Here is a 142063-nt window from a genome sequence, read left to right as displayed (position 1 = left end):
CTGTCTTGTAGGGTTGATCTGAGAATAAAAGAGGCTGAAGGAGAGTCGTGGATGCAGCCAGGAGCTCCTTTAGACAAAAAGAATGCTATAAATGTAACCGGCAAATGAATAAAACGGCAAGGAGGAATAAAGTTGTATGCCTCGATCATCATGGGACTTTTCTTGTTTCTTTTGTAAAATGAGTACAGTGGTGCCTCGCTAGACGATGATAATCCGTTCCACTGAAATCGCTGTTTAGCAAAATCATTGTCTAGCGAAAAGCAGTTCCCCATTGGAATGCATTGAAACCTGTTTAATCCGTTCCAATGGGGAAGAATCGTCGTTGTCTAGTGAAGATCGGCTAGAGGAAAGCCACTTTGCGAACTGCTGATCAGCTGTTTAAATAGTTGCCTTGCGAAGCTTAGGTCCCGAAAGCACTCGTTTTGCAAGCGCGGAGGGAGCTGTCAAAATTGTCGTCTAGCAAAAATCGGTTTGCGAAGCAGGGACCAAACACTGTCCAGTGAAATTCCCCTATAGGAATCACTGTTTTGCGAATCGCAATGTCTAGTGAAAAAACTGTCATGCGGGGCAACTGTCTAGCGAGGCACCACTGTATATTGATTTTCAAACAAGAGCAAAGAGAAAGAAGAGTGAGATTACGGATAGAACTCTCCAAGGTTTTTTTTTTTAAAAGGTTTTACTCTTGAAAGTAAGGGTTCAGTTTCTCCTAAAGGGTTCCCGTCTCCCTGGGCCCTCCCTTCCCTCGCCCCCAACTCCTTCTCTCCCTCTCTTACGATTTCTCTTGCTCTCTCAGGGTGTCATCACATGGTTGCAAAGAGATTCACCCGATGGCACCAGAAATGGTGGCTTTAATGTCGTGCGCCCCCCAACCTGGGGTGCCCAGATGTTCTTGGACTGCAACTCCCAGGTGCCTTCGCCACTCACTATGCTGGCCAGGATTTCTGGCAGTCATAGTCCAACCGGGGAACCAAGACTGGGAGACCACTGGAGTAGAGGAAAGAACGATCGTCCTTAAAGCAAACCATCGGTTTGTCCCAGAATTGCTCCAGCCTGCCCCCCAAAAAATAAGAAGCCCTACGGCTGGACCCTGATTCAGGGTCAGGCTGGAACTCCTTTCCCAGTGGATCGTGGGACTGCCAGGAAATGCATCGCACTGGACTGCTATTTCCCGGTGTGATCACACCCTAACTCTCACACCCACAAACACACAAACAGCTGTGCCTTTTCTTCCTCCTCTAAACCCGCAGTGGCCTCCTTGCCTCCCAGGTAGCTTCTGAGGTTCCTCAGAGAAAGACTTCTAACTCTGTCTTCCCTCCCAGCAACAACACGGTATATCCAACAATAAGACCCTCACCCCACTGGACCTTTTGCTCTTCCTTCCATTTCACGCTTCCCTTCCTCTCCGTGTCTATTTACAAGCCTGTCCACTGTGGCTGCACTGCACGCGTCCAAAGCTGTGGACCACAGTCCATGAAAGCTGATGCCCAGCAATGCTCTTCGTTGGTCTTATGGATGTCACAAGACCGATGAGCGCAGCTCTTCCCCCGAAAAACACTGGGATCCTTTAAGGGAAGGCAAAGGCTATGGCTCAAGTTGATTCCTGGTATTTTCCTACATGACACATCCTGGAAAAAACCCTTGGGAGGATTTATGTTGATCCACTGGCTTCCCTCTCTCTCCAAAGGCACCTTTCACAAAGCTACCCAACGTTAGTTTCTCTGCGTCACCAAGGGAGTAGCTTCACCCCTGGCAGGTGATGTGTCAGTCCCACCTTGTATTATCTCTGTTGAAGAAGGACCCCTCGGGGTCATCCCAAAGGTTTTCCCAAAGCACCACCACCTTCATCCCATCGCCACCTGTTTGGGACCCAATCCTTCATTTTTAGCTCCTGACACCCAAGAATGGACTTCTCGCCTTGAGCTTGCAAAAAGCTTGCTCTGCCATAAAGTTGGGGGAAGTTACTTTTCCGGACCACGACTTCCAGAACCGAGCAGCCAGTAGCTGTAAATTAAAAATGTGGTGGTAGAATAAAAATGTAACTTTTCCAAACTCTATTCAGCCACTAGGCTAGGGCACCATTGTGCCACATCTGTATTTTAGTGCCTTGTATGGTACTATTTCACAGATCAGGATGAGACCTTCCAAATCTTGTTACTGTATATTTTTACCCTGCGAGATGCTTTAAAACACCCTTGATGTTACCTATTATGGGATGAAAATAATCTGATATATTTATCAATTGCACCATGGTGCTTCTGACATGAATGAAGAAGGAAGAAGGAAGCATTTCTTTAGCATGTGTAGTTTTCAAGCCACAGGGCTAGAAATTCAAGAGATAGGAACAGAGATAGGAAGAGTCGCCCTTCCAGAAAAGCCACCCACCCCCATCTCACCTGGATGGCTGTTGTGTCACCTTTTCCCAGAACTGGTCAAGTCTCTTCTGCCTCTCTGAATGGACTTGTTTCTCTAGTCATATAGCCTCCCTTCACCTTTGCCCCTTCCGTACTCTTTCTGGCACAACCCATTTTCTTAAGTCTTCCTTACCTCTTTGCTCATTTCACTTTCTGTGCAAAACTGCGGACCAAAGGAGGCAGGTATCCGGAGTAAAGCGCCCGACTGAATCTCCCTGGAATTCTTTTGATCTGTGCTGAGCCGTGTCTCTTGGAAAAAAACAAGAAACCCAAATCCTTAAGCATGCCATTTTTGCAAATACACAATGCAGTGTGTTTCCGTGTTGAAAGAACTTGACTTAGGTGAGCGCGGATCCCCTTTGCAGTTTTGAGACATTATCTCCGTTGCCCAGAAATAAGGATGCTCCCAAAGTTTCCCAGTTTCATAAAAGCATACTGAATTTTGTTGTTCCTAATGACGAATTTCCATCCAGGGTTCAAAAAAGTTACCATTTAAGACCATGGCGACCAGGAGCATAACCAGTAGACCTCAGACATGGGGACTTGATTCACAGGATTTGCTGTCAAGACAGACTTAAGTTGCCCCTGGTGACTTGACATTGACTCAACTTGGGGTTGTTGTTGTTTTCACTGAGTCAGACTTGACTCGTCACTTGGAACCCACCCAATCCGTCCCCTTTTTTTCTGGGGAAAAAGGTGCTTGTTTTTAAATAAGGACTCAAGACTTGGAAGCAAAGACTTGAACCCGGACCCAAAGGCTTGCCAGCATCCCTGGTAGCCATGCTGGCTAGGAGATGCTGGGAGTTTCAGTCCAAACCACAACTGGCCCCAGCGATGATTTCCGTTCTGCAAACGGTGGTGGCGGCCACTAGCCGAGGGCTCTCCCCAGCTGACCATCTGCTCTCTTAAACGATGAGATTCTGCGCTAACGTTCTTGGTATTTTCCCCACGGTCCGTGCTTTCCGCACCTTTAATCCAGTTTCACATCATACGGGGCTTCCCCCCCCCCCCCGGGGTGATTCTCCACTCCTTTTTTTGTCCTTGAAAATGTTTGGGAAAAGAAACGTTTCCTAAATATTTCTGAAAGAGAAGCGTATTTTTTTAAAAAGAGAGAAATTTGGGCAGATATTTTGTTAAAGCTGATGCTCCTTTTGCAACTTGGGGACAGATTTCGGGTTAGAACAAAATGCTCCCGCTGGAAGATCTCTCAGGCCCTGATCACACGAGGGAAATGTTCCATAGTTATCCACCAGTTATGTCGGCATTCCCCCCCACCCCCGGCCACATGACACAGAGTCAAGACCGAGACATATTCCTGGCTAGCGGTGTAACTGCGGAACATTTACCCATTGCCAGGAGGGTCGTGTTATTTTGTACCTTGGCGGGACTGGTCCGTTCCTTTTTCCGGGATGGCCTGTGTGCACGACCTGAACCGCTTCTTTCCAGAATTGAAGCCAGAAAGGTGCCCACCACAACGGCAGCACGCACATTATTTTAAATGCCCGATACATCAATACATTGGTAAAAGTATGTCAGTGGAGGCTACCACCATGACATTACTGGTGAGTAATATTTTTTTTTCTTTCCCGTGGGAAGATACATTGAAATGTTGGTATACCCCTGTCATGGAGGTGTGTGTGTATGATGGCTGGTAATGCTGTGCGGATATCCCACGCCCGTCCTGTGCTGTGCATTTCTGCAGGAGCAGCCCACGCAACCAAGGGACACTTTCCTCAACAGAAACCCCTTCCCGATCAATGTTCCCTCTAATTTCTGCCACTCTCCATGTGCGAGAAAAGATGTGCAGTGTGTGTGTGTGTGTGTGTGTGTAGTCAATATCACTTGTTCAGTCATGTACCTTTGATGGAGACCTGTTTCTGATATATTGATGTATCGATATATTTTATTATAATATAAAATAATGTCGCAAGAATATATATATATTCTTGGGACAGTCATCCTGGGATATAAACCGCGTGACCGCAATTCAATATAACAGAGGTGTGGAAAGTAAGAGCTGTGACAAACCCAGACCTACTGGGATATGCCACAGTTTCACTAAGCTGCCACCAACCATTCCCTATAAGAAGTCATACAGACCAGGAATGGATTTTCAACAAATAAAAGAATAAGGTTTATTTAAACAACACACAGGGAAAATAAAATGATCAAGTGAATAAGATACAGTAACGTGGCTTAGTCTCAATCATACATACACCAGTTTGGTTCACACAGAACACCTTTAAAGAAAGCACAGACCCTGAACCTATCAGTTCTGGCTACCCATACAGACACCTGAACCTATCAGGTTGGTACTGACTGACACACAGTAGTACCCTGTCTGACACACAGACTCCCACTCCAGCTTCTTCTCTCAGCTCTCCTTCAGCTCTCCTACTTCACCACACAGGCTCCACATATATATACAGTACAGCCCCTCCTCCTGATGTCCCGCCTTCCACTCCCCATAGGATGGAACTTTCCCTCCAAACCCATGACAGACAGGTAACATCAGTGCTGTATGTAACACCTCCCCTCTTTATAAGTTGTTTTGTAGGGGGAAAGCTAAGGTGCTTTTCTCCAAAAAACAACCTGGATCCAAAACATACAAAAACAGTTATACAATAACATACAATACCATACTTACTCTAGAATAAACATATCAATTAGGCATTTAAACATTTACCATTTACAATACATCAAGTTACCTTTATTGATACAAACCAGGTATATTTAATAAACAACAGGTACATTTAACCTTTGGTCACCAAAATATATACATAGTCCATGTTTCTTTCGCCGTCTTCATTCTTCGGGTCTTCTTGACAAGGCGTCAGCAACACAGTTCACTGACCCTCTGACCACCTTCACTTCAAAGTCATAGTCTTGCAGGTTTAAAGCCCACCTCATAAGTTTGCTATTGTGGGTTTTCATTGTCTTTAACCATTGCAGTGGTGAATGGTCAGTGCACAGAACAAAATGTCTTCCCCGGATGTAAGGCTTGGCCTTCTGGATCGCGTAGACTATGGCCAGGCACTCCTTTTACACGGTTGCCAAATGTCTCTCACCTTTCTGGAGTTTCCTACTCAGGTAGGACACTGGATGCTGGTCACCATTTTCATCCTCCTGGCAAAGAACTGCTCCTACCCCGCTGTTAGACGCATCGGTGTAGATGATGAACTCCCGGTCGAAGTCTGGAGCACGCAGCACTGGATAGTTGATGAGGGCCTCCTTCAACCTCTGGAACGCCTCCTCACAGTCGATGGTCCACGGGATGCGGTCATCAGTCTTCTTCCGCGTCAGATCGGTCAGCGGAGCCGCAATCTCGCTAAACCTCGGGATGAACTTTCTGTAGTAGCCCACCAACCCAAGAAATGATTTGACTTTTCTCTTGGTGTTGGGTCTAGGCCAATCACGAACTGCTTCTATCTTGGCCTCTAGGGGTTTTATCACTCCTCCCCCTACTATGTGACCCAAGTATTTTATTTCTGGGCTACCCAGCTGCCGTTTGTTCTCTTTGCAGGGCCTAGGCCAAAGCACTCCCTCCCCTGGGTTAAAGTGCCTCTCCCTGCCTTCCTGGTCATCCCAAGCTTTCTTTCTGACCTTTTGAGCTTGCAGGGTCTCTGCTGCTAGCTCTAGGTTTCTCTTTAGGTCATTCCTTAAAGAGTCTATGTATGTCACAACGTCTTGTGGGTCATCCTGGGTGATCTGCTCCCAATTTTGTTTGATTAAATCAAGGGGCCCTTTCACCCTTCTCCCAAACAAGAGTTCAAACGGACTGAACCCGGTACTGGCTTGTGGCACTGATCGATAAGCAAACAAAAGGGATTGCAGCTTCTGGTCCCAATTGTTTGGATTCTCTGCCAAGTAAGCCCTAATCATGCGCATTAGAGTCCCATTGAACTTCTCCGTTAACCCATTACTTTCAGGGTGATAGGCAGTGGTTTCCTTGTGTTTAATTCCACAGATTTGCCATAACCGTTTCATGAGCTTCGATGTAAACGATGCGCCCAAATCTGTGATTATTTCTGAGGCGAATCCCATCCTGGACATATACCCCACCAAGGCATCTGCCACTGTGTTAGTTTCAATGTTAGTCAAGGGTATGGCTTCGGGGTACCTCGTGGCATGGTCCACAATGGTGAGAATGAACCTGTTCCCCCTCTTTGTGGCCTTGGGCAAAGGTCCCACAATATCCACCCCTATGCATTTGAACGGAGTGTCAATCACAGGCAAAGGGCACAACTTTGCTTTGGTCCTGTCACGGTTATTCCCCTGCCTCTGACACACATCACATTGTTTACAGAACTCCTTGATCTGCTTCCCTATTTCAGGCCAGTAAAAATTCTGTGTAATTCTCTGTTGTGTTTTGTTCACCCCTAAGTGCGCAGCAAACATGTCAGAGTGTCCCCTTTTTAAGATCATGGGGCGATACTTTTCAGGTACCACCAGCTGACTTCTGATCCCATCTCCCCCTTTTGAGATATTCCTCAGGGTCTCTCTATATAAACTTCCCTTTTCCTCTCGAAATCTCACTGGGGTTTCAGGTGTTAGCTGGGCGTCTGTCACCTGTTCAAAACACTTTTGGAGAGTGGCGTCTGCCTTTTGCTCTTGGCCAAATCGGCTGTCTGTGGTTAAGGTTTCCACCACAGCTTCGGAACTCCCCTCTGCTTCCGTCTCGGGCTCTCCAATACCCCCTTGAACTGTCCCCGTGGTAGCTTGTGAGCGTGTAATCACTAGCACCCGTTTCACCTGTTCAGCCAGGTCATTTCCCACGAGCACGGCTGCTGGCAGAGTCGATGAAATCGCTAGCCACCAAACTCCCCTCCAGCCTTGAAAGTTCACAGGTACCTCCGCTACTGGCAGCGAGATCACCTGTCCCTCAATCCCTGCCACCTTCATGCTCTCATTCGGGATTATATACTCCCTAGGAATAATATCTGGATGGCACAGGGTCACCTGGGAACAAGTATCCCTCAGCCCCCTATACTGATGGTCAAGTATTCCTACGTCCACCCCTGCGGTTTCAAACAACTGTGAATCTGTTCTCACTAGCAAGCAGCGCTTGACCTCCACAAGAGGACCATTTTCCCCAGCCTGATCAGCAGATGTAACTGTTCCAGATTGAGTAGCCATGGCAACAGGCTCCCTCAGTGACAAGGAGCTTTGCTCTTTCTGGACACAGAACACAGCTTTTGGCTTGGTTCCACTCAAATCATGAGGCAAATTTCCCTTTATCTGCTTCCATTTCTCACACCCTGAGATTAGATGGCCCTTTCCCTGACAGAAATAACATTTTCTGCTGTACTTGGAGTCTTTCTCCTCTGATTTTGGTTTTCCCTCCAAAATCTGGTTCCTGGACTGGCTCTGCCCAGAAGTTTTATCAACAAAATGGCCGCCCATTTTTGGCGGGCTCTGAACTAACCCTTTGGAGTACTTAGGGTCCCATGTTTCCCTCATGTTTTCTTCAGAATAATTCAGGTTTTGATGTTGTGCCTTAACCTGTGTGCCTTCTTTTGGTTTCTTTTCTAGCTGCAATTTCTTCTCTTTTATTCTCAAATCCAGCTCCTTTTTCTTAGCCTCAAACTCAGCCCTGATCTGTAAAATTTCTTCCTCAGCCCTAGCTTTTATCTCTTTTACTTTTTCTTCAGTCTTATCTCTGATTTCTTTTAATTTAATGTCTTTTTGCTGATTATATTTTTCAAGATCTTGCTCACTTTGTCTGGCCTGAGCCTCATACTTTTCTCTTTCCGCAATTTCTTCAACTGATAAGTTGTTATTTTTCTTATTTAGGAATGTTAATTTTAATTGTGCCATTCTAATTCTGTGTTTCAGTTCCATCTCTTCTATCCTCATGGCCATTCCCCTTTTCTTGGCATCTGCCTCTGCCTGACTGATTTCAGCTCTTTCTCTGGCCTCCCTTTCCAATTGTCTCATTCTAAATTCATGCTGTTGGGCTAGGAGCATTTTTCTGAGTTCTAAGGTCTGTTCTCCCGTGCTCTCATCCTGCACTGAGCCAAATTCATCCTCAGAACCTTGGTCTACCTGGGGTTCCCTCACTTCACCCATTTCTGCCATTTGGCTTCGAGTCAAGGGCGTAATCCCCCCCCCCAGAACAGGCTGCTTTCAAAAGTCAAGCATCAAAATAAAGCGACCACTTTTTTTTTTCTCTGTTGCCTCAGAACCAGCCTTCTATAGATTGCTGCTGTTCTTCAGCACTAACTTGCAACTGTTGCCAGCCAGAGTCTGCCCCCCTCTGCTAGGCCTCTCAGCAGACAAGCTAGATCACTGCTACTTCACTCAGCTTTGCCTCAGCCTTTTCCCGCCAAAACAGGTTGCCTCAGAGCTCCCTAATCTAGTCCCCAATCTGAGGTGGCACGTTCCTCCACTAGCGCACCTCCCCGTGAGGTAAGCCTAGAAGATTACCTACGCGCTCTCAGATTGTCCCTGACTAGACCCCCCTTGCTCTGGGCACACTTGCCAAGGCTTTGCTGGACCACTGGACAACTGGACCAGTCGTATCCCACACGCTGGACACCAATCAATGTGACAACCCCAGACCTACTGGGATATGCCACAGTTTCACTAAGCTGCCACCAACCATTCCCTGTAAGGAGTCACACAGACCAGGAATGGATTTTCAACAAACAAAGGAATAAGGTTTATTTAAATCACACACAGGGAAAATAAAATGATCAAGTGAATAAGATACAGTAACGTGGCTTAGTCTCAATCATACATACACCAGTTTGGTTCACACAGAACACCTTTAAAGAAAGCACAGACCCTGAACCTATCAGTTCTGGCTACCCATACAGACACCTGAACCTATCAGGTTGGTACTGACTGACACACAGTAGTACCCTGTCTGACACACAGACTCCCACACCAGCTTCTTCTTCCCAGCTCTCCTTCAGCTCTCCTACTTCACCACACAGGCTCCACATATATATACAGTACAGCCCCTCCTCCTGATGTCCCGCCTTCCACTCCCCATAGGATGGAACTTTCCCTCCAAACCCATGACAGACAGGTAACATCAGTGCTGTATGTAACAAGAGCTAGAAAACCTTTCCCTAGTGGGACCAGGGCCTTAGACAGCTTTAAATGATCCACATTCGCTGAAGACGATAGACAAATGAATAGATATCATCCACGCTACTTAAACTGAACTCATAACTTAGGATGTGGACGAGAGCATCCAGAATTTCCAAGCCATCAGGGGCAGTTATCCACTCTGCCCCGTCAGAATCTGGGAGACATAGTATAAAATTTTAACTTTGCCGGGGTTGATGGAACCTCCATGCACAGAGGCAATGTATCTGTGAATACTCCTCTGTGACAGGGGCTGAAAAGCAGGGAAGGACAATTCCCTGGGGCAGCCCACAAACTCACTCCGACCTGGAAAGCCAGAATTAGGAAACAAAACACAAAGTGCAATGAGGCCCCCACCCCATCCGCTTTCAATGTCTGCCCATCTTTCCAGCAGAAGATGATGGGTAAGGAAACGCTGGAATGCCTTGGTGGTGGCACATGAGCCAGCAACATCCTTCCTTTTTCCTCCATGGCAGGATGAGCAGGAAACTCCAAAGTTCCTCGCCATAAATTCTTGATCCGAGGCTTCTCTTACTGCCCTGCATCTTCCTCTTAGCCTCTGAACATCTTCCAAAATGCAAACGTTATCTGCTTATGGACCATTCCCAACTTGGATGGAGTCTCCAGGAAGCGGGGTGAGGGGAAAGCTCAGGATGAGCCAGCTAGAAGAAGCGAAAGCTTGATTCTTGGGTGTGAAGCAGCTCTAAAGCCTGGATAGGTCTCTCCGTCTGTTGCCCCCTAGCATCAGGGCTCCAGGGCTCAGTCCAGTGTTCGTTTCGTTTGGGTGGTACTTGCACATCAACAGAATGCTAAGCAAGCCAGGAACGCCAGGAGAGGGCTGGAGTTGCTGGCACTGAGCCTGTTGTGCGATCTCAAGAAGGCAGGCAAGCAGTGAAGGACCAGCACCATGACTCAGGAGCCTTCTTGTTTTACAACTCCTGGCAGAAGTAGCACAGAGCCTGGGGTGGGAGGTGGGGAAAGAAAGACCAACCGTAAGCTGCAGCAGCAGTTCAGGGCCCGGAATACCTCCACCCATGCTCCTGAGACCCAGATATCTGAAGGAGCCCCTCTCCCTATATAAACCGACTTGACCACTAGGACCATTGAGGTGAGGCTCTCCGCTCTGTGTCCCACCCCCGAGACCCGTTTAGGATGGGGAGACATAGCGGAGGGCTGTTTCTGCTGGAGCACCCCAGGTCTGGAATGCCCTCCCCTTGGAACCTTGATGGGTTGATGACTTTGACATCCTTTTGGCACCAAGTGAAGACTTTAGGGCCAAGGGTTTGAATCTCTGAATGCTGGGATTTTGGGTTTTAAACAATTTGATTTCAAAGGGTTTCCGATACCTTGTGTTTCTGAATTGTTTTACACGGCTCTTCAACCTGCCTTGAGACTTTTGATACAGGCCAGGCTTTACATGTTTAAGTGAATGAATGAATGAATGTGCGCTGGAGGCTGTTCAGCCCAGGAGTTGCAGCTTGGTGGAACGGCAGCAATCATGGCTATTGCTTTGTCCATTTGGCCACCGATTTTCCAGGCTCTGGATTGATTTCTTCCCTGGTTAGCAAGGTTTTACCTGGTTTCAGGCCCCTTTACCCAGACTCCTCTTGTGATGGTTTTGGGGCCAGTCGTCTAAGAAGCAGCTCCAGATATTTTCCGATCCTCTCTGACATCACAAGGACTCCCCATCATGTGACCAGAAGGATCTACTCCCTTCTTTTTCTGATTTAGGTCCTGAAATCTCAGGAAACGAGATGCTAGTGGCCAGGCAGCCCTGACAGTGGGCCTTTATTCATCCTGTGCCACACGATTGTTGAATTTGTTAAAGATTTTGTATACCTTGGCTTGATCACCCCTCCAAATGAAGATGGCCATCAAGAAATCCAAAGACTGAGATTCAAAAAGGAAGCAATGAAGGAAACAGAAAAGATCACCAGGGGTGAGGATGTGATACTGGAGACCAAGATCATCCACACTCTTGTATTTCCAATCATCACGTACGGGAGGGAAGCTGGATAGTGAAGAAAGCGGATAGGAGAAAAATTGATTCATTTGAAAGGTGTTGCTGGAGCAAGCGCTTGGTGGATCGATCCCCTGCAGTGCCAGAAAGACAAACCAGTGGATCCTGGATCAAATCAAACCTGAACTCTCTCTGAAGGCAAAAATGTTGAAACTGAGGCTGTTCTGCTTTGGGCACATCACGAGAAGGCAGGATTCTCCGGAAAACACCGTCATGCTGGGAAAGGTGGAAGGCAGTAGGGAAAGAGGAAAACCAAAATACGAGATGGACTGAATCCCTCAAGGAAGCCACAGGGTTGAGTTCACAAGGCCAGTGGAAGGCAGGACATGCAGGAGATCACTCATTCATAAGTTCACCATAAGTTTGAGGCAACTTGACAGCATGTTACAACAAGAGCAGCCGCAAAGGACAATTATCCCCAGATTATTCTTCCCAAGTGCATATGTGTGTACGTAGCCCATTGTGCTGCTGAGCCATTAGCCACAAGACATTTTCCAGGCTACCGGGAAATGTCTTCAGACCTTTCCCAAAGCCGACTCTGCTGTTATCGGAAGGCCAAGGTCTGTCCTCAGATTCCACCTTACGTCAGTCAACAGTTCATGGCAGGAATTGGGGATTTGAAGCTTCAGCAAACACGAGCTTTCGGAGGCGGTTTCGGGAAGGCCTGTTTCTTCCGACGGTGATGGGAAATGGCCAGACATCTCCAAAGCCAAAGTGAGAAAAACCCCAAGGAGGTAAACGCCGATTCCTCTCCTGGGGTGGCCGGGGTCTCCAAAGGCTTCTATGCTGGCTGGTTAACAACTAGGAAAATCATAGGCTCCCCTCTTGAGTACTGCATTTCGGAATGTCTGGCCAGTTTTGAGTCTGAGAATGAGAGATCTCATTTGCAACCATCAGAGCTTGGAAAAGTTACTTTTTTTAATAATCTCCCCCAGCAGGGCGGGATTCTAGGAATTTCAATTCGAAAAAGGAACTTGGTCCACGTTCTGCAACACTGTCTTGTTAAGCGGAGCCATGCTGGTGCAATGGCCAAAGGAAACTGAACGGGACAGTTAGGTTTCATTTCTGGCTTGACCACGATGGCTATTAGCATCTTCCCAAGACCACGACCTGGTTTTCAGCCACTCCTGGGCCTGTTGTAAGATAGAAATCGTTTTTCCCCCAACTCCCAGATAAAAAGACAGAAAACGGATATGACTGAGTAAACACAAGGGGTATTTAAACCAGCTGCTAAACCTGGGCTTCCACACAGCTTATTTCTACTACTTTGCTCCACCTTTGCTGTTCTTCCGGGCCGTCAAGTTGCTTCTGACTTAGGGCGACCCTATGAATGAGCCATCTCCAGAATGTCTCCTCCTCAACGGCCCTTTTCATCTCTTGGAAACTCAAGCCTGTGGCTTCCTTGAGGGAGTCAGTCCATCTTATATTTAGTCTACCTCTTTTCCTGCTGCCTTCCACCTTTCCCAGCCTTGGGGTCTTTTCCAGAATATCCTGTCTTCTCAGGATATGCCCAAATAGGAAGAGCATCTGTTTCAACCTTTTTGCGTCCAGAAATAGATCAGGCTTGATTTGATGTAGGATCCACTGGTTTGTCTTTCTGGCTGTCCAGGGTATCTGTAAAGCTCTCCTCCAGCACCACATTTTTTTTTCCTGTCCACTTTCTTTCCTGTCCAGCTTTTACACCCATACGTGATGATCGGGAATACACGATTCTGGCTAATCTTGGCCTTGGTCTCCAGTGACACCTTCTTGCACTTGATGATCTTTTCTAATTCCTTCCTCGCTTGCCCATCCAAATCCCTGTCGTTTTCTGATTTCTTGGCTGCAACCTCCCTTTGGATGGATGGTTAAACGGAGGTAGACAACATCTCTAGTTCACTGTCAAGGCTCAAGTGGCATAGTCATGGTTTGGGCCTTAGAGACGAGCGATCTAGCGGCTTGGTCTTCATCATCGGTTCCATAAGGGGCAAGCAAAGGGCCCACTTTCCTGTTGTGCACAGAACAGGGAGGCTCTTTCCACTGATGCAGCAAATAAGACCATCTTCTATGGAGGAAGGAGGTTCCACCTGAAACGGGGGTAAAGGTAAAGGTAAAGGTTCCCCTTGACAATTTTTGTCCAGTCGTGTCCGACCCTAGGGGGCGGCGCTTATCCCACTCTTTAAGCCATAGAGCCAGCGTTTGTCCGAAGACAATCTTCCATGGTCACATGGCCAGTGTGATTTAGACACGGAACGCTGTTTACCTTCCCACCGAGATGGTACCTATTTATCTACTCGCATTTGCATGCTTTCGAACCGCTAGGTTGGCGGGAGCTGGGACAGGCGATGGGTACTCATTCCGTTGCGTGGATTCGAACTTACGACTGCTGGTCTTCTGACCCTGCAGCACAGGCTTCTGCGGTTTAGCCCACAGCGCCACCACGTCCCTGTTGAAACGGGGGACACGACCCCAAAAAGGGATATTTGGAAAGAGCAAACTTGAAAAGGACCTTGCGCACTGCTTCTTTGCTCGTGTTGGGGCAGCGGTCCCGCCGATGAGGTTTCGGCGAGATGCTCTCTGGTTTGTCCAGGGCTAATCTGGATGGAAATTAATAAATAAGGGCTCGCTGCCGGCAATGGAAATCAGAACGGGCCCCCGTGCTGTTCTTTGTTCTCTGCTCCCCTTGTGTGATGTGCATCTGATTTCCATGCCAACAGAGCAGGTCAAGTTGAAAGCTGAAAGGCTTTTGTCTGCTGATCCCTACCAAGAAGGGGACTTTTTTTTCCCCCCTCCCCGCAAGGAAGCAGGAGCGAGGAGGAGACAAAAGGCACCCTTCCCAAGAGGGCTGGCCTGCCCCTGCCTACGGGGGAGCCCCTCTGAAGAGAAGGGTCATTCCGGCTCCTCCGACTGTCAGCAGGCTGAGCTGCCATCTGGGGGGGTGACAGGAGGTTTGGGGTGGAGGAGGGCGAGAGGGCGGGAAGCGTGCCTCCCTAATGAACGGATCCGGTGGCGCAGTTGTCGAGCCGGTCGGGGTGGGGGATGACAAAAGAGACCCATGCTCATGGGGGAACCCAGGAAACCCACTTTCCAACCCAATGGTAAATCTCCATCTGTCATCAAGGCGCCTTGCCCTGGTGAGTCAACGGCTGGGCACCCAGACCTTGACCTTTAGCCTGGCAAGAGCGCCTGGCTTCTGCAGGCTTCGTGAACCGGTGGCCCATCAGCCTATTGTGGGCGAATCTGCCAGGGGGGCACCTTTGCATCCCCCCTGGCTCCTATCCTTGGCGTTGTGCAGGTGTCTCTCTGCAAAGGGGGAAAAAGGGGGAGCCCTGTGTCGCACTTTTTGGAAGTACATCTGCCCATCAAAGATCTCCGTTTGGAAGGCAGTCCCGTTTCCGAGTCTAGTGTCAAAGATAAAAGGCCCAAAGGCTACCAGGGTTTGACTCTGGCCTTAAGCAAAAGGCAGCACTTTTGGAAGTCAATTGCATCAAGATGTCAGCATAGACGCATATTTATTGCCGTTGTGCCCTGAGTCACACAACTCGGCGCAAAACAGATGATCTCTAGGCTGATCACAGAACAATCGTAAGGCCATGGAGTCAAAACGGACCTGTAAAGCCATCAAGTCCAACCCCCTGCTCAAGGAAGGAATCCAAATCAAAGTATATAACACGGCTTATATACCACCCCAGGGTGGTTAAAACATTCTCTGTGTGGTTTACAATTTAATTAGGCGGGCTACACACTGCTCCCCCCTCCATGATCTGGGTACTCATTTTACTAACCTCAGAGGGATGGAAGGCTGAGTCGACCTTGAACCAGCTACCTGAGCCCGTTGGGATCACACTCAGATGGTGGTCTAAATTTCTCTTGAATGCCTGCAGTTTTGGAGCACTCAACGCTTCCCGAGATCATTGGTTCCATTGTCCTGCTCCTCTAACAGTTAGGAAGTTTTTCCTGATATTTTAAACTGGAAGCAATTTGTCTCCGGAGGTTAAGCTGCTTGAATTATGCTTTCAGGAATGACTAATGGGATCTTGTTCAAAGAAGCCCTACAAGGAGAGCAGAAATGGAGAAGCCACCCATCACCAGAAAGCACCTGAATAAAACATAGGTGGCTTGTGATTAGAATGGATAGGGTGATCTCCTCCTTTGGGGGACCATACGTTGCCAGTGGCTCAGTTTTTTGCTCGACTGTAAGAGATATTGGTTGTTGTAGGTTTTTCGGATTGTTTGGCCATTTTCTTGAGGTTTTCCTTCCGAACATTTCGCCAGTCTCTGTGGCCGGCATCTTCAGAGGGCAGGCGCTAGAATTCTGTCTGTGTTCTGGTGTAGTATGTGGGGTAGTTGAATATTTGTAGCTGTGGGATCAGCTTTTTGTTCTTTTCAGGAGAGTGGGTGATTATGGTGATCAGGGTGTTTTTTTGTTGTGGTTGTATTGTTGTGATAAGGGGGAGAGATGATCTGTCACTGTGAATGATGGGTGTTGTTAGCTAGTCTTTTGTGTGCAGTGATTACTGGTCCTTGTGGCTGGGTAGAGTTTGTTGACCTTTTGTACACTATATTTTTCAGTGCTGGGAACCAGGCTTTGTTGAGTTTTAGATTTTCTTATTTTTTGTTGAAGCTCTGCTGGTGTTTGTGGATTTCAATGGCTTCCCTGTGCAGTCTAACATAATGATTGCTGGTGTTGTCCAGTACTTCCGTATTTTGAAATAGAATTTCACGTCCAGCTTGTTTCAGGGCAGGTTCAGCTACTGCTGATTTTTCTGGTTGTTTTGGTTGAAGTGTCTCTCATGTTCTTTGATTCTGGTGTGGATGCTGCATTTGTGGTTCCAATATATACCTGGCCACAACTGCAAGGTATCCGGTATACTCCTGCAGTGGTGAGGGGGTTCCTTTTGTCCTTTGCTGACCGCAACATTTGTTGTTTGTCCTTTGCTGACCCCTTTGACGTATGGCAGAAATACTTTATTTGTGGGTGGCTGTTTTTCCTCTTCAGTCCGGTCTTGTTTTCTTGGTTTGATGGCTCTTGTGATTTCATTCTTGGAGTAGCCATTTGCCTGTAGGGCCCAATTCAGATGACTGAGTTCTGTGTCAGTTCTGTGTCTACCAGTGTTTTGATTATGCCTCTTTTTTTGTCATGGGTGTTGGTTGGAGTTTTTGTGTAGGTACTGGTCTGTGTGGTTGGGTTTTCTGCAGCTCTCTGTAAGATATATTTTTTGTACAACATAGGCACACTTTCTAAATTCTCTTGCGTCAGTTTTATGCACATCAGTGCTCCTTATCCTCTCGTTGGGGGCCACTCCCCCCCATTTTTCCTGAAAAATGGGCCACTTTATGAAAATATAGCCCTTCAAGAAAGATTCCAGAGTCAGTGTCCAACTGTGTTAGACTACACTTTTCTATTCAGGTGGGCTTTCCCTGGGTGGCTGGCTGCCTGAATGGGGTGTTCAAATGGATGCTTGTTCCTTAACTGCTTTGAATGTCTTTTTGAAGTTGCTTATGTTTTTTAAGTAAGGTACCTGTATTTGTTTGATCCTTTTCAGTGCTGGTATACTCACTGTTTTTAGCTTTAAATATTGTCCTTTTAATGATGTATGCCATCTTGGATCCTTTTCAAGGAGAAAGGTAGGGTAAAAATATTTTAAATGATGAAATAAAGTACATTTTGGGCAGAAAGAGAGAGAGAGATAGGATGATAAAACCTAGAGAATCCAGTGTTGGTAGGGAACAACAAACACTTTAACCTCTAAAACGAAGAGGGATGGACATTGTCAGATTCAGAGTTGAAAAAGGAACTGAGCGTTGAAGGAAAGAGGGAGGGAGTCAAAGAGAAATCAGCGTGAAAGTGGGGCAGTTTGGATTATTTTCCTCAACTTACATTTGCATCTTTCTTTTCTTCCAGCCAAGGAATCGTTGCACGACCCAAATTTTCTGACAGCTTGTGTGTGCTCTTTTTTTCTGAATTAAAATGGAACGTACATGTCTCTCTGTTCCACTTTTAGATTCCAGCCAAGCTGGCTGGGGGACTTGTAGTCTTTAAAAAAAGGGAGAGAGAGAGAGAACTTTTCCACGCTTTTAAAGAGACTCTTAAAAGGTCTAGGCAGTCTGCAAGTGTAGCTTGAAAGATTTGCAAGAAAAACTCTGAGACGGCTGAAATGTCACTCAGGAGACCTGGCACCGGAAAAGTTCAGCCCTGCGAGTGCCGCTCTGTGGATTTAGGTACAACTTGACCCAGTAATGACATATGGTTCACAAAGCTTTTTTTTTTTTTCATCAGCTGTAAGAGTCAGAGACTTTACTATGTTGTTCGAAAGGAGTCATATTTCTGCATGCTAGATAATATCTCCGGTGACGTCCTCTCAGGCTGCGTAAAACCTGTGCCGGCTGCTTTTAAGGTCTGGGCCCGAGACAAAGGAAAGGTCAAGCTGGCCCACGTTCGGTGGGGCGCACGGTTACTTAATGACTTTTGAGCTAGGTGGAAAATTGATTCCGATGCCGATAACTACGGTGGAACAAGGTGAAATCATGATGACGAAGACAGCTCTTTCTTCATGGAGATCATCTCCACTGGTCTGGGGCTTTTATTAAAGTCTTCCCCCGAAGCCCTCACGTCCTGTTTCACCAGGAGCAATCCACAGAAAATGCATTTGCCTAATTGAATTTCAGAGGGTTCTCTCTCTCTCCTTTTTTTTGGTCCATTATTTAGATGTGCTTTCGTTCATTCCGTTTACATCCTGCCTTTCCTTCTTGTAGGTATATTTTTGTGAAAAGTCCTGGACATCTTTGTGTATGCCTGTTCCACTTGCAGAGGCACTGCACTGTGTCATGGGTTTTGTAGTCCTAAAGCTATGAAAGCACCCAATGGTTCTGGTGCCTGTTTGAGAAGCTAATTAGTGAATACACGTTCACACCGTGCCATGTTTTAAAAGTGGTGGTCATTGTGGCAGCTCTTTTGCTGAAGAAATTACTGGATAGCTATTGCTGGGATCGATCGATCAATCGATCAATCGATCAATCAATCAATCAATCAACCAACCAAACAAATATTTTACCCCACCTTTCTCCCTACAACTTTAAAAGACAATATTTAAAAGCATTGTTGTTTAGTCGTCAAGTCGTGTCCGGATTCTTCGTGACCCCATGGACCAGAGCACGCCAGGCCCTCCTGTCTTCCACTGCCTCCCGGAGTTGTGTCAAATTCGTGTTGGTTGCTTCGATGACACCGTCCATCCATCTCGTCCTCTGTCGTCCCCCTTTTCCTCTTGCCCTCACAAGAAGTATACAAATATTTAAAAGGAATTAAACAAATGTTATATTAAAAACAGGAATACTAAAAACGCACACTTAAAAGCAACCTGCCTTTCTCCTTGAAAAGGACCCAATAGAGTTTGCTATATAAATAAAAGAAAGTATTTTAAGCCAGAAACAGTAAGTATACAAATACTAAAAAGGATCACACAAATGCCATTCTAAGAAATGGTAAACAGAAGTGGCGCCAAAAACCCATTCAAAGCAGAACGGAACAACCATCCAGGTAGCCAGTCACTCAGGGAAAGCAATGCCTGAAAACAAAGGTCTTGGCCTGCTTTCTGAAGGGCAGCAAAGATGGGGCCAGCCTGGCCTCCAGTGGGAGGGAGTTCCACAGTCTGGGAGCAGCCACAGGCCCTCGCATATTTCCCAACCAAGTGCCCCTGTGAGGGTGGCGGGACCGAGAGAAAGGCCTCTCCTCATGCTCTTAAGACTCAAGTAGGCTCATAAAAGGAGACACGGTCCTTGAAATAGCTTGGGTCAAAGGGCTTTATAGGTTAGAAGCAGCCCTTTGAATCAGTCCCAGAAATGGACCGGCAGCCGGTGGAGCTGCTTAACAGCTGTAAAGCAGGCCCGGCTGGCAATCTGGCTGCTGTGTTTTCAACCTGCCAAAGTTTCCGGACACGTTCCGGAGGCAGCCCCACACAGAGAGCGTGGCAGTCATCCAGCAAGGACGTAACTAACGTCTGGAACAGAAAATGCTGCAAATTTCTGGCGTAAAGCATTTCCTGCAGTGCATTTGAAGGGAGCAGCTGAGCTTTGGAGAAGTCTGCTTGCAGCTTCCAAACTATGCCTTGAAAAGGCAGGAAATTCCAAATTAAAAAAAAAAACAAAACACCTCTGTAGTGTTTATCATTTACAGCTTGACTTCTCAATGGTTTTTAATAATGCAGTGCTTTCGGTAGGGTGGGTGTGAACACAACAGAATTCCAGCCACTGGCTTTTTGCTTCGGGGGGGAAGCGTTAAATGGATGCTCTGGACACATTGCCTTAAGAGTGTTGATGGATCTGACTTCTAATTAGAGGATGAGTCTTTCATTTGCCTTTTGCTGTGAAATTGGCTGCTCCCATTTCTGGAAGGCCAGGCACGGGAAAATGCTTTGTCTTGTTTTCCTTGTTTTCTGTAGGAGTTGACAACATTTTTTCCCCTCTATAACAGAGGGCGGGACAGGCAGAATGTTGAAAGACGCTAATTTCTTCCGGAACAGAGATATTATGGTGTAACATTTTTTAGAATCTTGGAAACAAGCCTCTGTTGCATCATAAAACAACCAGGAACCCAATTCTGTGGCCCATTGTTATTGTTTTCTTCTCTTCTGTCCCTCAAGTGCCCTGGGTGGTGACACCAAGATTAAGGATGTAGAACTCACACCCATAACCAAGTAGTCAAGGAATACCTTACCATCTTGAACGAGTTCAAATCTCCAGGCCAAAGTTGTCCCTATCTTCAAAGAGGGCAAAAAAGAGGAACCGGAGAACTACCGGCCAGTCAGCTTGACATCAATCCCAGGCAAAATTCTGGAACAGATCGTAAAGTGGTCATTGTGCAAGCACCTAGAAAACAAGGCAGTAATAACTAGAAGCCAACACGGATTTGTCAAGAACAAATCCTGACAAACTAAATATGATCTTGTTTTTTGATCAGGTCACCTCCCTGGTAGACAGAGGGGATGCTGTAAATGTAGTATATCTTGACTTCAGCAAAGCTTTTGACAAAGTGCCCCATAATCTCCTGATGAGCAAGCTAACTAGGTGTGGGCTGGATAGATCAAGTGTCAGGTGGATACACAATAAGCAACAGAATCATACTCAGAGATGGCAGAGATCAGGGACTGGCTCTTGCTTTGGACTAAGGTGCAAAAATGGACCCAACCGGGGCGTTTGTGCAACTCCAGGGCAAACATGGGGCAGAGCAAAGAGGCCGTGGTTGTCCACGAGGGCAACCACCCTGCAGATCTGCTGTGTTCTGTCTGGAATCCACGAGGTTAAAACATTTCGAGGGAAAAATCACCAGCCATTTAAACCGAGGAAATGGAAATTGCAAAGACAGAGCTGCTGGCAAACAACGAGAATGTAAAAAGACAGCTGAATTCCCCCACCCTCCCACCTCCAGTAAAATACAGGTCAAGATCTCCCTGGATATTCCAACTACCGAGGCACGATGCAAAGCTCAGACTGAGATCACCACACGGTATGCATGCCCTTGCAGCTGCTCCGCCTGCCGTTTTGTGGAGCTATAGGGCCAAGCTGGGTCACTTTGGCTAGGAAAGATTTGTATTTTAGAGTGGTCTTTATTCATGGTGGCGCTGGGGGTTAAATTGCAGACGCCTCTGGGCTGCAAGGTCAGAAGACCAGCAGTCATAAGATTGAATCCACGCAATGGAGGGAGCTCCCGTCGCTTGTCCCAGCTCCTGCCCACTTTGCAGTTCAAAAGCATGTAAAAATGCGAGTAGATAAATAGGGACCACCTCGGTGGGAAGGTCACGGTGTTCTGTGTCTAGTTGTGCTGGCCACGTGACCACGGAAATGGTCTTCGGACAAATGCTGGCTCTACGGATTGGAGACGGGGATGAGCACCGCACCCTAGAATTGGACACGACTGGACTAAATGCTCAGTGGTTTAGAGATCTGGCTGCAGAGCCAGAGTTTGAGAGCTTGCTTCCACCTTGTGGGAGAAGAGCCAGCCTGGGTGGCCTTGGGCAAGCTGCACCGTCCCAGAGCACCCACCGGGAAAGGGAATGGGAAGCTGCTTCTGAGTAGAGAGGGGCACGAAGCACTGATTCGGGGGGTTCGTGCTGGTTCGTCTACTGGCCGAACGGCTTTTTGGCAGTTCCCGGTCACTCCTCCTCTGGCCAGTGTCCACTCAGAGGCGGCCTCTAGAGGAGGTGGGGCAGGGAAGCAGGGACGCAGCCTCTGATTGGGTGCCTGCACGAGGAGGTGGAGTTGGGGGATCGTCAAACCTCCATTCGGCCAGGAAACAAACCTGCACAAACCGCCGAAGCAGCAGTCCGTGCCCGTCTCTACTCCTGAGTATTCTCTACTTGGAAAACCTTGAAAAGGGTCACCGTAAACCAGAACAGACTCAACACCACCTCCTGATGATGATTCGTCTTACTGATCCAGTCATTTACTAAACTTTACCCTATCCAGGTCAAATAGATGTATGACTTTGGAAGACTACCGGTGTTCCTTGGGCCTTGATTCTCTACGTCAGTTGTTACCTAAACACGCCATCCTTCAGACAACTGTCCACGAGGCTTAGCCTTTCTCTCTCTCTCTCTGAACAATTCTATTGAAAGCTATTTTACCACTACACATGGTTACTTTTGGGAAGCCAGTGGAAGAGTTCTGTTAAACTCCAAGGCTTACACACTTTTTTTTTTTACAACTTTCAACTCATCTTAATTAAGGATTTATTTTTCCTACTGGAAACGCCTCCGAATCCCCCAGCCTCTATGGCCAACCCAAAGCTTGGAAGTGTTCCTTTTATGAACGCCAAACCACATAATCTCTCAGGGCCGTGCTGGCAAGGGGGTGATGGGTTTTGTAATCCAAAAGGAACTTTTTCAAGTTTGTATCGCCTCTGGCATCTTGATTTTTTATTCACTGTGGCTGTTTTTTTTAAGGTCTTGGTGGGCAAGCTAACTTACTGAAATTGCATGAAAGGGTTAAATTGTGGGTAATACCCACAGAAACTGGCCCTATCTCTTGTTGAGTGTCAGGTATTAACACCCGATAAGGTGAATGGAGAGGCGAAAGGGGTGCTCTGAAGTTTGCTCCTGAGGGGAGTGGCTCCGGCAAGCTTTGATCGGAGTCATAAATTCCCCATCTCCCTACCCACCCCAACTTCCCTTCATGCAAGGGTTAGAAAAAATAATAATCAACCATTGGAAGTTTCTATGGTCCCTGGTAATAGGACCGAGTGACCTTTCTTTATGGCCTGCCTTCTGAGAAGAAAGAGGAGCAGAGTCTTAAAAAGGGTGTTTAATGGGAGGAGAAGGGAGACCTTCAAAGAACTGAGCGGGATTAAAGTGAGCAAACACAACTTCCCAGGTATGTCCGAGGAAGGAGGACAGGGAGGTGGGTCCGCGAGCAGAGTTGCGTCTGCCTATTCGGGGACTGCAGGCTTGCCTAGGCAGCAAAAATGACGGGTTTTTTTGTGTGCAGATGTGACTCACGGCTCCTTGAGAAAATCCCACCCCACCCCAGTCGCCGCATAGTTTCCATAAGCACTTATGGGCTCCAGGATTATTCACCCACCACCTGGAAGGCATAGCTTTCCCCACACCTGTATTAAAGGATTTGTGCAGAGAAACACGCCATCTCTCTACGTAGAACCCAACCTGCCAAGGAAGGTGGAAAAAGGGGGCTGCCTGAAGCTGAGTCAGCCTCTTTCCTCTGATTGGCTGTCACTCTCTCTCCCCCCAGGTTCCTGGTCCAATCACCTTCTTTTCCTAATCCAAAGCTTCTAGTCCTCACTGCTGTTGCTGTTTTTTTAAAATCTTCCTATTTCTGTCTCAGCAATATCTTCTCCCCATAATCTTCCTTTGTTTTAATTGAGTCATTATGACTCAGTAGGCCTAAACACCAGGATTTTAACGTTCCGCCCTTTTGTAAGCAGCAGGGAAATTCGCCCCTGGAAATTATTCCATCAACACAGGAGATTTCCCTGTTCCCTGGTTCCCCCCCCCCCCACACACACACGCACACACACACACACACACACACACACACACACACACACACACACACACACACACACACACACACACACACACACACACACACACACACACGGACACTCTTCCTTGCCTACCTGGCTGGCTTTGGGGCCTCGAGGAGACCCTTGATGGGATCATTGCAGTTTGAACTGCGGACAGGACGTGAATCCTCAGCTATTTTGGCCTCATGTTTGAAGATGAAGAAACAACACTCCTTTCTCTTCATTAGAGAATATTTCTTGGGTTTTTTGGCAGAGTTTACCGTGGTGAAAACAAAGCTTTGTGTAAATTCACCCCCCCCTTTTTTTGTGCAGAATTGCCACTTTTAACACACAATGACAAAAATGTCCTGCAAAACCGTTCGGTCTGCACCCTCCCTTGACTTACATGAAGTGCCCCAATTCAGAAGGACCGGGGCTCTGTTTAACCATTTGAAGCACTAGATGAAGTTTTTGCATCTTTCCTAACGATTCCGCAGTCGCTCTGTACTTATACTGTATAGACGTGTTGTGTTTTTCAAAAGAAAAGGAACTAGAGAGGTTGGCTGGAATCCTATTGGTACGACACAGCATAAACAAGAAATCGTGGGGGCCATGGAAGGAGCCACCCCAAAGCATGTGAGGATGATGAACCCATTCAAGTCCTCTAGGCCATGATGGTACCCAGTTGGCTGATCTTTCCACTCTGGAAGCACCAATGGATTGCTTCCGAGTCATGAAGGGAGAAGAAGGAGGAAGAATTGTGCAAATGAAATGTGGGAACTAGCCAGCTACTCATTGTGCTATTGGATGTGCGTGGCTTGTGCAAGTAATAGCACACCCAGTTGTACGCTTAGGTACAGGACTGATGGCCAATCACAGGCAGAAACCGCTTCCACGATTGTTCCTAGAAGTACAACATGTTGCAATAGGATTTAGGCCACTGCGTGCAAATTGCAGAAACATTGAGGTCTTGGGCTCACTTCTGACGGCAGGAATGGGCTTTAGAAATTGTCCTTGAGGAGTCCTATTGTGTCAAGAGATAGCCATCTCCCCATGGCTGGTCACAACACACGTATCCCTCTCAGCTTCAGCTGCTTGGGTCTTGAAATCCTTGGGGAGATAACGGAAGATCACCCTCTTCAACCAATTCCCAGCTGCCTGGATAGCTCAGTGGCTCAAAGGCACGGAATGGGCTCCCAGTGGCAGTCTGCCAGGCCTCCTCCATCTCATCCTTCTAGAGGGGGGCTAAAGACATTTTTGTTTCACAAAGCATTTAAGGCAGTGGTCTCCAACCTTGCATCGCTAGATGTTCTTGGACTGAAACTCCCAGAAGCCTTCATCGCTAGCTGTGCTGGCCAAGATTCTCTCGAGAGACTAGAGTCACACGCTCTGTATGGAGGACTTGGAACAGCGTCTAGTGTGGCTGAGAAGGCCAATTCGAGAGTGACCGTCCCTTCTACACTGAAGACAAACACCATCCGTCCTCTGTCCAGCTCCCTGATTTTGCTGGTTTCGGGACTGCCTCTTTGCCTCGGCCTGCTGGGCAAGGGTCTCTTCAAATTGGGAGAGGCCGTGATGCACCGCCTGCCTCCAGGCTGAATGCTAAGAGGTCAAGGTTTCCCATCTGTTGAGGTCCATTCCTCAGGCCTTCAGATCACGCTTGCAGATCTCCTTGTATCGTAGCTGTGGTCTCCCTCTGGGGCGCTTTCCCTGCACTAATTCTCCATACAGGAGATCCTTTGGGATCCGACCATCAGCCATTCTCATGCCATGCCCAAGCCAATGTAGACGTCGCTGTTTCAGTAATGTATATATGCTAAAAATTCCAGCTCGTTCTAGGACTACTCTACACTGGTGCCTCACTTAATGGGCGCCCCGTTTAACGATGAAATTGCATAGCGGTTAACTTTTTGCGATCGCTTTGCAATGTTCCCTATTTCGCTTACCGATCATCACAAAGCAATGATTTTTAACAGCTGATCAGCGGTTCCAAAATGGCCGCTGGGTAAAAAAAAATGGCCACCTGCTGTTTTCTGGGATGGATTCCTCGCTTACCGGGCAGCGAAAATGGCCGCTGTATGCAGGATTTTCGCTTAAAGGTGAGTCTGAAGCCCATTGGAACGCATTGAAGGAGTTTCAATGCATTCCTATGGGTTTTTTAATATAGCATAGTGACGAAATCGCTTTGCAGCGATTTTTGCTGCACGGATTATCGTCGCTATGCGAGGCACCACTGTATTTGGAACTTTGTCCTGCCAGGTGATACGAAAAATGCATCGGAGGCAACGCATATGGAACATGTTCAGCTTCCTCTCCTGCCATGCACAAAGGGTCCAGGACTCACTGCAGTACAGGAATGTGCTCAGGACACAGGCTCTATAGACCTGGATCTTGGTATATGTCGTCAGCTTCATATTGAGCAATACTCTCTTTGTGAGTCTTGAGAACATGGTAGCTGCTTTGCCAATGCGTTTATCCAGCTCGACATCTAGGGACATAGAGGGAGGTGAGTCCACACCCTGGCCAATGACTTGTGATATCTTCAGGCTGATTGTTAGTCCATAGTCTTGGCAGGCCTTGCTGAAATGATTCATGAGTTGTTGGAGGTTTTCAGCAGATTGGGCAACAATGGCTGCCCACTTGCAATTTCATGAAGAACTCAGCCATGCCCAGAAAATGGTAGTGCCATGTACAAACTAACAGAATATTTCTACTGCCCAGATCTGAAGGCTTAAGTTGGAGCCTCAGGCAAACTTGGCACAATCTGGTTAATCTACAGAGGTCTCCTTGGCGAATTTTAAGGCATCCTTGGAATAGATCAACAACTTGTTATGAAATGGGAGAACGACAACTCTAAGGTCACCCTCTGAAGGATCAACCATGACCTTCCAAATAAGGGGGTGTGAGACAGAAGGGGAAAAAATTGTATATGGCGATTTAGGGGAGCTTTGTGGCACAGTGGTTACATTGGAGTACCTGAGGTCAGACTCTGCTCTTTACCTGGGTTCAATCCCAGATAGCTGGCTCGAGGTTCACTCAACCTTCTGTCCTTCCAAGATTGGTAAACTGAATACCCAGCTTATGGTCTGTGTGTGTCTCTGTGTGTGCGTGTGCGTGTGCATGCGTGTGTACGTGCGTGCAATATGCAATCTGCATAATTAACTTGTAAAACTGCCCAGAGACTCTTTAAGCGCTATGTGGCGGTATATAAAAAGAACACTTTGATTTTTTTAGCTGGTGCTTTCTAGGGGTGTGTGAGGGAATGGAAACTCCCTTAGGGTTCTTCTGTTCCTCTTAGCTATTAAAAGCATCAGTTGCTAAATTCCTCTGCTTAGTTTTTCATTCATCGTAATTACATTTGCTTGCTTACCTCTATCAGTGTAAATGTACAGGGTGAACTCCTAGTGGTGTTTGTGGAAGTTTACACTGCTTGCATAATTGTGGCTAATTGACAACCTTCTGGGTCACATCAGGGTTGTGCAGTTGGGTGCATGGCCAGACATGTGGTGGAGACACCCTGTGACATCACCAATTAGCCGCAATTAGCCGCAGCAAAATATACAGACCAACGGAATTGTGGCCAACAATATATACAGATGCTCCTTCATTCTTTTTGATAGTTCCCGTTCTTTTCAAGATCTTGTTTAAGATGCTGACCCATCAGCCTTCTTGTTTTAGTTAGTCATTTGATCCATAAACGTTAGTCCATACTTTCTGGTATCTCTTCAATCTTTGATTGCTTTTTATTAGTTTATTTCCTTCACTCCTTGGCTCAAGCCTTGATCAACCTGGATATCTCTGGGTAACTTGACTATGATTCCCATAATTGTTGCAAGCCGCCCAGAGACCTTTGGGTAGAGTGGGCGGCATATAAGTTAAATAAATAAATAAATAAATAAATAAATAAATAAATAAATAAATAAATAAATTGATGATGATGATGATGATGATGATGATGATGATGATGATGATGATGATGATGATAATAATAATAATAATAATAATAATAATAATAATAATGATGATGATGATGATGATGATGATGATGATGATGATGATGATGATGATGATGATGATGAAGAATAGTGACTGTGCTAATTCAGGATGATGGGGACTTTAGTCACAAGAGATCCCAAATGAGGAAACCCTGTCTTGTGGCTTTAAAAATCCAAGGCCAAGCTAGATGTTCATTCCAAGGGGTCTTCACAAGAGGGTCAACCTTATAAAATGCAGATTGCATCAGCAAAGAGGCCAATCTGGTTACTATCAAGATACGGGGGTGGATCTGCTATGAAACTCCGAAAGTTTAAACTTAAATGGTCCTGATTTCAGAGAGGTGACTTTAGTTCACCTTTTTAAAAAAAATGTTTGCTGATCTCTTGCGGAACAACTGAAGTCATGGAGAAGCGAAAGGCTAAGTCATAAGGAAGGCGGAAAACAATGTCCATTTACATTTATGTGTAAATATGTGATGTCAGGGCGGCATATGTTTTGTGTTGTTGTTGGATATATTGTGATGACCTATGGTTTTAAGCAATAAATCTTGTTTGTTCATTCATTCCCACTAGAGATGGGCACAAATCAGAAAAATTGTGATTCGTGTTGATTCCTGATTCATCAAAGCTGATGAATCATGAATTATGAATTTACGAATTTCTTCTGATGAATCAACAAATGGGTTCATCAATTTATTTTTTACTTCAAAATTCTAAGCACCTATAGACACCGAATTCACAGGGAAGCTTCCCCGGACTCTCCTCTACAATCCAACCCAGTTTGGGGAAGATTGGGTTTAAGATATCCAAGTTACACACCCACAAAGTGAGTCCCCCCCCCAGGAAAGTGCCCTTTGGCAGCTGGCTTGGGGAAACCCAATCTTCACCAAACTTGGAGGGATTGTAGAGGAGAGTCAGGGGAAGCGTCTCTGCAATTTTGGTGTCTCTAGGTGCCTGGGGGGGGGCATTTTATAGCCAAATTAATTGATGAATCAAAATCGCTAAACATTTGCTGATTCATGATTGATCAGGGCATTGATTTGTATGAATACAAATGAACGAATTTGTGATTTTTGAACAAATTTGGTGATTCATTTTTTTAACTTGTGCCCATCCCTCGTTTCCTCTCTAGACTAAAAATATACGGCTGATGTTATCTGCATTTTTTTTTTAAATCTACCCTTCAAAGGCAAAGACACAAAGAACTTTTTGGACACCAGGGAGAAAGGAGTTTTTAAACAATGTTTAAGTCAACAAATCTCCTTTCTTATACCTACACATCAGGGTTGGGGAATGGGATCCCAGGCTCCTACATCAGATCTCCCAAGGTGGGCAGCATCCCGTGCTCTGAGATTTCAGGGCCAGTCCCAGAAGAGTCAGGCTCTTCTGACATCCCATGGGCGGGGCCTTATGACATCAGAGAGGGAGGGCAGGCAAGGGACTGGAGGGCAGCCAGAACTGCTCGGAGTAAAACTCAGCTCAAACGCAACCCAACTGAGATATGTCTCCAACTGGATGATGAAAAGAGCATAACTGCTCCCAGCACCCCAAGAACTGGCAACCATTCCTATCAGATCAATCCAGAATGCTGGGAGTTTTAATCCAACGACATCTGGAGAGCTACACCTTCTGAACACCCGCTCCACCCCTTTGAGATTTCGTATCTCCACCTCTCTTGCCTTTGTATCTCCCCTTTTGCCAGAGGGAGGGGCAGTCCCTGTGACCCCAAGATCTGTCTGACAGAGGGAGATCAAGTTTCTTTTCCCAAAACAGAGAGGGAGGGCAGCTGAACCTGCTGGATTTCGGCCTGTCGTGGCAAGAGCACAAGTGTCCAGCCACTGTGGTGGCAAACTTCCCTTGTTGTTATGTCCTATCAAGTCACCTCTGACATATGGCCAGCCCTTGAATGAGTGGTCTCCAAAATGTCCAGTTTTTAACAGCCCGGCTCAGCTCTTGTCAATTCAAACCTGTGGCTTCCCTGAAGGAGTCGGTCCATCTCATATTTAGTCTTCCTCTTTTCCTGCTGCCTTTCCACCTTTCCCAACATGATGGTCTTTCCCAGAGATTCCTGCCTTCTCATGAGATGCTCAAAGTAGGACAGCCTCAGTTTTTGCCTCTAGAGATAGTTCAGGCTTGATTTGATCCCGGACCCACTTGTTCATCTTTCCGGCAAGTCCAGGATCTCTACAAAACTCTGCTGTCCTGCCACGTTTCAAACAAATAATTCCCCCCCCCCTTGATCCGCTTTCTTCACTGCCCGGCTTTCACATTCATGCATGGTGACTGGAAATGCAAGAGGGTTCAGAAACGGATGCCGAAGCAAACCCAGAGGGAGGGAGACCCCCACAGCTATGTCGTTCCCCTTGAGAAGTCTGGTGGTCAAGCTGAAAACAGAGGCGAGAGTTCTTTGCCGCCGGATCTCTGTGAGCAGGATATGACAAAAGCCAATTTTAGCTGGGCAATAAGCATGCCTAGATCTGTCTTTCACAGGAACATTTCCACCTGTCTGGGTGAGCTTGGGCCGGAAGCTGGCCAGTCAGCAGAAGGAGAGGACACAGCTGTTCTTCCTCGCAGCGGGATGTCCTTGCTGGGGCTCCAGGACGTCTAACCACTTGATTCCGGGAGGATCTGCCCCAACATGTTCTGGGATGAACCTGCTGGTTCTGAGCTGTCCCTTTTTTGAGCGAGAAGGCATGTCCCAGCAGCTGGACGAGGAAGCTCGAAAGGCACTGGGAATGTAGCAAACACCCTGTCTTCCTATACATATAAAATGGTATTAGGTAAAGGTTCTCCTTGACATTTAGTCCAGTCGTGTCCGACTCTAGGGCATGGTGCTCATCCCCGTTTCCAAGCGGTAGAGCCAGCGTTTGTCTGAAGACCGTTTCCGTGGTCATGTGGCCGGCGCGACTAGACACGGAACGGCGTGACCTTCCCACCGAGGTGGTCCCTGTTTATCGACTCGCATTTTTGAATGCTTTCGAACTGCTAGGTTGGCAGGAAAAGGTTAAAGTAAAATACTGAAGCTTTGTGTAACTTTAAGAATGGGCTTAAGAACTATTCCTAAAACAACTTGTAATCAATAAACGTGTTTCCATTTAAAAGTTAAGTACTGAACGGACCTCAGTCTTTTGTAGGAAACATAGGTTCATAAAGAGATCAACTGGTGGTAGCGTGTTAAAGGGTGTGTTGGGGATATTTGTGTGAGCTCTGTGTTTGGTGAAACAAGCAGGGGCCATGGGGTAAACGCCGCAGGGAATAACCCCGGGGGGGTGAGTTAGAGCTGAACAAAGAGATTGTTAGATTTACAGGGGAAAAAAAAACCCTACCAAAATACAGACAAACATAAACAATAAAAATAAATGAACAGACAGACTATGAGGGAAGGTGTTGTTTGGGGTATCAAAGCTAGAACTGCTTTGATACGCCAAACAACATCCAGACCTTGGAGGAATTAATTCTTTAATGGGGGGAAAAGAAAAAGAAGAGGAAAAAAAGCCACTTAGTCCTTATGCACCGTTAGAAGGCAGCGGTGAGCGATACTTTTATTAGAGTGCTGAAAAACCAAGGAACATAAACTCGCTCTCAGCTCCCACACAGGTCTTCACCAGACTCAGCAGCACAGAACTGGGGAAGAAACATCAAAAATCGTTTTCATGTATGTAAGCCACCCCGAGTAGACCTGGTCTAGAGGGGCAGGGCATAAATCTAATTAAAGTAAAGTAAAGTGGCCAGATGTTCTGAAAGTAGTGATATTCGCCCGTCGCCCCAGCCTGATGAAGACCCGGGCCACTTGTTGAAGGAGGGCTCCCCCAGCCAACATGCTGGGAGCTGTAGTCCACACACTCAACTTCCCCAAGGCTCTGAGACCTGACGGAGAACAACTTAGAGAACAACTTCTACCAGGTTGGGGCCCAAGAAGGAGAAAGTAATTTTCCCGTCTCCAGCTTAGGGCCAAACAAGACATTGTGTTAAATAAGCCTCCAGAGTTTCGAAGGAATCAATGGCAAATAACTAGCTACTTGTAATCCACTTTTCCCCCTTTTTTTTCTCCTTTTGCAGTAACTGACACAAAACGATGCCTTTTTGAGAACCAGCTTCATTTATTATGCAAAGTGACTGCAAGCTACCCTGACTTTTTAGTTACTTTAGAGTTCCAGGCAAAGTTCTTCGATTTATTGATAGCCCATCCTCTGGATGTGAGGCAGCTATCACAAACTTGTGTTTACCTGGAAGGGAAAACCCCAATTGCACCATCAATTGCACCATCACCCTGGGGGGGGGGGAAGGGAAGTGCCTTGTCTGCTGGCCACTGCAGGAGAGGAAAGCATTTATTTATCACACTCTCCACTTGATGCAATGTTTGAAGCAGGAGCATGTTAGTCTGTGCAAGCATTTCGTTTGTCTGTTTGTTTGTTCGTTCATTCGTTTGCTCAATTGTTCATTTGCTCGTTTGAGCTTCCATACTGAAAATATGCATACTTTCTGAATGGTTTGTTGTTGTTGTTTAGTTCAAAAGCATCAATTCTTTGGCGGTCAGCCTTCTTTATGGTCCAGTTCTCACTTCCATACATCGCCACTGGAAAAACCATAGCTTAGACTATGTGGACCTTTGTCACCAAGGTACAACCTTGTCATACTCCTTTCCCAATTTTGAACAATCAGTTGTTCCATATCCAGTTCTAACTGTTGCTTCCTGTCCCACATATAGGTTTCTAAGGAGATGGATAAGGTGGTCAGGCACACCCATTTCTTTAGGGACTTGCCATAGTTTGCTGTGGTCCACACAGTTAAAGGCTTTTGCATTGTCAATGAAGCAACAGTAGATGTTTTTCTGGAACTCTCTGGCTTTCTCCATAATCCAGCGCATGTTAGCAATTTGGTCTCGAGTTCCTCTGCCCCTTCGAAATCCAGCTTGTACTTCTGGGAGTTCTCGGTCCACATACCACTGAAGCCTGCCTTGGAGGATTTTGAGTATCATCTGAATGGTTTACAACACATTAAAAACACATATAAATACAAGACTTGAGAAAGATCACTTGGATCCATTAAGGCTCACATTAAAATGTAGCAGTTGGTCTTTAAGGTGCCACAGTATTTTTGACTGTTGGGTGTCTGCATCTCTCTCTCTCTCTCTCTCTGTTGATTTTCTGTCTAATATATCAACACAATTTGTGGTCTTTACAAAACCTGCATTGATAGCCCCACCCTCTGTGATCACGAATTAGGCAGAATCATGCCCCTGGCATGCACACACATCACACAATGCAATGTGCGAGGTCGTTAAGCTGTTTGCTGCCATGATTTTCAAGGGCCGTAATCTTTCCTTTTGATATCTTGAACCAAAACAAACAAGCACCTTCCTTTCGTGTGAGGTCGTGCAGGTCCATACGTGAGCACACTGCCGGGCCCAACAACAGAAACTAGCGGGTATGAAGGCCTTTGGAAAATTTAGGAATCCAGTTCCCAGAATCTCTACGCTGTTGCCCCAAGCTGGCTGGTGCTGCTAGGACTTGGAGTTCAAAATACCTAGAAGGCTAAAGGTTGGAATCGAAGGTTTGGTTAGACAGCTACAGTAAATTGGAATAGGTGGGTCAGGCTACGTAGGGCTGCTCAAGGTTGAACAGAGGTGCAGTATGAGATTGGATGCGATCCTTGCATTCCTATGGCATAGGCACTATGGACATTTCAATTGCCAGGTCTCTTGTGTTTTTTTAGTTCTTCTTCTTCTTCAAAAATACCAGCAAAGACAAGCAAAACTATAAAAAGTATTGACTGGTATTCTATAACAGGTACAAGTTTTAACCAAAAACCTAAGTATCTGTTAAATATCGGCACGAGATGTATGCTGTTCCTAATACTGCTGTTTTTTGTAGCTCTGATGGTGTGATTTCTGAGATCTGCAAATTTGTATAGTATTGTGTGAAATTTCTTGATATTGTTCCCAAAGCCCCGATGACGACGTGGACCACGGAAGTGTGTTTCTTCCAGAGACGAGATGTTTCGATGGCCAGGTCTCTGTACTCTGTTAGTTTTTCCAATTCTTTATTTTCAACTCTGGCATCTCCTGGAATTGCAACGTCAATGATCTGGACATTTCTTCATTCTATTACTGCTATGTCTGGGGTGTTATGTTCAAGGTCTCTGTCCGTTTGGACATGGAATTCCCACAAGATCTTGACTTTGTCATTTTCTGCCACCTTCTCTACCTGATGTTCCCATGGGGTTTTGGAGGCTGGCAAGTGATTACAGTTATGATCATGGTTATTTTGCAATGACAGGCAGAAATACAGTAGGCGCACCTCACCTCCATCTTCGTATTGGAAAAATGAAACACCAGTGGCTGATGGGTAAGGATTCCGGGCACTCAGTTCTCAAAGAATTCAGAAGCTCAAAGGCTCAGACTGATTGCTGTGACACCCATTAGGTTCTGGAGGACCCATGCTAGACTTTCACTTCCTATTCTGCGCTACCTCACATTTCTGGAAAAGAACGTGCATATTTGTTATGGTTAAAGATATTTTAAGAATTGCCTTTCTCTACCTCCTTCTCACTATTTTTTGACAGATGTAGGCATCAAAGCTTGGAAACATCTATGCTTTTTTTAGTACAACTCTCAAAGCATGTGTGAGTTGGAGAGAGGAAGTTACAAGGATGAGACTCCCCATAAATCAGGACTGGCTCATGCACTGAGCTGGGGAGTTCCTTCATCTCAATTTGGAGGGCTGCGGAAGTGTCCGTGCGTGTCCCGTCAAGGCTGTTCCAGTCCCCGACCACGTACACAACCCCCCTCCCTCTTTGGAGAACTTCTGTTTCCTTGACTTGCTGTTGCATCATCGTGGTCGTTTACCTCCGAGCTATTTTTCAGCTGAGAAATTTCAGCACTCCCCAAAGTTGGTTGGATTTGTAAAGATCTCAAGTCCGTTTGAAGAACCCTCTGGGAAGGTCCCCAGACTGGGTGGTAGGTTTTGGACCGAAAGGCGAAGGCTGGCCGGCATCAAGTTTGTACTGCAGGGACTTGGGCGTTCATGTGCCACCAAGTTGCTTCCGACCCATAGTGACCCGGTGAACGAGGAACCTCCAAAATGTCCTGTCATTAACAGCTCTGCTCAGGTCTTGCAAAATCAAGGTCATGGGCTCTCTGATGGAGTCAATCCATCTCGTATTGTGTCTTCCTCTTCCCCTGCTGCACCTGCTTAGGGACATAACATTGATTTCACCATTTATGTTGCATTTTTTACGGCTCCCCATGCCTTTTTCGATTACCCGGGTTTGAATTGGGACAGCTTGGGGTTCATAAGGGTGGGACATCCTCTCCAGAAGCCAGCTTGGCCCTGGTTTCCTTCTGATGTTTCAGACTATACTTTTCATCATCCCCTGGCTGCAGTGTCTAAGGATGATGGGGCTTAGGCCATTGAACACTTACAAAAAGGAGGGCTGAAGCTAGGCTTATCCTCCGAAAAAGCCCGTACTGTTGGGCTGGGCAGCCTGCGGTCCTCCAGATCTTGCACTGCAACCCTCATGATCCTTCCCTGTTGATGATGATGGCTAGAGCTGAGGGCTTGATTAACTATTAAGGGGGGGGGGAGCACATGCTTAGGGCATCAAGGGAAGGTCAGCACCAAACAATGTTTCCATTGCTGTATTTACTGTGGACTGTACGATGCAAAACTGCAAATGGAGCAGCTGAATCAGGATTCACAAAAGGGTCCCCCTTGCAATAAATGAAAAAAATTGCAAGCATGCATACCTACCTACCTACGTACGTACCTACCTACCTACCTACCAACCAACCATAATAATTGAGGTTCGCGATATACATTCATCTTGGGCATTCCACAAAATTAGAATCTGGTAACTGCCATGCGGTCCACAGAGACTCAGGTGATGGTTCCTGTTTTGGTCAGGTCGGTTGTCCTATTCAGGCACCCACGGAGAGCAAGCGCAGGGGCGCTTAGCGGCTCACTCAGTGTCCGGCGTGTCAACCACACACGTGCTAACATTGTAACTGTGTAAGTAAGCGAATTTCCGTTTTTGTCATTTTGTGGTCTGGTCGTGCTTACAAAACGTCATGAAACTCGTGAAGATAGTCCAACAGTATATAGTGTTGCTTTTGACTATTTTATTGTATTTTCCTATTTTAATTTATCACTGGTAGTGATAACTAAGTTTGTAGTTCATCAACCCTGAGTGCTCACTGGAAGGACAGATCCTGAAGCTGAGGCTCCAATCCTTTGGCCATCTCATGAGAAGAGAAGAAAGACTCCCTGGAAAAGACCCTGATGTTGGGAAAGTGGGAAGGCAAGAGGAGAAGGGGACGACAGAGGATGAGATGGATGGACAGGGTCATCGAAGCGACCAACATGAATTTGACCAAATTCTGGGAGGCAGTGGAAGACGGGAGGGCCGGACGTGCTCTGGTCCATGGGGTCACAAAGAGTCAGACACGACTAAAAGACTAAGCAACAACAAATGCCAATTTACGTGGTGCCGGTGAGGTTTCCATGTTTATTATTTGTACCTGGTGCCGTGGCGGTGGTGGTGACGACAGCGTGAGTGTCCCTTGTCCCCCTCTGTCACATGGTGGTGATAGTGACTATATTATGGCTTGTTATTGGTTATATTTTGAATTACATATATAGGGGCACCAAAATCTTTACGTGCTTAGGGCCTCTAAAGGTTTTAACCTGGCCCAATGATGGGAGTTGTAGTCCGGCAACCTCTTGGGGGGGGGAGCCTTCAAGTTGCCAACTTTTGGGAACGCCAGGCTGTTCCCGAGACTTCAGCCGAGCCGTGGGATGTCTTTTATGACCTGATTTCTTATATCGTCTTGCTGAGAGAGAGAGAGAGAGAGAGAGAGAGAGAGAGAGAGAGAGAGAGAGAGAGAGAGAGAGAGAGAGAGCTCTGTGGCAAGGGATGCAGGCGCGGTGGTGGTGGGGAGTGCCGTTCTCTGCTTAAAAATGCTCCCCCGTTCCTCCAACCGCATCCCAAGCCCCCCCCCCCCACTCATGCCTCTGGCCTGATAACAGCCGGGTGTTGTGTTCGCAGCCTGTTTACAAAGGAGCTGTTTTGTGCAGCTCATCATCCTCGGCTGGAGGAACGTTGGAAGGAAGGACAGGCGCTCAGCCGTTGGTGCCAATCCAAGGCTGGATGTATGCCAGGAGCAGGAATGCGGCCCCAGGGGGCAGGGGCCTCCGCACAGATGGGTTGCCGAGGCAGAACAAGGAAAGGATAGGCCCCTTTTTCAGAATGAAGCCTTCTTCCCAACACGGACACACATGTTTCTAGCAGGGCCAGGTGGGATCCCCGGCTTGAAAAGCACCATTCATCGCAAGCCAGAAAGCCAGCACTGTCCGGGGAAATAGTTTATTCTGTGATTTCCCCCTCAAACATCTGACCCCCTTGGCAACAGCTGGTCCAGGGAGCTGTACAGGATCCCACCCTTACGCAGATCCACATCCTCCAGCCTTATAGGCATGGAGTCAGGTTGAAGAGCAGAAGCGATGAGGCCAGATAAGACGTGCACACAGCCAGAAACCTGTGGTGTTATGTTCGGGGCCGCAGAAGTGTTGGGGCTCCCATGTCCACCGTCCTTTATCGCTGGCAATATAGCCTGGGGATTCTGGGAGTTGTAGTCAAAAAAATTATGGAGCGCCAAAGATCCCCACCCACCCTCGGCCTAGGTCCTTCATCACCTGTGGTTCAGTGATGACAGCATTATCGATCTACCTTTTGGGGTTGTTGTAAGACTCACTCTTGAATCACCGAGAACAGCTTGGCCACGTTCCGGAGCTTTGGAAAAAACTTACTTTGGGGAAATGACCACTCGCGCTGCCAGTCGGTGGGGATTCCTGGAGGGCATCATCCAAAAAAATAAAGTATTTATTCAAAGCCCTCGAATGCACCAACCACTCATATTGGATCATCTAGGTCTAACTTGGAAGTTTTTACTAGCCATGACTGGAACCCTTCTCCTGCTCATGGGTTTTCCTGACGCATCTGTCTGTTCCCCCAACCCACTCCCTTTGGAAACAAGATGCTGGATCTCACAGCACCATTGGGGCCGGATCCACCAGGGCTGTCCACAAGAAAGTCGAAATCAACAGCAGCTCAAGGGGAGGCTCCTGCCCCCCACCCCCCACCGATTTATGGTGCCCAAGATGCCCAATGGGGGACACCCCGGAGCTGGCTGCTCTCTTGCCGCCCGGGGTGAGTGCCAAGCCAGGTCTGGCCTTCTCCAGTTCCACACTGGGATGCCACTGGCCTCAGCAATGGAAGTGGAGGCCAGTACAGAACCAAAATGTTTCTGGGGGACTCGTGCAAGGAACTCAGTCCCCCGGGGTGTGGGAGGGTGGCGATGGGGAACCACCAGGGAAAGCACCCGGCCGAATAAATAAAGACTTTCCGAACTGCCCTCTGTCCTCTGAAGATGCCGGCCACGTTCGTTTTGTTCATTTAGTCGTTTAGTCATGTCCGACTCTTCGTGACCCCATGGACCAGAGCACGCCAGGCCCTCCTGTCTGATGCCGGACACAGAGACTGGCAAAACGTTAGGAAGAACAACCTTCAGAACACGGCCAAAGAGCCCGGAAAACCCACAACAACCACTTTCCCAACAACCTGGCGCCAATAAAATTATTGGTGAGAAGCTCCAAGGTCTCCCTTGCTTGCTCATGCCACGAGCAGTGGGTCTCCCAGGGGCTGACCCTGATGCTCATGAAATGTGGCAGTCTAGTCAGAACAATGCGCCTTCTGCACTGTCCGGTGATCAACTAGCTGATAATAATCTCTGTCACCTCCTGGAAATATTCTGGGAAGATGACATGTTCTGGCCCAACCCTGCATTTACAAGAAATACGCCCCAGCCACACGGGGTGGGGGAATATTTTTTTTTTTAAAAGCATGCAAAGTGTCCGCTTTAGCTGTTCGGTTGGGATCTCCCCCCTTGCTGCTGCAATTCTTTGCCAGACAACCCCCCCCCCCCCGCAATTCACAGGTTTGTGGGCAAGCTACCCTGACGTTGGGCCGCTGAGTGGCCGCTGAACTTGGGGGCCACATCCTAACATCCGTGGAACGTGGCAGCTTGGCGGCTGCCACGCCACAGCCTGGCCTTATTCCACAATCGGCCCTCTGGAGAAGACCATCACGCTGGGAAAGGCAGAAGGCAGCAGGAAAAGAGGAAAACCCAATACGCAAAGGGGCTGACTCCTTCAAGGAAACCACCGGCTTGTGTCTGCAGGATCCGGGCAGGGCCCTTGAGGAGAAGACACGTTCAGGATCGTTCATTCATACGGTCGGTCGCCCTACGTCGGAAACGGCTTGATGGCACGTAACCACCACCAACCGCCTTGGTTGTCTAGGGCTGGAGTGTGTATGTGTGGGAAGGGGAAGAATTTGAAGCCTTCCTTTTTTTGGACTACAAACCCCAGAATCCACACCACGACCTTGCTTGTTTCATGATTAACCTCCACTGCCCACCACCTCTGCCGTCTAGGGGCTTGCAAGGGAAGAGTATGGGAGGCTGACTTTGGAAGCCTCTTCTCCCCTCCCTCGGATTTTGTACTACAAACCCCAGAATCCCCCAGCCAGTAGAGCTGGGATTTGTAGTCCAAAACCCGAGGAAGTCGGCGATCCGGTTCTGAACGGAGAGTATGCCTTCCAGCCGGTTTTTTTTGGGGGGGGTGGAAGCTTGGTCTCCTTCCCCCCCCCCTCCTGCCCTGCCCGACCCACCGCCTTCTTCCCCCTCTTCCTCTCCGCCTGCCTCGTTTTTTCTTTCTAGGTCAGACGCCTCCCGTCCGCCCCGGGGGCCACCGTCTGCCTTGCCCCCTTCGCCGTTTGTCTCGAAGCATCGGCCCGAGAGGGAAAGCGATGTGTGCGTGTGTGGGGGGGGGGAAGCCTGCCCTCCTGGCTGGCGGGATCAGCTGGCCATTCGCCACACGGGGCTAATGGCCAGCCCCAGGGCAAGCGCGGGGGGGGGGGCGAGAACAAAAGCTTTTCCAGGGTGGAAGCTGGGAGCAGGGAGCGAGCGAGCGAGCGAGAGGGAAGCCCCCCGTCGTCTTTTACTGCAAACCTCCCCGTCGAGGAGTCCTGTGACGCTCTAAAGCCGACAGCGTTGCTTTTCGCAGACGCCACCTTTCTTTCAGTCGCAAGCTTCGAGATTTTTTTTTCTTTCCCGCAAGAGGCTGCGGCTTGGCTACTACCTCTGGGGCCGCCCCATCCCCCTGCATCCTAACCGAGAGACGCGCCTTGATCGTCTCTTTCTCTCCCCCCCCCCACAGATCTTCTCCTGCCAGGCTCCCCCTCCCCCCCAGAAAAGGTGGTGGGGAGGAAGGACGGGGCGGGAAGGAAATTCCCCAGGTGAGTGTAAACAGGAAGTGGTGCAAGGAGGTTACCTGAGCCCGCAGGTCAGCTGGTGAGCTTTCACTCGCGCCTGCTTAGAAGGCAGCTGGCGGATGCTGGGAAGAGCCAGGCTCTCCGCGATCCGAGGTCCAGGTAAAAAAAGAAAAAAATCAAGAGAGGGGGAAAAAAAGAGAAAGTTTTATTGATCCTGTTTTATGGATCAGCCAGTGGAGATGGGTTTGTGCTCAGATCGGATCGCCCCGAAAGGAGAGCACCATTTCCAGCTGGGGGGAACTCGGAACAACCGGGTCCTTCCCTCCTCCTCCTCCTCGGGAGCGCGGGTTGCTCCTCTCTGCAGCCCCGCCGCTCCCCCCCCCCGGTAGAGTGCGAAGAGCCGCGGGGCAGGCAGAAGTTCAACAAGTGTAGCGCGCCTCCTGTGGGCTGGCAGACCGAGCCAAGGAATGCAAGCGGGGACTTTCTTTACTGGGAGAGTTTGGCTTGGGAGCTGGGGGGGGGGAAGCAGCGAGGGTGCAGCGGGGGAAGATAACTCTGGAGAGTGGTTCCTGGTGAGGGAAGGCAGCTGGGCTAATGGTTAGAGCTTAAAAAACTCTTTCCTTGGATGGCAACTGGGGGTTTGGAAGGTGGGTTTATAGTCCAAAAAAGGAATAATGAAATAAATAATCATGGGACCGCCAGTCAATTCTGCTTTAGGGCAAAGGTTTCCAGGGTTCTCTAGATGGAGAATCCTCAGAAGGTGGCTTTTCCCATGCCCTTCTTTCTGGGGAATGTCCTGGGACTTTGTGCAGCTGGCCCAAGGCTACCCAGGCTGGCTCTTCTCCCAGGAGTCACCATGGGGGAATCGAACCTCTGACTCCACCGCCAGAGACCGAAACCCCTGAGCCTATCCAGCCAGTTTTTAAAAAAGAAAAGAAACTTTCTCTAAACTCTGGGGTTTCATTGGTATAAGGCACCCTTTCAACTCTGTGGAAGGTCTCTTTCTCAGCTTGCGTTTTGCACAGTGTAGCCTCTGAGGCTGATCCAACGAGGAGCGATGGTTCAAGAGGGTCCAGCCAACTCGGCCTTCATTTCCAACAAGTTGTGCCGGGTTTTGGGAGAAAGAACTTGGCTTTTCCCCCAGCTGATCTTTTCTACAAGCCGCACAGTGTGCAAGAGCGCTCAGGCTCCCCTTTTGGGGGTAGGCGAAAAGAAATCGCACTTCAAGGGCCTCTGCGGAGCTTCTTTGACTGGCGAAGACTATCTGTGCGGTTGCTCGAGTCCTGGATCTTTAAAAAAAATTACTTTGTTGGCTTTTGGGGATTGCCGGTGACAGTTTTGCCAAAGAACTCAGCAAAATTAAAGGAGGTGGGGACGGAGGATGAAATGCTGTGGAGCCTTCAAGGGGTAACGGATGTGTTTCGGCATGCGTTTTTTCTGGGTCAAAATCCAGTTGCTTGGTTTTTTTTTCTTTCTTTCTTGCCTTTCCTTTTGCCAGCCTGCTGGAACAGGCTGACACAGCTGCCTCTCGGGGAAACGGGTGACACGCTTGTAATGCAAAGGAGTGGGGGTGTTCATGTTTATGGATGGTGTTTCTAAATGAGGAGCACTGCTCTGCGCGGTTCCTCGGTGGCATTCTGCACACTTCGTAAGAGTTGCTTATCAGGGCCGGAGACTTGCTTAGTGGCTCGGTGATTCTCCCCTTTCTGGCGAGTGCTCCAGCAGGGCAAAGCGCCAATCTGGATGAGCTCCATCGGCCTCATTTTCTTACCTAGACCTGGTCCCCTTCTAAAAAGATGTGGGCGAAGGTACTTCAGGGAAGGCCCAAAAGACTTTAAGCATAAGGTTGGGGGAAAGAAGAGGAGGGAGGTGCCTGTGATTTTCCTGATCAGACATTGTCAATTGATCACCCATTACTTGATAGTGGTCAAATGTTGTCCCTGAAGCCACCCCTGACGTGAGTGATGACCTTGCTTTCTAATTGCGTCATGCCTTTGATCCGAAAGAGAATCCTCTTTCTTCACCGCCCAGCAAATTTTGGGTTTTACCTCCCTGCCACCAATGCACACATTCAGATGCTTCTAAGATGCTCACAAATTGGGGGGGGGGACGGCCCTCTCCTTTGGTTTGCCTCCAGCATTTGTTACTTCCAGGTAGACTGCCTCTGGACAAAGAGGTTCCATTGAGCCATCAAAGCTGGCCACTGTTGCTGGACTGATCCTTCACAAACTTGATTTTGCTGACTCTGTGGTTTCCTCTGTAAAATCATCTTGAGATGCTGGGTTGCATTTGTTGTTTCACCGGCTCCTGTCCGCACCGTCCAGCATCCTGCGGCTTTCCCCACCTTCCAGCAGAAATGTGGAAAAGGTGTTACTTTGATTGCTGCTGCTCATATTGGATTGCACCTCTTGTAATTTTTTTTAAAATCCTGGTGAGCTTCTGAGGAGCTGAAACCCTCCAAGGTGACGTTTTGCATTTCAGAAATTTGCAGGAGAGCAGTGGTGTTCGTCTGTCGGAGCAAAACCGAAGAGTTTTGGAACGTGGCTGGTTGGGACAAGAAAGAGTATGGTGATACCAACCAACGAACAACTTTTATTTGGTGTATCCTTTTGTGGACGGCCTTCCAGGTCTTCAGATGCAGGAAGAAATGGATGACAGTTTGCGAAAGTTTATGCCCAAATAAAAGTTGCTCCTGTTTAAGACAGTCATGAAACTCCTTCTCATATAATGCCTGCATTTGCACACAGGCACGCAGTCACGAATTTGGGGGCCAGAAGAGGGTATGCTTTGAAACAAGAGGAGTGCCTTTTGAGCCTCTTTGGTTACTGATTAACAGCCGTGGTTGGGAGGCAGGAGTTTAAACTTTCCGGGCACAGAATTGAATGTGTTTCTCTCTCTCGTTACACAAAAGCAGCCAGCGTCTATGTGCAAACAACCCCACAGTACTCAGATTTTATGTAGGGCCAGCGCTCGGCAGACTAAAGAACCCACCTCTGTTGGTTTTGCACTGTGGTCATTGTGCCTTTTGTGTTTGGCTCAACCAGACCTTTTAGAAAGTTAGTTGTGTTGTTTTTCACAGTAACCTCAGGAAAGAAGGCCAGGCTGAGAGAGGGTCACAGATGAATTTCACCGCTTGGCAGGAATCTGGATGTCACCCCAGTCGATGCATGTATTTCTTTATCTGTTGCAAGCACTTTTGTACCTTATCTCCGTCCCACCCCACCCCTTAATCTTCTTCAGATGATTGGGAAAAAAGAATTGTGTCAGGTTGACTGTTCTGTTAACCACCCAAACCTCCACCTAGAACAGGAGGTTTCTGGAGAGGTTTCCTTTGTAGCTGCTCCAAATGGGTCATCAGGATTTTAATCTGGGCACAATCAGATGATGAGCCATTTTTAAGAAGCATTTCATGGCTAGGGCAAAGAAGCTGTTGTTGTTGTTGTTTAGTCATTAAGTCGTGTCTGACTCTTTGTGACCCCCTGGACCAGAGCATGCCAGGCCCTTCTGTCTTCCACTGCCTCCCGGAGTTGGGTCAGATTCATGTTGGTCGCTTCGGTGACCCTGTCCAACTATCTCGTCCTCTGTCGTCCCCTTCTTTCCTCTTGCCTTCACATTTTCCCAACACCAGCGTCTTTTCCAGGAAGTCTTCTCTTCTCATGAGATGGCCAAAGTATTGGAGCCTCAGCTTCAGGATCTGTAGATGCCAGTTATTTGGAATCTAGATGTATTTCATACATTTTTACCACCTCCCCCTCCATGCGATTCAAAACTCATCAATACCATCTGTGGCTCAAGATGGCATGGGGGTATTTCTGTATACTGTGCTCCTCTTTGACTGCCCCCCTTATGGGGATTGACCCCTGTGTTTTTAAAGCTAGCAGGAATATCATTGTGTGTCTTTATTGTCGTTGGTTGTGAGGAGCTATCTACTGCGACGTCCTCTTCCACTGCTGTTTGATGTAGGATAGCCACCAAACACCTCACCAAAGAAGCATTTTTCAAAGACTTGAAAGGCTGTCCTACAGAGGAGGGGCAGGATCTGTTTTTTATTATCCCAGTGTACAGGACATGCAACAACAGGCTCAAGTTACAAGAAGCCAGATTTCTGTTGAATGTGGGGGAAAAACTTTTTAACTGTTAGAGCAGTACGACAGTGGAACCTATAATCTTGGGAACTGGTGAGTGCTCCAATACTGGGGGCATTCAAGAGAAATGTAGACAACCACCTGGCAGATCTGCTTTGATTTGGATTCCTGCCTTGAGCAGGGGGTTGGACTTGATGGCCTTGTAGGCCCCTTCCAACTCCATGAGTCTATGATTCTATGGAGGATGACAGAAGACACAGAGCATGCTCATTTATATGCTGCTGTTCTATCTATAACACAGTGGTTCCCAAATTTGGGTCTCCAGATGTTCTTAGACTATGACTCCTAGAAATCTTGGCCAGCACAGCTAGTGGTGAAGGCTTCTGGAAGTTTTAGTCCAAGAACGCCTGGGGACTCAATGTTGGGAACCACTGTTTATACGGCCAAGTTGCTTCCAACTTAATGGGAACCCTATTATTTACTATTTATTGGTTTTCTTCCTATGCCACCTGTCTCCCAGTAAAGGGACCTACGGCAGTTCACAAACGATTAAAACAAAATTGACTTGTCCAAATCCTTTTTGATTGAAAACACAAGAAATTACAAAGTTAACAAAGCATAGAACAGGAGTTTAAAATGGTCACCTTGAACATTTAAACACTTTAGAAAAACATTGATGGGGAACAGTCGTATAGCATTCAGGAGAGACCCCATTGTGCCGAATTTAGTAGTTACTAAAAGCCTTCCTAAAAGTACAGATCCTTCACGCTCACTGAAATTACCTGAAGGAGGGCCCAGCCTACCCTAGTAGGGTTTTTAGCAATGCACGAAACATTTAAAGGGCGGTTTCCCATTCTCGACCCACCAGTGAGTGTCCGTCGCTGAGCGGGGATTCGAACCCAGGCCTCCAGAGTACTGCTCCGTCACTCTACGCCTCTACCACACTGGGTACCTCCAATTTAAATATGTGTTTAGTCGTTTAGTCGTGTCCGACTCTTCGTGACCCCATGGACCAGAGCACGCCAGGCCTTCCTGTCTTCTACTGCCTCCCGGAGTTGTGTCAGGTTCATGTTGGTTGCTTCGCAGACACTGTCCAGCCATCTCATCCTCGGTCGTCCCCTTCTCCTCTTGCCGTCACACCTTCCTAACATCAGGGTTTTTTCCAAGGACTCTTTTCTTCTCATGAGATGGCCAAAGTACTGGAGCCTCAGCTTCAGGATCTGTCCTTCCAGTGAGCCCTCAGGGTTGATTTCCTTTAGAACTGATAGGTTTGTTCTCCTTGCAGTCCAGGGGATTCTCAAGAGCCTCCTCCAGCACCACAATTCAAAGGCATCAATTCTTCGGCGGTCTGCTTTCTTTATGGTCCAGCTCTCACTTCCATACATCACGACAGGAAAAACCATAGCTTTGACTATTCGGACTTTTGTTGGCAATGTGATGTCTCTGCTTTTCAAGATGCTGTCAAGATTTGTCATCGCTTTCCTCCCAAGAAGAAGGCGTCTTTTAATTTCAGGGCTGCTGTCTCCATCTGCAGTGATCATGGAGCCCAGGAAGATAAAATTTGACACTGCCTCCATATCTTCCCCTTCTATTTGCCAGGAGGTGATGGGACCAGTGGCCATGATCTTAGTTTTTTTGATGTTGAGTTTCAGACCGTTTTTTGCACTCTCCTCTTTCACTCTCATTACAAGGTTCTTTAATTCCTCCTCACTTTCTGCCATCAGAGTGGTATCATCTGCATATCGGAGGTTGTTGATATTTCTTCCGGCAATCTTAATTCCGGCTTGGGTTTCTTCCAGTCCAGCCTTCCGCATGATGTATTCTGCATATAAGTTAAATAAGCTGGGGGACAGTATACAGCCTTGCCGTACTCCTTTCCCAATTTTGAACCACTCAGTTGTTCCATGACCAGTTCTGACTGTTGCTTCCTGTCCCACATATAGGTTTCTTAGGAGATGGATAAGGTGGTGAGGCACTCCCATTTCTTTAAGGACTTGCCATAGTTTGCTGTGGTCCACACAGTCAAAGGCTTTGGCATAGTCAATGAAGCAGAAGTAGATATTTTTCTGGAACTCTCTGGCTTTCTCCATAATCCAGCGCAAGTTAGCAATTTGGTCTCGAATTTAAATATACTTGTGCAAAATTAGAAATTATTTTGAGAACCGAAACCAGATTGCAGATTATTTTACTAGAACAGGGAAAATCATAGGAGCAGTGGAGATCATAGGAAGGCCGTCCTCCGGCAGACTTTGAGAGAGAGGACTGCGTTCCCTAAAGGGAGGACACATGGCTGGGCTAATAATGAGCTGTAGGTCTTTGTGACCTTTTGTCCCTAGGACAAGAGATGGATACACATCCTCACTGAAATGATCGGCTGATGCTCTCTTAAGTGCACAGACAGCTCCGGTTTTCTACTTGCCCGTAGGGTGAGGCACATGGTGGCTGGACCACAACTGCCAAGGTTTCGGGTTCGTGCCTTCTGCCGTCACTCCGTATTGGCTTTGCGGGCAGAAGCTGCATTTCTGACACTATCTGGAGGATTACACATCCCCTCGACTCTTTTAGCCAGAGCTGATTCATTTCATTTGATGGCTCATCTTTATGCGGCCAGCAACACCATCCGGGCATGTGTTGGAGACGAAGAGCCAAACAGAATAATAATATTGCTATTGTAATCTTAGAAATGCAGAGCAGGAAGAGACCATGTCAGGGAGACCCAGTGGGGAATCGAACCTCCAACCTCCGGCTCATGCAACCAGATCCCTAAACCCCTGAGCTATTCATTTGGAAGCGCCCTGCAATGGATGCAGGAGCTTTTCATAAACAGATGTCTTGCTGCTCACCTGGCGCCTTGAGGATAAGGTGGGATCGGAATGTAAATAGGTCAGTAGGAACCAGCCCTTGTGATCATGATGAGACATCATCCGCCAAGAGCTGTCCTCCAGCAAGGCCAGAAAATGGGCACCCTCTCCCAACAGAGAGGGCGCCCATTTTCTGGTCTTCTCTCCCCGCCTTGCCCGCGGGAAGTGTCTCCTCCCAAGCTGTGTTTACAGGGGTAGAGAGAGAGAGAGACCGGAGGGGCAGGAAGGAGCTCATCGGGAAAAGCAGGAGAGAGAGGGAGGAGGCTGGTTTGGACGATCCACCGCAAGCAAGCCTCTAAACTTTCCGGCAGGCCAAGGTATAGCTATGGCCATCTCTCCTCTCACCTTTTTTAAAATTTCTGCCAGCACCGTATATTTAAATGGGATGAGCCGGGTTGCCAACTCAATGTTTATGAAATGAGAAGATTAGTAAAGCAACACCCAGTTTAAATATAGATGTGGGGTTTAGAGAATGCATAGCTATGCAAAGGCTGCCCCAGTGCAGGATCTGTGGGGCAGATGCTGGTCTTCGCAGCTGTAGATGGAAGTCTCTCTCTCTCTCTCAAATATTTAATCACAGAAATGCATCCTTATTCATTCCTACAGAATTACATGCTAGTATCATGTAATTCCATTAGAGACCATTAAGCCCCATGTAGTCATAAATGTCTGCTCACAACTTGAATTCAGTCCCAAGAGTTTCAGGTACAACTCCCTCCGCGCTCGCAAAATGGGTGTTTTCGGGACCTAAGCTTCGCAAGACAGCGATTTAAACAGCTGATTGGCAGGTCACAAAGTGGCTTTCCTATGGCTGATCTTCGCTAGACAACGAGGATTCTTCCCCATTGGAACGCATTAAACAGGTTTCAATACATTCCAATGGGGAAATGCTTTTCGCTAGACAATGATTTCGCTAAACAGGGATTTCAGTGGAATGGATTATCATCGTCTAGCGAGGCACCACTGTTGGTTCAGCCTTCCACTCTTCCAAGATTGGTAAACTGAGTATCCAGCTTCCTGGGTGATGGAAGCCACGTGCAGTCTGCATAATTAAATTGTATATCACCCAGAGAGTGCTTTAAGCGCTGTGGGGCGGTACATAAGCAACACACTTTGCTTTTTGCTTTGATTTTGAAAGACTGACAGCTGAGGCACCAAGAAAGCATGCAGTCAAAGGAGCGCACAGCTAAAATGGAAGGCGTTCAACGATCCAGATTTGCCCAGTACTGTCTGATGTGCAGGGATTCTAAAAAAGGGCCTTGTGCCCCCATTTTTAAAATGAAACAGTTGGGATTGGCCATGAGTGACACCTCGTGCGCCGAAGATGTTCTTCGCGTCTCCGGCTTCCTTTCTTCAGTCCCACACAGAACATCTCATTCCCCCACCCCTCAAACATAAGTTCAAAAGGATCTAGCATCTGCAAGATAAACATGGCTTTTGAAGGATGACTTTCCGCAGATTGGAAGCTACCACTTCAGATGAGGAGTACATAGGAAGGAGAGGGCTGCGATCCGAGAAATCTCATTCTAAACCAAACCAGGATGCCCGTTACAACTCAGAAATCCTGGTCAGCACAGCTAATGGTGAAAGTTTCTTAGAATTTTACCCCAGGAACATCTGGTGGCCCAGCGTGGCCAACCTCTTAGCCATGAGATACTTCTTTTCTGTTATGCTGAAGCAGGGTCAACACAGCGGTGTCCCCCAAAAGTCACCACAGCTCCTCAAAGTAGCTTTTTACAATGCAGAAGAAGATTAAATCAGCAAAACAGATCATTTTTATTATGCCATACTTTTAAAGCGCAGGATTTGAGACTCGCTTCTGACCTTACATTCTGTTGCTCTTTCCACCGTTCACGATCTTGACATATTGAATTGCACACACAGGAGATGAAAGGCTCGTTCGTTAAAAAGCTACTGAACTCATGGGGTGGGGAATGGGGACAGTTACTGCTGCGATGGGTTGTCACATCGCTCCTGACATATAACGAACTTTAGGAAGTGCTGACTTCTAGATCGTCCTGACATCAGTGACCTTGCTCAGGTCTTGCAAACTCAAGGCGGTGGCTCTTTGAGTGAATCCATCGCATGTTCCTCTTTTTCTGCTCCCTTCAACTTTTCTCCGCATTGCTACTCTCTACTGTGCTCAAAGTAGGATAGCCTCAGTTTAGTCATTGGGGCATCGAGAGAGTTAGGCTTGATTGAGGTTAAGATCCACTTCTCTTTCTTTCCGGCAGTCCACAGTTTCCTTAATCCGCTCTTCCAACGCCACCTTTGAAACAGTTCTTCCCTGTCAGCTTTCTTCGCCGCCCAGCTTTCACATCAGAACACAGCGATCAGGAATACCATAATATTATAGACGGTTTTCACCTTGATCTTCAGAGAGACATCCATGCCCTTAAGGATCTTCTCGAGTTCCTTTATAGCTGCCCTTATGAATCTCAGTTGTTGTCTAGTTTCGAGACACACACTCACCAAATTGAGCATCTTCAGATTTTTGGGATTGCAAGGTCAAGCCACATGCTGCTCCTTGAGATTTCAGGCCCCAAAACCTAATTCCTGAGTGTGTGACTTGTGGAGACCCCCGTGAGGAATTTAAAGGCCCGGAATCTTTTCCCTCATACTTTGCTGGGAGAAATGAGCCGCCAGACGGTGACAAAACATGTTGGGGAGTCAGTGCTCCCCTAAAGAGGTCAAGGAACGCTGTTTTATCAACCACAGGTGGGGCAAGCGGAAAGCTGGGTCTACCGACCGTTCTCTGGGAGACCTGCAAAACGTCAGGGTGAACCCCCAAACGAACATCAGTGCCGCCCGATCAGCAGCATCCTACTCTCTCAAATTTCAAGGTCAAACTCTGAGAACTAGAGAATGACCCTCTCTCCCGCAGGAAGTCCGGCTGGCCCCCATCGTTGCCATATTTCTTTAAGCAGCCAGAGACTTTTTAGAGAGGATTTCTCTGTGAATGACTGCCTGAATGGGGTCTTTTTAAAAAAGGTGGTTGTTGGTTTTAAATGTGTTTTTAATATTTATTTTATTTATCGTTTCCTAGGGAGGTATTTGTCTGATCCTTTTAAAGATTTTTTTTTTTTTTTGCTTTAAATATGGTCTCTTAACGCTGTAAGTCACTTCGAGTCCTTTTTAAGGAGAAAGGCAGGGTAAAAATATTTTAAAGACACCGACAAACAAACCTTGATTTTTCAAGGGCCTGAAACCTGAAGGGCAGCCTCCTGCCCTGATGATGAATTGCCTGTAAAGTTGGTCACAGAATATGTTTGCAGAAGGAAATGGCCTAAGACGATCATTTTGCCTGTTACTTCTGGACGCAGATCCTATAAAATACTTTCCCTCGAGACATTCTAGGGAAACATCTGGCTCCCTTCTGTCCCATCCAGAGCCTGTGCTCACTAATGACCCCTTTCTGGAGAGCATTCTTCCTTCTTCCCATCCATGGCTCAAACTTTTCCCCGGCTCCCTTCACAAACCAGTTTAACTGGTTGGGAAACCTAGAGGTGGAGACTATTTTAGGCAGCGGGCACCCAGTAAAAGCCTGTTCCTACAGACCTTCCTTGGTGTTCTGCCCCGTTCCGGGTTGTGTGAGTGACAAAGAGAGGACTGATCGTTTAAAACAGGCACGCGCACACACAATAATTAACTTTCTTTTTGGAACATATTGTCATTGCCGCCCCATAGGTATCCCCCATTTCAGAGCTAAGCCAGCAGGATTTTTTTAGAGGAATAGCCACTGCCCTGATGGGCTTAGAAGCAGAGTGAGAAAAGTTCCATTCTTATCCTAAAATTTGCCCAAAATTCCCATGCTAACATGGCCATCCTGGTAAAGAATGTTTTTTTTCCTTTGTTTTTAAGTGTTTTGTAATTTGAAACATGCTACATTGGTGCACTGGCTAAAATCGGGCTGGGATTCTATGTGCCGGCAAAAAGAATTATGCCACGGTCACAGTTCCACTTCTGATCCCATGATTGGCACACACCCAGTAGATACCAGGCATCTCCTATGTCAACTTGTATGATTTTTTCCCCTTTGTCTTTACCCTGCCACTTTATTATGAAATTTTGCACTGGCTCAGCTTTAGAACGTGACATGTTTTTACTTTTACTGTTGACTATTTCTTTGCTATTGCTTGGCTGATTTTATTTTTGTGAACTGCCCAGAATAGAGCACGCACTAATGGGGGTGGCATATAAATTGACATGAATTGATTCATGTTGGTTGCTTTGATGACCCTGCCCAGCCATCCCGTCCTCTGTCATCCCCTTCTCCTCTTGCCTTCACACTTTCTCAACATCAGGGTCTTTTCCAGGGAGTTATTCTCATGAGATGGCCAAAGTCTTGGAGCCTCAGCTTCAGGATCTGTCCTTCCAGTGAGCACTCCAGGTTGATTTCCTTCAGAACGGATAGGTTTGTTCTCCTTGCAGTCCAGGGGACTCTCAAGAGTCTCCTCCAGCACCACCATTCAAAAGCATCACACTTTCCCAACATCAGGGTCTGGAATGGGGTGGGAGGAACTATTTAATTAGTTTAAACCAATTTTTTTTTTGTGATCTGAGCTGATGACATCCATCTTCGGCTTCCACTGTGCAATGTTACCCAAACAGGATTTGCGCCCACCATAAGCACTGGCACAACGTTGGTGGGCACACTCGTGCTTGCCCTGAGGAACCAAAATGGCTGGTGGCAACTTTGGGTGAAGGAACCACAGGATGATTCAAGCCTTAGAGCCAGGATGCCAAGAGGGACCAGCAAAGGGGAAGGGCCAGAGTTTGGGAACACTGCTTCTTGGGAGTAGCACATTTCCTGGGAGCACCTCTGCCAGTACGGCCAAGGCGCAAGCCTGTTGGGAATTTCTGGCTGTGTCCATCCACCAAAGTCACTTGTCCGTGCTCTGAGTCCGCAGAGTGTTCCATCCACCCCCGCACATCCTATCAGGAAATCACTTGCCTGTTTTCTTTGAAGCTTCAGATCAGAAGGGCGTGCTTTCTCTCTGTTTCTCCTGAAGCTCACCCCCGTTGCGCAACCTTTCCAGTCTGTGCTTGAATGGGGACTTTTGTGTTTCTCCTTTTTTTTCTTTTTTCTTTTTCATGTTTCATATTTGGGTTGCCAGACAGTGAGTAGGTGAAGACTTCCGGAGATGGGCCGAGTCATCTTAGGGAATGCCTGTACTACAGAGGCAGTGTTCTCTACTTGAAAAAAAAAAAAAACTCTTAACAGCTGTCTTTCTTTTCTTTTCTTTTTTGCTATTCCCCTCCCAAAACTGTCTCTGGGGTTCCTTGCATTATCGTAACAAGAGAGGTCTAAGCTAGGAGATGGTGGACTGGTGATAGCCGGTACCCTCATATTTGAATCTGGAGATCCATGCACAGACTCTAGCCACACAAGGAGAGATGAAACATGTGGTCGGCAATCTCATGTCAAGAATTATACCATCTTGGACTATAGAGAGGGCCACTGGCAGGGATGTTGGCAAAGTCCTTGGGACTGAGTTCGAGACCTTGATACCAAGTCCCAAGTCTGAGTCCCTGTTAAAAACAAGCTTCCCCCCCCCCCAGAAAAAAGAGGGTAGGTTCTGAGTCACAAGTTGAGTCCAAAGTCATTGAACATCCACTGAGTTAAGTTGCTGATGCTACTTAAGTCCAACTTTTGTCCTGCAACTCGAATCCCATCCCTGGCCAGCAGTGTGAATTAGGACTGATTTGACTGGTACACCATAGGGAATATTCTGGCTCATCCTCTTCCTGGATCTGGGAAATGATCCCCTTAAAAAAAATCCCACCAGGGCTTGGATGGGGTGGGGAAGGCAAAGAGCTACAACCTGGTGGCAGGAGGGGTGAGTTACACCACACTCTGATTGAGTGACCCATCCACTCAAAGCCCAGATAGCAACCATCCTTCTCTGGTTGCATGCACACTCAATCCTAATTGTGTTATTTCAGTAACGTTTAGTAAGAAAGGTAATGAAACAGGAACCGCATCTTGAAACTATGGGGTTTGTACACATGGTTAGGACCCTGATTTTCCAGGGTTCCAATTACCACTGAGAACCCCAGGGATACAAGAGGTTTTTTTTTCTTCATTTCGGCTTGTTTTGAATTTTTGGTTAAACTCTTCTAACTGTACAGCAGAAGTGTAGGGACTCATAGAGCAAGATAACTTCAAGTCCCCCAGATTACTCCACGCCTGTCCTCAATGTTGTTGTTGTTTAGTCGTTTAGTCATGTCTGACTCTTCGTGACCCCATGGACCAGAGCACGCCAGGCCCTCCTGTCTTCCACTGCCTCCCGGAGTTGGGTCAAATTCATGTTGGTCGCTTCCATGACCCTGTCCAGTCATCTCATCCTCTGTCGTCCCCTTCTCATCTTGCCTTCACGCTTTCCCAACATCAGGGTCTTTTCCAAGGAGTCTTCTCTTCTCACAAGATGGCCAAAGTATTGGAGCCTCAGCTTCAGGATCTGTCCTTCCAGGGAGCACTCCAGGTTGATTTCCTTCAAAATGGATAGGTTTGTTCTCCTTGCAGTCCTCAATAACAGTTACTTAAAGTCTCAGTAACTCACTCTGAGACAATAGTAGTAGAAACAATTTTAAAAATCAATTTACTTACAGTTGAACAGATTAAACAGCAAACTGACATCTATGGCTGCTTTCCGCATCAGATTTCAACAGATACTAGAGAGGGGAAAAAACTGAGAGGCGGGTCTCTTTTTGAATTCAGAGGCAGGGAAGGAACTATTGGTTAGTGCTGGATAGAATGACAGTCCCCTCTGCCCAGAAAGGACCTACCCAGTCGCACTTTCTCCAGGCAGCATGCGAGCTTGTAAAAAAATTCCCAACAGTTGCCATCCTTGTATGCAAGGGCAACAAATGGAGTGATGGACAAGTGGAAGACTACCAGGTCTTTCCTTCCTTGTGTGTTTGCTGTCTATGATTTCTAACGCCTATAAGGCTGATCTCCTTCATAGGGTTGTTGTGAGAAAGTATGGAGGAAATGAGCTGCGTACAAATTCCTTGAGGAGGAATGGCAGGATTGAAATGCAACTAAACGATTTTTTTTTTTTTAAAAGGCATTGGACTAGGAAGAGCAGCTATTATGTGAAAGATGGGAGAACAACTCTATAAAGACCAGGGAGTCGTCTGCTTTAATACATGACAGGCTGGGTTTCCCTACTTTGCCGCGGAGCATTTAAAGCAGGTGAGGAAGGGCCCTGCAGGAAAGGCTGTCCCTCCAGATGCCTACAACTCCCATCATCCTTTCTCAGCACAACAACAGTACAGGAGCATGGGAGTCCGGATCCAAAGCTTCAACTAAAGGCTACCCCTCCGGTGGCTTAAACAGCATGATTCAATCTGGATTAGCTCTGCTTTGCGTAGGAACCAACCATTTCTGAAGGTGTTGGGACATGTGAGAGCCATCTGTGGAAAACCGCATCTTAAGAATGAATCATCATGGTACATTCTGACTACGAAAATACAGACACGGAGAGATAAAATGCTAATCTAAATTCTCTCTCTCACCCACTCCATTTCCATACAAATGCATCATGGGCTTGGCATTTTAGCCGTCTGGATAATCCACCTCTTTGCTCAATTTTTGTTAAAGTTTCTAGTCCTCGTGTGGGACGTGGAGACGCAGAAGCCTCTGTGCTGCAAGGTCAGAAGACCAGCCGTCGTAAGATCGAATCCACACGATGGAGTGAGCTCCCGTCGCTCATCCCAGCTCGTGCCAACCTAGCAGTTTGAAAGCATGTAAAAATGCGAGTCAATAAATAGGGACCACCTCGGTGGGAAGGTCATGGTATTCCGTGTCTAGTCGTGTTGGCCACGTGACCACGGAAACGGTCTTCGGACAAACGGAGTCTCTACGGCTTGGAGACGGGGATGAGCACCGTGCCCTAGAGTCGGACACAACTGGACAAATTGTTAAGGGGAACTTTTACCTTGTTCTTGAAGCTTGAAGGACCAGAAATAACACCAAGGACTTGAAATCTATCTTTTAAATAATCCATGTTTGTATTATTTGGGATCTCCCAAAACACTCATTTTTCAGAATTGGAAGGGGACCCCTGGCTGTTCTTTTCTTGGGTTTTATTTTTTGGGCAGCGGGGGGGCACTTCCAGTGGGCAGAGGCTGAAGGACATACCCCCTGATGGGAGAAGGGTTGTCCAGGTGTCAGGAAAGGGGTGGGGTGGGATGCAAAGTCTTGTCCTACGAGTAAGTAGAGGTACCCAGATTGGCATCTTTGGATTCCCAGAAACCAGCCCCTATCTGTGAGGTGTTCTCCCGTTTCCGGAACGAGGGTGAAATCTGTAAGGTTCAGGCGTGACTCCTGCAGTCAAGCCGTCTGGGCCGGGAGATCCTGGTTGGGCTACGTGTGTTTCTCACACGGCCCCAGGGGTAGGCGAGTTTCACCTTCCTGCACTGCAAACGCCCCCATGATGAAACTTCATGCCCTGGTGTGATCTTTGATTCCTTTTAGACGGAAAGGAGAAGTGGATTTAACCTCTTATCAAGCAGCAGCTCGTGCGATTTATGAGGCGTGATGGATCGGGTGAAGTTAGAGGTCAGGAAAATTACTTTTAAAGTCTTGTGGTGCTCCGAATCTCTCAGCCAGCACCACCGTCTAAAAAAAAATGGCAATCTTCTTTCTTTTTTTAAAGTAACTTTTCCAAGCTGTGTGGAAAAAAAAACTTTTGAATTTCCATAGGGGAGGAACCATACTGGGGATGTGATGTGTCAGCCACCTTCGTGTTTCTTTATTATCAAAATAAACCAAGCCTTCCACGAGGACCTGCTCATACTGCTAAGCCAATACTGCACAACATCTTTCACGATCTTCATGTTGTAATCCAATTTGACCTTTAATCTGAGTCACGGGGACATGTAGGCGGCTTCTGTTATCCATTTGCACATCAACCCTGCAAGGTAGGCTAAGTCAGAAAAGCGCTGTTGTGGGTTTTTCGGGCTCAGAAAAGGGTATTTAGTCCAAGATTGCCTTGCAAAGCTATAACATTTACACTTAAAAAACCAGAACCATAACTACCACAATTCCTTTCTGCTGCTGGTGGGTTACTGGGAATTCTGCTTTTCTCATCCACAGGTTATCAGATCAGTAGCCAAATTGGAAGTTTGCAAAACAGCCGTGTTTCCAGGCTCTGTGGAGTTAAAGGGTTAAGAGGGGATCTGAAGGCAGATGGTCAGCATTTAGACCCCTGCGCCTCACTTTCACTGGATATATTTTGAAATTTGCCCAAATTCAGGATGTTATCATGCCAGGCTGTCCGGATCCAGCTTCCGTGCAGTGCCCCGCCTCTCCCCACATATCCTTTTGCATTAGATTTTAATTGCCATTCAGTTTTTTAAAAAGGCACATGTTAGTTTTGGTGCAAGCTGCTTCTTGACCCAGTTTTCCTCCGAGAGAGAGAAAGCAGGATGGAAATACCCTAAACAAACCGGAGAGAGGGGCGCCACTTACGCTCTCCCTCCTCGCTCATCTTATGTTACCGTCTCTCAACCCTTTCCAGATGAAATTCCCTCTGTCTCCCTGGAGGAGCAGCTGCCCTCGCTTCCCTCTGCTCCGTTTGGCACAGCTGGTCTCAGTGGTCGCGTTCCCAAGTTATCCCACGACCCGCCAAACGGTCTCAGTTTCCAGGTTGCCTCCGTTCTGCTTTTTCCGCCTCTTCCTTCCTCTCCAGCGTTCTTCCCCTGCAGCTCTTCTCCAAATGAAATTGCACCAAAATTGGGGCTCTCGGCTGCTGTTATTTATAGCAGAATGCATGGTTCGGAAACGTTGGACCCTCCAGATGTTTCAGAATACAATTCCCGTAATCCCTCACCATTGTCCATGCTAATGGCACTTGTCGGCCAGAAATATCAAGAGGGCCAAAGGTTCTAAACTCGTGGCTGAATTGAACTTCTGGATGCAGGCACAGTCTACCTTAGGCTCTTAATGGCCGAAACTTTGTTGCTTAGCTTAGTAAATTGCGCTACAGTAGGCCCATCAAGTTCATGGTGAATTTGTGAGCCAACTCCGCCAGATGTTCCATTGATTCAACTGTAAATGTGGCTTATTTCTCACCAAATCCCTTTTTATTCAGTGGGTTGACTCTAGTGCAACTTACTATACTAACCAGCAGGATTTAGGCCATTGTTTTTACCAGTTTCTCAAGAGATCCTCAACTGATTTTTGCTTTAAAAAATCCCCCAAGGTCTGTCTTTCTCATGCTGTGCCTCTCAAGAGGTCAAAGCCCTTTTCCTACCTTGTTTCACTGAGCCCTCAACACAACCCTGCAAGGTAGGCTAATATTACACTACACTGAAAGTGCTGGCAGGGCAAGCTGCTCAAAGAGAGCGGCCAGGATTCTGTTTACTGTGGTGGAGTGTAACCACTCCACAGGCAGAACGATCCATCTTTCTTAAGTGCTCTCTGGCTCACAGGTGTGGGAGCCAGAAACTGGCTTCGGCTTGCACAAGGATGAATGAATATGGCTTTGCATATCTGGCACATTTTGGCAGCAGTGCGTACAACGGGACTGTCACCGACCTGAGAAAAAAGCCATAGGATCCCAGCTGGTGTGATAGATAAAAGTAGGTAGGGACTCTGAGTTCCCTTCCCTGCTTTGCTTGAAAGGAGCTGGTTGGATCAATGGTTTAGGGATCTGGCTGTGGAATCTAAGGCTGGGAGTTCAAATTCCCCGCCGTCCCTTCTGTCAGAGCCAGCCTGGGTGGCCTTGGGCAAGCTGCACAGTCCCAGGGCACCCCCTAGAGGAAAAGAATGGTCATGCGCTTCTGAGTATTCTCTACCTGGAAAACCTTGGAAAGGGTCGCTCTAACTCAGAATTGGCTTGATGACAATATTTTCTCTGAAGATATGGAACATCATTACTTTCCGTGGCTTTTTCGGCTTGCAGCTTCCAAAATCCACCAGCCTGCCCGCTCACTGGTACTGGCTAGGCTAGAGGACAAAGAGAGTTGTCATCCAGAAAAAAAAAGCCAACAACTGTGTTGCAGAACTTACCTGCTCAAGATGTGTCGTCTTTCTTAGATTAAGGTGGCAGTAATGGCGCAAAGGTGAAGGTCCTTTATAAGGCCCCTGCCGCTGGGCCAGGCCTGTTGGGGGATCTTAGCGACTATTTTTATTTATTTATTTATTTGATTTATACCCCGCCTCCTCTTTTGCTGAGGACGGTCCTGTATTTGAAGAGAAGAGCCCTCATTTTGGAAGGTTTCTTCCACTTGAAGAGGTGTCCCATCAAAGTCCAGTTTGAAAATGAAGAAGTTTGAGAAGGGAGTGAACATGGGCCATGCAGTGGTCTACCATCCCCTTGAGGAACACCTGGGCATTGGGCGCAAGAGGGCAGGCAGGTGACTTGGGCAGACTCTTCTCCACTTTGGTCCAACGCCCTGCAACGGTGTTTCAGTGTAAACATCATTTCTAAGTTTCTTAGGCTCTACAATTTGATGTAAGTCTGTGTAATTTTTAAAATCTTTTTCGGGGGAGGAAATGTGTGTCCGGGGCACGCGCGTCATGTATAAGTGGGCACCTTAAGAGAACACTGTATTTGGGACATGTGGCTTGGCAAGTTGGAGTAGACGTGGGGAGGCCAAGGTTCAAACTTTGCTGCAAAGCTCACTGTGGGCCTGCCCAGACTGGCCGTTTTGGGTGTGGGTTGGATTGGGCTACAAAAAGTCTGTTGAGTTTCAAGGGGAGAAGTGATGTGCAATTTGGCATGCTCCTCCTCCGAACAGCAAACAGCCTCTTGTAGCCCAATCAGCTGTCAATTCAGTGCTTCCCCTGATCCTCTGTGGAGGGTCAGGGGAAGTGAATTTTTTTTCATCGCTCCTCTCTCCCTCTGTTGGTGCCTTTCTGTTTTCTCCCTTCCCTCTCTCTGCTTCCTTTCCCTCATTCTCCTCCATCTACCACTGCAGCCACCATGGCAGTTGGAAGCGGAGGCTCCTGGAGGTTGCCTGGCTAAGTAACAAGTGTGCAAAAAAAAAAAAATGCATGCCCTACCACTGGGACAGAAAGGTGCGCAACAGCTCTTAAAGGGGAAGGACGGCTCATTCTAAGTAGAAACAGTGGTGGATGCAGACTTTTTCCTCCAATCCAAGCTGTGCCATCAATGACCTATATACCATATTTTTTTCAAGATCACACAGTGGAACTTCTGTGTGATCTTGACAAAACGACAATCTGATTCCCTGACCTACCTCACAGGCTTGTGGTAGGGATTTTAAAAGGGGTGGAAGAGGGAAGCATCTACGGCACCCTCTTTGGAAGTATGGTAGTTAAGAGATACGAGTAGATAGTTAGATTGATGCACGGTCATGAGACCTCAGTTTAAAAAAACCCTACTGGGCTATGAAACAGACTGGGTGACTTTGGTTGCCCTCTTTCATCCTGACCAACTTCTCAGGACTGTCTTGACGATATACATTCCCTTTGGCCTCACTGAAGGAAAGGTGGGATAGCGCTGAGCCTCTGGAACTCCCTCCCACTGGAGGCCAGCCTGGCCCTGTCTTTGCTGTCCTTCCGCAAGCAGGCCAAGACGTTACTCTTCAGGCAAGCTTCCCCTGAGTGACTGGCTGGCATGAGTGAGATTTTTTAAAATGGATGGTTGTACCACCTTACTGCTTTGAATGGGTTTTTGATATTGCTTTTCTTTAGTGTGGTATTTGTTTGAACATTTGTAGTTTATGTATACTTAGTGTTTCTAGTTTTAAATATTGTCTCTCAATAATGTAAGCCGCCTTGGGTCCCTTTTAAGGAGAAAATTAAGGTAAAAATATTTTAAATATATAATAAGATAAATAAGCAATAGCTAAACAGATTTCCCCCCTCTAGAATCTGTAGGGCATATTCTGTGAAGCAAAGGCTCTGAACCTGGCACCCTTTGGACTCACTGTCCGGGGATGATGGGAATTTTAGTCCACTGTATCTGGAGGTTACGAGTTCTAAAAAGGGTCTTGTATGGTTAATTCTTCATTAACAACATGCTAACCAGCCTGATTCCTCTAGAATTGCAAAGGATCAGTAAATGAGTAAATTCTACCCCCTTCCCTATCTAATGTTATAGAGTTTTGAATTTCTGGTCCTTTTGCCACTTAAAGTCTCAGTACCTCACTCTGAGACATTCGGAAGAGAAAGGATAAAAATCATGACTTAAAATGGCCTGAAAGGACAGACTTGTGCATTTTGCTTTCTTTACTGTACACATACACCGGTGACCCACGGAACAGATCAGCAGCAACCATACAACTGCTCCCAGCAGCCTAAAGAGAGGGAAAGAGGCTGGTTAGTCCTGGATAGACAAATACGCCAGCCCAGAGAAATCCCTCCCAGTTCGCAGCCGCCCAGTATGCAAGGTTGCAAATGAAACTCCAACATCTCATAATCAATGCGTGAAGTGCGAAAAAATAACCCTTCGAAGTCATTGTGGATGGGCCTGTTGGGGAGGCGGAAACTCTGAAGCTACCAGCACTTAGCCTTGGGCAAGACAGTTTCCCTACGTTTTCATGGGAAGTGTTAGATCTGCGGCCCGGGGATGATGCCGTGTCTTTGATCAAAGCTCCTTGTTAAAGGTCCTGCATTGTGGGTCTTTCGAGGCTTGGCAGCAGCCCCAACTCCCTGTGGACCCCACTCATTCATTCGCCCGGGGAGGATCTGGTTGCCTCTTTACAAGATTGTTCCTTGCTAATGAGCTGTGGGCACGGGTTCAATCCCTTCAGCGCACTCCCCTCCTTACTTGGGAGAAGGGAGGCAGAGGGGGTGGGCGGGTGGGGGGGGGAAGCCTGCTGGCCAGGATCCAGCTGGGGGAGGTCCCTCCACATCACTGTCAAGGATGGGAGAAGCCATGGGGCTCTGGGACGCCCTTCAGCCTGGCAGGCTGCCTTTTCTTCTCTCTGATCCCCCATTCCAGCCCCCCCCCCACAACCCGCCTCGCCTTCTCGCCTTTTTCTCTTAATCCCAGCTTTTTGAAATGCAAGCATGCAAGCATCAAAACAGCCCTTTTCTGCACGGTGCCCCATTTATTTATTTTATTATTCAGTTTACACTTATATCCCATTTTATTGGTTGGCTATCTATCTGTCTATCTGTCTATCTGTCTGTCTATCTATCTATCTATCTATCTATCTATCTATCTATCTATCTATCTATCTATCTATCTATCTATCTATCTATCTATCTATCTATCTATCAACTGATCCCTTTATCTATCTATCTGTCTGTCTGTCTGTCTGTCTGTCTATCTATCTATCTGTCTATCAACTGATCCCTTTATCTATCTATCTATCTATCTATCTATCTATCTATCTATCTATCTATCTATCTATCTATCTGTCTGTCTGTCTGTCTGTCTGTCTGTCTGTCTGTCTGTCTGTCTGTCTGTCTGTCTGTCTGTCTGTCTGTGTGGTTTTCTGCAAAAATAAATAAATAAATAAATTTAAAAATTTAAAACACAGCCACAAAGACCAATCGGCTGAGAAAATCAGATGCCAGGAGAGGCATGATTCCAAATCTAGGGCAATGCACGAGACATAAAAAACCAGGCAGAGGCTTTCTCGATAAAGCAGCATCTTCAGAAAAGCTTTCTGAAGGGTAGGAGGGAAGGCGCCAAGCCCAGCTGTACCGGGAGCGGATGCCAGCATGCCACCGCGAAGGAGGCCCTGCTCCTTGCAGCTGATTTCGCGGCCTCCTTTAGGGTGGCTACCTGGAGGAAGGTTGCCTGGGAGGATCAGGGGAAGGGAGTAAATGACCTTGGGGGGGGGGGGAAAGCGCTCCATCAGGCAATATATTTTATTTCTATCCCGCCTTTCTTCCAATAAAGAAACACAAGGCGGTGCATACCGCTTATTTATTTCCTCCCTTCCTTACCTACTTACTGACTTAAAATATTGTCACCCACTGCCCTACTGAAAAAAGACAGTACTGTATCTAAAAGTAAAAAACAGTAAGTATACAAATAGTAAAAAGGATCAAAAGCCACACTAAAAGATGGTAAACAAAAGCAACGAAAATACATTCAAAGCGGTAAAGGGACACCAATTCATTAAAAAAAACCCACTCAGACAGTCATTCGGAGAAAGCCTGCCTAAAGAGAAAAGTCTTTGCCTGCTTGCAGAAGGAGAGCCAAGACGGGGCCAGGCTGGCCTCCAGTGGGAGGGAGTTCCACAGTCTGGGAGCAGCCACAGAGAAGGCCCCTCTCCTGTGTCCCCACCAAACCCACCTGTGAATTAAAAACATGCATGTCTGAAATCACAAGACCTCTTTCGTACAATGAGCTCAAATGAACATACACATCTCTCCTCCTCTCCCCATCACGACAGCCCTGTGAGGTAGGTCAGACCGAGCGAATGTGACGGGCTCAAAGTCACCCGGGGGGGTCCCTAGCGGATTGGGGGATTTCAACATAGGCCTCCAGCACTTTTAATTACCGCTTGGTGCTTCTGAATGACAACGCACACTGCCCATAAAAATAGGGCACACTGCTTAGGACTGCTGGATAGCTCGGTGGTTTAGTAGATCCAGAGGTTGGTAGTTCAATTCCCCTGTGGTGCCTGTTTGACAGGGGCTGGACCCGATGATCCGTAGGGTCCTTTCCAGCTCTGCCGTTCTAAGATGATGATGATGATGATGATGATGATGATGATGATGATGATGATGATAGGAGTTGTACTCCTCCATCTGTGGAAGGATGCCAGGTGGGGGAAAAGTGGCTGGAGAGGATTGGTGTGTGGTGTTGTGAGGACAAAGACTGTCCCCATGTTGTCATTTATTATTTTTTTATGTCATGCGTCCCCCCCTGTGTTTGCTCACCCTAAGATATTTCTGATAAATCTCTTTGTAAGTCACGTGCTCAGTTTGTTGTTGTTTATGTACCGTCACGTTGGCCTCTGACTCACGGCAACCCTAGGAATGAGTGATCCCCCAAATATCTTGTCCTCAGCAGCCCTGCTCCGCCCTTGCAAAGCTGTGGCTTCTTTGAGGGAGTCCATCCATCCCGTGTTGGCTCTTCCTCTTTTCCTGCTGCCTTCAACTTTTCCTAGCGTTAAGTGTCTTTCCCAGCAAATCTTGCCTTCTCATGATTTGCCTGGAGCGGGACAGCCTTAATTCATTGGAAATGGCAGGGATTTAAACGGTGAGCCTCTCACACACAAACCATGGCTAAACACCCCGTCTCTTTTTGAAATTGGCCTGTGCCCTTTTTCCTTTGCTTTGTATTTGAGTGGGGGTGATGGGGAAAGATATATATATTATTGAATGAGCAGTATTATAATATATATATATATATATATTGAGAGGGCAAGAGATTCAGTGGAAGAGATTCAGTGTGGAAGACAGGGGGGGCTGTGCATGCTCTGGTCCATGGGGTCACAAAGAGTCGGAGACGACTTAATGACTGAACCACAACAAGAGATTCAGGCAAAGCCGACCCAAGGCATTTGGCTGCCCGAGGCACGGTGTCAGACAGTGCCATGGCTGTGCCCCCCCTCCAAGCCAGGGCACAGGACACTCCAAGCTGACCGCCTTATTTTGACACATAAGCCCGCCAGTCCCATAAAGCTCCTCTCTTCCCCCCTCCTTGGCCCTAAAAATGCCATGATTAAAAAAAAAAGAATTAACAGTCTTGGGGGGGGCGGTGGTTGCCTCCCTCCCTCTCCTCCATCCCTGGGCCGGCCCTGGAATTCAGCTCTCAAACAGGAGGAGAAAAGTCTCCTCGTCGTCTTAAACGGACCCACTGGCCGGATCCTTGCAAAAGGGGTACCCCGTCCCTCTGTTCGAATCCTATCAGGGGCAAAAGACTGGGATGCCTCCTTTCCCTCCCTTGCTTTTGAGGACCCCCCTTTTTTTCTGGTTGGCGTTTCGCTGCCCCCCAGGGCCGAAAAGGAGCCGATCCCCTGTGTTTTTTTTGGGGGGGGAGGGGAGTGTGGGATGGATCGGGGGCGACGGCCTTGCTTTATTCGGGTTTCAGGCGGCAGGTGAGGGGGAGCCGCGTGTAGGCGCCGCAGCCCTCGGCGTGGGAACGGCACAGGCGAACGCGCGTCGTGACCAGCCGGGCCCTTCCCCCCCCCCGCCTTCCATCCCCCGACACGTAAGATGCAACGTGGGAATCCCCCGGGGTGGGAGGGGGGTGGAAGAAAAAGGATGCCTGGAGGAAATGCAAAGGGGGGGGTGAGAGGGGGTGGTAGGAAGGAGGAGGATGAGGATGATGGGCATGTGCGTAGGGGAGGGGGAAGCGTCTGCCCGAGAACAGGGGAGGGGGGAGGGGGGGACCCGCTTCCCTTTCTTCTGGGCTCTTTTTCATTCAATGAGTTCGCCCTCCCTGCTCCTGCCCCCCTCCCCCTCCCCGCCTGCTTCCTCGTGATAGGTCGAGGCTCCTATTTGAAGTGCTCCTCTGGCTCCCGATTGGCCCAGGCTGGGTGAGGTGGGCGTGGCCTGAGCCTAGTAATAGGCAGCCCGGGCCACTGGCCTGCCTGTGCGCAGCGAGAGGGGCTCCCCGGTGCATTTTGGCTGCTGTGGGTGACAGAGGCAGGCAGGCAGATGCATGCATGCATGCATGCACGCACACACACACACACAGAGACATAGGCACGCATGCATGCACACATGCACAATTGAGGCCAGCACATTGCCTGCAAAAATGCCCTCTCTAGGGAGAAGGCTGCAAAGAGGCCCCGGCGTCAGACACTGACCTGTTGGCTTCTCTCTCCCTTGCAGCAGAGTGCGAAGCTGAGGACTGCAAGCTCTTCCCGTGGACCCATCCAGATCCAGAAGCCATCCAGGACACAACGCGTGTCTCCCCTGCACAGCTGGCGGTGGGGGGGGCATGTGGATCTTGCTCAGGGCCCAGTGGTGCTGCTAGAAGCCCCGTGTGTCGGAGGGGAAAACAGGTGAGCGGCCCGGCTGGAAGATCGGTGGAGCATCATGCCGGTGGAGACGCTCCAGGCCAGCCACAGAATGAAAAGCGTCTCGGCCACGACCGCGCCGTTCACTTCGGCCATGCCCTTCCGGATCCTGAACAAGGGGCCGGAGTACTTCCGACGGCAAGCGGCCAGCGCGGCTGCCAAGAAGCCGAGCGCGGTGGAGAGGCTGGAGGCGGATAAAGCCAAATATGTCAAGAGCCAGCAAGTGGCCACCACCAAGCAAGAGCCGGTGAGGCCTCTGTTCCTTAAGCAGCCCCTCTTCACCCCGGGAGTCAGGAGGGTGATGCTCACCCCGAGCCGCAAAACCCCGCAAGGGGGGCGCCGAGCCGAGGTCTGCGGGGCCAAGACGTCTCTGAATTTGGAGATCCTTAATAACCTGATCAACTTTTGCGACAGCCCTCTTTCTTTCCCGAAAGGCGAGAAGAGCCCAACGGAGCACCCGTGGGTGTCCGACGCTCACGGCCGAAGCCCGGGGGGGCTGGCGTCCACCCCGCGGAAGAAGAAAGGGGACCCGTCCGAAGGCATGAGTAAGCTGTCCCAAAGCTCTGCCTCTTCCAAGCCGCCCAGCACCGTCGCCGTGCGCCGAGTGGACGTCCGGCCGTGCGGGGTGCTGAAGGCGAGAGTCACCCCCAGCATCCAGCTGACCCCGGTGCCCACCTCCCCTGGCCACACCCGGATCCTCTCCGCCAGCCCCTTGAACTCCCCGAGCCCCTGCGGCGAGCTGAGGACAGAGAGCGCCAAGCGCCAGACCTTCCTGCACCGCTCCAAATCCGACCTGAGCGACCGGTATTCTCGGGCCACGGCCGATCTGGAGCGTTTCTTCAACTACTGCGGCCTGGACCCCGAAGACGTAGGGGACATGGAGGTGGAGCGGTTCACCCGAGCCAGCTCGGACATCGTCTCCATCAAGTTCCATAGCGTCAGCACGGCCAGCTCGGAGGGGACCCGGTCTCGGCGCAGCGCCGTCACCCTGGAGGAGAGGCAAGCCGAGCGCATGCCTTATGGCATCTCCATCGTGGAGCGCAATGCCCGGGTCATCAAGTGGCTGTATGGGCTACGGCAAGCCAGAGAGTCTCAGAGGGTGTCCAACGTATAGCAACGCCGCTGTGCTGGGCAGTGGCAGAGAGGGAAGCAAAAAAGGAAGAAAGAGGAGAACATTTCTGGTGGTTTCTATGTACGTTTTGCTATTTCCAGTTGGAGGAGAACGTTGGAAGCTGTTGCATGGTGTGTGTTTTTGTATGTGCCCCTTTGAGAACCATCCTGTGTTTTTTTCTTCCTGGTGGGAGACTAATTCTGATGAGCCGTCTTCATCCTTAAATCCATGGGGTTCCTCCCGTAATTTAGGTCAAAGATCCGCTTGCAGAAAAGAAGAGTACGTAGCCGCCTTCTTGTCTAAGACAACTGCAGGGTGCAAACGGGTCCACAGGTAATTCCCTCCTCCACTTTCCTGGAAGGGTTGGTCTAAAACAGCATTCCCCATTTTGGTACTCTAGGTATGGCGGGCGACGACTCCTCCGATGGAGAGGGTCGGAGTTTTAAACCCAGCCTATCTGGCAGGTGCCAGCTTGGGAGATTCTCCTCTAGAGTAAGCGGGATCCGACCCCAATCGATAGGCCCCCATAGTAGGGCACTGTTTATCTGGTTCAAGGGATGATGGTGCAAACCTGTGAGAGTATTGCCAAGCCGACATGAGGGTGGAAAAACTCGAGGCAGACCCAAGCTTTATTGCCGGCAACCGTCAGATTTCCAAAGCAATTCAGCTGTTGGCCGGAAGCTTCTGCCCTTGGCAGCTGAATCACTCTCTGCCTGCACGCTACCTCCTGTGAACCACAGTGCAGGGGGAAGCGTTGGCAGAAGCCAGCCCTGAGGTTGGTAACAAAGGGAGTCGGATGGCAGAGAGCCATACAAATCCTGGGTCTATTGTGAGGCGGGCAAAGAATGCGTCCAGCTTTTGTGCAGCTGGGAAACACCTCTGTGGTTTGATTCCCAGAGAATCGTGAAGCACCGAGGTGCCGTTTTGGTCTCCCAGACAGGTTTTTATTATTATTACAGTATTTTCCCGTAGCAGAAGCAAACCTGGGGAGGGCAGAAGGATCTGGCCCCAAGCTGTCAAATGCTGAGTGCCGAGTATGGCAAAAGGAAAAAGGCTGGGGTTTGGGAATTTTTCCTTTTTGTTTTTTGTTTTGCAAGCAGGTTTTCTCTCGTGTTGTGCTTATTGGCCATCTTTTGTGGGGGAATTTTTCCCAGCCTTCCAGGGTAGATGAGGTCCCCTCCCCACCCCAGACTGGAAACCACCTTGTCTGCCGGCGCTTACGGGTTCCCGGCATATTGCACAAGGTCGGTCTCCCCGTTTGGGCTCCTTTGTTTTCAGCGCTTACCACGTGAGCCCTGAATCGGCGGGGCGTGTCGTGGAGAGAACAAGCGTTTGTGGGCAAACAAGGTTTGCAAAAGTATTTGCAACTCCTTCGCTACCCCACGCCTTTGTTGGCCCCTGTCTTGCTAAAACTTTGGTGGTGGTTATTCAGGGCTTTGGGGGTGGGGTGGGGGGGGGAAGCCCTGTTTTTTTGGATCTCAAGTCCCAGAATTCTATAGTCAGTAAATCCAAAAAACAACTTGCTCAAGATCTGGTTTCATATATTTAAAAAACAAACAAAACCCAATGACAACAACGGGGAGGCAGATGTGAAGGCAGTGGTTGATTCAAATGAAAACAGCCACACCCCTGTATTATTTAGCGAAATCAAAGTTGCTCGGAGGCTGGCCTTAGTCCCTAACAGTTCTCATGGAAGTAAGGTCTTGCCCTCCAGGCTGCAAAGGAGAGATGGGGTGTCATGATGCCACCCCCCCGCCTCATTTTGAAGTCACACCCCTGATTAAAAAGACACACCTGCCTTACCTGCTCTTTGGATTCTTCTCCAAGGTTCAGCGTCTTCCTCCGTCTCCCTTTCTTCCCTTGACTTCTTTGTGCCACCTTGGATGATCTTAATCACCCTTTGAGGTCAGCAGGCAGTTTTTCCCCTTCCGGAGAGTTGCAAGGGTTTGGCGGAGGGGGAGAAACTGCACCTGGAAGCTGGTAGAGTCTCGAGTTTTGCTCTCAGTATCTCCTTCGGCAATGGGCTGTCCTGTCAAAAGGGAAGGAAGCACAGCAGGCCTGTTTCCAGAAATCATCCCCTCTTGGTTGGAAGGAGAAGGGAAGGCTGGAGGGAAACTGGGGAGACGTGGCAGGCAAAACAGGTGCCATTTGTTGACCAAGGTTCAATTTAGAAGGTCCCCAGTGGTGGTAAATTTGTATAGGTTTGTGATAGCCAGGCATAACAGAATTTTACTTAGGTGTTTAGCCATGCAGGCATCCTTTTAATTCTCTGGGGCAACTCAAAGACACTTTCTATGTGGTGTGTGTGTGCGTGTGTGAGGTGCACCTTTGTGGTCCAAAGCTCTCTTTGAAATGTCTGTTGCATTGAAAAAGGTCTAATTCTATTTATAATGTTTCTTCATATTTGTTCTTTCCAAATTTGTATGTTGTTATATGCTGGCCGTTGTCTAGCCGAGCAGCTGGAGGGAGTGGGGCTAGCTGACCCGTTGACATATTTGTATTAAAGTTTTGTTCTTTCAAGAATCCTCTCTGCTGCTCGCTCGGTCTTCTTTTGGAGCGGATAAAAACTCACGTGCACGCTTGCAACCTCAGCAGGGAAGCGATGCTGGAAGGAACTGGTGGTGGAAGGAAGGAAGGATGCTTTCACATTTAAAAATAAACTCCCTTTGCAGAAGGCGGATGGTGGGGATGCTGCAAGCAGCCTGCCTAGCTGGGATTGAAAAGCGGTAAATAACGGGCATGAATCAGTAAGGTGGGGAAAAATGGAATTTGCATCCCTATCTCTGTTCTGGTTGAACTGAAAAATCCAGACTTGGTGTTGCTGGCAGGTTCTGGTCCATCCTGTGGAGGGCTTAGAGGGTCAAAACCCCAAGACCTTTGCAACAGCAGAGACTCTGATATCACTGACCCCTCCCCCCAAGGTTTCCTTGTTCCTTCTGAGCACAAGGGCTATCCTATTACTACTAGGAGAGAAATGGATTTGTTCAGCCACAGTCTCCGGTAATATAAAAGGTTTGGTCTTGGAATGTGCAAATAAGAGCCACTGCATTGACAAAAGACCCGCCCCTTATTTGCAGAGAGGGACAAGTCCAGCCGGCTGCATTTTGGATCCTCCTGGGGGCAGAGTAGGAGACACAGCCGGCTGTTGGCTCCCCTAAAAAGTTACCTAACCAAGGCAAGGTGCCGAAAGGAAATAAGGAGCCTTTTTGAGCCCCTGGCAGCAACATGAGAAAAATACGGCTAGCACAAGCCACTCGCACGTGTAGGAACACAATTGTAAGGATGTGACCTGGCAGGAAGCGTCGAGGTTGCCCCCTAGCCACTCTGCGTCTGCTTTTGGCCTCACATCCTCCTGACCCGTTCACTTGGGGTCTATCCTGCTAAGCTGCGTCTTGCTGCTCCTGCCTTCTCTTTATGGCAATGTTGGCCTTATCGTTTTTCCCCGGTTCGTGGATTTCCTGAGATAAAAGGTAGAAACAATGAAACTAGGGCCAGGCAGCACCTTCAAAGCATCATGGGGCAGAGCAGATCTTGGGAGGGTTTTTGTTTGGACCACAATTCCCAGAATCCACCAGCCAGCTATGGGAGCTATCATCCACATAAGGAAGTGTCATCAGACTTAGTTATCTTTTGATGCAGGAGGAAGTGATAGAAATAAATCCCCAAAATGGGGTGGGTGTAGATGAAGAGCAACAGAGCCAGGAGAGATTTCTGTTCCGGAAGCCAGACTTTTTTTTTGGAAATCGGAATCTTCCTCGGATCTTCCCCTGTCGGGGAATCTCTTAAGTGCACATTAAACCGCAAAGCCCTCGGTCTAATCCGTGCTGTGCCAGCCTGATGATGTGTTTGTGATTCTGCATTTCCAATTTAGCCGTGATCTTTTGTCAGACACTTGCTTTTCAGAAACAGTGGAAAGAAATTCTCTGGGATGCTGAGCGGTGCGTGGCCCAGCAGAAGATCTTTCTGGGCTTGGAAGGAAATGGGAAAAGCTGGAAGAATCAGACCTGAACTGTAAATGTCGGACAAGCTCCTGTCCTAGGCAGGGGTGAGAGGAAGAACAAAGAACACGTTGAGCTTGTGTGTGCAGAGAACCGATAAAAGATCTAACCGTAGAGCCGTGTTAGCTGGTTATACACCAACGAATAAAGTACTTTGTGACACTAAAGGCTGGGCGGGTTTTCCCGGGCATCCCCTTCAAGGTGCCACGAGATCCGACAAGATAACTTTACAACAGCTTCAAGCTTGAACGGGGGATAGTGGGATGATTCAAACCCATGTTTTGACCATCCTTCCAATGCTGGAATCGGAGGATGAGTGTCAAGACGGAGTGCTCTTGAAAAACAAGAGCCTTTTGGTGAGCATCAGGTAAACACTGATGCTCACCAAAAGGGCTCTCCCGGCTACGCCTGTATATTTCACCCCTGTCGCCCGGCGCTCTCCCAAACCATAAAATGTTGTGCACACTTGGGGAGCAGGGAGTGTTGAGTGTCGACTGAGAAGAGGAAACAGGTAGAGTCTGGAACGGAGCATCCTTAAAGCGGGCATAGATTGGCTGGCCGGTAAGGAAGCGGTCCACTGACCTTTACCAGTTTCCTTAACAGGTCTAGTAGCAGAAATTCTACGAACCAGGTGAGCGTGGGAGACCTCACCGGAAATATTTCTGCTGAACCCCAACCCATGAGAGTTCATGAGCCCTGTTCAGGATCTGTTATGCCTATTAAAAACTGGGATAAAGTTATTTTGCATGGAGGGGGCCCCGTAACCATCCTTTTCTCCCTGCAGGACGTAATGTGCAAACAGGCAGATCCTCTGCTGGCGGCGACAAACGTTTGGCCTGCCAGATGTTTAGGCCTCTAGCTCCCAGAATCCTCAGCCTGCATGACCAATGAAAAAGAAGCATGGTAGTTGGAGTCTGGAACATTCAAAGTGCCGAAGGTTTTCCTCCCTCCTTGCCTTATGCTAAGAGGAGGGAAGCATTCTGTAAACCAGCTGTTCCTTTGGGATCAATGGAATCTCCCTCTCTCTCTGTATTACTTCCCATCCAGCTGTTGCACTCCTAGGGCTGGTCCTGCACCTCGTGACCAGGATGAGGGTGAGTCAGGATGCAGGAAGTACTAATGTGTTGTTAGCTCCGAATAAGCACGGAGTGCATTAATACAGGATTTCCCTCGGTGGGTTTTGAGAACAACGGCCAAGTCATACTCTGGCAAATGCACAGAGACCCAAGCCAACAGTTTCGCGAAAGAGCTCCCCGTGAGATGCAGATGGCTAACCCAGGCAGACACAGCCAGGGCGGAGGGATGAGAATCCCCCACCAGTATCCAGGGATGGATTAAAAAGACACGCTCTTCACATATTCAGCCATCAGAGACCTTGATCGGCTCAAACCCAGGGCTTGAGGGTTTGACCCTTGCCTAAACCGCTCCCTGGCACATCACAAGAGCCCGCATCTTCGTCTCCCGAGTTTTCACCCAGCGTTGTAGAAAACAACAGAATGTCATTGACAAGAGAGAAGTGCAAAGATTACCCCTAGGGAAAAGCAAACCAACACACAGTTACGAGGTCGGGGGGGGGGGAGTTTGGATCCCTTATACTATGAATAAGAAAGATCTTGAAATTATGTGGATCACAAGCTAATATGAGCCAACAGTGTGGGGCAGCTGCGAAAAAGGCAAATGCTATTTCAGGCTGCATTAACAGAAATACAAGAGGGACTGACTCCCCTAAGGGAAGCTGTGAACATAAATTTACAAAAGTAATCTTGCTCATGAATAGGGTTGCCTACCCTTGCCGACATCACTCCTGGTACATCACCTCTTGGAGCCCGCCTCTTGGGTTCAGGTGTGGTTTTTTTCATCCTGAATCTTAGGTAACGGGATTCTCCTGCCCCAGTAACTCCCCACCCCGCCCACCTCCCTCCAGATGTGTTGGACTACAATTCCATCATCCCCCAGCCATCAGGTCTATTGCTGGCTCAGAAGGAAGGGAGTAATCCTGCAACCTTTCTTGGGGGGGTGTTGGGGAGGGGAAGGCCTGCCTTTGGTAGAAAGTCCTGGGTTGATCCGGAAGGTGGATTTGCCAGACTTTTGACCACGACGACTAAGTGGCCTTTTTAAAAGGTCCACCCCAGTTCATTTGACCGGAGCCATAGTGGAAGGAGATTCTACCGTGCAAAATTGGAAACGGGGTGTGTGTGTGTGTGTGCGCAGCTTGTTAACAACATCATGGCTCCTGGCACAGCTGGAGATAGACTGCATAAAAAGGTGCCCCCCCTTGCATTCAGCTTACTCACAGGCCTGCCAGACAATTGGTTTTCCTTTATGAAACAAGCGCTGGTAAAAATCCTGACTCTGGTTGGGTTTATGGGGTGCCTCCTAATCTCTCAACAAAAGAGTCAAAAGCAGTGGTTTGCTTATCTTCATTTAAAGACCAGAGAGGATGCCAAAAATGGAGTGTTCGGAAACGAAGTTCTTTTGGCACGTAGGCTGCTGGCCCTCAAAATTAGCATAGGCAAATGTTATGCAAATATGCGGCCTCTTTTCCCCCCTCTGTCACAGAAATGTTCTGTTTTTTTGTGAAATCCCTAGGACTCGCCATGGTTCCTCTGAGCATGCCTTTTAGTCCTCCCACATGCATGAAGGACTGGCATGAATTCCATCAGGGTTTGACTGCAGGTGTCGGGGCGCCAGCTTGGTGGGAACGGATTTCTTGAGAGGTCAAAATGTGAGTGATTCACAGAGCATAATAGTTTCAAGTTCCCCCAGATTAACCCACCCCCGTTTTTTTTAATCAACCAGCATTTATAGTCTCTCTCTCTCTCTCTCTGAGACATTAGTAGGAGAAAGAATAAAAAAGGTTTCATTACTTACAATTGAACAGATCAAACAGCACACTGGCAAACATGACCACTTTCAACAACCTCAACAAGGCTCTAGAGAGGGGGGGAAAGCTCTCAGCAGAAAGGCCGGGCTGTCTTTGAATTCCAAGACAGGAAAGAAATGATTGGTTGGTACTGGATAGTTTGACATCACCCCTGCCCAGAAAGGTCTACTTACTAAAGCAAAATCCTGACCTATGGACTGCCCAACTTCATGTTGGCCCAAATAGTTATTGAAATCATAGTTGTGTGACAGAAACTGAAATACAGATGGGCTGGAGCAGCTTAATTCTAATGAAGAAAGCAGTATGCCTCATAAACGTACAAGTGATGTAAGGATTGCAAAGGTTTCGGAGTTCTGGCTTCTTCTACATAAGGTGGAAGGGACCTCGGAGGTCTTCTAGTCCAACCCGCTGCCCAAGGGGCATTCTCTATATGGCATGGGAGCCTAGATTTCTGAAGGGCACCTTCCGAATTATTACTACTCATTCCATGCTGAAAAGTAATGATCGTTTCTTTCATTCCTAGCTGCCCTCTTTCAGATCCCATTGAGCTGCAGAGAATTCACCATACATCACTGAAACACTTCCAAGAGTTCTTTACCACAATGAGGTCTAGTCCCTTGATGCAACCATGACCCTTCTCTTGCGTTTATACCGCCAAGGCCTTCTGCTTTGTGATTACAGAGGGGAAAACCATCAATGGAATTCAGGAATGGCAAAATATAGGGGGGGTGGGGGTGGAGGAATGCTGCCACCGAAGTGGGATAGGAGGCAGGAATCCTGACAGTGCTCATGCATCATGGCCATGCATGCCCTCCTTCCAGGGTAATGCCGGCTAGTGACTTCAAAGCGCCGACTGCACGAGACTGCATCGTAAACTCAAATGGTGTAATTAATTAACCTGGCAGGAAGTTCCAAGACATCCGGAAAGCATGTCAGTCGGTGGAGTTCAAAACATCCTGTCTTACCAAGAGATACTGTACATTCTTTTGCCTCCGGCTGTGGGGAGAAAGACCTGCTCACAGTCGTCCTCGTCCTCTGACTCTCCTCCTTCTCAGTTCATGTCAGAGAAGCAACCCTGGAGGGGTAGAATCAGCCGAGGGGGTCCTGGCTTTGCCACGGTGATGCCCAAAGGTGCCCACAGTCTTCACATTGTCTGGGGAGGCTCCTTCCCTCCCTCCTTCCCTCCCTCCCTCCCTCCTGCCTATGAAAACTGCCCGTTCTTCCCGTTTTCCTTTGATATTTCATGTTTACCTAAACTTGGAACTTAGCACATGTACACTTTCTGTGATCTCTTGAGAACTCCAGGGGAGCTGCAGGTAGTGAAAGGTTCTGCTTTAGATCCTGGCATGGGTTCTTCTGATACGAAGGTCCTGCCAGAGATAAAACAACCACACAGCAGGTGTCATGTCTTTACTTCATATACCTCCCTGGGTTGGAGCAAGGGGGTCAGGGGATCAAATCCCACCCCCGGTGACTCTCAGGAAAGCAAACAGCTGAAATCACCGGGAACTGATGGGGTTCTGTGCCGTGTCACCTCTACGGCCTTGGGCAGTGGTCCTCAGACTGTATGCCATGATGCCATGGGGTGCCACCAAACCAAGCAGTGCGAAATCCTTCAAAGCACTTCCGCGAAAATACTACTCAGGATGGGCTTCTCTCTACTCCCCATGTCCAAAGCATCGTATTGAGGGAGCCGTGGCCAGCGGCCACTAAGTCAAGGGAGCTGTGAGTCAAAACAATTTGGGAACCACTGGCCTTGGCCAAGCTGCCCAGTGGTGCCAGGGCACCCCCTGATAGGAGGGGCTGGGAAACCAGATCTGAATATTTTATACCTGGAAAGCTTCGGGGCGGGGGGGGGAGGTGGCCTTAAGTCAAAAACAATGTGGTGGCCAATAATTAATGAATTAAGCCTGGTGCAGAATTCAGACTATGTAATTTCTGTGGTTCCAATCCTTTGGCCATCTCCTGAGAAGAGAAGACTCCCTGGAAAAGACCCTGATGTTGGGAAAGTGTGAGGGCAAGAGGAGAAGGGGACGACAGAGGATGAGATGGCTGAACAGGGTCATCGAAGCTACCAACATGAATTTGACCCAACTCCGGGAGGCGGTGGAAGATAGGAGGGCCTGGCGTGCTCTGGTCCATGGGGTCATGAAGAGTCGGACACGACTTAAGGACTAAACAACAAATTTCTGTGGAGTTCAAGGCCACTTAGTGAGTGGCTGTGTATAATTCAAATTATTTGTGTGTTTGTTCTATTTAGAGTCCTCTCTCCCCATTCCTTCTACTTGAGTTGAAGCAGGTTATTCAACTCAAATGTTCCCTAACAATGACCCTTTTCAAGAGGTCACGCTGGGGAAGTGAGACTCGCCAAGTGAGGATCGCTCTGCAAGTTTTCATGGCTGTGTCTCCTCCTGACACAAAGAACAAAAGACAGACCAAGACGGGTCTTTCAAGGGATTTGAACCCAGGCCTTCCTAGGGTTCACCTGTTACTCTAACTGCAACACAAGGGAGGAGTTCAACACAGGGAGGTAAAGAGTTCTCAGAACGTCTTGTGCATCTTCCAGAAAAGACTTCTCGATGCAGGCTGCCAGGAATTTTCTGTTCCTCTGAGCCTTCTCATCTTCACAGCGAGCATGGGAGATCAAAGGGTTTGATTGTGGTTTTGGTTGCGGTGGTTTTTTCTCCACAGTAGTGCTAAAAATGTGCCTCCCTCTGAAAATTACAAACACATAAAGCAAAGATAAATGGACTGCTGGAAAAGAAGCCGACGTTCGTGCAGGGTTTACTATATTTGCTGTAAGGAGGGAGTCCTTGCTGAATATTTTGATAGGTCATTTTTTCCAGAAAAATCACAAATACTTTTACCCCTCTTTCCTCTGGATCAAATCTAGATTCAAGATGGTGAGAGGGGGAATAGAAAAGGCAAGGTTTATTTTTAGTATCCTCTTGCGGTGCAGGGTGGAGTTTAGCACTGTTGTTGTTGTTGTTTAGTCGTGAAGTCGTGTCCAACTCTTCGTGACCCCATGGACCAGAGCACGCCAGGCCCTCCTGTCTTCCTCTGCCTCCCGGAGTTGGGTCAGATTCATGTTGGTCGCTTCAGTGACCCTGTCCAGCCATCTCGTCCTCTGTCGTCCCCTTCTCCTCTTGCCCTCACTCTTTCCCAACATCAAGGTCTTTTCCAGAGAAAAGCTGTAGCGCTGTAGCACTTCCCATTTGAAACTGGCATCCACCGCTAGAGTTTGCCGGTCAAACCTTTCAGTTGTTTCTTAGACAAAACTTGCACAGAGGAGCGCCAATAGAATCGGATCCTTCGGAAGAGAGGTTAAAATTTCTCAAACAGAAGTGGCTTTCTTAAAGAGAAAAGAAATGACTGGTCAAGGAAAGGTCTGGGATGGATGCAAATCCCACTGTAGTATCTGTGTTCCTTCAGCACCAAACTACGGAAAAGGGTGCCGAAGCAGAACAAAATGTGCATCGGGACATTTTGCCCTTAGACTGTTGCAGCCAAAACAGCACAGAGTCTTCTGGCAACCGGATTACTAAGTCAACATGGAACTGGAAACTGGAACTAGAGCATGAACTGGAAAAAAAATGACACATCAAGCTGGTTCGTGGTTTGTGGCTACTCACGAACCACCACAAAACTGGTCTGCAGTTCGTTTTTCTAGTTCAAGCTGGGAGCGGGGCAGAAGAACCTACCACTTCTGCTCCCTCTACCGCCCACCTGCCCCCTTCCTCCCGCCCCTGTCGCCTCCCTTATCTTGTCCTGCCACCTTCGCCATCTTCAGAGAGATCAGTCGGGCTTCCCTTCTGGGACCCAGGCCTCTTGACTCTGAAGGTGACGGTGGTGGAGGAGAAGGAGGAAGTGGAGGCAGGAGCAGATGGGGAAGCCACAGAAGCCGCAAACGGGCATCCGTTTTGAAACAAAATAAAGTGGAAAGCATGAAAAAGTTCGGCGCTTCGTTTTGGCAAAACGGTTTGCACGAAACGAACCACAAACCAGCCCGGTTCATAGTAGACTATCTATCTAGATGGGTGGGGTATAAATCTAATAAAATAAATAATAAATAGTTTAGTTCGTGCCCATCTCTACTAGTAAGTTTTGTTTGGCATAAGCTTTCATGGACCTCCAACCCTTAATGCCATGAAGAGTCTTGTGCCATAAGGGTCTTAGAGGTCTCCTGGACAGACTGTTGCACCTATTCATTCATTCATTCATTCATTCATTCATTCATTCATTCATTCATTCATTCATTCATTCATTCATTCATTCAACGTCTATCCCATTGGTTCTTAACCTTGGGTTACTCAGGAGTTTTGGACTGCAACTCCCAGAAGCCTTCACCACCAACTGTGCTGGCTGGGGTTTCTGGGAGTTGCAGTTCAAAAACATCCGAGTAACAAAGGTTAAGAACCACTGGTCTATCCCACCCATCTGGCTATAAGGCCATTCTGGGCGTTTTACAACACAGTAAAACCGTAGCACTTTTAAAAATAGTGAACATAATGGTTACACAGAAATCAAAATAAAACCGCAACATAGGATCACAAATACCAAATAGCATTTCTGTTAACTTCCAAGCCCAATTTAATCCCCTCTCTACAAAGCTATCGAAACATGCAGGGATTTATCAGGAGGTCTCCCAGCCCTGAAATCTAAAAGTGTGCTGGAGAAAAGGAACAACTCCCCAGCTTTTGAACGGACATTTGGGCTCCTCCAGAAGACAATCAGAACAGGTTTCTCTCTGGCTCTTTTCTTCCTGTTTTTTAATTCTCCCTGGCAGTTGCCTGTTGGCAGGTCGCTTGAATTCTCCAACGCAAGAGATGTCAACTTGCCTGGACCTGCACCTCAAAGTGCAATGGGAGCTAGAGGAGGACGGTGGGGGAGTGGAGAGAAACCCTGGCCAAGCTCCTCCTGAGTAGTCACCTTTGTTGTTGGAGATTTTTTCTGCCGGATGAGTTGTTGTATTTCCTGCCACAGCCCGGAGGCGAAGAACCCAGGGACATGGATGGTGCAGGTCCTTTTCATGTCACCCTGGCACAGCCGAAAGTGTACAGAGGAATTTTGCTCCCATTGTTGACTTTGCAGTAGAAGAAACAAGGCATGTTGGGTTCTTGTTGGCTCCCCCTCCTGCACACACAAAGGCTTAATGTGATCCGAAGATCTTTGGAGATTACCTCTTGAACTTGCCAAGACTCGCTGCTGGCATAGAAGAAGCAGTTCTGTGGAAGAACAGTACAGAGGGACTGGCCTTGAAGGCGGCTAACTCATTCGGCTTTGCCATCCCACCCCTGGGCTCAGGAGGAAAAATCTTCTAGGCACACCATAGCTGAAGCCAGCCTGGGGTCAGGATGGTCTATAGGATCCCCTCTTCTACGCACTACCATTCACTACCACTTGTTGAAAAACAGCCCTGACAATGGCTTCATGTGTGGGAGAGAAGTGGTTGGCTGCTGAAAAATAGAGCCAATTACTGGGATTTTCCCTTGCTTGGTGTCACTTTGTGAATGGTAACTAGCACAAGAGGGGATCCTGTAGAGTGTAGACCATCTTGACTGTTGCCATGGGTGCTGTCAGCGTGCAGGCTCCACTTGGCTATGGAAAGCTTGGCATCTTTTTTTCCCCTGCTGCCAGTGTGGTCACAATATTTTGCAGCAATACGGAGCCCTTTCCTGGTGCTTTGAATCATAGAGTTTTGTTGTTTAGTCATTAAATCATGTCCGACTCTTTGTGAACTCATGGACCAGGCCCTCCTGTTTTCCACTGCCTCCTGGAGTTGGGCCAAATTCATGTAGGTCACTTTGATGACCCTCTCCAACCATCTTGTTCTCTGTCATCCCCCTTCTCCTCTTGCCTTCACACTTTCTCAACGTCAGGGTCTTTTCTGGCGAGTCTTCTCTTCTCCTGAGATGGCCAAAGTATTGGAGCCTCAGCTTCAGGATCCGTCCTTTCAGTGAACACTCAGGGTTGATTTCCTCCAGAACAGATAGGTTTGATATCTTTGCAATCCAGGGGACTCTCTAGAATCTCCTCCAGCACCACAATTCAAAAGCATCAATTCTTCGGCAGTCAGCCTTCTTTATGGTCCAGCTCTCACTTCCATACATCTCTACTGGAAAAACCATTGCTTTGACTATTCCGACTTTTGTCGGCAAGGTGATGTCTCTTCTTTTTAAGATGCTGTCTAGGTTTGTCATCGCTTTCCTCCCAAGAAGCAGGCGTCTTTTAATTTCGTGGCTGCTGTCACCATCTGCAGTGATCATGGAGCCCAAGAAAGTAAAATCTGTCACTGCCCCCATATCTTCCCCTTCTATTTCCCAGGAGGTGATTTGACCAGTGGCCATGATCTTAGTTTTTTTGATATTGAGCTTCAGATCATTTTTTGTGCTCTCCTCTTTCACCCTTATTAAGAGGTTCTTCGATTCCTCCTCACTTTCTGCCATCAGAGTGGTATCATCTGCATATCGGAGGTTGTTGATATTTCTTCATAGATACAGCAGGACAATATTCCACATTCATAAACTGGATTTGTTTATGTTTTATTTAAAAGAACAGAAACCACTTCTAATTTCATTTTTCTAAGGTTAGGTCTGTTTTTTGGAGCTTGCGTTGCATTTACCGCAAGACCACCCTTCCTTGTGTTTGTAGGTGTGAAAAAAGGACATTTTCTTACAAGTTTGATTTTTTTGATAAAGCACATCCTAGTCGGGAGTCTGCAGGCGGATAACTACAGCACACTGTATTTAAAGTAACCATAACGGTGGTGAGAGAATGATAGCTGGGTGTGATTGGGCATCTTGGCCCCTTTCAATTTTCAGTAAATAACTACTTGTAGATTGTTGTCTATTAATGAGTGAGTGAGTGAACCAGCTAGCCCACCAGCCCGCCCGCCCAACCAACCAACCAGCCAACCAACCAGCCGACCAACCAACTGACCGACCGACCAACCAACCAACCAACCAACCAGTCTTTATTATGATCACAGATCAGCTATTCCCTTTGGTCACTTTCTCTTTAAATCACAGTTTCTTTAAGGCAGTGGTGTCAAACTGTGGCCCTCCAGATGTTCTTAGCCTACAGCTCCCAGAAGCCTTCAGCACCACCTCTGCTGGCCAGGATTTCTGGGAGTTGAAGTTCAAGAACATCTGGAGGGCCACAGTTTGACACCACTGCTTTAAGGAAACAGTTTTGTTCTTTGTTGTCCTCTGTGCATGAAAATAACTCCTGTTTGTAATCAGTTAGTTTTGACAAAAAGTTACATTTTGCAGTAATGAGCTGGAATGAAGTTACTTTTCGGACCATAACTCACTGGTTAAAAAACAAACAAACCCTTTTGTAGCTTCACAAATGAAATAATTCCTGGAGGCCTATCGTCCCAACTTAAGGAAACCACCAGGGTCATTTTCCGTTGCATTTTTGTGTCTATGGTGATTTTTTAACTTGGGGCAATTTGCCTCCAAAAGTTAACACTCTTCATGCAAGTCCAGCATAACCTGGGTAAGAGGGTTTGGGTCACTCTTTTCTTATGGGAATGAGGTCTCTGCCTGTTCTTGGTGATGGTGGGGAGAGTGTCTGGATGCAAGGGGGCTTCAGATTCACTACACCCTCTCCCCAGTTTCCAATACAGCATGAAAAGGTTACTTGTTGCAACTAAAACTCCCAGAATCCCCCAATCTTGATGGCTGAAGGATTTTGGTCCTTACCGTCCAAATGAGTAACTTTCTGAAGCCCCACTGCAAGGGGAATTCCAAAATTGGGGGCACCTGGCGGCTGTAAAGGAAGCACAAGGCATGTATGTCAAGGGATGAGGAATTCTCTCAAGACATCCTTGGTGATCAGCTTACCTCCAGGTTGGAACCAAAGGATCAGCCATTCTTAATTTAGTAAGGGCTGCAGCTGGTATGGTCTCCACTGGAAACACGATCTAAGGTCTTTATTTAAACACAGACATACACCCCATAATTCCTGCACACAGATGGATTCCAAGCGTCTCCAGTCGACAGGATGTGCAAGAGAACAATCCCACTGTTTTGAGCTCCTGGTCTAAATTTACTGATTTAATTTCACCAGGAAGAGCTGCCTGCCTTCGTGGGAGAAAATAAATAAGGCGAGTCAAGATGGACAGAGAGGGCATGAAAATGATTAAAGTTCTAAAACCAGAATTGCTGGCGTATCGTAGCACAAAAATTGGGAAGTTTTCCTTTGCCGTGAACCGCCTCAAGGAAACCTCTGTGTCTTGGTGCCCCTTTGGCCATGCGGTAATAAACACCAACCAACCTTAAAGGGTTGTTGTACAAGACTATGATGAATGAGAACTTCTTGGAACATACTTGACCCCAGGGCTGAGCCATGTTGCTTCCTGAAGACATGAAATAAATGACTTCCATGGTTCTCTGTCACGTTGCTTAAGATCCCGAGCCAAGCGTGTTCTTTTGGGACAGAAAGCATGTCATGCTCCTCTTCCCCTCCCTACCCGTCCAGATATAAGAATGAAAAGTATATCATTCACTCTTTGCTGCCTTATCATGATATTCAATATGTCCTGCCCAATATGCTGATGTGATTTATAGCCAGTCGGCCATGGTTATTAGCACAAGGTTTGTGTAAGTGGCCGTAGCTAATTGCAGCTAATTGATGAGGAGTCTTGTGGATAAATTGCGGTGCTGCAGCCAAGACTGTGCTCACAATCTGAGTTCAACCCCAGGTAGCTGGCTCAAGGTTCACTCAGCCTTCCATCCTTCCAAGATCGGTAAATTGGGTACCCAGCTTGCTGGAGTGTCAATGTATAGTCTGCATATTTAAATTGTATGCTGCCCAGATAATGCTTTTAGTGCTATTGGGTGGTATATGAGCAGCACACTTTTTCCCCCCACTAGGGCACATCGTAGATGTAAAATCAGACATGTGACCTGGTGCAGAACCAAGACAGTCTTGGCTGCTTGGCAAATTAGCCCTGGCATGTTACTTAAACCTTCCACAAACACCAGTAAGATCATGGCCTTTGTACTTCATTTCTGTCTCCTCCTTCCTCCCAACGCAAGGACCCATAATTTTTTTAAGATCATAAAACGACGGTTTAAAATGAACCAGCCATGCCTGAGACCGATGTTCATCGCGAAGGGTATGATGATTAACGGACAGTGTGGGTCTAATAGTCTTCTCAGATGGTTCAGAGGAGAAAGTGGAAGACTGAGGAGCTGGATCGTGTATGGCTATCCCAAGCTCTTGGAGAAAAATGAGATGAGATAAGGGAGGAGGAGGAGGAGAAAGAGGAAGTGCTATTTAATAAAAGCTGCTCTTCGCCTGCTGATTCTCAAGTTTCAGTTGTTGCCTTTGGCTTCTCCATGCCATGTTCTCCTCTGGGAATATCACAGATCATTATGCCAGACTTAAAAGATATGCATATATATAAAGATATATCATGTTTGATATCTGGATGAGTACCTTATTAATTCTGTTTCAGAATTTGTAGCCAACATGCAACAATTCTTAATTCACATTGCACAGCCTTTGCTAGATGAATATGCCAGAGCATATTCGGTGGCATGCTGTTGTCAGTGCATCGAGCAGGGCTGTCTTGTGGATATTTACTCAGAGAGAAATCTGTGCCATTCAGTGGAACTGTTGGCCAAGGTACGTAAAGTGTGCAACAGGAGCTTTTAAGCACTTGGCATATTTGAGTCTTTTGTTTCTGTCCATGGAGTTTTCTTGGCAAAGATATTGGAGTGGCTTGCCAGTTCCTGCTCCAGGTGGATCGCGTTGAGTCAGAACTCTCCACTATGACCTGCCTGTCTTGGGTGTCCCTGCACGGGATAAGCCCATAGCCCTTCTCTGAATTACTCAAGCCCCTTTGCCACAACAAGGCAGCAACCCTGAGTGCTCACTGGACGGACAGATCCTGAAGCTGAGGCTCCAGTCCTTTGGCCATCTCATGAGAAGAGAAGACTCCCTGGAAAAGACCCTGATGTTGGGAAAGGGTGAGGGCAAGAGGAGAAGGAGATGACAGAGGACGAGATGGCTGGACAAGGTCACCGAAGCTACCAACATGAATTTGACCCAACTTCGGGAGGCCGTGGAAGACAGGAGGGCCTGGCGTGCTCTGGTCCATGGGGTCATGGAGAGTCGGACACGACTTAATAACTAAACAACAACAATTTTTGAGTCTTCATTTTAAAAATCCATCCATTTCATATGCAAGCTGGACTTTACAATCTGACATTCTGTTTTCAGACCCTGAATAGCAACCAGGATTTCAAATATCTGGAAGTTGAGTCATGACAACTGGACTTCCTTTCTAGAAGTCCAGCTGCCATGACTCAACTTCCAAATAACCACATCTGGATGAGGGAGAATCTACACAGGTATACAGCATTTCAAATAGTGGTGTGCTTCTCTTTATAGATGACAGCAAAGCCTTTGACTGTGTAGAGCATGGGAAACTATGGGTTGTTTTGAAAGAGATGGATGTGCCTCAGCACTTGACTGTCCTGATGGGGTACACTGTGTTGTGGACAAGAAGCTACTGTTAGGACAGAATATGGAGAGAGAGAGAGAGAGAGAGAGAGAGAGAGAGAGAGAGAGAGAGAGAGAGAGAGAGAGAATGGTTTCCTATAGGCAGAAGTGTCAGATAAGGGTGGATTTTATCCCCTTGTCTGTTCAATCTGTATGCAGAACATATTGTATGGAAACCCGAACTAGATTCAGATGAAGGAGCAATGAACACCAACCATTTAGTATTTGTATGAGCCCTTCTGGAGTCATGATTTCTGTCTTCTTAATGTTCAGCGGCCATCCTGCTTTAGCATTTCCTTCTTCCACAGTCCCTAACCATGGTTTCAAGCCACGGCTGCTTTCTGCCAGTAAGAGGGTGTCTTCTGCATCTCTTAAATTATTGACGCTTCTTAGGTCATTAAGAAATGTTTATCATCCCATTTGAATCTCAAGAGGGAAACGAAAAACTGGATCAAATTGCCCTTCGGTTGAAAAAGTTGACAGCAGCAAGAAGCGAAATTAAAATGTAGGTCAGGGTAAAAGAAGAAGCTCATCGTTACTGCCTGAAAACTCAGGCTTGCAGTCGTGGCTCCAGAACATTTGCTCACAGTTTTGGGTGTTCTTCATTTGAGGGCATGTCTCACGCCAGATTGTATACCCCGATCTCTTATTTCTTTTCTTTGTAATTTAGGGCTGAGGATGGTTCTAAGACCGAGCGGTGACTGCTGTGTGCAGCTTTCCAGGTACCAGATGTGAGCCCCAGAGAGAGGGTCGCATTTGCTGACAAGGAAGGAGAACAAAACAAGCCAGAGAAAAAGTTGGCCAAGAATAGGGGGAAACCTGGCTGGGGTGGTAAATGAGGAACCAGCTAAAGGCAAAACTCGAAGGTGGGCCCTATAGGAGGAAGGAGACGGCCTAACCAGGAGGACAAAGAAGGCAGGTGAAACCAAGTAATGATGGGTTACAAGGTCTGCTTCGCTGGATCAGAGCCAAGGCTGTGCCTAGTTGAGGCTGGATTAAGGTGAACCAGTTCCAAAAACGGGGCCTCTTTTGTGCGCCTATGTAAGCAAGGCTAAAGGTTGGAGCAGCTGCTTTGAAAGGAAATCAGTCAAAGGACAGATAACATAAATCTACAAAGTACAGCTTCCGCAGGCATTGCTTTCGTTCTGTTATAAAGCACAGTAAGCCTGCGTTGCCCCCTGCCCTCTTACAGAGAGGACGGTCCTCCATTTAAAGGTGTCCTCTTTGGAAGAGAATCAAGTCCCAATGAAAGCTGGGAAGCTAAGGTTTTCCTGGACGCAAGGGGAGCATGGGGTCCCTGGTTGCCCCTCATGTATGTCCTTGGGGCGGTTGTTGCTGACACTTCTTGGTTTGTATTTGTCTACCGAGGTCCTGGACGGTCCTTGCAGAGGTCACCAAAAGGCCACCTGTTCATGTTTGAGTCCGTTGGTTTGAGTCCAGAGCAGTGGTTGCCGAATGTCAACTGGAGATGGGCACAAACTGCCGGTTCGGAGATTTGTCCCGGTTCGTTTACTGTTGCCTCCTCCAGCAGCCACCCACTTAGAGGCAGGGCCTGGAGGAGGCGGGGCAGGGAGGCTGGGAGACTGTCTCCAAGTGGGGAGGTTGCCGTGGGGGGGGGGGGCGGAGCACCAAATCACTGAACACCTGTTGTGGCGGTAAAGAAACCAGGCCCAACCAGCGGTCTGTGCCCATTTCTAATTTTAACACCACATGGCTTGATTTTTCCAGAAAACCTCATGCTTCCTCACTTCCCCTTCGCCATCCCCCAAACCCCTTTCGTCAGAAAGGTTCGATTCACAATTTAAAATTAAAAAAACAAACGCAAAAGCGGAGTAAAACTACATTTAATGGGGTTTCTCCTGCTCCTTCTTGAATGCACACCTTCATGTGATGAAGGGGGTTCATGTGTGCCTGGGAAGCTGAGAGCAACACTGTCAGGAGGCTGGACTCCAGGATGAACCTGGACGACTCGCAGGATCGCCCCAAAGGTCACCAACGACTGAGGCACCAGTGTAAGAATGCGTCCATCCTCTTCTGAATGAATGGCTATATCGGCCAAAGAGAATGGGTAGTTCTAATGATGATGGGCAGAGACTGGGCAGCAATGGTAGCTGAAGGTGATGGTGGTGGATGATCTTTCACAGCCAACGGTAGTGTCTTCTCCCCAAAGCTGATGAAAATGTAGTTCCTATTAAGGAGCAGCACAAACAAAAACAAGTGTAACGTGAAAGATTATGTGGATGCTCACTGTCTTTTTTTAAAATTATCATTATTATTTTGCATTTTGTGCGGGGAGGTGCACCCCCTCCCTCCAGCTTGTGAAGCCATGCCTTAGAAGCCTTGAGGGCCAAATGGGTGTCTTCCGCTCCCGTTGCAGGCCACCCTGGGCTGAAAACCGGGGACAGGGTGACCTCAGATAGAAGCCTCTTTTTCTGAGCCTTGATCAATCTCTTAGGGCTGTTCCTAGAAGAAAAGCTGAGCTTGGAAACCATGGTTGGAGATTCTGGGAGCTGCGAGGTTCAGGGAGAAAAAGTTTGCTTCCGTTCCTATTTGAATAATTCATTAACCTGGGCAAATCTTTTACGTGGGAGGGAAAGAAGCTGAGTTTTTGTTGTCTGGAGGCAGGAGGAAGGAAAGCTGGCACCTTTTTCATCGCCTACTATATGTGAGACAGCATAATGTCATGGATAGCAGGGAGCAGAACTCGGAAGACCTGAATTCCTATCCCCGCTGAGCTATGGAACCTCGCTGGGGTTTGTTTGTGGGACTCTCAAAACCGCTCCTTAAAGATCTCGCATAACTTGGGAACCCCGTTAGGATCACCCAAAGTTGGAAGCGACTCAACAGAACATGCTATTTATAGCTCGCTCTCTCTCAGATTCTGGATAACCACTCACTTCATCCGATGACGTGGCCTGTAGTCCACAGACACCACGTGACAATACCATGGTTACTCTTCAAATCTCCCCCACGCATCTGCTGTTTTTAAATGTCACAGAAAGCCTTGTGAGCGCACAAGTGACGCACCACGACCCTCGCAGCCTGACGCAGTAGTCAGCAACGTTCCAGGTTTATGCAAGACGTGGCTGCTAAAAAAGGACCAGCGGGCGGAGGGTTTCGAGAGGGTCCCAACCGCTTTAAGAAAGAGATGTGATTTTTTTAAATAGCAATTGGAAGGAGGCGTGCGGCTGCTTATGCGTGGGTGTGTGAACAGCTTATGGTGGATCCATATTCTCAGGTTTTGGCCTCCGTCAGAGGTGAAGAGAGCGGGAACGCCAAAACTTCATTGCCGAAAGAAGTGGCACCACCACACAGAAATGGGACACGAGGAGGAGGCTGGCTGCAAAACTGCTGAGTCGGGCGTCAGGCATCTCGCCAGCCTCCCTCTGGGCTGCTGAGTCATAAACCATCCTGCTGATTTGGGGAGGGGGGGAAGAGAGGAAAGTGCCACCCGCCCGCCAGAAGACCCTGACTCAGAATCCCACCTCCTCCCAGAAGCACACGGCAACCACGTAGAATTCATTGGCTCCCCATCTCTCGAGGAGCTTGGCCTTATTTTAAGGGGCATGGCTGGAAATGGGTGGTGTCCGATTCTCCATTGGGCACCCATGGGTTTCTCAAGAATGCCAGCATTTGTTTTAAATCGTGACCCATGGGCTTTTTAGTCCATGTGCTTTTAGAAGAGTTTGCGAATAAATAAATGGATGTTGCAAATGCAATGAAATTTGTAAAGGAACTTTAAATCGGGCAACAAAAGCAAGACTAAAAAGTTACATCCCAGCTGGATTATTATACAGTGGTGCCCCGCATAGCGAGGTTAATCCGTTCTGGATTAACCATCGCTATGGGGAAACATCGCTATATGGGACAAAAAAGCCCATTGGAATGCATTAAACGAAGTTCCAAATGGACCCAAAACTCACCGTTATGCGATGTTCCTCCATAGCGCAGGCATTTTCGCGCCCTCGGTAAGCGAGGGCAGGGCGCGAAAACGCTGCGCGGCCATTTTGGGTGTTCCGGCAGCCATTTTGGAACCACCGAACAGCTGATTTTAAAAAACCGCTATGCGAAGATCGGTAAGCGAAACGCTTACCGATCATCGCAAAGCGAGTTTTTGCCTATCTAGGCATCGGTATGCGATCGCATTAGCGATCCCAAAAAACGGATCGCTATGTGAATTCGTCGTTAAACGTTGCACTCGTTATGCGAGGCACCACTGTAATACACTCTATGTGTATGGAAAGTGTCAGGAAACTTCAGCGGGTCCAAAATGCAGCAGCCAGATTGCTGAGTGAGGCTGGACACAGGGATCACAAAACACAGCAATTCCACCAGGCTGCCAATCTGTTCACGGGCAGAATTCAAAGTGATGGTTATTATAATCTATAAAGCCCTAAACAGCTTGGGCCCAAGCTATCTCAAAGACCATGGCTCCCACTATGAGCCTGCCTGGACATTAAGATGATCAGAAGAGGCGTTTCTCTCAGTCCCACTACCTTTCCAGGTCTGTTTGGTGGGGACACTGGAGAGGGCCTTCTCTGTCGTTGCTCCCAGACTTTGGAACTCCATCCCACTGGAGGCCAGGGTGGCCTCATCTTGGCTGTCCTTCTGCAAGCAAGCAAAGACCTTTCTCTTCTGGCAAGCTTTCCCTGAGTGAATGGCTGCCTATGTGGGTTTTTTTTTAAGGAATTGTTGTACTTTATTGCATTGAATGTGTTTTGGTGTTGCTTGTTTTTTGGTAGTGTCTTCTCTGGTCCTTTTAGTATTGTTTACTCAATGTTATTCGCTTAAATACTGTCTTTTAATTGTTGTAAACCTCGTTGGGTCCTTTTAAAGGCAGTTAAAAACAGTAGGTAGGTAGGTAGGTAGGTAGGTAGGTAGGTAGGTAGGTAGGTAGGTAGGTAGGAAGGAAGGAAGGAAGGAAGGAAGGAAGGAAGGAAGGAAGGAAGGAAGGAAGGAAGGACCAAACTGGATACTACTGAAAGAAAACAAAAAATAGCAAAAAAAATTAAAAATAATAAGTGCCCCTGAGCTCCATGGTGCCAAAGCTGGAGTTGTTTGCAGAAAAGAAGTCTTGTTGTAAATAGGAGCTGAATACTGGAAAATACAAAAATATTTAGGAAAAATATTGGTCATGTTTTATAGATTATGGCAACCCTTTTGATTGTGTAGATCACAAGAAGCTATACATAGCTTAAAAAGAAACTGGTGTACCACAACATCTGATTGTTATTACACATAATCTGTATTCTTGACATGAGGCCACAGTTAAAACAAAGCATGGAGAAAGAAGAGTGGTTTTCCCTAGACAAGGGTGTCAGAAAATGGTATATTCTGTCTCCATCTATTCAGTCTGAATCAAGAACAAATCATATGAAAAGCTGGACTAGATTCAGATGAAAGAGGAGTGGGAATCAGTGGAAGAAACATCAATAGTTTCAGATATGCAGATGACACCATTTTACTGGCAAAAAGCAGCAAGGACTATTAGGGAAAGTGAAAGAAGAAAGCAAGGCTGCCGTTGAATGTTAAGAGGAGAAGAATCATGACTACAACTTAAAGGTTGACAATGAAAAAACCGAAATTCTTAGAGATTTTGTACACCCTGGTTCAGTCTTCAGTCCAAGTGTGGACTGCAGCTAAGCAATGACAAGAAGACAGACTCAGAAGAACAGCAGTGAAGGAACTAGAAAAGATGATCAAGTGTAAGGATGTGTCACTGGAGACCAAGATGATCCACACACTGGTGTTTCCAATCACCGTGCATGGGTGTGAAAGCTGGACAGTTCGGAAAGCTGAAAATTTGATTTGTTTGAAATGTGCTGGATCCCCTGGACTGCCAGAAAGACGAACCAGTGGATCCTAGATCAAGCCTGAACTGTCTCTGGAGACAAAAATACTGAAACGGAGCCTGTCCTACATTGAGCACCTCCTGAGAAGGCAGGAATCCCTGAAAAAAAGACAATAATGTTTGGAAAAGTTGAAGGCAACAGGAAAAGAGGAGGACCAAATGTGAGATGGATTGATTTATTAAAGGGAACCACGGACTTTAATTTGCAAGATCTGAGCATGGCTGTTCATGGTATGACATTTTATGGTCTTCATTTGTATAGCCGCCAGTAACAGAGAAAGGACTGGGGCAGAACTTGAGAGTGGTTAGAGTAAAACTCCCAGCAAACCCCAGTCAGTCACAGAGAATAAGTATTCTTTCTGCAAGTAGCAAGATTTTGAAAAGTTTTATCTCTTCTGGATAAGATAATGAGAGTTTTGGTACATTTTTTCACGTATGAAGACCTTTTTGGGGTGAAAACACAGAAACGACTTTTATACAAAAACCTGTTGAATGTATGAAACACAAGGCTTTTTAAAATGCAAAATACTGGATTTTGTGCAAAATACAAGTTTTTTTTCTTTTGTTCAAAAACGTTTTCTTTTGTGTGTGTTAAATGCTCCTGATGATGAAGGAAACTGGGGTTACATCCTTCATTGGTAGTCATGCTTGTTGGGGGTTTGGGGAATTGTGGTCTAAAACTTAATAATTTTTTTTAGGGACGGACAAGCCAGACAAACTCTGCCTTGGCCCCACCATCCTCCTTCCTTGCCTCCAGAACCTGTTCTGGGTTGTCTGTTTCTCCTCTTCTTTCCTCCTTCTCTCCCTCTCTGTCAGCTGCGTCTTCGGAGAGATGGGTGGAACATTGATGGAGGGGACGAGGGGGGGGGGGGCGAGCAGCAGGCGGCACGAGATCAGCCCTAATGCGAATGCAATTATGATCTGGATGTTTTGGAAAGGGGGGGGCAGCACTTGTTCCTGGACAGCTGGCAGCCTTCCCCGCTTTGTCTCGCTCTCCTCCTTGAGTGGGGGTGATGGCAAGGGAGGGGGGTCCCTCATGTTCATGTGCAAAAGGAGGAGGGGAAGCAGGATGGATGAGGAAGGGGGTTGCCATAGCAGCCCCCACGGGGTGGTCCATCCCTCTTGTCAATCCTGGGAGGTATTCTCTCCCTTTATTTTCTCTCTCCCTTTCTCCCTCCATCAGGAGCCCCAGAGGGTCTCCGGCATGTGTTATCTCTGCAGAACACCCACCCCAGAGATGGGAGGGGATGCTAATCCTGTGGGTTGGGGAAGGTGGGGGAGGAATTGTCTAGATTGCGATGGCAGGTACAGTTGAATCAAGAAGTAGGCGAAAGGCAACCGGCCTTTTTCTGTCCTCTGAATCTGATTTCAGCCTCTTTTATTCACAGAGGGTTTTTAAAACTTATTTAGCTTTTTTGTTAGATTGCTACCCTGCCCAGAAAGCCAAGGCTCTCTGCTTCGTCCACCCCACACCCCTGCAGTGTTGCTCAGGTTCAGAAAGAATGAGTGCTGTAGCGCAGAGGTTCCCACCAAAGGGGAAACCCAGGTGTTCTCCAGCTGCAACTCCCAAAAACTCTGGACAGCACAGCTGGTGGTGAAGGCTTCCAGGAATTGCAGTTCAAGAACATCTGAATGACCCAAGGTTGGGAATCTCTGCCCTCGCCCAAGGTCACCCAGCGATGTTCTGGAGAACTTGGGCCTCTAAAGCCCCAAATCAGTTCTCTGACCACGAGTCTGCGGTGAATCTCTCTTCTTTTGGGTCACACGAGTAAGCCCGCTCATCATGGAAGATTTGCCGCTTAGCACTGGGGAAAAATGAACAATAATGCTGGGGAAAGCCAGAGACAACAGGAAAAGAGGAAGCCCAAATATGCGATGGATTGATCTGATAAAGGATTCCACAGACGTCGGTTTGCAAGATCTGAGCAGGGCTGTTGAAGACCAGAGCCTTTTAGACGCCACTCGTTCCTAAGCTTGCCATGGATGAGAGCCCACCTGATGGGATATTAACGACAGTAACTTTCTCACAAGCACACGTGAGGATGATAAAGAGAACAGGGTTCCTGTACTTTTTCATAGTACATTTTGTACTTTTCATTGACGGAGGAAATGTCAGCAGGTGTAGCTGGCCGTAAAAACTTGCACCTGCTGACATTTCCTCTCCTGAGCAACTAATAAAGGAGGAGGAACTCTGGTTTCTGTTTCATCTAGACGTTCTACCCATAAGGCATCGTTAATATGCATTATGCTAACGATTTAGGTCTAATTAGTTGCAGGGGTGGGCCTGGCATTTATATTCCCACATTTGTTGGTTCAGGTTGCTTTTGAAATGTGTTGGCTTCAGGCCCCGTGTCATAGCATTTGTGCACAGGCTGTGGAGGAAGATGATGGTGGTAAAGCCGGCAGCCGGAATGAGGCTGCTGTGAAGGAGGAGGAGAGAAAGGAGGAAGAGGAGGAGGAGGAGATTTTCGATGGCTTTGGAACCTATGGAATGTATGCTATTGTAACTATTCGGTTGGATTCTGGCTGGTTGCTTCCACCATCATCCGCCTGGCTTCAAGGAGGAAGGCAGGGCAAAAAATATTTAAAATAAACAAACAAATACATAAAAGCAAAAAATATTTTTTAAAAATATTTTAAATAAACAAACAAATACATAAAAGCAAAAATGGGAGCGATACGATGTGTCGTTGAGCCCTTACATTAATACTCATGTGCCATCAAATTAATTCAGACTGATGACAAATGACCCTTTTCAGGGTTTCCAAGGTAGGAAATGCACAAGGATCCCTTCTTCTGGGCGGGATCCCTGGGACGGTGCAGCTGGCCCAAGGCCCCCCAGGCTGGCTCTTCTCCTGGGAGGGGCAGTGGCTGACCCATGCTTTGACCCTCAAGGGCCTGTCTGCACCCAGGAAAAAAAAGGTCCCCAGACATCTAATGGGGCTTATTCCTTCATAAGTGTGCTTAGCAGCAAACTATTTGGCTTTCGCCTTGCAACTCAGTCTTTGGCAGCTGCGTCTTCCCCTGGTAATGAAATCCATGCATGCAAAGGTTGCAAACCAAAGGCTGAGCTCCTGCTGTTCCTTAGCACCGGTGGCTGGACCCGTCTGTCCACATTACAGCAAAACCTGATGCTTACAACACGGCGATCAAGGCTCCGGTTTCTCCAGAAACTGTCTCAAAGAAGCGATTGCATCTCGAACGAGGTCAGCTACTTTGGGGCCTTTTGTTCAGTTCTTACGGTGCACGAATCACCCCGATTTCTTCAGAATTCTCAATTTGCTGCTGTGTTCCCTAATGGTTGGAGTTTATTTTTCTGTGGCCCTTGATCTCCCTCTGTCTCTGGCCTCTTTCTTCGTTTCCAGACGGAGAATTCCTAGCGCTCTCCCTTAGAAGGACCATGTGCTGCTATTCTCTAATTTTTCTCCTTAAGGGATTTTCTGCAGAAAAGGGGAAATGTTGTTTTGTTTTGTTGTTTGTGGAAGGGGGGGATTAAAGGAGCGTCTGGTTGAAACCCTGTTTTCTTCCCTTTGGGTCATATTGAGAGCCTTGAATTCCACGGTGGAAAGGGAGAATGGGTAGCGCTTTGCAATAATAAAATAAAAGCAAATAAACCAAGCCATAAACAAGGCCAGTGGCAAGAAGGCTTTTTGGGAATACCGCCAGCCCTTCTGAAAAATTTACCTTTTTTTTTCCTTTCCCTTTTTTAAAACAGCACCCCGTACGATTCCACAGATGCAATGACTAAAGTGGAATGGCCACCATCTCTCCAATATTTATTTTCAAATCCACTTCTGATGGAACTTCCTTTGTAAGATGGGGCCAGAGTTTCATAGAGTTACCGTGTGGGACTACGACGCTCAGAATTTGTAGGATTCTGGGCAATGTAGTCCAAGAAAATAAATCTCCCAAACTTGGGGATGGGGGGGTGGGCTCATAGCTAGTGATCTCCTAGGCACCGAATAAGTGGCCTTTGGCGACCTCTGCTGGCGAGAGTTCGATCTGCAAATTTCCAAAGCATCTCCTTTGACGCACTGGCATCATCAGAGGGCAGGAGTTAGAACTCTTGTGTTCTAAATACTCAGCTATCCCACACACGACACCAGAACACAGAACACGTCTTCAGAGGACAGGAGTCAGAATTCTGTCTATGTTCTGGTGTAGTGTGTGGGATACAGAACACAGACAGAGTGCTGTCCTCTGAAGATGCTGGCCACAAAGACTGGCGAAATGTTAGGAAGAAAAACCTTCAGAATGTGGCCAAACAGCCCGAAAAAAACCTACAACACCCATCGGATCCTGGCCGTGAAAGATCTTAGAGAATACACTAAACCAAATATTAAAAACACACCAGTTTTCAAGTTCCAAAAGACCCTTCTTCACAAACTGCATTGCAAAGTTTGCATAGGAGGGGGTGGGGGAAAGAAGAGGCCGAAGAAAGAGTCCAACCAGGTGGTTATCATAATAGCCTGAGATGGAAATGGGAGATTTGCTGAATCAGTTTGGTTTTTCATCTCTGTGGACAAAGGGTAACCATTTTCACTCCTCTGTGTCAAAGTATGCAGTAGAGTTCTCATCTGTCTGGAACAAGAGACACACAGAGAGACGGCAATCCGCAGACCAGAAAACTTGAAGATTAAATGCATTCCTCTAGACCAGTGGTTAATTGTTGTTGTTTAGCCGTTTAGTCATGTCCGACTCTTCATGACCCCATGGACCAGAAGAGCACGTCAGGCCCTCCTGTCTTCCACTGCTTTCCGGAGTTGGGTCAAATTCATGTTGGTAGCTTCAATGACCCTGTCCAGCCATCTCGTCCTCTGTCGTCCCCTTCGCCTCTTGCCTTCACACTTTCCCAACATCAGGGTCTTTTCCAGGGAGTCTTCTCTTCTCATGAGATGGCCAAAGTACTGGAGCCTCAGCTTCAGGATCTGTCCTTCCAGGGAGCACTCAGGGTGGATTTCCTTCAGAATGGATAGGTTTGTTCTCCTTACAGTCCAGGGGACTCTCAAGAGCCTCCTCCAGCACCACAATTCAAAGGCATCAATTCTTCGGCATTTGTAAGAGATGCCAAACTCACAGGGAGTCTTCAGATGACTCTCCTCCCCACCCCCTACCTATTTGGCAAAGATTGGATTTGGGACGTTTGAAATACTGCCCACATACAATCACCAAAATGAATACATTACTTTGGTGCTTCATTTTATTCCAAGCAGGTCTGTTTTGCAAATCACCCCCCCCCCCCTCAATGAACCACAAAATGGCCCAGCTGTAGCCCAAAATGATTTCTGTCCCCTCCTGTTGTAGATATAGGTGACGGCTTGCACACTTTCCTGTTTGAGTGCATGTGGGTGCTTGTATAAATATTCACCTTTGCTCCCTCTCTCGTCGTCACCCCACATATTGTGCCCCACCGACCACTCTGGTGCCCCATGAATTTATGTCCCTCAGGAGAGGAGGCCATTGCACAAGGACTGTGTAAGAGGACGGAGGTCCTTGTGGGCTCAGCTTTGCATTAAGAAGTCAGAAGGGGAAAGTTATTTGGGTTTTACTGCTTGAGCTGCTTCTGCAGAACAACATCAATCAAAGCCAATTCAACTCCTGTGTGTCTTTGCACCACAGGGGACTTGAAAATAACCCCTTTTTCTGCTCTGCTCTGTAAAGAACTCATAGAAAAGTGAAGTTGGAAGGGGCTACAAGGCCATCAAGTCCAACCCCCTGCTCAGTGCAGGAATACCATGAAAACATATCTGCCAGGTGATTATCCAAGTTTTTCTTGAATCGCTCCAGTGTTGGAGCACTCACCAACTCCCGAGGTCACTGGTTCCCCTATCCTACTGCTCTAACAGTTAGGACTTGAGCCCATTGTTGCATGTCCTGCACTCTGGGATGATCAAGAACAGATCTTGCCCCTCCTCTGTATGACAGCCTTTCAAATATTTGAAAAGTGTTATCATATCATGCCTCAGCCTTCATTTCTCAAGGCTAAACATGCTCAATTCTTTCAGCCTTCCCTCACAGGGCTTGGTTTCCAGCCCCCTGATCATCTTTGTTGCCCTCCTCTGAACTTGTTCCAATTTGTCAGCATCCTTCTTGAAGTGTGGTGTCCAGAACTGGACACAAGACTCAAGGTGAGGCCTAACCAGTGATGAATAAAGGGGGGGACTAGAGAATGCCTGCAATCTCACCTGCATGGTGAGGATGACCGTATCGAAAAACCTCCAAGGGTGTCAGTAGGGGGCGCCTTTGTCTGTTCAAGACATCATCACTGCAGGGCAGCAGACTCAGATTCTGGAGTTTTTAAGGTCAATATTTGTGCTGATATGAAAGGACAGCAAACTAAATTGTTACTCTGCTATCGGTTTAACCTGTACACATGTCGAACTGTACACCAGTTGACCTTACCAGGTGCAAGGTCAACTGGTTCTGAAAAGGCTTCTGTGCACGGGGCATACTCTGGTGTCACAGTCTGGCTTGACCTGTCCCACGTGAAGCTGAGCTGGATCACACCAGGTTGTGTAACGGGGGTGGAAGGGGGGGATAAGATAGATCAGGATGGCCAACTTCATCCTGCGAAGTTGCTGGAGGAATGGATGGAAACTGAGTAATAACCTGAACTGAAAAATAATACTTTTTCTGAACTACTATTTCCTCCACCAAGGTGTGGCTGACTGGTGAGTCCTGGAAGCGATAGCCCAGAGAAGTAAAACTTTCAGCCCTGCATCACTAAATAAACTTGAAATTGCTACACGTATATGTGAGACAAATCACAAATGGGAGCTGAAGGTTGGAGCAGGCTGCTTGTTTTCCTTCCTTCCTTCCTTCCTTCCTTCCCTCCCTCCCTCCCTCCCTCCCTCCCTCCCTCCCTTCCTTCCTTCCTTCCTTCCTTCCTTCCTTCCTTCCTTCCTTCCTTCCTTCCTTCCTTCCTTCCGTCTCCCCCTCCTTCCTTCCTTCCTTCCTTCCTTCCTTCCTTCCTTCCTTCCTTCCTTCCTTCCTTCCTTCCTTCCTTCCTTCCTTCCTTCCCTCCCTCCCTCCCTTCCTTCCTTCCTTCCTTCCTTCCTTCCTTCCTTCCTTCCTTCCTTCCTTCCTTCCTTCCTTCCTTCCTTCCTTCCTTCCTTCCTTCTGTCTCCCCCTCCTTCCTTCCTTCCTTCCTTCCTTCCTTCCTTCCTTCCTTCCTTCCTTCCTTCCTTCCTTCCTTCCTTCGAAAGTGGGCCAGTTTTGCTCTAGAGACTACTGACTGCATGATGCAGCGTCACTGCAAACAGATAAGACGAGCATGCAGTGCAAACAGAAGCAGACACAACCTGTCAGCTGGGGTGCATTTCCTGCAGAGGTTTGCAGGAGGAGGAAAAAGAAAGCCAACTGTGCAATTTGACCTGATTGGTTCTTACTTTTCATGTCCTCTGAAGTTTTGAACATATAATCCAAAAAAGAAACAAACCCACAAAAATATTTAAAAAGTCCGTTCTGAAACTCCAGATGCAAACTAGGAAACCAGACAAGGGAATGGCATCAATTTCCAGAAGAACTGCACACTGGAAAAGAAGGCGACTCCTCTACTGGAAGGAAATCTAGGGGTGTGAGCTTTCTTGCTAGAAGGCAAGCTGGGGCTTATTCAGAAGTCCCTTGTATAACCTGCCTGTCCTGGGCATGGCTCACTAGATTGATGGGGAGAAGCAAGGATTCCTTGTGAATAATTTTGAAAAAGCAAGCATGAAAGGCAACTTATAGTTTACAGGGCCTGCTAAGAAGTGTCTTATAAGGAAAAAACCAGCAGGTGGCAGCTGTGCATCAGTTAAGGCTTCATGGAAATGCAGTGTGTGCTAGGGAACATTCACAAGCAGTGGCTTCTATGGAAGGAGATGGATCTTTTTAAGCAGTGATGTGGTGGTAACTGGGGCAATGCAGGTGCTCATTGCAAGAACCCTCATAGCCCCGGTCACAGCCTCTTTCCTAAGAAGACTCCAGAAATGCAGGCTGCTGGATCTGTGCCTATTTAAAAGAGAGAGAAAGAGGTGCAGGGCTTTTGTAAAGCCAATGGCTCTTCATTGCCCATTCAAGACCAAATGGGCCTGAAAAACACGTAACCATGGGCTCAGACTACAAGAATCCACATTTAGGCTGAATATCAGAAAAAACTTCTCAACTGTTACAGCAGTACGATAATAGGGCCAATGACTTCAGGAGGTGGTGAGCACTTTGGCGCTGGAGGTGTTCAAGAGAAAATGGGACCACCCTCGGTCAGATTTCCTTGGATTTGAATTCTTGCCTTGCACAGGGGGTTGGACTTGATGCCTTAGGGGCCCCTTCCAACTTTATGATTCTACGATTCTATGAAAGAAGAGGGTTGCAATCCATGAAAAGCTCCCACTGAAATAAGTCGGTTCGTCTCTAAGGGGTCACTGCCCTTGTGTTTTTTCTTGTGTGATACAAAGTGAGTATGTTCAGCCTTCCTTGCAAACACCATTTTGCACAACAGGGAGGATTAGGTTTGGGGAGAGAAGGAACAGAACCGGGGGGGTAGGGGACATGCAACGGCATGCATTTTCAGTGCAGTCCCTTACCCTATCCAAGTTATTAAAAATAACAGTTAAATTTTTAAAAAAAGAAATCACGTCTGCGATGTTCACGATTCCTTCTGCTGTTAACGACAGGAGCATAACGACGCTGGACGACTCCCTCGTATAAACACTGCAAAAGAGCTGCACCTTTCCTGAAGGTGGGAAGACATCTGAGGTTCCCTGTTTTCTCATCATCCCCATTTCTCTCCGATGTTCTAAAATCCAACATGCAACTGGCACAGGAAGGATCCGTCATTTTCAAATTCCAGATTTTGTACAGAGTGCTTGGCCCAACCTGTTGAGCACCCTTTTCAATTCCTTGAACTCTTTTCCTCTCTGTTTACTTTAAGAGCACACAAATGAGCACTCACTGCAGGCCATCGAGTCAATTCCGATTTATAGTGACTTTTTCCAGAATTTTCACAGTAGAGAATGCTTAGAAACAGTTTCCCCTTCCCTTCCTCTAGGGGGTGCCCTGGAACTGTGTGCAGCTGGCCCAAGGCTACCTAGGCTGGCTCTTCTCCCAGGAGGTCCAGTGGGGGGATTCGAACTCCCAACCTTTGGCTCCACAGCCAGACAACCTAAATCACTGAGCTATCCACCCAGCTGAGCACTCATTAGTTAGTTAGTTATGTGCTGTCGAGTCATAGCGACCCTAATAGGGCTTTCAAAGTAAGCAAGATATTTAAGGAATGCGTTTATGATACTCCCAGAGAGTTCCCAAGGAGAAGTGGAGATTTGAACTCTGGTCTCCAGAGCCCAAAGTTTGTCACTTTAGACACTACACCACATTGGGTATACATAAAACACTGCAAAACAGGTAAACTTGGTGCATTTGTTTTACGATTATTTTTGTGCACCATTTAACCAGTCTGGATGGACATATATATATATTTTGCTTTCATAAAATACTACTTCCCTCCCAATCAACTTTGCTACAGTTGGCTGCATTAATATTCGATTTGCATATAGAATTTTATTAACACCTGGGAGCATCCACGAGCATCCGTAAAACATTGCATCCAAAGAATCTCGGTGCAACGGTACATAATAATCACACCGACCTCATCGCTGCTGGTGCTGCGCGCATTTTGGGGGAAGGGTTTTACCAGCGCACACCAAGATGCCGACACACTTTAGTTCTGAGAATCACTTCTAGAAATCATTTCCAGAAAACTAGAATTCAGGAAGAGAGCAGAACAGACCCTAAAGAACAAATGGGCAAAATCTGTTGGAGGGGGGACCTGCCATACTCTTCATTCTGTCCCGGTGCACAGAAAACATGAGTTAAACATGGTTCTTTCCGGGACACATTAAAACAACAACAACACATGGTTATTTTCTCCTGCAGGAACAGGAGGATCCCAAGAAGTCAACTGGAGAGTGGGAAGCGGGAGCTTCATTCACAAGACACTTGGCAACTCAAGACAATGACACAGAATGCAGGCAAGGAAACCCCTTTTGGCTTTCTGCAAGAACAACATCCGGGGAGTGGCAAAACAGGGATCTCTCTCTTTTTTGTAGGGATTGCATTTGTCAAATCGGCTGGGTCTTTTCTCTTGACAAAATGTCTGTTCCGAGCATGCAGCTGCTTGCTTCCTTAGCAGGAAAGGCCCTTTCTTATCTGCAGCTCTGGGTTAAAGTACACCGAGGGTTTCCAAAGCCGATGGTGCTGCTCCGATTGAGCAAGGCCAACGATGGTACAAACGATTCAGAGCATGTCATTTCAGAGTGGCAGAAATGTAACTGGAGTTAGGAGAGATTAGGCAGGTCTCTGTTCAAAAGAAGTCTGAACTGCAAAATGTCTTTCTAGATTACTCTTGAGTTTAGCCAAGCTATAATTCCAAAATTATACAGTTAAGTTTTTTCCCCCCGGCCAAAGTTCAGGTTTAGATTTTAACATACAGAAATAGAGCAGTCCTTTCTGCTTTTTCTTGGGAGTTCCTTGGAAGTACAAAAAAATAAACCCGAAAGCCCCACCCTTTGCTCTCTGAAGCAGGTGTAAATTCATGGTATCCTCATAGTTCACCATAGTTCTGTGGCCACACGTCAAAAGCCGAAGACCCCTTTGGCGTAGGTCAAGGATGGTTCCCTCCAGTTAGGGGGACGGGCCAGGCTCTGTTAGGCCACTTCACGGCTGGCCAAAGGCCTGATCATCATCCGCGTGCTTTTCAGCGAGTAACCCGGCCCTTGGAAGTAATGCCAGCGGATCCCGTTCAGTTTCCGCAGATTGTGGGTGGCCGGATAGTAGATGCCGTTCAAGTTGGACTGGCCGCAGGCGTCAAACCACCAGCCTGTGCATGGAAAGATCAGAAGCAAATTTAGATTGGCAGGAGGGAGCACGGGGCCAAATCAAAATGGCTGGTTTTGCCACCCTGGCCGAATACCCCCAGCTCCCCCAATTTGCCCCCCCCAAAGATCTCCCACTCCATAAAGCCTCCCAGACTGGTCCTCCTTGAAAACTAGGCATAGCCTCCCTCCATCTCCTTTTACCCCACCCGTTCTCCCAACGGGATCTGGGAAGTAGACTCCAATCCATGCCCAACCCACGTCCAAATTTTTGCAGCTTTTTTTTGCAATTCTTTGGGGCTGAGACAAGTAAACTTCCTAACTGTTAGAGCAGTACGACAATGGAGCCAGTGACCTTGGAGGAGGTGAGATGTTCCAACCCTGGAGGCATTCAAGAGAAACTTAGGCAACTGCCTGTCAGATCCCTTTTGGTTTGGCTTTCAGCCCCTTCCGACTTTACGATTCTGTGATTCTATTTCTTTTGACTACTAGGTTGTTCAATATGATAGTTTTAATTGTATGGAAATGCTTAAAATTGTTGTCCCAAGAAAGAAAGAAAGAAAGAAAGGAAGGAAGGAAGAAAGAAAGGAAGGAAGGAAGGAAGGAAGGAAGGAAGGAAGGAAGGAAGGAAGGAAGGAAGGAAGGAAGGAAGGAAGGAAGGAAGGAAGGAAGGAAGGAAGAAAGAAAGAAAGAGGGAGGGAGGGAGGGAGGGAGGGAGGAAGGAAGCAAGCAAGCAAGCAAGCAAGCAAGGAAGGAAGGAAGGAAGGAAGGAAGGAAAGAAAGAAGGAAAGAAGGAAAGAAAGAATGCAATAAAGCCCTTGAAGAAGGCTAAAAAGGCTAATCTGAAACACGGCAGGCTTTTTATTCAAAGTAAAATGCATATTACAATGTTTGCTCTTTTAATTTTCCAGTGTTGAGAGGAGAACCATTTTCTCAGATATTTCTCAACTCCATGGAGAGGCTGAGAGAAAAAAAGTTTTTTTGAAGTACTGTATGTACTGGAACAGTGGATCAGCACATCTGGATGCAGGTGGACACCCTCCCAGTCCTCTGTGCAGATCACAGAATCATAGAGGTTGGAAAGGGCTCGTAAGGCCATCAAGTCCAACCCCCCCCTGCTCAATGCACAAATGCAAATCAAAGGAGATCTGCCAGGAGGTGGCCACTGGTTCCACTGTCGTACTGCTCTCTAACAGTTAGGAAGTATTTCCTGATATACAACTGAAATCTGGCTTCCTGTCGCTTGAGCCCATGGTTGCATGTCCTGCTCTTTGGGATGATGGAAAATGGATCCTGTTCCTCCTCTGAATGGCAGCCTTGCAAATATTTGAAAAGTGTTATCCTATCACCCTTCTGTCTTCTTTTCCCAAGAAATCTGTCAATTATACCTTCACCCACGTTTGAATTTGGTCAGCGGTGATTTCTTTCCATCAGAATTCTTATCCATCCTCAAGGCAACCAATGACATAAGGGTTAACCATCCCTATCCTTTCTGTCCTTCTCTGATGCCAAGGGAATTTGGGGGGGGGGGGGGGAAATGACTTTTTCAGACTATAAATCTCAAATTCCTGAGTCAGTATGAGAGATGATGACGCTGGTGTGGAGATTTTGGAAGCAGTAAGCCGAAAAGAAAAACTTTTCAAAGTTCTGAAATTTCCCCAGCTGGTGGAAATTAGCCTCTTTGGGTTTTGTTCCACGTGGCTTAAGGAGAACCTCCATGGGGTGCCTTTCTCAGGTACAGCTCAGACCTCGCTTTCTCCCCTCGATCCACCATCTGGTTTGCATGGAGGCAGAAACTGGTTTGTGAGATGTTTTCAAAACAACAAACAGTGGGGAAAGGGACAACATTTGCTCACTTTGTGTGTTCGCGAGTGTTTGTAGGAAATATCCCTCCTTTTCTAACTTTTGTAGTTGTTTTCAAAATTAAGTCCCCACAGTTGGACATTTTCTAGGCTTCTGTATATAATAAAACCATGCTCAATGAATAGTTCATGGTTGGTTTGTTGGTTTGGAAAATGAAACATACAAACTAGCCAACATAATTTCTTTAGCTTGGCATAACAGGAAGAGCGAGAGCGAGAGAGGGAGAGAGAGAGAGAGAGAGAGAGAGAGAAGAGGAAGGAAGGAAGGAAGGAAGGAAGGAAGGAAGGAAGGAAGGAAGGAAGGAAGGAAGGAAGGAAGGAAGGAAGGAAGGAAGGAAGGAAGGAAGGAAGGAAGGAAGGAACAGTTAGGGGAAGGGAGGGAGGGAGGGAGGGAGGGAGGAAGGAAGGAAGGAAGGAAGGAAGGAAGGAAGGAAGGAAGGAAGGAAGGAAGGAAGGAAGGAAGGAAGGAAGGAAGGAAGGAAGGAAGGAAGGAAGGAAGGAAGGAAGGAAGGAAGGAAGGAAGGAAGGAACAGTTAGGGGAAGGGAGGAAGGAAGGGAGGGAGGGAGGGAGGGAGGGAGGGAGGAAGGAAGGAAGGAAGGAAGGAAGGAAGGAAGGAAGGAAGGAAGGAAGGAAGGAAGGAAGGAAGGAAGGAACAGGTAGAGGAAGGAAGGAAGGAACAGGTAGAGGGAGGAAGGAAGGAAGGAAGGAAGAAAGGAACAGGTAGAGGGAGGGAGGGAGGAAGGAAGGAAGGAAGGAAGGAAGGAAGGGAAGGGAAGGGAAGGGAAGGGAAGGGAAGGGAAGGGAAGGGAAGGGAATTCATGGCTTTCCCAAGGAGATGAAGCCACTGAACCGCTCTCAGTTGGAATATGTAAGTTCCAAAGCTGCTGGGTGGCCAGCCTGGCCTACCCTCAACCCAGCGCCTTCGTCCCCCCAAACAGAGCCCACCGGTAGGGACACCATCAGCTTCCTCACCACCAGAGAGCATCTGGGCGCATCGGCACATGCAGTTGTCGTTGTCCGCGTCGCGGGTGCTGAACCCGGTCCCTTGGAGGGGCAGGCCACTTTGATGCCCGGCGGTCCCTGCGTAGCCTTTCAGAAAGAGCCTACAGAACCAAAGAATACGTACATAACTTGGCCTTCTGGCTCAGAGCAACTGTCGTCCTGCGGAGAGAGCGAACATGACCTCCCACTTTGGGTAGAGGAGAAACACAAGGAGAAGCCACCGGTTCTCTTTTGAAAGCCAGGAACCATGTCCCTTTCTCCTTGATATTTTTCTTCAGCTACATACCTTGCCTTTAGCGTGTGTGTGTTGTGAGAGGTCGTTTCAAGTCGGGTTCCTGAGGCACACACATCTGAGGGAACCCAGCAGTGAGAAGGGACGTGGACCCGTTGGAGGAAATATGTTACCATTTAGTTTGACCCCGAGAGAAGCAAAAGAAGGGGGGAACCACCCAAATTCTGCCAAGGCTCACCAGAAACGAAGGCGATAAAGCAGAGCAGACAACACATTTTTTTTCTGGACATGGGGTGAGGCAGACTCAGAGGCGCCCTGAGAGAATGCCATGTTCCCCAGGACTTCTCAAAAAGAGGCAGCTTCCAGAAGCCACAAGCCAATTCTGCTCGCATGCCCTTCAGTTCCAGGGTGTAAATCAAGGGTTCTGGCACGCTCAGGCCCTTGATGGATGGATGGCTCTCAAGGAAACGGAGCTGAGCTCACCAACTGAGAGGAAAGTGATGATTTGTTCAGCAGCCAACATCTTCCGGGGCAAGATAGACTTGAAGGAGACCATTTTCACTGCGCTGAAGTGTGTTTGAGGAGCCAGTTCTGCATCCGAGCCTGACCATTGCATTTAATCAGTTCCCTAGTTCTAGGCTTCCTACATGTGTCTGCTTGGCCACTGTGGGGAGACAGCCCCGGCCTGCATACAGGCTGTTGACTGGATCTTGCCTGAGGAACCTCTTAGGCTCTCTTATATTTATATCTATTTTTGGACTGGCTCAGTCACTCTGGTGACCTCTTTGGATCTGATGTACACACATACACACACACACACCATCCCTGTTGATTCCCTGCAGAATATGTATAGTAGAATGCCTTTCTGCACGGAATCAGTATCCACTGATTCACTTAACCACGGCCTGCAAATATTTAACATATTAAAACAAAAATGAGAGAGAGAGAGATATCAACGATGAAGTTAACAGAACTGGCCACTAGTGGGAGCCAGAGACCATGCTATTGCTATGTACAGTAGGCCCCATATCTGCTGGGGATTGGTTCGAAGCCCCTCGAATATACTGAAAACTGCAGACATATATATCATGGTAAAAGGGGAGGAAAAATCTGAAACAAAAATTTCACATGCAATATCAGAACAGGACACTAGAGGGATTACCAGAACTGGGCACCAGATACCATGCTATGGTATGTAGTCTTTATTAACAGGTATTCATAGCACAGTCTCTGGCTCCATCTAGTGACCGGTTCTGATAATACATGCAAAATAGTTTTTTCCCCCTGGTCACTAAATAGAGCCAGAGCATTCATTTTTAAAATAGTGTTCTGTGTTTTTCAGCATCGGTGTGTGTGTTTCTGTGTGTGTGTGTGCTTGGAACCGGTCCCCCACAGATATAAATAAGGCAGATTTAAAAAAACAATCAAATAAATACAGTACTGTACTGTATTTATCTGTTTGATTGTTTGTTTATCTGCCTTATTTATAAGCCATCTTACTCCCTATAACAGGACCTCAGGTGGCTCACATTATGAAAAAGAACAGAATTAAAAACATAGTTAGACATTAAAAACAATTAAACTCTAAAAGGGATTAAAATACAATACGATAGCTGCATTCATAGGATCAAACCTCCATGAGATCATTGGCCCCATGTGGGATTTTTTAAATCTGTGTAGGAAACATCATGGAGTTGCTTCTTATTTATTTTATTTTAGTTCTTTTATTAGATTTCTACCCCGCCCATCTAGACCGAAGGTCTACTCTGAAATGGATGTATGTCCCAAAAACGAAACCAGGCGACCAACCCAGAAAAAGTGTGGCGCTCAACCCAGAGAGGGGCCTTTGAGGTTCTTTCCCCCCCCCCCCCGACGGGCACTGCCTCCCGGCTTTCACCTGCTCTGCAACCTCAGAGACGTGCATGGCTCAACCTCACCTGAGAAGCCTTCCCTTTTCCATTCGGCAGAGGCTGCATCTCACCTGTACCGCTGGCGCTCGCTCCCCAGTCGGAACTTTTCGTACTGAGCGAAGGCGCGATTCCCTTCCCAGTCCTGGAGCTCCACTCTCAACGAATACGCGCCCTGGCTAGTCAGCAGGTGGACGGCCTCGTTGCCCAGCCAGTATTCTCCTGCGGGGTCCCCAAAACCCTGGGGGAGGGGGAAATCACAATCAGTAAATGGGTTGCTCGCATCTTGGTCCAGAGCAGCGATAAGTACCGACAGGATAGAGCCTAAGCGGTGCCATTCAGAAAGAAGTACGCTTCCAATTGAATTACACCAGTTTGAGCAGCGCGGTTTGGTTTGTACCCCCCTCCCACCCATCAAGCCATGTTCCAATGAATAAATCAATATTCAATAAATAAATATATACTGTATATCTGTGTATATGAATGTGTGTACACACACACACACAAACACATGAGTGGAACATTCATAATGGGTGGCTCCCTCTCCTGGCATGGCATGGCGGCTCTATGTGGTTTCTCGGGAGGGCGGCTGGGCATGTTGTCTAGTTAATTCAGTAAACTCATCTACACGCTACACACGGGTCTGGCATCCCAAACCCCAGCACTTTTGAAGAGAGAAATGTATTTGTATATTCAGAGGATTCCCAAGGGCCGAATTCAACAATAAAGCTAATGGTCTTCTTGCCAAAGATTAGATCAGGCATCCTTCAGTCTCGAAAGACTATGGTAGCATGCCCTGTATGGAGGGCTTGGAACAGCGTCTAGTGTGGCTGAGGAGGCCAATTCGAGAGTGGGCATCCCTTCCACCCTGAAGACAAATACAGTCTGTCCCCTGTCCAGCTCCCTGGTTTTGTTGGTTTCGGGACGGCCTCTTGGCCTCGGGCTGCTGGACAAGGGTCTCTTCAAATTGGGAGAGGCTGTGATGCACCGCCTGCCTCCAGGCTGAATGCTCAGATGTCAGGATTTCCCATCTGTTGAGATCCATTCCCAAGACCTTCAGATCCCGCTTGCAGATCTCCTTGTATCGCAGCTGTGGTCTCCCTCTGGGGCGATTTCCCTGCACTAATTCTCCATACAGGAGATCTTTTGGAATCCGACCGTCAGCCATTCTCACGACGTGCCCGAGCCAACGTAGACATCACTATTTCAGTAATGTATACATGCTAAAAATTCCAGTTCGATCTAGGACTACTCTATTTGGAACTTTGTCCTGCCAGGCGATACAAAAATGTGTTGGAGACAACGCATATGGAAGGTGTTCAGCTTTCTCTCCTGCCGTGCATGAAGGGTCCAGGACTCCCTGCAGGACAGGAGTGTGCTCAGGACACAGGCTCTATAGACCTGGATCTTGGTCTATGCCATCAGCTTCTTATTAAGCCATTCTCTCTTTGTGAGTCTTGCCAAAAAGACTTGAAGAATTGAAAGTGAGAAGTCCAAGATGGAGCCAGACCTGTTTGTACTCTTTCCAGGTTTTTTGAAAACTGACGCTGCCATTGACCCGGTGCTGGATGACCGTCCACCCGCCTCCATCTGTCTCCAGGTCGCAAAAGGCCTGTGAAGACAGAGAGGAGAAGCGATGAAGGAGAAGAAACTGTTGCGGAGATTTGAATGTCTGGTTGAATTTCTCTAGCCGTGCAGCAGAAGTGCAAGGATCCACAGAGCAGAATTAGCTTCAAGCTCCCCAGATTAGTCCATCCCTTTTTCTCATCAACTGGCACCTACAGTCTCAATAGCTTATTTTGAGACGTTAGTCAGAGAAAGAATAACAATGCTTTATTACTTACAGTGAACAGTAACAAAACCAGATTAAAGCACCCACCAAGGGAAATTATATAAAATTAGTATGCCACCTTTTTCCCCATTAAGAGAGAAACAGTGTGCCTCTGTGTTGGTTCACACAGCCTGTTTCTACAGTGCTGGCACTTCCCAAAAACCTTAGACATGGCTAAGTCTCCTTTACCTAGGTAGGGTACAAAAACTGCAAGGTATTTTTAGCTTTAGAAAAACTGGGGTGGAGATGACCAGGTCATCTCCACCAGGCAGAGCAGAATCGAGATCTCTGTGAGATTCCTCATTTTACTGACCTTTTTTGGTTCCGTCATATTGTTGATACGTAGTGCGTAAACCCTGCTGAGGTTGAGCCCAGACTGGCGGACTGCCATGCAATCTTGGAATCGCCGGTCTTCTTTCCTTGGGGGAACTAGCATGAGAAAGACAATGCCTTAAGAATTTTTCATCCCTAACAAAGAAGTTCTCCAGTTTCTGGAAATAAAGGAGACGGAGGTGGAAGGTCTCTCGGAACCATTTCGAGGCAGGAAAAGAACTCCACCAGATGCCGGCCTTCAGCAAGTTCTGCCCATTAAACCTGTTGATGTTTTTCCATCTTTCCCAGTTATGGGTGTTAGTCATAGAATCAAAGAACGATGACGTTGGAAGGGGCGTACAAAGCCATCAAGGTCCAACCCCCTGCTCAGTGCAGGAAGACAAATCAAAGGATATCTGCCAGGCGATTGTCCGATTTTCTCTTGAATGCCTCCAGTGTTGGAGCCCTCACTAACACCCCCTGAGGTCATGGGTTCCATTGTCGTACTGCTCTAACAGTTAAGAAGTTTTCCCTGATATTCAGCTGAAATTTGGCTTCCAGTAACTTGAGCCCATTGTTGCATGTAATGAACTCTGGGGTGAACGGGAACAGATCCTGCCTCTGTATGACAGCCTTTTAAGTATTTGAAAAGTGCTATAACATCGCCCCTCTGTCTTCTTTTCTCATGCCTAGTTCTTTTAGTCTTTCCTCATAGAGCTGGGATCTACCTCACTTGTTACCTCCTCCCCATCGGAGAAGGAGCCATTAAGCATCACCCTCCAAGTACAATTCTGTAGCCAATTGTGTATCCACCTGACAGTTGGTCTATCCAGCCCGCATCTAGTTAGCTTGCTAATCAGGATAGCAAAGGCTTTGCTAAAGTCAAGATATATTATGTCTACAGCATTCCCTCTGTCTATGAGGGACGTTACCCAATCAAAAAACGTGATCAAATTAGTTTGGCAGGATTCGTTCTCGACAAATCCGTGTTGGCTTCTAGTTATTATGGCATGGTTTCCAAGGTGCCAGCATAGTGGCCACTTTATAACCGGTTCTAGAATTTTCCCTGGGATTGACGTCAGGCTGATTGATCTGTAGTTCCCAGGTTCCTCCCTTTTGCCCTCTTTTGAGGACAGAAACAAGATTGTCCTCCTCCCATCCTCTGGCACCTTCTCAAATGCAGTCCATTCAGTTCTGGGGATCTGAATTCATTCAATGTAATAATGTATTCCTTGACTATTTGTTTATCAATCTCCATATATATAGAGAGAGAGCAAATGAATTTTATCAGAAATTCAAAACTCTGCTACACTTCAGTTATAATCATCCTTTCTAAGTCATCTCCTGTACATATTATTTAGTACAACCAATTTTGAACAGATTGATGTTGTCTCTTCCCTATGCTTGTTTCTTTGCTGATGCATAAGCCACCCACTTTTCTGAGCTCACCTTTGCCCTGGGAGACCAGCTGGGCCAGATTCTGGACCGATTCCAGGAGCTGCAGCTGCTGTTGCTGGAGCAGACTGGTGCTGGCGTTGGCGGCATGCAAGGACGTCTCCAGGCCTTCGATGGTTTGGCTCTGGCGAGCCACCAGCTCCTGAAGCTGCTCCTTCTCTGTCCGAATCACTTCCATCTCGGTCAAGTGCTTGGTCTCCATCTGCAGGACGCGCGTTTCTAAAATGCTGCAAGCAAAGAAAAGGGACCGCGCGGATGCAGAGGGCTCAGAACACCGACTCGTTTTTGGACTACTAGTCCCAGAAGATCTCTCTGCACAACCAGCGTGTCCCTTTTTCACTATGCTTAGCTCAGGAAAGGAGCTTTTCCAAAGCTCTGGCTCTGCTGCCGTAGGATGAGTAACGTATTTTTCCGTGTATAAGACTATACTTTAGACTAAAAATGGAAGGTCGTCTTATACACGGAAGTAAGCTGAGTTGAGAACAAAAACAAGTGGAGGGGAAAGCAGGGATCAAAGTGATCCTGTAGGGCTTTGATTGCTGCTTTCCCTTCCACTTTCTAAACCCCACTTAGATTTCTTAATTTTCGGTTAGAAAAGTGGAAGGTGTCTTATACATGGGGGCATCTTATACACCGAAAAATACGGTATTGATGCCTTCCTGAACAGAGAACCTACCAGGGGTTGTACTGCTATTTCCATAATCCCCAGCCAGCACTCTCATGGTTATACAGTCCGGGGATGATGGGACACAACACAATGCCTCTATTATTCCCAGCATTCATAATTAACTGACTTTAATTAACCGACAGACAGCACTTGAAAAGGATACAATGGTCATCATGGACTCAGTAGACTTACAAAGGGGTGGAGGAATACGTGGTGAAAGGCAAGCTATTAGTCATGATGGCTGTACTGAACCTCCATGTTCAGAAGCAGTATACCACTGGACACCAATTGTGGGAGAGGGCTTTTGCCCTAAAGTCCTCCTTCAGGGCATCCCTAAGACATCTTGTTGTTCTCTCTAACGAACAGGATGTCAGACTTCATTGATCTTTAGTCTCATCCAGCTGGTTAAGGATCCTAACCAGAAGTTATTCCCCAGGGAACATGATATTCTAGGTCAGTGCTTCCCAACCTTGGTTGAGAGATACACTTCCCCTTTCAACAATGCTGGGGTTAGAGGCCCTGGGTAGAACTCTTAGGCACCTCAAAACTTAACTGCAAGCATAAACAGTTGATTAACACACACATACACACCTCCCCTGACCCGCACCAGCTTCCCAGTACACTCCAGCACCCTCCCTGGCCACTGTGTGGAGCTACCATGCCAGAAGAGAGGACTGGGCAGGATACCACCATCAGACCAGGATCGCCACACTGCCAACAACAAGACCATGGATGGATGGATGGATGGATGGATGGATGGATGGATGGATGGATGGATGGATGGATGGATGGATGGATGGATGGATGGATGGATGGATGGATGGATGGATGGATGGAGCCAATGATGGGTGGGTGGGTGGGTGGAGCTAATGATGGATGGATGGATGGATGGATGGATGGATGGATGGATGGATGGATGGATGGATGGATGGATGGATGGATGGATGGAGCTAATGATGGATGGATGGATGGGTGGGTGGACTGAAAAAACAAGTATAACCAAAACCCTGTTCCTAGGTCTGTGCAATTCAAGGGAGAAACGAATTGGCATCAAGGGCCAAATGTTAAATCTAGACTTTAACATCATACATTCTGTTTGTATAAGGACAGCAGGTTTTTGGTCTTTCGCCCCCAACAAAGTCCAGATCCAGAACTTGGAAATTTTGACTTTTTCTGTCTACAGCTCCTGCAATTGCACAGCCACTCTGGTCTTGCTGATGAAGGAATTCTGGGAACTGTAGTTCTAAAAATATATATAAAGAGGTCAGCAAAGGCAGGAAGAGGTCTGTGTCTGAGGGAGTGGACTGTCGCCACGAAAGCTCACATTGAAATAAATCGGGAAGTCTTAAAGGCCTCACAACCCTTTCGGTTTTGCTTTGTTTTAGTCTAAACGTAACTTTTCTAAGCTATGCTCTGATCTGAGGTAGCCCGAACTCTACTCGCCCACTCTTTTAAAAGAGAATTTGTTGAAAAATCTGGACTTTGCGTTTCCATGGCGCAATTCCCGTACGTTCTTGCGAACACTCCAAATTTGCACCAAGAGATTGCAGCTTATTACAACTTGGCGAGCTGGGTTTCCAAATTTGTGAGAGAGGATGATTTAAGCTTGCAACTGCGGCACACGTGGGATCATTCCCTGGTCTTGGACACCCTGCCAAAGCTTTACGGGAAAGTCCGTGGAAGGTGACCTCAACTTGACACAGAAAAGCAGGCACAGAAGACTGTGTGCATCAAAGATCCTATGCAAGGATCCCATCAGTTCGTAGAGAATGCATCTCTCTGACATAAGGCCTCCCTCCCTCCCTCCCTCTCTCTCATACAGAGAGAAAGAACTTTGGTGGTCCCCCAGATATGCTTTCATGGCAGTTGAGAAATGACCAACGATGCCTAGAGCAACAGAAGAATTATAGCCACATCAGCGTTGAAGATGATTTAATTGTGCCTGTTTGATAGACATTTATCACGAAAACTGAGTCTTTCAGGCAGCCCAAGACATGCCATACTGGCTGCAAGAAACCAAGGGTATAACCAGATGGCATTTTAATCATTATATTGTTATTATAGCAATTTGGATGGTTGTCTTATTGAATGATCATTGCTCACTGCATGTTATATCATTGTCATTATGTTACGGTTGTATTTTAACTGCCGTTGACTATTGGAATGCGCTGTGGTATAGAGCGCAATATAAATCAATATTATTATATTATTATTATTTTATCCCACCTTTGGGGCTGCTTTTGGCACAGTCAGGTTTAATATATTTTTGGCAGCTCCATGACATTCTGCCATGCCTTACCACCCGCACTTTTTTGGCTCTTCGTGGGAGTAGGGTGACTCCGTTTCGGTTCAGTCTCCAGCATATGTTTTCACTGGGATTGGAACAAAGCTAATCACCCATGTCAGCAGTATGCCACCAATCATCATCATCCATTTTCTCTTGCTCCCCCGTTAAGGTGTAGATAGAAGAAGATGGGGTGGGAGAATCTATTTTTCTGTCATTGTTCCCTTTAAAGTCTAGCACTATGCCACTTGGTCATGGGCTTGCATGCCACTTACCAATAAAAATGTTTCCCCCCTCCCATCAGCTTTCCCCAGTTTCCCTTCCATGATAATGAGGGAGGCCTTTCCCCCCCTTTTTTTCACCCATTAAAGTTCAGCGCTATGCCACTTGGTGACAAGCCGGTTCATGGGGCCTCTGATTTACCTGTACTGTACTTTTTTTCTTTCAAAATTCAGCTTTCCCTACACCCTGCAGAACAGGAGACAAAAGAGGACTCGGGAGCTAAATAGGGTCACTTTGTGGTGTGGTTTCTTGTCCTGAAACCACCCTACCTGGGTCACCCCGAGGGGCACTCAGCTACTCCAAGCAACCCTGTTGAGCCCAGCCCACCCTAAGACAGCTCACCCCCTCTGGAAATCAATTAGAAATTGCTCTCCTATAAGAATGGCATCTGGACTGAAAAGGAAGACTTTCATGGCCAGTTCTTTAAAAAAAAAATTACTGCATACTTCCAAATGGCTTTGAATCTGGAATGAAAAGAAATTGAGATTTATATATATTCTAGACCAGCTTCAGTCCACCCTCAAATTTGAGGCTCTTAGCAACCATTAATGCTTCTCCGTCACCTTGTATATAGGTAAAGGTTCCCCTTGACATTTAGTCCAGTCGTGTCCGACTCGAGGGCGCAGTGCTCATCCCCGTCTCCAAGCTGTAGAGCCAGAGTTTGCCCAAAGACCGTTTCCGTGGTCATGTGGCCACTGCAACTAGACACGGAACGCCGTGACCTTCCCACCGTGGTGGTCCCTATTTATCGACTCGCATTTTTACATGCTTTCGAATAGCTAGGTTGGCAGGAGCTGGGATAAGCGACAAGAGCTCCCTCCGTCAATTGGATTCGATCTTACGATGGCTGGTCTTTTGACCTTGCAGCACAGAGGCTTCTGGGGTTTAACCCGCAGCACCACCATGTCCCTTACACACACACACACACACACACACACACACACACACACACACACACACACACACTTGACTATATATATATAAAGTCTCCCCATTAGATTTCTGAACCATGAGCCAGTCACAAATTTGACAGTCCTAGGGTTTCTCAAAGCAAAAGATGAAGGATAAAGCAGTCTCTTCCCCTCTGTGAGAAACTGGGGTTTGGAATCCCCTTTTCTCTCCTTGTGCTTTCCTTTCTGTTCCACTCCTCTCCTTGCCTAGGTTCGGAAGACATGTAGCCAGAAGGGGGCCCGGATTTTGGCACAGTTAGGAGGAGCAGTGGACCATGGGACCCTGCAACCCCTTTCAGGCCCTGCTCAGTGCAGTCCTGAAATTCTTAAGAAAGAAGATATTTGCACACATGCACATACTGTTTGAGTTTTTGCAACCTTACATGTTATTTGTAGTTTGTTCGACTGGAAGGGACTTTTCTGGGCTGGGGGTGACTGTCAATCTATCCAGCACTAACCAACCACTCCTTCCCACCTTTGAATTCAAAGAGAGTCCCGCCTCTCCGCTGAGTGTTCCTTTCCCTCTCTTTAGTCTGCTGGCAGTCCGTCTGCTTAGTTCTTTGTTTGCTGTTGCTCTGTTCACAACTGTAAGTAATGAAACTTTTGTATTCTTTCTCCTACAAATGTCTCAGAGACAGGTATTGAGACCTTAAGCGCCATTTCATGAGAAAAGGATGGACTATCTGGGTCACTATTCTCCTCTGTGAATCTCTGCACTTCTATTGTGTACCCCAAATAAACTTTAACCAGAAATCCAAAACTCTGCAATGCCTACTTTTATAAACTGGGAAACATTTTTTTTTGGAGGAGAATTCCCCCCAAAAATCATGACCACGGACTAGATAAGGAATTCTGGGAGGTTATATCCAAAAACATAACTTTTTCAAGCTCTGAAGCCAGGCAGATGTTTCCTATCACGAGAGAAAGCAATCTGGCTGGAATCCAGCTCTCCTTCCATCTACCACTTAGATGGAGGTAGGACAGGCAGTGGTGTCGTGGTTAGAGTATTGGACTGGAGTCCCGAATTCAAATCCCCACTCCGTCTTCAGAACGACATGGAAAGAAGACTATATATGAATCAATGCAGCTAGCAGGTTGATGCCACTCGATGACCCATGGTGTGGGTTTTTTTGGGGGGGGGAGGGGGGACTCCGAATTCTCCACTAGGCCCTCTCTCTGAATTACAGCACATGAGAACTCAAAGTTATTTTAGAACGGCAAATGCCAGGATACCACGATGCTGTGGCAATGCCCTGGAGGCCCTCTCAGGCCCATAGAACAGCCTACCTGTTTCGGTTCTGCAGCTTGTGGATCTCATTGGTCTGCATCAGCAGCTGTTTCTCCAACTTGTGTGTGGACAGAGAGTTCTCCAGGAGCTGGCTCTCAATGCGGGAGGTCTGGTTGAACACCTGTGCGCGGCGCAGAATGAAATCTGTGGTGAGAGCTAAAAAAAAATCTCAGCTGGGATCTCCTCGCAGCGTCACCCCACCTGACAGGTTTGAGCTAAACCTGAAGGAATTGTTAAATGCAGTTTTGCACACAGCAATAAGTATTTATCCGAATCAGTACTGTAGAAAGGAGCAAGGCAAGAATTTATACAGCTGAGTAAATTGTAACAGCTGAGAGAGCAATCCCAGGACTGGTTAACTGGCAACTCTGTCAGCATCTCCTCCACCACCAGCACTGGAAGAAGAATAAGCCATAAATTGTAGGCAGAGTGCTGCTACCCTTCCCCACACTTTAGGAAGGAAGGCGCGGGGGGGGGGGGGTCTTCAGGCAGGTTTCTCTTCTTGTGCAAGACAGCCAGTGCATTGTATTGGTGACAGCGTTAGACTAGGGTTCCAGAGAGACCCAGTATTCTTGTACAAAATCGATTGTAAGGTTGAACTAGGGAAAAGAACAATTTATCCTGCCTTGAGCTCATTGGATGAAAGGCAGGATGTAAATGCATCAACCAACCAACCCTCCCACCCACCCACCAACCCTCCCACCCACCCACCAACCAACCAACCAACCGACCAACCCACCTGCCCTCCCGCCCAAACAACCCACTGATCCATCCATCCATCGATTTAATGTTGCTTAATAAACATACATTGACCAGATTCTTATTATGCTTTTACTCCAGAGCAAGTAAAATCATGTCAATTGTGGAAGAGACTCACAGCTAATAAACAATGTACTGTTCATGTGACTGATAGGTGACCAGGCACATCACCAGTACCTTCTTACCGTGTTTTCCCGAAAATAAGACGAGGTCTTATATTAAATTTTGATCCCCAAAATGCATTGGGGCTTGTTTTTAGGGGATTTTTAAAAATGTACAACCAACTACATTTATTCAAATACAATAATGTCAACTTCTGGTTGCTGCACAAGGGTGGAGGGTGGGGTTTCACTTAACTCTGGCTTATTTTTGGGGTAGGGCTTATATGACGAGCATCCTGAACAATCATACTAGGGCTTATTTTCAGGTTAGGTCTTATTTTGGGGAAAACAGGGTAGGACATTTCACAGAAGGTGCTGCGAAAGACATGCATTGTATTCGAAAGTCTTGTGCACCAACAGAGAAAGTTAGCTTTTGGCTGGCTTTTTTTTTTTTAAAGAACATTCGAAGACAGGAGATAAAAGCCAGCCAGTGGAGGAGATCCTAATACATGCCATCTGTTCTGGCTAGCACAACCTCTCCTGATCTCCTCCAGCCCTAAATGTATTATCTCTTGGTACATTTGTGCCTGGTTCTCCATCACCCCAAAGACTCTACCTGAGCCTCCACATTCGTCAGCTTCCTGGTCTGCTCAGCTGTTTGGTTCAAGAGGCTTGTGCCAATTTCCAACATGGTGGCTGTTTGGTTCTGCACCACATTCTGCTGGAGCTGCACCATCTCGGACTTCATGTTCATCTGGATGTAGCTCTCCAGCTAAAGAGGAAAAAGAACCAGACATGGTAGGAGGATGTTTTGAGATTTCTCCTCCTCAGAGCCAGCTCTCGCTTGACCTCCAACCTCCCTCCCATGCATCTCACGAGGAGAACCTTTGCTTTTCCATGTCCTGAAACACAAAGGTCCTCCTCCGATGAATGATGGTTGAGCTTGAGTCTCTGGAGGCATACCTCGGATGCTCTCTCCCCTGAAACTGATGCCAAGCATCGGACAAAGTTCCTAAGGAATCTGACTCAGGGCAATTTGACCCAGATGATAGTCCTGGACACGTCTTGTGGTCAAGCAAAAGTTCCCCGCTTCCAGTGGCCAAGACGTGCTGTCTGCAACCTGGATCCTTTCCTCCCGGGGAGGAAAAAAGATATGTCCCTTTGGAAAAATTAATTTCCCTGAGAAATGTTGGCTGAGACATATGTTAGATACCGTACTTATTATGTCCTTGAATTTCCTCTTGTTTCCTAAATTTCCCTCCCGTCCCTGCCTTCCATCTGGCCAGAAACACATCAACAGACTCGTGGAAACTGTGGGAAAGGATTGCTTGATTGACCAATTGCTGGAACTCCGAGCAAATTTAGACGTTCGTTTTCCCGGCAGGTCGTCCCAACGAACCGAAGGAAGGAAAACAACCCCTTGGCTCTGCTTCGAAAGCTCCTTTTGAGGAAGAGGGACAGATTCATGCATCCACAGGAACCAAGAGTTCATTCGTTCTTACTGGACGAAACCTTTGGTCTATCTGGACCAGTGTTGCCAACCCTGACTGGCACACTTGGTTCTCCCAGGTTTCGGGCACCATGCGTTCATTAGCCCTGCCTGGAAATCCTTGGTGTTTCCCTAGTTATCAGAAGCTGACCCTATTCAGATTCTGAAATCAGGCAAGATAAGGGATGTTCTGAATAGTTACAGTATCTATCTATCTATCTATCTATCTATCTATCTATCTATCTATCTATCTATCTATCTATCTATCTATCTATCTATCTATCTATCTATCTATCTATCTATCTATCTATCTATCTATCTATATCTATCTATCTATCTATCTATCTATCTATCTATCTATCTATCTATCTATCTATCTATCTATCTATCTATCTATCTATCTATCTATCTATCCATCCATCCATCCATCCATCCATCCATCCATCCATCCATCCATCCATCCATCCATCCATCCATCCATCCATCATCAATTCCTTCCTCCCTCTTTCTCTCATCTCTTCCTTCCTTCCTTCCTTCCTTCCTTCCTTCCTTCCTTCCTTCCTTCCTTCCTTCCTTCCTTCCTCCCTCCCTCCCTCCCTCCCTCCCTCCCTCCATCCATCCATCCATCCATCCATCCATCCATCCATCCATCCATCATCAATTCCTTCCTCCCTCTTTCTCTCATCTCTTCCTTCCTTCCTTCCTTCCTTCCTTCCTTCCTTCCTTCCTTCCTTCCTTCCTTCCTTCCTTCCTTCCTTCCTTCCTTCCTTCCTTCCTTCCTTCCTCCCTCCCTCCCTCCCTCCCTCCCTCCCTCCCTCCCTCCCTCCCTCCCTCCCATCCATCCATCCATCCATCCATCCATCCATCCATCCATCCATCCATCTGTCTCTGTCTCTCTCTCTCTCTCTCTGTCCATCCGTCTGCCCGTCCATCTATCTATCAAAAATATTTCTATCCTGCCTTTCTCCTAAAAAGGATGCCAGGTGGCTTGCCTCATTAAGTAAGCCACAGAGTAGGCTCACTGGAATCAATGAAGCTTATGGAGGAGCTGACTCACCAAAGTCACAACACTTCAATGGGCCTACTCTAGTGTGATTTACTCCAACAAGCAACAGGATTTTGGCCACTGAGTCCCTTCTTGGATTCCCTCTTTCATGCCAGTCAGGCGGGTCCTTGGCACTACTGGGAATGCAAGTGGGATTTGTGCGTTGTGCCATGTCCCCGTCCCCCCCAGTGTAACAACACAACATCGGAATTTGGGCCGATGAATTTCAGTGTGTTTGTATATGTGTATCGCCACTGTTGTGAACCACTTTCAAAGCTGAGGCTAGAAAACCAGATGCAAATACTCGATATGAAGAGATGAATAATGCAGATATACAATAAATAGTCTCACAGCCTCTGTCATGTCAGTTGTAAAGAAACCTGCCTCCACAACGCGAAGGTCTATCGCAGACCTGGACATGATCCAGCTGTGAGCAAGGAAGACACACTCTCCACGAGGGTGCCTGCAACACTGGACGCTTTGCAAAAAAAATATATATGGAAAGAAAGAAAGAGGCTTCATGTTGAGGACACAGATTAAAGCCCCATGTCGCTTCCTCTGCCTCGGCCCACGAGGGAGATGCATTTCCTCAAATCCATCTATTTTTAGGGAATATTGTTGTGAATCAGATGATCCAATAATGTGATCCATTCCAGGTGCCCAATTGTTGGAAAGATTTCTGGGGGATGGAGGAAAAAGAGAAGGACTTCAGCAGGACATGTCGTTCGGGCCCCCAGGGGAAAAACATCAGCAAAACATTCTCATCCTGTGACATGTCAGCCCAGAAGCGCGGGGGGGGGGGGAATGAGAAGAGAGCTGCTTCCAGAGCCAGACTTTAAGGAGATGCTCCCAAAGGACTGGGAACCAGTTCCTTGAAATGCAATTCCAAGCCTACAAGTGGGATATGAAGCCAACGGGAGTCTTCGGCCCTTGCACCACGGAAAACAATGTCGGTTCAATTGTCAATGCAAAAGGAGACTAGGACGAGTAATGAAATGTTTTTCTGATCACTGCATATGAGTGTGAAAGCTGGCCAGTTGACCAGGGGGGCGGGGGGGAATTGATTCATGTGAAATGTGGTGCTGGAGGAGAGCTTTGAGGATGCCCTGGACTGCCAGAAAGACAAACAAGTGGGTCCTAGATGAAATCAAGCCTGAACTCTGTCTCTGGAGGCAAAAAATGGCAAAATTGAGGCTTTCCTCCTGCGGGCATCTCATGAGAAGGCAGGCTTCTCTGGACAAGACGACGACGCTGGGAAAGGTGGAAGGCAGCAGGAAAAGAGGAAGGCCGAATATGAGATAGACTAACTTCCTAAATGATGCCACAGGCTTGAGTCTGCAGTTGCCGAGCCAGGCTATTGAGGAGATCACCCATTCATAACATCGCCATAACTCAGAGGCAACTCAATGGCACACAACAGCAGCAACACATCGTGCTTTAGAACATGGAGGCCCTTCTCCTGAAGCATTCAACTCAACATCGCTCTGGGCTTTTAAGCCTCCCAGGCTGTCCCTCTGTGTCTATGTATATGTGGGTTGTTTTTGCTAAGGTTTTGAGAGTAATGTTGAAAGTTAGGGCTGAGAGTTTGCTGGTGGCAAGCCATTGGGAAGGTGGGCTCAAGAAAACATGGCTGGAGAAGTGGGAACAAGTTCGTGTGCACACACCTCATATATTTTCCCCTGCCCGCCTCCCCCACCCCCATTTGTGTGACCATGGAAGAGCTGTTTGTAGAACGGGGGCTCTGTGCAGAAGAAAGTCTCCCGAGAGCATTTCACAAAGCCACTCAGCTCACGGGAAATTGCCCTCAACTGTCACATCATAAATCTTCCCAAGTTTGTGGGCAAAAGGGTTTGCTTAGGAAAACAAACCAGTTTGTGAGCTCAGGAGAACAAATCAGGCAGAAGTCTGGGTAGGGAAACCAGCGCTGAGAAATGTTGTGGGATATCCAACGTTCACCACCACTGGCATCAGCAGCAGCCGGCCATTTCAGTTATGAAAACTGATGCTCTACTCAGCAATGACAGGTAGCGAAACTTGAACATTTCCTGCAGCCCTAGGGTGGCGAAAGCAGGATGTTCCAGCTGATTAGAACGAATAAGACAGAGCCCCCGCGATGTGCCGTTTTTTAGTACGAACACCTTCAACATGACTGAATGTCATTGGGCCCGGCTGACCCCCTCTTTGCTGCCCTTCCACAAGCAGGAGAGGACCTTGGTCTTCAGGCCAGCTTCCCCTGTGGGACTGGCTGCTTGAGCGGAGCTTTTAAATGGATGCTTTGCCGCTTTTGAAGGTGCTTTTGCTTGTCATCCTTTTAGTGTGGTATCCATTCCAGTATTGGAGTATTTAAATCCCATTTAGTATTTGTGTTTTGAGCTTCTAAATATTGTCTTTTAAGGATGCGAACTATCTTACGTCATTTGTTACGGCAAGTGCATGACCTGATGGCAGAAGGGCTGTGTCCAGTAAGGGAGAAACGGGTGTCAGGGATGATGGTGGAGAAATTAGTCCGGCATCCAAATGGCATCTAGCTTCCAGATGTATGAAGTGGCTGGAAGAGGGAGGGTTCTATAGCTAAATATAGCTGGATGCAATTAACAGTGTTCTGGAGGTCATTAGGTAGGGAACTCCTTTGCCAGAGATAGACGTGATGAACAGCCCTAGGCTTCTATGAGTCTAGGATCAGCAGCTTAACCGTATTCAGGTTCCTGATCCACCCCATTTGTAGCCACATTCATGGTATATCCACTCCCCTCTTCAGTTCTTTGTGCTTAGATATGCTAAGGTCTAAGCACAAGACCACTGGAGGCAGTGACAGATTTTACTTTCCTGGGCTCCATGATCACTGCACATGGGGACAGCAGCCACGAAATTAAAAGACGCCTGCTTCTTGGGAGGAAAGCAATGACAAACCCTGATAGCATCTTAAAAAGCAGAGACATCACCTTGCCGACAAAAGTCTGCATATTCAAAGCTATGGTTTTTCCAGTCACGATGTATGGAAGTGGGAGCTGGACCATAAAGAAGGCTGACTGCCGAAGAATTGATGCCTTTCAATTGTTGTGCTGGAGGAGACTCTTGAGAGTCCCCTAGACTGCAAGGAGAACAAACCTATCCGTTCTGAAGGAAACCTCAACCCAGAGTGCTCACTGGAAGGACAGATCCTGAAGCGGAGGCTCCAATCCTTTGGCCATCTCATGAGAAGAGAAGACTCCCTGGAAAAGACCCTGATGTTGGGAAAGTGTAAAGGCAAGAGGAGAAGGGGACGACCGAGGACGAGATGGATGGACAGGGTCATCGAAGCAACCAACGTGCATTTGACCCAACTCTGGGAGGCAGTGGAAGACAGGAGGGCCTGGCGTCCTCTCGTCCATTGGGTCACGAAGAGTCGAACACAACTTAACGTCTAAGCAACAACAATAAAAATGCTAAGGTCTACTATATTTTCTGACATATTCCAATATTTGAAGGCTAGTACAGTAGGACTCCAATATCCATGGGGAATCAGTTCCCATGGATGATGAAAAACATGTATTAATGCAAATGCTATTTTAATAGCAAATACTATATTATGTATGTATGTATATATATGTGTATATATATATATATATATATATATGTATATATCTGTATATATATATATATATGTATATATATATGTGTATATATATGTATATATATGTGTATGTGTATATATATATATATATATATATATATATATATATATATATATATATATATATATAGTATTTGCTATATATATATATATATATATAGTATTTGCTATATATATATATATATATATATATATATATACACACACACACATAGCATAGTCTCTTTCTCCCTCTAGTGGCCATTTCTAGTAACTTCATCTTTAGAAACATATTTCTAGGATTTTTCTTTTAATATTTTTAATATTTTCAGACCATGGATAAGGGAATCAGCAGATAGTGATCGCGTGCATACAGGCGCCCTACTGTACCCACTTGCAATTCCATAGCGTTAGTTCTATTTGTGATCAGAAGAACACATGCATTGGACTACAATGACAATTGCAGGGTGTGTTTATGTGTGTACGTTTTTAGCACCCCCGTGAGTACAAAATGTGCAGTAAGGAAAAAAAAAAAACACCTTGTGAGATTGGAAACGGATTCAAATGCAGCTGAAAAAAATAGAAAAAAAAGATATATGGATAGCTTTGTATTAAGAACCTGAACAACAGGCAGTGTCAGGTAACACAATTCCAACGGCACATTGTTGTGCCCAAGTGTATGCTTTTTAAAAAAGGTCTGTTTTCCCGTTCTGGCTATCCTGAAACCTTCCCAACAAAGCAGGGCTTTGAACTTGGTTCAAAGGTGGCATCATTTGCAATCACTACTTGGTTTGATGTGGTCCAATGAGACCAGCCCCCGAAAAACAGCTCGGCCGTGATCTTTCTTAGGGTTTGGGGCTTCAATGAATTCATCGCCAGGACCGACCACCTGAGAGGCATGGATCAATTTTTCCACTGCTTTTAACCACCTATAAAAGTGTGACACGGCAAAACCAGCAGCAAAGGTGAATATCTGTTAATAACCACCGGATCCAGATTCACAGGTTTTCAAACAGCGAGACACATCTTAGGAGAGGATACAGCCAAGAAACAGCCCCTGACATAAACGGCAGGCCATGCCTGAGCTTTTTTTTGGCTCATGCAGAAACTTTGGTCTTGCTAAACCCAGTAGGATGAGATTCTCCCTGGAGGGGAAAAAACAACAACCCCAAAGTTTCATTAAGGAATCCAAGCCTTTGTGAAAGCCCATGGATTAGTACAGGAAATGGGGAAGATCTGAATGAATGAGACTCTGACCTTTGCTTTCTTTGGGGTGGAGACAGAAGGATGAAAGGGAACAGACTTTCCAAACAGCAGATTTTTATAAAGGGGACGGTGGGCAAATTTGAAACGAATTCTTGGTGCCCAAATGTCAACCATGGTTATAAGAATACCAGCCCTTTCTGTTTGTTCGGGAGATGCAGAAGGGAAGCGAGCCGTGCCAACCTGTGGGGAGGAGTCAAAAGAAGGATGGGTCAGAGAAACACTGGCCCAACCTTCACACACACCCCCGGCTTATTTTAATTTGCAACACGAGTTCTGTAAGAGTTTAGGGGCTACAACCCTAGAATCCCTTAACCAACAGGGCCCGCCGGTTGAAGACCAACAGCCACACTGATTGGGGGTGGGGGTTCAGGATGTTTCAGCAGCCTGGTTTTATAAAAGGCAGTGGCGGTGGCATCTCTTTGCCAAGTCTTGATTAAAACTCTCTCACAGGCATCGGTGGCTTGTGGATGGAGAGGAGAGCAGGCGCCCCTCTTGGTTGGCATCCATGGGATCCTTGGAGAAGTGAGGGGGTGAGGCTGGAATGCACGGGGAGCCAGCACAGCTGAACCAAACCCAGTTGAAGCACACCATGAACATGCCCAGCTAGTGGTTCTACTCTTGATGGGGGGGACCTCTCAGCAGATGAGACCAAGGGGCTGGAGGTTTCTCCCATACCTTAAATGCAGCCTGCTACTGAATGCCATGGTGGCCGTAGGTCATCTTTGACAAAGGACAGTTGTCTATTTATCTGTTCAACACAAGAGATACTGGCCAGCCTAATTAACCTGGCCTGGATTTGTAATTGGACAGCAGTTCCCAACATTGGGTCCCCAGATGTTCTTGGACTACAGAAATCCTAGCCAGCACAGGTGGTGGTGAAGGCTTCTGGGGACCCAAAGTTAGGAACCACCGGTCTAGACCAACCTTCTTTCACTTTAAAGGGAAAGGGGGAAAAAATCAACAACAACAAAATTTGCCGCTCTCTGTTTCCTCCTCTATACTTGGACTAATCTGCTTAATGCTCTTGAGACATGGGAAACTTCCTTGCCACTCCTCTGTGGAGCAGAAAGGAGAGGAAGTTTTGCCTTTCTTTTAATTTTTTGCGGACACAGCACAATGGAAACAAAGTAGAACAGAGGCATTAGTGACAATTTAAAAGAAATGGAAAACCTCCTCTCCCCTCCCTTCTAGGAAGCATCCGATTTCTCATGACCATTCGGTGACTTCGCCAAGGGGCCAGCCACCCAGACGCTTTGGTTTGATTCCAGCTATCGCACATGCTGGAATCGAACCAAGATGGTGTGATGCCACCCACACCCTCACTCCTCCAAACAGTATAGACCTGACAGGGACCCCCCCAAAAAAGATGCAGGTAGGCATGGATCAGGGCAAGGTGGTGCGTAATTGCATGCATTCATGCTGTGTGATCACTGGGAAAAAAAGAGCAAACCAGCCTGTCTCCAACCGAGACCAGTTTGACTGCATCCTACATTTGGTGTAAAGATAAAGAACTCCTCTGGAGGGAGCTCAGGGACCTAGATGTTGTCCATCATCTAGTGCGAGCGGTACCTGGACACTCACTGTCTTCTCAGCTCAAATGAGATGCTTTCTATGCCTGCAACACTGTGGAAATTATAAACATCTTTTCTAATCTGAGCTCTGGGTGTACAGATTAGCACATGCAATTTTATGTAAGTCAGCATCTCCTCTGTCTTTTCCCATCGTGCATTAATTTCCACCATACCAGGCAGTCAACCCTTGAGCGCTTTTCGAAATCGTTTCCTTGCTGCTCCAGGCGACTTTCACGCTGTTCTTGCGGTTTCCGCTTGCCATGTGAATTGGTTTCACTTCCTTCTTCATTCGTTCAAGTCTTTGTCTAGAACGCCTTGGCTGGAAAAAAAAAGGCTGCCTCCATAACAAGCAAACCATCCTTTAATGAACAAACGAACAAACAATGTGGAAATCAGCAGCCCCTTCTTGTCAAGCAGACAGGACTACACCGCATCTCATGGGCCGCGCAATGAAAAAGTGCCGATTGAAATAGAATCTTCTCAGTGGGGAAAAAGCTTCCATAGAAAAGTCACTTGCTGGAGACGACAGCTTGCCAAGATGGGATCTCCTAGGGATCTGCTTGTGACAGTTTTCTAGACCAGGTTTTGGGTGGATTTTTCTGGAGTTTTTACAACCCCGCATGCCACCTTTAGTAGGTATGGCTGGGAGAGAACTTTTCTCGGCCAGGGTGACTGTCGGTCACTAACGGCACTAACCAATAGTTCCTTCTCTGCCTCTGATTCAAAGAGAGCCCTACTTCTCTGTTCTGTTTTCCCCCCCTCTCTGCAGTCTGTTCAACCTGGTGAGGCCTCTTGCTGAAACCAGTCGGCTGTGTTGGTTCAGTCGGTGGATCCGTTCATTGCAAGTCGACGCACATATTTTATTCTTTCTCCGACGAATGCCTCCGAGGGAGTTATTGAGACGGTAAGCTCCCGTGGACGAGGAAAAGGAGTGGACTAATCTGGGGAACTTGAAGCTATTCTGCTCTGTGAATCACCACCCCCCACCCCCCGTGCACAGCTAGAGGAACTGAACCGCAAATTCAAATCTCTGCCATGTTTTCCTCTTTCATCCGTGCCTGTAGCCTTTTCAGAGGGGCTGGAGAAGATGTGGGAAGGCGGAGGGCTGCTTCCATCAGTTCAACGGCATGCGCCTAAAACTGGACCCGATCCAATATTATTAATTCCCTGGGATTTGGGTCGGGCTGTTTCCCATCTCCTGTCAAGCCTGATGGTCGTTCCACAGAATCTCTCTCTCTCTCCCTCTCTCTCACACACACACACACACACACTCTCTTTGGAGGAACAGGGCAGGAGGAACAGCTTGCTCATTCTCTCCCTTTCCAGCCTCTTGACGGGTACCCATTAATCATCGTTTTTTAACTGCCCGAGTCGGGCATCGCACGGACCTTCAGTGCTCCCCACCCCTGCCCCGTTCTCTCTGTTTGTTCCCCACTCTGGCTCCCTGCCATGGTGCCTTTGCTCTAAAATTAATTTCGCCCCCGATGAGAAAATCAAAAAGGCTTCAACAAAGAACTCTCCGGCTTCTTGCTTTAATTTCAGATACAGGAAGAATAACAAACTCCAAGACTTCCAGAGTGCCAACAGGGAGAGGACAGGATGGGGTCAGGACGAGTCATTCCCTCTCTCTCTTCTATTTTGGAAAAAGCGGGCCAGATCCATGTTCGCTGTGTTCTTGAGAAGCAACCCAGAAATAAAAAGGGTCACTCGGCCTTTGCCCGTGGAGGGACGGTTTGGGAAAGTTGCATTTTTGGAATGCAGTTCCTGGGGCTGGGTTGGCTAGGGGATGATGGGGTCTGTAGTCCAAAACAGTACCTCTCTGGATGCCATCATGGCAGTTTAGCACATCACCGAAGAGCAGGCAGAGAAATAGAAGGGGAGAGAGAGGGAGACCCGTGTCAGTTCCAAGGAAAAGAGGGCAGAGAAGAGACAGCAGGCTTTGCAGGAAAAATAGGATCATTATTTTTTCCTCCTCTTGGGTTCAACACTGAAGGGTATTGAAGCTCGCCTCTATGAAGTCAGCAGGGAGGAGAGATTTTGTGGGGCTTCTGTATCATCGCAGCCACAACGAAGGCGGAGGGAATAGGGCTTGGAAAAGTTACTTTTTGGACTGCAGTTGTAGAAGGGGTGGCCGTGTTAGTCTGTGCAACCCTTATAGGGGAATACAAAAAAAAAGTAAAAAAAAAAAGACAAGCGTGGCGGCATCTGAAAGACAAACTGTTATATTTTTTTAATGTGAGTTTTCATGGACTGGCCCAGAAATCTCACACTTAAAAAAAATATGACAGCTAGTCTTTAAGGTGCCACCACGTTTTTGTTGTTGTTGTTGTTGTTGTTGTTGTTGTTGTTCCTCCTCCTTACTTTTTTTAAAAAAATCTGTTTTCACTTATCATTTTTGGACTACGGTTCCCAGAATCCCCCAGCAGGAGGATTCTGAGAACCGTAGTTTCATACGAGCAACGTTTCCAAGCTCTTTGAAGGAACTGTAGTTCTTGAAGTATTGGAGACCACTAGATCACCCTGTCTTTGAGCAGGATCAGGCCCCCCCCGGCCAGAGTTCAGCAAGCAAGGACAGAGGATCCGGGCTGTTCTTGCAAAAAAAAAAAAAAAAAAAAAAACCAACAACCCTGACACTCATTCCAGCATCATTTGCTCCCTCCTCCATCTCTCTCTCTCTCTGTGTGTGTATGTGTGTGTGTACAGATGCAGATTGTGCATTTCCTCCTGGGGGGGACTTTCCAAACAGCTGGAAAGACTTCTACCCAAAGTCCTGCAGCCACTTTTGAAGTCCCTCCCCAACCCACCCCCAGCCACACTCCTAAGGAGACCTCAAAATTCAGGCACCTTTGTCTGAGCCATAACAAACCAGTTCTGGCAGTTCTCTCCTCCATCCGTTGCGGCAGGTCTTTTGTAAAGCTAATGGGTCTTAATGGCTCAGTCCAGACCAAGTCACCCCAAAATACTTTATGTCGCAACAAGAACAGTTCACAACAATACACAACGGCTGAGGAAACCAGCTTTCTCTCCAGGTACCTGCAAGGAGGATTGAAGCTAAGATCAGAAGAAAAAGGGAGCCAGGCGCGGTGAAGGAAGTCACCTCCATCTCTGACTCTGTCATTTACACCTGTTTATTTAATCAGGCCTATCCAAAGCTAATCCTGTAGCTGGTGTGGTCAGAATCCCATTAAGCGTGGGACTTCAGTAAGTGTAAGTTAAACCACATACCGTATTTTTCGCTCCATAAGACGCACCTTTCCATAAGACGCACCAATTTTTTAGGAGAAGAAAACAGGAAAATATAATCTGTTTTCTTAGCTCCATAAGACGCACAGACTTTCCACACCCCTGTTTTGTGGGAAAAAAGTGAGTCTTATGGTGCAAAAAATACAGTAAATTACAGAGGCAAATTGCTACTAATTGATGTAGTGCTGGTTGCAACTCAGGTCTTACACTCATTTATGCAATGGACATGTGACTAGTCATGCAATGGCATTTCGTCAATGAGCAGCAATTTGCCCCCATGACTTACGCAATTTCACATAAATCAGCCATAGGATTCTGGCCCGGGTGGGTTTGTCCAAGAAGCAAAGGACACAAATGGTCAAATAAATGTTAAAGATGCAGCGGCTAAAACTGCAGTACTGCAGTGCAGACTCTGCTCACGATCTGAGTTTGATCCTGTAGCCAGCTTGAGGTGGACTCCACCTTCCATCCTTCCAGAGCCAGTAACTGAGTCACCAGCTTGCTGGTTGGGGGCAATGTGTAGCCTGCAGAATTAAATTGGAAACCAGCTCCCGGTGGCTCAAGAGTTCGCTCATGGCTATCTATGCACCTTAAAATGTCGCACCAGTTTGGGCACGCCGCCCACCCTCAAAACATTTTTCCTTTGAAAAACTTTTAAAAATGAAAAAGGCCACATCATGCCCTCTAGTGATGAAACATTATTTTGCAAAATATATATATATAATGATTTTTTCCGTGGGTGGGGCCAGATCTGCTGAGAGGAGTACAGCAAAATTCCACTTTGCAGCTTCTAGGCAGCTGTAGGAGAGCACTTTCTGAGCAAAGTATTTAGAAATGTTTAAATCGGGGAGGATAGGTGGGAGACCCCGTTGTGTTGAGAAGCACATTCAGGGAGTAGGGCCTGCATGTTGCCCCACGGACCACCCTCTGTACACCCCTTTACCCGGGACAAACAGACCTTTTTCGCTCCTGTGAGTCACACCTCCGAACCCACCCTTCATTTTTTTAATAGGAGAAAAGCTTTTTTTAATAGGCCCTCACACTTGGGGCGTGGGCCTTGGGACCAAAGATTCAAACCCAGACCCAGAGACTTCCCAACATCCCTGCTGTTAGTCAGTTGCGGCTTGACAGCATAGAGCAAGAAGCTCTCTGTATATGCACAGAGGCACCCTCTTCTTTTAACTTCTTTCTCCTAACAATCTACCTGAATCAACCAGCACTGGGCTCTCCAGGAATGTTGAACTGAAGCTGCCTGGCCAACATTTTCTGCATAATCAAGGAGGGAAGAAAGATATATGTATATATATCTTTCTTCCCTCCCTCCAACTCGCCATGCGGCCTGCTTGTTTTTTCAGGACCCGAATCCAAAGCAAACAGGTCCCATTAAGTGGTTCCAGCTGGATTTATGAAAAACAGGCTCTGTCTTGGAAGAGCAAAATTGCAGCCGGGGTGTGTGTGTGTGTCACAGGGATGTGGGGATTTAGAAAAACCAAGACCTTCCCGCTCTTGGAGAAGGCAAATGTTGCCTGCCAGAGTCCCTCACGCCCCCTGCCTCCGTAACGCCGTGGATGCCGTGGTTGATCCCAATGGGCTGAAATGTGGAAAATGGGTTTGATTCTCCTTTCACACACTACATTTTCACCGATTTGACTTCTGTCAAAAAATCCTAGGGATCAACGTTTGGTGACAATTTCTCCTCCTTGGGCCAAAGCAGGTGATATCGTTTGCCTGGCGTAAGAAGCCGAGCAATCTTGAGAGGTTAAAAAAGAATTACCGTAAAACCAACTATCTCCGTTTATTCAGACATAAGCTTGCCTCAATCTCTCAATCCCTATTTTGCAAATTTCTTTGCGTTTTTAAAAAGGCCATCAGGAGATCAATATGGGCTTCATTTCTGTGCCCCATACATATAGCACCGAAAGATTTTTAATGCCCGGAGGGAAAATATCCCCAGAGCAGGAAATATGCATTTTCCTTAATGCACAATTTCATCAGGGAGTGGCCAGAACCCTACGGGTGTTCGCTTATATTCTGTGTAACCTGCCACGAAGTTTTCATCTGGCTAACCGAGTCGTCCTAAACCCCCACCTGCCGTCTAGTCAACTGTAAAGCATGCTGGGATTCGTAGTTTCACCACAGATGCAATTTATCCACCTTTAGGCAATGGCCAACCACTTTTGAAGATGTTTATGCCATGGAAACCTGGTAATGAGGGAGAAGCTTTGGGAGACCCCGAAGTCCTAAGGTCACTGTCACCCCTAGTAACATAAGACATAACACTTAAGTTTATGGGATGGCAGCCTAAATCCATGCGGATAGGCTCAAAATTGCTGGTCACCTAATCGGCTATTTTGCGAATTACAAGTGCAAATCCTAACCCTTTAAATTTCTACACCAACAAGGAAAGAATGCAGCCTTAAGACTTTCTTGAAGAATCTTAGTGTTGGAAGAAACCCCAAGGTAATCCGAACCTCCTGCTATTTGCAACATTTTGCAAAATTTACAAAATCCATTTTTTTAAATCTGTGTGTGTTTTTTGGGGGGGATGTTTGGCATTCTTGGGGGTATGAGTTCAATGAAGGCTTAGACTCTTCTGATTACAGGATCTTGAAGATTCATGGGGGGTCAGGACCCTCACACAGTCCTGCTTTCATGCCATTAGTACAGACTCACTGGCTTGGCATGCAGCCCCTTCCAGTTATCCAGGATCTGTCATCCAGGAGACATGGTTTATGTGGGTGAAGGGGATGAGTCTGGATTTTGCACAAGTCAGAATCGCTGAGAAAGGTATGAGGCAGCAACTTTTTATGATTTCAGCCCAGAGATCGCTCAGAATACAAGTCACCTTACAGGGTTTTGCTGTGTCAGCGGGAATGCTTCCCAGGAGCAGTGTCGGATGCAGCTGTGCACACACAGGAGAGGAGGAAAGCTCAGAAGAGCGAGGAGACGTTCCGCCTGGGGACCCGGGAGAGAGATGTTTTCTCCCTTGGCACAAAGCTGCGGCTGCCCTTCTCGGAAAGGGACATAGCCCTTGAGCTGAGGATCCCGGCTACGTAGCTCTGGGCCAAAACGGAAGCCATATTAACAGCGGGAAGATCAGGCGCTGTGCGAGAGGTGGGGAAGGGGCTGAATCACGGCGGCTCTTTCACAAAGCCTGAAATGCCATCCCCACGAAAACAGTCATCGGTCCAGCCGGGAAGCTTTAACTGAAGCCAGCTGAATTTGTTTTGACCGCTGAAAGGCCTCTGCAGAGGGCACGGATGATCGGGAAAAAGGGGAAGGGGGCCGCTCACCCCCTCGGGCCTCCCAGGTTCCACCACACCCTTGTTTCTCGTGGCTTAGAAACTGCTGGATGGCTCGGCGGCTTAGGCATCTGGAGTTCAAATCCTCCCCCGGGGGGCTGGACTGGATGATCCACAGGGTCCCTTCCAGTTGTGCTGTTCTAAGATGATGATGATGATGGTGATGTCTTGAAACATGCACAGAAGCACCTTGGTCTTTTTCATTGTCCTGAATGCTCTGGCGTTGCTGCATTTATTCACTCATTCTTTTAGTTCATTCGTTCACTCGTTCGTTCATTCGTTCGTTCATTCGTTCGTTCGTTCACAGCCCCATTAGTGCAACGCACTGTCCTGGGCAGTTCACAACACAAGGGATCTATCAAGATGGACTTGTCCATTCTAGCAGCTAGAATTCACAAGCTAGTCTTCGTATTCATTGCAAATTCTCTCCAGCATGTCTTTCTCACGCACACACCATTTCCTCAACTGTTTGTTGCAGGTCCCCCTACCGGGCATCAAGGTCTCCCCACCCACCCCCAAATCTCAGGTTTTGGCCCTTGATCTCAGGGAAGGAAGGTAGCTGTCCCGGCAACCCTATGAAACCGTCTGCGTGGAGAGGATGCTGACATGAGACAGGATGCTGGTGAGGTTTGCTCTTGCTATTCCCCTCTTTTCTTCTCACAAGAAGAACAAGTCCACCAGCCCCCCCCCCTCCCGACAATCAGTTCTCGAGCTGCTTTGGGACCGTTTTCGGCTTTGGCAATCAGAGGCCAAGTTATTTGTGGGTCTGACGCAGGCAGCCCTTGTTCAGATGGCGGGGAGGCCGGGGGGGGACTTGGTGGACGCGGGGGGGGGAAGGGTCTTTCATTTATCGTCTGGCCATCTCCTGATTCAGATGGAAGCACGATGTGGATGCAGATGTGGATGCAAAAAAGTCTGATGCTATTTTAAGGCTGCATGAACAGAAGTATAGTCTCTAAATCCCGCAAGGTGCTAGTCCCCCTTTATTTGGGACTGATTGGGCGTCTCCTTGAGTCCTGTGTCCAGTTCTGGACATTGCACTTCAAGGACGATGCTGACGATTTGGGACAAGTTCAGAGGAGGGCGACAAAGAGGATCAGGGGGCTGGAAACCAAGCCTTAGGAGGAAAGGCTGAAAGAATTGGGGGCCTGTTTAGCCTTGAGAAAAGGAGACAGAAGAGAGACAGGATAGCACTTTACAAAGACTTGAAAGGTTGCCCTGCAGAGGAGGGTCAGGATCTGTTCTCCTTCATCCCAGAATGCAGGACAGGTGATAATGGGTTCAAGCTATAGGAAGACAGATTTATTTATTTATTTATTTATTTATTTATTTATTTATTTATTTATTTATTTATTTATTTATTTATTTATTTATTTATTTATTTATTTATTTATTTAACTTATATGCCGCCCACACTACCCGAAGGTCTCTGACTATCAGGAAATACTTCTTAACTATTAGAGCAGCGCAACAATGGAACGCATGGCCTCAAAAAGTGGGGAGAGCACCAACTCTGAAGACATTCAAGAGAACGTTGGACCGCCCTCTGTCCGATCTGCTTTGATTTGGATTCCTGCCCTGAGCAGGGGGTTGGACGGGATGGCCTTAGAGGCCCCTTCCAACTGAGTTATTCTACGATTCTATAAAGCTATTAGACAATAGATGTTTCCATTCTTTGGCCTTGCCTTGGCTAGTCAGCCCCCCCCCCACCCACTGAAGCTGCTCCTCCCCCCCCCCCCTGTAAACAAGCACACATACAGTTCTGGCTCTGAGCCTCCATCAAATCCTCTATGGGCCTAAATTTACTGGAGCCCCGGAAGCAAGAAGCGCCTAAGAAAACAAAGCAAGCTTTTGAGTACAGAGTGAGAAACCACATCCTCTGACCTCCGGCCAAATTTGTATCCCAAATGATGGGCTAATGGCAACCGGAAGGAAGAAGTCCCTATTTGCTGGGAGTACAAACTCGCCCTTGCAGCTTGGAGCCTTTACTGTTGGGGGACTACAAATCTCAGAATCCCCCAGCCAGCAGAGTAATCCCAAGCAACACGTGCCCTCTCTGTGTGCTATCAGAGCCTCCGCAAAAGATGGTGGCCTCTTGACTGATTTCAGAAGTGGAGCAGGATTGCGGCTTGGTTAGAACTTGGACGGGAGACCCTCGGGTCATGTTCAACTTCTCCAAGAATTGTAAGAGTAGACCCCTTCCTGAAACATTTAAGACAAGCCATCGCTGCCAGTCTGACTTGACACAACCCTGGACTAGATGGATAAAAGGGTCTGTAGGTAAATCAGCTTCCCATGGTTGGCTTTACAGAACAGCAAACGAGAGCCATAAAACGATAGGTGAGGCTCTAAACAACAACAACAACAAAAATCTGTCAAGGACAACTCATTGTGAGGGAAAGATATTCTGTACATGCTCCGTTGAATGGTTCTAGCAACCAGTTTGGAGTTGGCCCCCATAAAATTTAGTTTTTCATCTCATCCTGGTACAAGATATGAGTCATACACCATACAGAACTGGCTTCGGAGGGAGGTAGCAACCGAAGTTCAAGAAAGATCAACAGGTTCTTCCTTGTTCACCTCTGGGGTGACCCCATGCCCGACACCAGAGGTTCCCCACCTTGGGTCACCCAGGTATTCTTCGACAGCAACTCCCAGAAGCCTTCACTACCAGCCGGGGGGTCTGGGAGTTGCCGTCCAACCATACCTGGATGACCCCAAGGTGGGGAACCTCTGCCCTGCTCTATGAGAGGACAGCTTCCTGCTTGAAGGCATCTCCTGCTTGAATGGTTGTTGCAACCAAGTTAAGGATGCTACAACTCTGCTCAGATCTACTCAAGAAATGGAGGAATCCTGTTGAGAAAACAGGCAACCAACGTATCTCGGACTCCAGGATCATCATCCTCAGTTGACAAAAAGACCCTTTTCCAGAGCCTGAAAAAGTTCTTTTCCACAGTCTCCCACTCTCCAAACCCATCAGCCAACAAGTTTGGCAAACGCTTCTAGTGGCTACGGACAAAGGGAGGTTCTCTGCCTTTTCCCCTACCTTCAGCAGCCACTGGGTGTTGTTCTCCAAGACTCTTTCGAGTTGCTGGACGCGTTGGATCGAGAGGTCCTCCTCGTCCATCCTCAACGAAGGGCCGGCTGGGGAATCCCGCTGAAGAGTGTTGATGTTGAAGGTGTCCCCAGGGTGCTGGCAGGGCGGCGGGTCAGCCTCGGGCAGGACGAAGGTGTAGCTGCAGCGCCCCTGTTGCACTCGATGGGACCGCCGGCGCGGACCCCCCTCGGCGGCCCTGCGTGGGTTGCCCTCGGCCCAGAAGATGGCCAGCAAGGAGCCCAGGGCCAAAAGCTTGAGGGGGATGACTTCCCGCATGGTGAGCTAAGGCGGAAGGGCTCCACGCTCTGGTGGGTCTGGTGGCCGGTCCTGATTCACGGGGAAGATGCTCAGGGTGAAGCTGAGAAGCCACTTGGAAGGCAACGCGGCTGTTCTCCGTGCTTCAAAACATGCTAGAATCATGTAAATGCAGGACTTCCTTTCATTTTACTCTCCTCCTGGCTTTCTAGCAGCCCACCCCCAAGCGGTCTCTGCCGTTTCTTTTATCATTCTGCTGGCTCCAGCCACAATATGGGCCTGCCCCGTCCAAAAAGAAAAAGAAAAAGAAATCAGAAGAGAAAAGAATCCAGAAGTTTAATGTTTTCCTCCCGCCCGCCCCCCCCCCTTGTTGCAAAGGCTCAAGTTTCACATGGGATGTTTGACATCCACAGACTCAGATTGAGGGAGCTCGGTAAACTTAAGGGCAAATCTCATTCTCAACATCGATCAGAGATCTGAGATAGAATTAGGGGAAGTTACTTTTTTTGGGGGAGGGGAATACCCCAGAATCCACCAGCCAGCATCTCTTGGAGGAACCTGGGAGCAATTGCTCTGCTGCAGAGTTGCATAGAATCATAAAAGGGGCCTTGAAGCCCATCATGTCCAGCCGCTTCATAGGGCAGGAATCCAAATCGAAGCTGATCGGACAGAGGGTGGTCCCGTGTTCAAGTGCAGCTCTTTTGCAGTGTTTATACGAGGGAGTTGTCTGGTGTCATGATGCTCCTGTCGTTAACAACAGAAGGAATCGTGAACATCGCAGACCTGATTTCTATCGGCACTGAAAATGCATGGTGTTGCATGTCCCCCCCCTCTGTCCCTCGGTTGTGTTCCTTCTCTCCCCAAACCTAATCCTCCCTGTTGTGCAAAATGGTGTTTGCAAGGAAGGCTGAACATACTCGCTTTGTGTAGCACCGAAGGTATCACACAAGAAAAAACACAAAGGCAGTGACCCCTTAGAGACTAATCGATTTATTTCAGTGGGAGCTTTTCATGGATTGCAACCCTCTTCTTTCATAGAATCGTGGAATCATAAAGTTGGAAGGGGCCCTTAAGGCCATCGAGTCCAACCACCTGCGCAAGGCAAGAATCCAAATCCAAGGAAATCTGACCGAGGGTGGTCCCATTTTCTCTTGAACGCCTCCAGCGTCAAAGTGCTCGCCACCTTTCCTAGATGATGCTCAGAAAAGGTGGAGGCAGGTTCCCAGGCTTTAAAGCCACCCCACCCTCAAATCTCAATCTCTCTCTCTCTCTCTCTCTCTCTCTCTCACACACACACACACACACACACACACACACATGCGCACACAACCACACACACAGAAAACACAACACAAAAGAAGGAAAATCTCAGAAGCTTCCTCTGCCCCTCCCTGGGCAGAGGGAGCAAATCCCTTCCCTGATCAGTACCAGCTGTGACCTTGGGATTAGAAACAAGCATTTCCTTTGCTCTCTTGCTCTCTGTCTCTCTCTCTCTCTCTTGGTCTATTTATATAATATCCCAGGGAACTGACTCAGGCCCCATGTGCATTCATTTCTCACATCAAGGGCACTTCTCCCTGAAGTGAAAGAGAGAAGATGTAGTCCTACCCGGTTCCCCTTAAAAGGACTTCTCTGGCCGGGCGTTGTCGTTGCTCTGTACGCCGGGTATGAATGCAATTAGTAAACGTTGGCTAGCACCCAGCTGAATATCTACGCCAGCATACAAACCTTGGCACAACTTGGACCAGCAAAGAACTGCTCATAAATTAGCCCTGATGGAATTCTGAGTTGTGTGCCAGTTGTGTGACTCAGCACCTGACTAGGAATTCAAGCAGGGACTTGTTCCTTTGCAGTGGTTTGCTGCTCAGAGTTATGCCATTGCACTTATGCCAACATGTAATGCTGGCCATTCATTTCCAGCCCTTCAGAGCAGATTTTTGAGGTGTTTTGGATGCTGGAATGTGGAGGACATAATGCAACCTTTTCCCACAGTAGATTCTGCTTTGGCTGCAGTCCACCAGGAGTCCATGTTTTCCCCCAGGTACAAAGGAGAGAGTGATGCTCAAAATCCTCCAAGTTAGGCTTCAGCAGTATGTGGACCAAGAACTCCCAGAAGTACTAGCTGGATTCCAAAGGGGCAGAGGAACCAGAGACCAAATTACTAACATGCGCTGGATTATAGAGAAAGCCAGAGAGTTCTAGAAAAACATCTACTTCTGCTTCATTGACTACGCAAAAGCCTTTGACTGTGTGGACCACAGCAAACTATGGCAAGTCCTTAAAGAAATTGGAGTGCCTGACCACCTTATCCATCTCCTGAGAAACCTATATGTGGGACAGGAAGCAACAGTTAGAACTGGATATGGAACAACTGATTGGTTCAAAATTGGGAAAGGAGTACGACAAGGCTGTATATTGTCCCCCAGCTTATTTAACTTATATGCAGAATACATCATGCGGAAGGCTGGACTGGAAGAAACCCAAGCCAGAATCAAGATTGCCGGAAGAAATATCAACAACGTCAGATATGCAGATGATACCACTCTGATGGCAGAAACTGAGGAGGAATGAAAGAATCTCTTAATAAGGGTGAAAGAGGAGAGTGCAAAAAATGGTCTGAAGCTCAATGTCAAAAAAATTAAGATCATGGCCACTGATCCCATCACCTCCTGGCAAATAGAAGGGGAAGATATGGAGGCAGTGACAGATTTTACTCTCTCGGGCTCCATGATCACTGCAGATGGAGACAGCAGCCATGAAATTAAAAGACGCCTGCTTCTTGGGAGGAATGCGATGACAAACCTCGGCAGCATCTTAAAAACCAGGGACATCACCTTGCCAACAAAAGTCCGCATCCTCAAAGCTATAGTTTTTCCGGTAGTGATGTATGGAAGTGAAAGCAGGAACAGTGGAAGAACAGGAGGGCCCGGCGTGCTCTGGTCCATGGGGTCACGAAGAGTCGGACATGACTTAACAACTAAACAACAACAAATTCTCCTTAGATTATAAAAAAAACCTCTGCAAATGTATCTATAAATTTGCATATGCCATTGTATGGAGATCAGTGCCCTCCTTTGACCTCTGAGCTCCCCCCCCCTTTCTTTGTATAAATACTTGACCTTCTTGAGGTTGGCCAACCCACTCTGGGGCTGCAGAGCAGGCTGTCTGACGTTACAAAAAACCTTTCCTACCCCAGGACCTGCCGTTTGAGGCAGCTGCCTCACTCTGTCCAACAGCAGCAGAGGCCTTGGATGCCCAGCTGGGGGTCCAGAGATAGGTAACCACCTAAGCTGCTGAACAGGGTGGGCAGGGCCGTAGGAAACCTAAACCTCTGCAAACCCTTTGCACATCTGGGCAGGAGAACTTTGCAGCGTTTGTGAAGAGGCAGGGGCCTGGAGAGTCAGCCGACATCCATCCTATGGTGGCTATTTAGGGACTTAAAACAAAGCAACCAATGAAAGACAGGAATGGGCCTGTCTGCATGAAATCGGCACCGTCTATAATATGTCTGTTTATTTTTATTTTTTTAATTACTGCAATTTGAATGGAACTTAAATACATCTCACCCTAGTAAGGCAGAGCATGACCTGCCTACCTGCTGCTCAGTGTTAAGTGATAACACTTAGCATGTGGTCAGAAGCAGTGTTCTTTCAAGGAGTGAAAGAGGGCCGCTTGTCACGACATGTTTTTCCCCTCACCTCTTCATCTTGCAGTTAGAGTGTCACTCTCTTGACTGGTCATCGGGAAGAGGCGAATGTGGACTCAGTTTTGCAAACCTGCCTGCTGAAGTATGAATCTCTGAGGAAACAGCATGGAAGGGCAAAGGGTGAATCCTTGGGGAAATGCATTCCTCTTAACTTTCACTTTCCATCTGCTGTCCAGGTACTGTACTAAGTGGTGACAGGCAGTACAGTATCCGTGTCCTATTCCCGTATCTTCTTATTTGCCTTTCCACTGGTCCTGGGCAGCAGGAGTCTCTGGATGATGCTTTCAGATGCTCTGACAACTCTTCATAGAAGAGATATCAGCAAAGAGAGGACCGATGGGGACCCTAAATTCCTAACCCTGCCTTTGAGAAAACACTGCTGGGAAAGGAACCATTTCCCTTCTCTAGAACTGGACGTCTCCGGTTCCCTCGGCTCTCTCTCGCCACAGCATGTTGTATTATGATTGGCAACTCCATGCTGGAACGATGCCTCTTCAGCCTCCGGGGGGGGGGGATGCCCTCAAAAGAAAGCTGGCACAGAGGATGGTGAGGGCCATTAATCACGAGTTGCCAGGGTTTGCTTGCCAAGCTTGGGGTCGGGACGGGGCGCAGATGGCATCAGATGCCATGACGAAGGAAGAAGGTTTGAGCAGTCCCATCATCTCCCACAGAAAGGGATAATGGAACAAAAGGGGCTGATGCGTACAGAGGGCCTCTCTATCATTGTGATGGTCGTGTGCCTTTTCTCATGGGGGGAGAGTCCTCCGTTTGAGGGGCGAGCCAGACTAAGCCTAGTTTAAAGATAAAGAACGGTAAGGAGGTATGTCAGGGACCTGGACGTTTCCCATCGTCCACTTCGTAGGCCGAGCCACTTGGTCCCCATCTTCTCACTTCTCATCCCACATGGTGTGAGGTGCAAAATAATTGTGTGTAAGCTGCTGAAGAGATGGTTGCATGAATGTTGCATCAACGCATATACCTAAGCAGAGGGAATTCTCTGCCACTCCTTGTCCTTGCTTGTCTTGCTTTTCCATAACCTATGAGGAGCTGGTTGACTAGCTCGGTGATTTAGGTCTCTGGCGGATGAGCCGGATGGTTGGGAGTTCGATTCCCGGCTGTGCCTCCTGCGAGAAGAGCCAGCTTGGGTGGCCTTGGGCCAGCTGCACGGTGGTCCCAGAGCACCCCCCCAGGAGAAGGAAAGGGGAAACCACTTCTGAGCACTCTCTACCTGGAAAATCCTGAAAAAAAGGATTGCCATAATTCAGAACTGACTTGACAGCACATCATGGTGATCATCGTGGTACCTCTTCTTTATCTCTTCCATATGCTGAACACACCCACTCCTTCGAATTTTCTTCTGAGGGGACTTCTCCTCTACAAACGTCTCACTCTTCATCGTCCCCTGGACAGGCTCCAACATTTTTACATCAATCAAGTTTTTTTTTTAACGATGCGGAACCCTAGAATCATGGAGTTGGAAGGGGCCCTATAAGGCCATCGAGTCCAACCCCCTGCTTGGTGCAGGAATCCAGATCTGAGAGGTGGCTGTCTCAATTTCTTCCGAATGCCTTCAACATTGGAGTCCTCACCATCTTCTCCTGATGTCATGGGTCATCTCCTGATGTTCACTCTAAATCCGGCGTCCTGCTAACATGATCCCATTGTTGTGTGTCCTGCACTCTGGGATGATCGAGCATGGATCCTGCTCCTCCTCTGTAGGACTGTCTTGCAAGCGTTTGAAAAAAAAATGCTATCCTATCTCCCCTCAGTTTTCTCAAGGATAAATGTGCCTGGTTCTTTTATTTTCTTCTCATGGGACTTGCTAGCCTACGGCCAGCAGATTCCAGGAGCTGTAGTTGGAGGAAAAAAAAGGCATCTTCCCAAGGTCTAAACGGTAGACAGGATCAAACCACAGAGGCTAGGACCAAGGCTGAAGGTGAGTGGGCTGAAGTTCTTTCTCTCCTCGTTGTTTTCTCTGTGGCACAGCAGTTAAACTGTGGTATTGCAGCCAAAAACTCTGCGGTTCTGGCTTCAGGACGCCTTCTCTCCCTGCTGTTTTCTTCTGCTGTGGATGGGGATGTCAGAAAGCATGACTAACCTGGAAAGAGAAGAGAGTGCCATTCATTTGCAGCTTTGCAGAGAAGAAAACCCATCCGGGATGCCTCTGAATGCACAGCTGTAGCGGCCAAAGGAGCAGAGCAAGGAGGAACCCTAAGAAAACCTCAGGGATGACAGATGGCTTTCTGTTGAGGCTTCACAGCTTGGAGAAATGCGCAGGTGGCCGCCAAGAGGAAGGAGTGGGTGCTTCTGAAAACCTAAGTGAAGAGCCACGTTGGATGGTGGATCCTGGGATAGGTAGTCCGGGAAAACAACTTCACCAAGTTGCTCCCAAAGGCTTGCCTAGTTCACTATCCAATATCATCAACAGCATCAAGGCAGACGCATCCTGACAGTCTGGTGTAAAGTCCACAGTTCTCCCCAAAGGTTTGCCTCCAGCACCTGGTAATCAGAGGTACACTGCTCCTGGAGATGGAGGTACCGTTGATCTATCACAGCTCATAGAGCTTAATTAACACTGCTTTTTCCTAACTGCATTTTATGGTTTTCTTTAGTGCCCCTGTCTTGAGTACATTTACTAACTACCACGGAGTTTGAAAAAGTTACTCTTTGGCCGGGAGCGGGCGGACGAGGAACTCTTAGAATTTCCTAGGCAGCTTGTATCCTGGCCATGCTGGTGGAGGAACCTGGGTTCCAGAAAAGTTGCATCCCCATGCTTTGAGTGTAAACTACAGACCAGGTGTTTTGACTGTGGTATCAAGATCCAGGCATTCCACCCTGGGGCGACATTTTTGATCTACATCTTTCTGGCCACCATATTTGATGCCAGACAAAATGGATATTTGCAGGCAGTGGGGGCTCTGAAACTCCGAAGCGTCCTCCTTCTTTAGTTGCACTACAGATGCATATTTACTTCTGAGAAGTCTTTTTTTCAGCAATGCCAAATGTTATTTTTGGACTACAGCTTCAAGAAGAGTATTCCAAACCCTATGGCCCATGGCCAACCTCGCAGGGTTAAACCAGTGTTGGGAGTTTTTGCAACCTCTCATATTGCCTATGGTTTGAGTGACTGGGTGGGACTTTTTTTGGGCTGGGGTGGCTGTCACTCTCTCCAGCACTAACCAATCGTTTTTTCCTGCCTCTGAATTCAGAGAGAGCCCCGCCCCTATTCTGAATGTTCCTTTCCCTCTCTTCAGTCTGTTGAAGGCAGGTGGTTAGTTTGCTGTTGATCTATTCACAATTGTAAGTAATGCAACACCTATATTCACTTTCTCCTACAAAGGTCTCGGTGTGAGTTATTGATCCCTTAAGTGCCAGTTAATGAGAAAGGGCTGGACTATTTGTGGATTCTCCTCTGTGAATCTCTGCACTTCCACTGCATGGCAAAGGCATTTCACCAGAAATTCAAAACTTTAAAGCAGCCAGAATCCAAAAACAGTAACTTTCCTTATCTCTGCTTTGATTTGGTCCTCAAAGGTTCCTCTTATGCTTTTGGAAAAGGAAGGAAGGAGAAGCTTAAGGTGCAATTAGGAAGCAAAAAACGACTTAGGAGAAGCAAAGGAAAAAGGATTTAATATAGAAACTCTTCGCTATGCTTGCTATATACAACTGAGCAGGAAAATGAGAAAGAAGCTGAGTCATTTATGAGAATATCAGTTGACACCCAAGAGAGATCAGGACAGGCAGAAAAGGAGAGAGACTCCCTAAATATCTTTCTCTACCGTCTGCTACCCCTTGTAAGCGTGCAGTCCATTTTGAAAACCACAACTGCACCAATTTCCGCTTCCAACTTTGGGTGACGGAATGGGGTGGAAGGGGAGAATGTGGCCAAGCCCAACGTCGTATTTTGCACCCAGCGTTGTTTGGGAACATTGTGGAACCAGTGACCTCGGGAGTTGATGACTGCACCAACATCTTGAATGTCTCCACATTCAAGAAAAAACTTGGATAATCACCTGGCAGATCTGCTTTAATCTGGATTCCTGCCTCGAGCAGGGGGTTGGACTTGATGGCCTCGGAGGCCCCTTCCAACTTCCCTTCTCTACGATTCTGTGATTCTCTGGCTGCAGCCTGTCCCGTGGTCGTCCACCTAATTTTGCACACAAGACTTGCCTCAGAAAGCCGGGACGGGTTGAGCCAGTCCCAGCCTCCAAGGCGGACCCGAAGGCGAAGCCTCAGAGGAGCAATCAGTCCAAACATGTAAACAGAACCGGAGGGGGATGTTTATTTGCCCAGCTGGCCCCAGCCCAGCAGGCCTGGCAGAATTAGAGAAGGATTCCTCAAAACCTCTGTCGTAAATTCTGTGAGAAGTACTGCACCAAGGGAAGCCTGGAATATTCTGAAGGAGGAGAAAAGCCTGAGAACATCTGATGAGTGATATATTCAAATAGAGCACCAGTGCATGGAATACAGGACCTGAACTGGTGGGAAGAGGGCAATGTGAAGACAGGTCGCTCAGGTGTCTTTTCTAGATCTACATGCAGATAGAGATTCATGGCTTCCCCGCATCTTCTCCAAGAGATAATGATTGTGTAGATTGTGAGTGGAGACATTAGGATCATGTCTGAGACTCAGAGAGCACCCCTTGGAGGTAGAAGAGCA

General features: G+C 47.5%; 2 protein-coding genes across 2 annotated transcripts; one reads left to right on the top strand and one right to left on the bottom strand.

The window, feature by feature from the left end:
* Window positions 1–39887: 39887 nt before the first annotated feature.
* On the top strand, window positions 39888–68333 carry FAM110A (family with sequence similarity 110 member A). Its single transcript, XM_020806719.3, has 2 exons — window positions 39888–40002; window positions 64512–68333. Exon 2 carries the CDS (start codon window positions 64719–64721, stop codon window positions 65811–65813), a length of 1095 nt encoding a protein of 364 aa, XP_020662378.3. The 5' UTR covers window positions 39888–40002; window positions 64512–64718; the 3' UTR covers window positions 65814–68333.
* Window positions 68334–97996: 29663 nt separating this feature from the next.
* Window positions 97997–134053, bottom strand: ANGPT4 (angiopoietin 4). The gene is made up of 9 exons (XM_020806700.3): window positions 133393–134053; window positions 115455–115610; window positions 113978–114099; window positions 108502–108734; window positions 107054–107169; window positions 106420–106521; window positions 104984–105150; window positions 102741–102871; window positions 97997–99910 (listed from the first exon to the last, which is right to left on the bottom strand). The coding sequence occupies exons 1-9, from the start codon at window positions 133717–133719 to the stop codon at window positions 99738–99740; spliced, it is 1527 nt and encodes a 508-aa protein (XP_020662359.3). The 5' UTR covers window positions 133720–134053; the 3' UTR covers window positions 97997–99737.
* Between the last annotated feature and the right edge of the window lie 8010 nt (window positions 134054–142063).

Source organism: Pogona vitticeps, chromosome 4, assembly GCF_051106095.1.
Source record: "Pogona vitticeps strain Pit_001003342236 chromosome 4, PviZW2.1, whole genome shotgun sequence".
Classification (NCBI taxonomy): Eukaryota; Metazoa; Chordata; class Lepidosauria; order Squamata; family Agamidae; genus Pogona; species Pogona vitticeps.
The sequence above is the reverse complement of the archived record's forward strand: the minus strand, read 5'-3'. Positions and strand labels throughout refer to the sequence as shown.

What these genes read in the sequence shown, in the direction of transcription:
- ANGPT4 (XM_020806700.3), bottom strand. Translation starts at nt 133,719, where the DNA reads ATGCGGGAAGTCATCCCCCTCAAGCTTTTGGCCCTGGGCTCCTTGCTG. An exon ending in TGACGAATGTGGAGGCTCAG is followed by an intron (nt 114,100 to 115,454) that starts GTAGAGTCTTTG and finishes CGCCGCGCACAG; the next exon opens with GTGTTCAACCAGACCTCCCG. An exon ending in CCTGGAAAGAGTACAAACAG is followed by an intron (nt 105,151 to 106,419) that starts GTCTGGCTCCAT and finishes CCCCTCCCCCAG; the next exon opens with GGTTTTGGGGACCCCGCAGG.
- FAM110A (XM_020806719.3), top strand. Translation starts at nt 64,719, where the DNA reads ATGCCGGTGGAGACGCTCCAGGCCAGCCACAGAATGAAAAGCGTCTCG.